The sequence below is a fragment of the Monodelphis domestica genome, chromosome X (assembly GCF_027887165.1).
Source record: "Monodelphis domestica isolate mMonDom1 chromosome X, mMonDom1.pri, whole genome shotgun sequence".
Classification (NCBI taxonomy): domain Eukaryota; kingdom Metazoa; phylum Chordata; class Mammalia; order Didelphimorphia; family Didelphidae; genus Monodelphis; species Monodelphis domestica.
Genome location: NC_077235.1, coordinates 80,041,723 through 80,185,901, shown reverse-complemented (window position 1 = coordinate 80,185,901; position 144,179 = coordinate 80,041,723). Strand labels below are relative to the sequence as shown.

The window sequence follows — 144,179 nt, the reverse complement described above, 5'->3', positions numbered from 1 at the left end:
AGAACATTATTCCTTGGTTACAATAATCACATTTGTTCACTCCCTCCCCTCCACCCACTCTTCCCGCAGCCAACACGCAATTTCATTGGGTATTACTTGTGTCCTTGATCAGAACCCATTTCCATGTTGTTGTTTGCACTAGGAAGTTCATTTAGAGTCTATGTCCCCCATTTAGAGTCTATATATAGATATAGAGTCTATATCCTTTCGACCCATGTATTCAAGCAGTTTTTTTTCCTTTGGTGTTTCTACTCCTGCAGTGTTTCCTCTGGATGTGGATAGTGTTCTTTCTCATAGATCCCTCCAAGTTGTTCAGGATCATTGCATTGCCACTAATGGAGAAGTCCACTACATTTGATTGTGCCACAGTGTACACAGTGTAGTCTCTGTGTACAATATTCTCCTGGCTCTGCTCCTCTCACTCTGCATCAATTCCTGGAGGTCATTCCAGTTCCCATGGAATTCCTCTACTTTATTATTCCTTTGAGCACAATAGTATTCCATCACCAACATATACCACAATTTGTTCAGCCATTCCCCAATTGAAGGGCATCCCCTCATTTTCCAATTTTTGGCCACCACAAAGAGCGCAGCTATGAATATTCTTGTACAGGTCTTTTTGCTAATTATCTCTTTGGGGTACAAACCCAGCAGTGCTATGGCTGGATCAAAGGGCAGACAGTCTTTTAGCGCCCTTTGGGAAAAGTTCCAAATTGCCCTCCAGAATGGCTGGATCAATTCACAACTCCACCAGCAATGAATTAATGTCCTGACTTTGCCACATCCCCTCCAACATTCATTACTTTCCTTTGTTGTCATTTTAGCCAATCTGCTAGGTGTGAGGTGATACCTCAGAGTTGTTTTGATTTGCATTTCTCTGATTATGAGAGATTTAGAGCACTTTTTCATGTGCATAATAACAGTTTTGATTTCTTTAACTGAAAATTGCCTATCCATGTCCCTTGCCCATTTATCAATTGGAGAATGGCTGGATTTTTTGTACAACTGGTTTAGCTCTTTATAAATTTGAGTAATTAGACCTTTGTCAGAAGTTTTTGTAATGAAGATTTTTTTCTCAATTTGTTGCTTCCCTTCTAATTTTGTATGCATTAGTTTTGTTTATACAAAAACTTTTTAATTTTATGTAATCAAAATTATTGATTTTATGTTTTGTGATTTTTTTCTAGCTCTTGCTTGGTTTCAAAGTCTTTCCTTTCCCAAAGATCCGAGAAGTATACTATTCTGTGTTCACCTAATTTGCTTATAGTTTCCTTCTTTATATTCAGGTCATTCACCCACTCTGAGTTTATCTTGGTGTAGAGTGTGAGATGTTGATCCAAAACTAATCTCTCCTATACTGTATTCCAATTTTCCCAGCATTTTTTTTTATCAAAAAATAGGTTTTGGTCCCCAAAACTGGGATCTTTGGGTTTATCATAGGCTGTCCTGCTGAAGTCATTTACCCCAAGTCTATTCCACTGATCCTCTTTTCTGTCTCTTAGCCAGTACCAAATTGTTTTGATAACCAGTGTTTTATAGTATAGTTTGAGATATGGGACTGCAAGTCCTCCTTCCTTTGCATTTTTTTTTCATGATTTCCCTGGATATCCTTGATCTTTTGTTCTTCCAAATGAATTTTGTTATGTTTTTTTCTAATTCTGTAAAGAAGTTTTTTGATAGTTCAATGGGTATGGCACTAAATAAGTAAATTAATTAATTTGGGCAGGATTGTCATTTTTATTATGTTAGCTCGTCCCACCCATGAGCAATCAATGCTTTTCCATTTGTTTAGCTCTAGTTTTAATTGTGTGGAGAGTGTTTTGTAGTTGTGTTCATATAGTTCCTGTGCTTGTCTTGGCAGATAGATTCCTAAGTATTTTATATTGTCTAGGGTGATTTTAAATGGAATTTCTCTCTCTAATTCTTGCTGCTGAGATGGATTGGAGATATATAGAAATGCTGATGACTTATGCGGGTTTATTTTGTATCTTGCAACTTTGCTAAAGATGTTGATTATTTTGACTAGCTTTTTCGTTGATTCTCTAGGATTCTTTAAGTAAACCAACATATCATGCACAAAGAGTGATAGCTTGGTCTCCTCATTGCCAATTTTAATACCTTCAATTTCTTTTTCTTCTCTAATTGCTACAGCTAGTGTTTCTAGTACAATGTTAAATAATAGGGGTGATAATGGGCATCCTTGTTACGATCCTGATCTTACTGGGAAGGCTTCTAGTTTATCCCAATTGCAGATGATATTTGTTGATGATTTCAGATATATACTGTTTATTATTTTTAGGAAAGGCCCTTCTATTCCTATGCTTTCTAGTGTTTTCAATAGGAATGGGTGTTGTATTTTGTCAAAGGCTTTTTCTGCATCTATTGAGATAATCATGTTGTTTTTGTTGGTTTGCTTGTTAATATGGTCAATTATGTGGATGGTTTTCCTAATATTGAACCATCCTTGCATTCCTGGTATGAATCCTACCTAGTCATAATGAATAACCCTTGTGATGACTTGCTGGAGTCTTTTTGCTAGTATCCTATTGTGAATTTCAAAACTACTCCACCCTATTCAGACCATTCTTTAGAAGATGGGATTTAGCTATTTCCTGATCAATAACAATAGAGATACTTGGAATAACAGAATCAGGTCTTGGAATCTACAATCTCCACCCTACTCAGGGTAACAAGATTAGGAAGGGCTGCAGAAAAACTCAAGATTTAGTTATTTGAGAATATGGCCTTCAACAGACATTTGTAAAAAGTACAGACCTCTGGGCGGTCCTAGGTCAAGCTAGAGCCACCATTGGCACATGTGAGACACAGGAAATGAGGTAGAGGACAGCCTCTGGGGTTCTCGGGACTTCCTGTGAGGAGGGCTAGAGTGGAGTTCGTGCTAGGAGCTTGAGCAGGGCGGAGGCCCGCAGACAGCTTTCCTTCAGATCGGTCACTTGAGTCAAGGACTGATTCTCTTCTCTACCTTGGCCTTCGGCTTAAACTCCCTCTGGCTCTGCCAGAAGGTTGAGTTAACATTTTTCCCTTTTCCTCCTCTTTCCTTCTCTCCCTTTCCCTTTCCTACTCCCATTGTGATTAAACCACCATAAACTCCATTCTGACATGAGTGTTTCATTTTAGGAATTTCATAGGCAAATTCCTTGGCGACCTTAAATTAATATATATATATATATATACCCATCTTTAAAAGTGATTTCACTGTATTGTGATAGTGAAATCACTTTTAAAGACGGATATATATATATTAATTTAAGGTCGCCAATGTGATAGTGAAATCACTTTTAAAGATGGATATATATATATATATATTAATTTAAGGTCGCCAAGGAATTCAGCTATGTAATTCCTAAATGAAACACTCAAGTCAGCTGCCAACTTTTTTATGATGTTTTAATTACAAATAGGAGGAAGAAAGTATTAGAGGGAGAGAGAGGGGGAAAGAGAGAAGGAAAGGGGAGAGAAGGAAAGAGGTTTAAATACCCACTCTGCTCAGGCTGAGCCAAAGCAGGATTTAAGGCCCTGGATAGCCAAGGCAAGGAAAGAGATCAGTCCTTATCACTCACCTGACCAATCTGGAGAAAAACAGTTCGCGGGCTCCTCCAACTCCAAGCACCAGCCTCCCACCGCCTCTAGCCCTCCTCACAGGAAGTCACGAGAACTCCAGAGGCTGTTCTCTACCTCACTTCCTGTGTCTCATATGTGCCAATGGTGGCTCTAGCTTGACCTAGGACCGCCCAGAGGTCTGTACTTTATACAAATGTCTGTTGAAGGCCATATTCTCAAATAATTAAATCTTGAGTTTTTCTGCAGCCCTTCCTAATCTTGTTACCCTGAGTAGGGTGGAGATTGTAGATTCCAAGACCTGATTCTGTTATTCCAAGTATCTCTATTGTTATTGATCAGGAAATAGCTAAATCCCATCTTCTAAAGAATGGTCTGAATAGGGTGGAGTAGTTTTGAAATTCACACTATTTAATTTTTGCATCAATATTCATTAAGGAGATTGGTCTATAGTTTTCTTTCTCTGTTTTTGACCTGCCTGGCTTTGGGATCAGTACCATGTTTGTGTTGTAAAATGAATTTGGTAGCACTCCTTCTTGGCTTATTATGTCAAAGAGTTTGTATAATATTGGGATTAGTTGTTCTTTGAATGTTTGATAGAATTCATTTGTGAATCCATCTGGATCTGGGGATTTTTCCTTAGGGAGTTCTTTGATGGCTTATTCAATTTCTTTTTCTGATATGGAGTTGTTTAGGTAATTTATTTCTTCCTCTGTTAGGCTAGGTAATTTATATTTTTGTAAGTATTCATCCATTGAACCTAGATTGCCATATTTGTTGCCATATAATTGGGCATAGTAGTTTTTAATGATTGCCTTAATTTCCTCTTTATTAGAGGTGAGGTCTCCCTTTTCATCTTGGATACTGTCAATTTGGTTTATTTCTTTCCTTTTTTAATTAGACTGACTAGTACTTTGTCTATTTTATTTGCTTTTTCAAAGTACCAGTTTCCAGTATTATTTATTAAATCAATAGTCCTTTGACTTTCAATTTTATTAATTTCTCCTTTGATTTTTAGGATCTCTAATTTAGTCTTCATCTGAGGATTTTTAATTTGTTTGCTTTCTAGTTTTTTAATTTGCATGCCCAATTCATTGACCTCTGTCCTCCTTAATTTGTTAATATATGAACTCAAGGATATAAATTTCCCCCTAAGTACTGCTTTGGCTGCATCCCTAGGTTTTGAAAGGATGTTTCATCATTGTCATTTCCTTCAAGGAAGTTATTAATTGTTTCTATGATTTGTTCTTTAACCGGTTTTGGAGAATTGTATTGTTTAATTTCCAATTAATTTTTGATTTACCTCTCCATGTACCCTTACTAATTATTATTTTCATTGCATTGTCATCTGAGAAGTTTGCATTTATTATTTCTGCTCTTTTGCACTCATTTGCAATGTTTTTGTGCCCTAATACATGGTCAATCTTTGTGAATATACCATGTGCTGCTGAGAATAAGGTATATTCCTTTTTGTTCCTATTTATTTTTCTCCACATGTCTACTAACTCTAATTTTTCTCAGATTTCATTCACTTCTCTTATCTCTTTCTTATTTATTTTTGGTTTGATTGATCTAGTTTGGATTCAGGAAGGTTCAGGTCTTGCACTAGTATAGTTTTTCTATCTATTTCATCCTTGAGCTCCTCTAGTTTCTCCTTTAGAAATTTGGATGCTATGCTATTTGGTGCATACATGTTGAGTACAGATATTTCCTCATTATCTATACTGCCTTTTATCAGAATGTAATTAACTTCCCTATATCTTTTAAGTAGATTTATTTTTACTTTGGCTTTGTCAGATATCATGATTGTGACTCCTGCCTTCTTTTTATCAGTTGATGCCCAATGGATTTGGCTCCATCCTCTTACTTTCACCATATGCGTAACTACCTTCCTCATATGTGTTTCTTGTAAACAGCATATGGTACTGTTTTGGATTCTAATTCACTCTGGTATTCGCTTGCATTTTATGGCTGAGTTCATTCCATTCACATTCAAAGTTATGATTACTAGTTGTATATTTCCCAGCATTTTGATTTCTACTCCTGGTCCTGTATTTTCTTCTTTCACTATTTCCTTCTACACCAATGTTTGTTTTTAATCAGTCCCTCTAGTTCCCACCCTTATTTTACTTCCCTTTCTACCCCCTCCCTTCTTATTGCCCCCCCCCCATTATTTTCCCTGTAGTCTTTCTAAAATTGCCCCTCACCCTCTCCCTCCCTTGTACTGCTTCCCTCCCCACCAGTCCGTTTGTTACCCTTCTACTCCCTTATAGGGCACAAATCTATTCTCTGCCCCAATGGATTGGATTGTTCTTCCCTCTTTGGGTCAATTTCAAAGTACGTAAGAGTTGAATATTTCCTATCTCTAACCTCTTTACCCTTCCAGTGTATGATGTTCTCCCCCCTCCCACCATGAGCTTCTTTGTGACATATAAATTTACCCCCATTTGTTTCTTTTCCCATTTCTTTTAGTATTATATTAACCTCTTTTTGTTAGCTCTAGTTGTATATATATATATATATATATACACACACACATGTATATGTATTTATGCATGCATATATCTATATGCCTATTTATGTCTTGTCCTTTTTTCCTATACAGTTTGTCACTGTTCCCTCTAAGTGTAATTCTTCTAGCTGCCCAGGTGATAGCAACAGTTTTTAAGAGTTACCAATGACCTCTTTTCTTGTAGGGATACATATCATTTTAACTTATTGAGTCTCTTAAAAATTTTGTTGTTGTTGTTTTGTTTTTCTTTTTTCCCTCTTTTTAAATTACCTTATGATGATTCTCTTGAGTTCTGTGCTTGGACATCACATTTTCTGTTCAGGTCTGGTCTTTTCTTTACAAATTCTTGAAATTCTTCTATTTTGTTGAATGACCATACTTTCCCCTGTAAGAATATAGTCAGTTTTGCTGGGTAGTTGATTCTTGGTTGTAGACCTAGTTCCCTTGCTTTCTGGAATATCATATTCCATGCCTTTCAATCCTTCAGTGTGGATGCAGCCAGATCCTGCGTTATCCTCACTGTGGTTCCGTGGTATCTGAATGACTTCTTCTTGGCAGCTTGTAATATCTTTTCTTTGGTCTGATAGTTCTTGAATTTGGCTATAACATTCCTGGGTATTGTCAGTTGGGGATTAAGTACAGAAGGTGATCTGTGGATTCTTTCAATCTCCACTTTTCCCTCTTGTTCTAGGATATTGAGGCAGTTTTCTTGGATAATTTCCTGTAGTATTAAGTACAGGCTTTTTCTTTTGTCATGGTCTTCTGGTAGACCAATGATTCTTAATCATATTCTCTCCTCATACAATTTTCTAAATCCTCTGTTTTTTGAATGAGATGCTTTATATTTTCCTCAATTTTTTCATTCTTTTGGTTTTGTTTTATAGTGTCCTGCTGCCTTGTGAGGTCACTTAATTCCAGTTGTTGTATTCTGGTTCTTATAGACTGTATTTCATCCCTGGCTTTTTGGTCATCCTTTTCCTTCTGGTCTGATTTTCTTTGAAGGTCATCTTTCATCCTCTTTACCTTGTCTTTCATCTCCTTTGTCTCATCTTTCATCTTTTTTGCCTCATCTTTCATCTCCTTTGCCTCATTTTCCAGCTGGTTGATTTTGGCTTTCAAGATACTATTTTCTTGTTTTAGTTCAAGTGCCTCTGTTTCCAGATGACTTATCTTAGTTTTTAAGTTCTTTTTTCAATTGTCTTCAGCCTCTCTTAATTGTGTTTTGAATTGTATTTTTGAGTTCGTCCACAGCATGTATCCAATTCGCTTGGATTTCTGATTTATCATTTGCTGATGCCTTCCCTTCTGTTCTGTTCGCTGAATAGAAGCTATCTATTGTAATTTCTTTCTTCTTTTTCTGTTGTTTGCTCATATTCACCCCTTCTTTGCTCCCCGTATTTGTCTATGCTCCTGCTCCTCTCATTTTTTTGGTTTTGGGGGCTTCTGTCAGTCTCCCCTCTTGGAGCTTTGACAGAAGATCTCTCGGTGCAGTCTCTGGTTGTTGGGGGTTTGGCTTCCCTGTCCTCTGGAGGCTTTTGATTGGATTAAAATCCGACATTCAATGAGGAGGGGTGTGGAGGCTGACCTTCCCTGATTTCTAAAGACTTTTGATAGGATTAAGTTCAGCTTGGGTGTTCTCTGAGTCCAAAACCTCCTGGAAGGCTGGAGCAAATATGGAGGATCTCCACAGCTCTGGCCAGACTGTCTGGTCTATGCTCCCTCTCTAGCTCCTTCCTCGCCCTCTGTGTTCGATGCTCTGAACTTGGCACAGCCCTGCCCTCAAGGTACACCCTCCAAACTAGAACCTTTGTCTGCCTAGAAGTTCCCGCTGCCACTAGAGTCTCAGCACTCTAGGTGGTCAGGGGGAGGGTTCCTAGGACCTTCCTTCTGTCTTCCACTTAAACCCAAGTGTTCTGAGATTCTAGCTTTTCAGGAGGTGTACCTTTTGAATTGAGTCCAGCAGGAGGGTTCCTTGGCTGTGCCTTGTTGTTAGGTTTGCTTTCAGTCCCCTAGGAGCATTCAGTTTGTGATCAGTAAGGAAGGGTATTCAGAGTTCTGAACTTCTGCTCCTTCTAGGCTGCCATCTTGACTCCACCTCCCCAATTTTACTCTTTAAAGACTTGTTTGCTTCAATTTTTTTGCCTCTATTTTCATTTGGTCCATTCTATTCCTTAGGAGTTGTTTTCTTCAAGGTACTTTTGTGCCTCACTTTCCTTTTGGCCTATTCTAGTTTTTAGAGAGTTGATTTCTTCAGTTGAAATATTCCCCCAGCTGTTGTTTTTCTGTAAGTTTTCTTATTATTTGGTTTTTTAACTTCTTTTCACGTTGTTCCAGAGGTTCTTTTGGGGCCTGACATCCTTTCATTCCTTTGACACTTCATGTGTTTCCTTTTTGGCATTATTATCATCTTCTGAGTTTGTATTTTGGTCTTCCCTTTCACTAAAGTAACTTTCTAAGATCAGGGATTTTCTTTTCTGTCTTTTAATCATTGTTCTATTGTTTTTCACCCCTTATTACCTTATTTGTTGATATTCTTCTCTGTTCCTGAGATAGAGGGAATACTGCCCCAAACATGCAGAGTCCTCTTCTCTGGTACTTTGGATAGGCCCAGCTGCCCTTGTTCTGCACAGTCTGTCCAATGAGAAGATGGTCCTCCTGGCTTGCTCTGGGGAGGTTTGCAGCTCTTTTGGCCAGTTATACTCAGCACTTCATACCACCCATTTCCCTGTTGTTTTGTGGGCTAGTTGGGTCCCTGCTCTGCTGTTTCCCTGCCCCTGTCAAATGGCCTGTTTTAGGCAGGTGCCCTGCTCCATTGCCTCAGGCACTTTGCTGCCATGTGGAAATGAGTAGGTTACTGTGATTCCAATTCCCTCTCTCTGTTCCCTCATAACCTCAGGGCTCCATTGGTGTGTGTAAGTTTCTAGGACTCCTGCTTTCTCTACCTTCTACACCTGTGTGGAGTGGCTTGGGCTGGACTTGTTCCTGTTCTGTAGCTTCAATTGACTATAGTCAATATGGAGCCGCCAATTGTTGGGTTGTTCCATGTTCTGCTGGTTCTTGAAGATGTTGTATCACCTTGGCCATTTTCTCCTTTTACCCCACTGAAACATTTTCCTTTAGCTTTTCTTTATTTTAAGGAGATTTCTTTTCTTTTTTTGTATGTGTGGAGAGATTGGGAATGGAGTGGAACATCCTTTACTCTACCATATTAGCTCCCAGCATACAACTGCCTATTAGATCTCCCTTCCTCGGAGTGCTGACAACTCAATGGTTGCTGCTCCAATCAGATATTATTGGGGGGAGGGAGAGTTGGGAAGGAAATTTTAGAAGATTATAAGCTCCTTGAGGATAGGAACTATTATTTTTTATGTTTATTTCTTCTTCAATATTTAGTATAGTATAGTAAGTAAGCATTTAATAAACATTTGTTTTCTCTTGTGAGATTGATGAAAAGGGGAAATTAAATCCATATTAAATCCATAAGATTGAGATCTAGAAGGAATGTTGTAGGCCATATAGTCTAGAACTGGAGAAAAGCCAAATAAAACAACATGGAGGTTTTCTAGTCATAGAAGTATACATCTAGAGCAGAAAGGGACCATATAGACCAATAAGTCCAAAATCTCATTTTGCAGAGGGGGGGGGACAATGAGGCTCAGGGTAATAAGGTGACTTTCCCAAGGTCATTTTTGTAGTATACATCTATATCTTGGAAGAGTAACTCCAAGATTTCTAATTCAATCTACTCATTTTACAGAGAAGGAAAATGAGATCCAGAGAAATGATGTAAATTCGTCACAAAGATAATAAATAGCACCTTTGTCCTATGATTTTGTCTAGGTGTCACTGTAGAGGATAGAGTACCAGGCCTGGAGTCAGGAAGACTTATCTTCCTTTGTTCAAATCTGGCCTCAGATACTTCATAGCTGTGTGACCCTGGGCAAGTCACTTAACTCTGTTAGTTTCAGTTTCCTCCTCTGGAAAATGTGTATCTCTGCTAAGAAAACCCAAAATGCGGTCATCAAGATGTGGACATGAGTGAACCATGATTGAATAACAACAACCTATTTCTTCAAATCATGTTCCTTTTGCCCTGTACAATACTGCTGTCCTTTAATAAGTGAGTACTGAATGAAACAGTTTGCAAAGTACTTTCTTCCCACCAATGCTGTGAGGTAGGTGGTGCCAGGAATATTATACCCACGTATTGAGGGCCACCTTCATGGAACATGCTTAGAGATGCAATCTGGGCAGCTCTATGGAAGCTTTGGAGATGGCAGAAGGGCTACTTCTAGCCATGTGCAATTCAGATACTTGCACTGTGAAATGATGAAGATTCCCATTATTGGCCATGAGGCTGGAAGGATCAATGACCATAAAGTATGGCAGGACCATTTTTCAAGAGCTGAGTGAGGGAGAGGTTTCTGGCCCCATTCTTTAACCCCAGTCACCATTCATATCTGCTAAAGTATATTTCCTGCCTAAGCAATCTAGCATTTGGGTTGTTTCTTTTATATTTGCTCTTTCTGATTTGGGGTGAATAAGTATCTCTTCTACGACTGACATATCTTAGAGCCATGTTGGTGAACCTATGGCACACATGCTGGAGGGGATTGCTCCCTTTCTTCTCTCCACATGCACCTGAGGACATTTCTCACATGACCCACCCCTCTGCCAAGCAGCCCAATGGGAGTGCTTCCTCCCACTCCTGTCTGGGGTAAGGAGGGTGGCTTACATGAAGTGGGAGGGTTGTAGTTTGGGTACTTGGTCTCTAAAAGGTTTGCCATCACTGTCTTATAGTAAAGGCAACCTTGAAAGTTCATGAGGCTGGCATGTTGGATTAGAGCTCAACAGAGAAAGGTAAGGAGGGCCTGGAAACTACTCCAGGGCTCTAGGAGAAGATGGCCACAGGTCAGAGGATCAGCCCAAGCCTGGCTATTTTACTAACAGATATATACTGGGAGTTATTTTCCTAACATTTCAATGCTGACCTGAGTTGAAATGTAAAGTGACAGATTAGTAGTCCTGCCAACCCTTTTATTTTCCATTAGATCATGAGTTCCTTGAGAGCAAGGAGCTGTGACTAATGCCTAGAAGGCACTTAAATGTTCATCGACTAACTGATTGACTATCAGCCTCCAAGAAGATCCTAATAGTAGTAGTAGTAGTCTCTCGGTAACTGAGGATGACAATTGTCTTTGTGCGCTTTCATCTGTGATGTAGATGAGTGTGCACAAACACACTTGTGCGTGAAGGAGATTTAAGTGGAAAAGTCGTTGCACAGAGACAGTCTGACTCTCTCGGCATTGGAAGCCTGGGTCCAGTGGCACGAAAAACCGTTACACCTGGAGACTTCCTCAGCTGCATTGGATGGCCATGTTGTCTTTTGTGCTCCAACATGCCCTAAGCACTCCCCAGTGCTTTGCTGCATTGCCCTCTCAGCCGTTGAACCTTCTTATCCTAATAGTAGTTATAAGTTAAGGTGCTGAATTCTGTTTTATGTGGGATCACATGGGTATGCATGTTATGTGTTTAGTATTTCTTTTGTCACTTTGACTCATCTATGAGGCAGGCAAAAAATAGGGCCCCAAATTCATCATACTTTTGCAATTACATTATGAAACGGCTCAGGTTTTTGCCCCTGGTTAGAGAGCAAAACTCTTTAATAATGGGATGGGGGATGAACTCTCAGGCCTGTGCTTGGAAAAAGCCCTCTCTCCTGTGTGGCTACCATTGTGTCCTCATACCACAAAAAAAGATACACCTGGAAATATATGGACAGATTCAACCACAAGTGTTCATGAAAATTATATTCAATTTGGCAAATATATTGTTTAAGAGAATAAGTTCTTGAAAAACACAAATGGAAGTAAGGTTTGGGCAGGACTGCCTCACTTGTTTCTCTTAGCACAGCACCAGAAATAAAATAGACACAGCCTCAGGTGTGTCTCTGTCATTGGACAAGCACCATTCTTCTTTCCTCTTTCTCCTCATAAGTCTCCACACTAGTCTCACTCTTCCAAAACATATCTCAGGGTTTTAAAAAAAATGTACCTTCTGTCTTAGAATCACTATTGTGTATTGGTTCCAAGGTAGAAGAACAGTAAGGGCTAAATGGGGCTAAGTGACTTGCCCAGGGTCACACAGTTAAGAAGTGTCTGAGGCCAAATCTGAACCCAGGACCTCCTATCTCTATAGACCTGGTTGTCAATCCATTGAACCACCTAGCTACCCTCTGGGGGGGTGGGGGGGTTGTGGCCAGACAACCCCTTGCCAATGGTCATTATGCTTTTGTTTGCAGCTGGGTTGGGGAGCTGAGCTCTGCCTTTATGAATATGCAGAGAGCTCTTAATGTAGCTCCCCATATGGAAAAAGTTGGTGAGCCTGCTTCCAGGAGAGTTGTGATGAGTAGAAGAGAGACTTTGGAGCACAGGTAGACATTTTGTCATTGATTTCAGTCTGCCAATCCTGGGAGCCTCTTTAATTGGTGGTGGCTGCCTAATTGGAACTGGGGGTATATTCCTAGAGCACCAGGGGACCACTGCCTTGACTTCTTCTCTTTGGGTGGCTACTTCTTGCCCAATGGTGCTCTTGTGAAAGAAGCGACACACTGAATGAATGCTTCCTTCAGTGGTGGAATGACAATCCACAAAGAGCCGGGCTTTGAAAGAATCAAGGATGACATGGGTGAAGCCCATGTAGTTGGGAAAAACCACCAATGTAAATGTATTGGCAAGTATTATTCACATGTGCCCTGGAGGGACTTCTGAGTCTCTTCCATTATCTGGAAATGATGAAAGAGATTGGAATTTGGCTGGTGACACCATTCAATCCATTCAATCCAGCTCTAGGACCTCATTGTTGAGTCATATTCCAGTACTTTATGACCCATCTGGGATTTTCTTGGCAAAGATACTGGAGTGGTTTGCCATTTCTTTCTTCACTGCTCCAGTTGTGTCTGGCTATTCTTGGCCTCATTGACCATAGCATGCCAGGTCTTTCTATCCCCCATTGTCTCTCACAGTCTACCCAGGTTTATGTCCTTTGTTTCCATGATGCTCTCCATCCATCTCTTCTGTCCCCTTCTCGCTTTGCCTCGAGTCTTTTCCAACATCGAGGTCTTTTTCAATGAGTTCTGCCCTCTCACTATGTAGCCAAAGTATTTCAGCTTCTTTGACTGTCTAAATGATCTGTCTGATTTGATCTCCTTCCTGGCCAAGAGACTCAAAAGTCTTCTCCAACACCACAATTCAGAAGTGTTGTGTCTGTGCGGCTCAGCTTTCCTTAGAGTTCAACTCTCACAGCCATACATTACTGTTGGAAAACCCCAGCTTTGAATAGATGGACCTTTGTCAGCAAGATTCTGCCTCTTCCACCCCACCCTCCTTTTGAGGAAGTTCGAGAGGTGAGCCGATCAGTAAAACAGTCCACAGGGAGCCAAGGTGGTAGACATAATGAGCAAATGAACACGAGAACAAGGAGTTTAACCCTTCTTGATAAAGATAGGTTCCTCTCCAGACTGAACCCAGCTAAACCACATGTCAGGGTTCCCTTAATGGACAAGGGAGTGGCGTAACCTCAATGGGCCCAGCAGTAGCGCCTCAAGATTAGATGTATCCATTTTATAGGTCAGAAAACTGAGGAACAAAGGGTACAGAGCCACAACCAGGTTCACCGAGTCAGAGCTGAGAATATATAGCCTTGGTTTTCTCACTCTTAACCTAGTGCTTTTATCCTGATATCGTGCTTCCTCTCCTATATAGCTGCTTCTTCAGGACAAAGATTAATTTCCCTTAAATTCCCTAATTATTTTTCTTGTTTTACAGAGAGGGAGATTGAGACAGGTTGAGACAGTTTCTTGGAAATCACTGTTCCGAACCAAAAAGGATGGGAGAAAATAGTGAACTCCGCCCTAACTGTGGGCACAAGACCAAGAGCTTAAGAGAACCATGAGAGAGAAGGCTGGTAGGATTATGGGCTTTGGGGGACAATTTGGAAACAGTTGGTAAAATATGTACAGCTATAGACCTATGCATTCACATCTTATCCCTTAAACCACCTTGTTGATAATGCCTCCCTTCAGAGATTACCTCCAACTAAGCACATATGTTTATGTTTCTGTATATGTGTATAGACACACACACATCTTGTAAGTAGTTGTTTGCATGTCCTCCATGAGAATGTGAGTTTCTTCAGGTCAGGGTCTGTTTTTACCTTTCCCTCTTTGTAGCTTCAGTGCTTAGCAGGATGCCTGACCGGTAGTAAGGACTATTGCTAACTGAATGACAAATACAGAACTTTATTCATGCAGAATGTTCACATATAACCATCCTTTTCCCCTGAGTCTCACCCAGATAACATCACCTCCTCAGAAAAGTGACCATGGAGACTTGGGAGTGGTGGGGAGAGGGAATTGCCTCCATAGGTAAGTATGCATTTTGCTCAATTTCCTGAAGTGGGAGGGGGCAGAGAACTTCAGTTGCTCCTTCCCCAAAACCACATAGCAGAGAAGATAGAGAGAAGTCTCATGGAGAGACAGGAGAGAGGAATGTGGTCCTGCTGTTTAATCTTGGACTCTACTGCTCCTGCCCCCAATCCCCTCTCCAGGCAACCGAATGCTGGGCTGCTGTTTCTGCAACAGAAAGAGAGCAAAACAAATGGCACTAAAACTTCATGGTTTCATAAGAAGTTGGGGAGAGATGGATGGGCTGGGCCACCAGCTGTGGCCTTTGGTTAGACTATTGAAATCTGGTCCACAGTGCCTTTCTTCCTCTTGCTTCCCTGGTGTGGGGGAGGCAGCTGCCCATCTACCAGTCCAACCACAGTTTCTGTTTGTCTTTTGATTAAGGGTAGGGCAGAAGAGACTCAACCCCTCCATTGAGGCCATTGTGTCCTACAAGTGGGACCCTGTTCTTAAGAGGCTTATTTGCATCTTCTATGTTCCTTGAAGCTGTTACACTATGCATGCATATTTGCAATGATTTGTGTCCAATATTAAAAGAGTATGGTTTGGGACCAAGAAGGTTTTCCTTAGCTCAGGCCAGGATGGGGGCCAAGCCAATTAGAGAATTTCTTCAGACTTGGTAGTCACTGGGATGTTTACTCGCCAGCCTGTTTGTGATCACAGGGGAGACTCTTAATCAATCAATAATCAAACAGCAGCCCTTATTAAGTACCTCCTAGGTGCCAGACGCTATGAACCACCTTGAAGATATAAAAACAAAGGTGAAATCAAGTCAATGGCATACTAGGTGGAAACATCACCAATCAATTTACAAAACATTTACTAAGCACCCCCATTTAGTAAAAGCCTGCTGTTGTGCTAGACACTGGTGATACAGAGACAACGAAAAACGAAGAGACTCCGCCCTTGGGGAGCTTATATTCTACCGGAGGAGACGACAAGTCTTTTTATAGCGTTTACTATGTGCCAGATGCCATGCTAAGCACTTATATAAAATTTATCTGGAGAGAGACAGCCAGCCAGAGACAAAGACAAAGACAAAGTGGAAGTGAGAGATAGAGAGAGGGAGAGATAGAGAGAAGGGGGAAGAGAGAGAGAGAGAGAGAGAGAGAGAGAGAGAGAGAGAGAGAGAGAGAGAGAGAGAGAGAGAGAGAGAAAGAGAGAGAGAGAGAGGGAGGGATTAAGAGAGGGATTAAGAGAGAGGGGGAGGGAGAGAGAGGGTAAGGAAAGAGAGAGGGGACAGAGGAAGAGAGAGGGAGAGAGAGAAGGAGAGAAGGAGAGAGAAGGGTAGAGAGAGAAGGAAAGAGAAAAAGGAGAGAGGGGGACAGGGTAGAGAGAGAGATAGGGAGAGACAGAGACACAGAGACAGACAGAGAGATGGGGGGAGGAAGGGAGGGAGAGAGGGAGAAAGGGGATTCCACCTAAGATGGAGGCATATATATAGGAGACCCTTGGGACCTGCTTATGGGAGACAGGAAGACTGACCTGAGCATAGACATGGAAGCAGCCACTACCTTAACTCAGTTTATACATAGCATTGGACACAGAAAATTCAAGTCTAAAGCTTGCTCCCAGGACCTTGGCTCCTCGGGACTATCCTGCTAAGCTGAATATAACATCTAGCCTGTAATCTTGGACTCTAAGAGCTTCATGGCTAGAACTCCCAAGTCAGGGGCACCTAGAACTGAAAATGACAAATGAAACCTAGCAAAATTCTGAACCTGCTTGTTGAGGCCATGTGGTTTGGCGTGGGGTGGCCCTTTGGCCTTTCTCCTGCTTTACTACCTGGTGTCTCCTCTGGTTGAGGGAGTCCCTTACTCCTGGACTCAGCAAAAAAGAAAATAAGACTGTCCTGGTCAGGCAGTGTTAAAATGGAGCCAGTTCCAGCCATAGAGCCAATAGAAAGAGGCTGCTGCCAACCCCATGATAGGTCAGTGTGGAATGTGCACGCATGCTCCAGCCCTCCTGTATCCCAGCAGGCCCCTGGGACTCCTCATGTGGGTGCTTTGAGCTTAGGTGATCTGAGCATGCATCATATCTTTTATGCAGAACTAGTTAGCCATCTTCTAAGAGGACTGTGTTTTCTACAAGGAGACTTTGGTTTGGCTTTCCACATAAATAAGTGGTCGCTTCTTTTGCCGAATGGTTCCATTGAAGTCCGCCATTGCTCTGTTCTAGGTCGATTTATCACCTACAGTCTAGGATGGTTCAAAATGTGCACAGATATCCAGAATACATACCAACCAAATACACAATGAATATGAGGCTATTGGCTAGGGAGGGCATCAGCAGGGGAGGGATCAGGAAAGGCAGTCTTGAAGAAAGTGAGGAAAGTGGTGGGAAGATGAGAAAGAAGCACAGTCCAAGCATGGGGGGCTGTGACTGCAAAGGCACCCACCTAGGAAGTATCTGAAGCCATATTTGAACCCAGGACCTCCCATCTCCCCAGGCCTGGTTCTCTTCCACTGAGCCACCTAGCTGTCCCATAAACTCTCATTTGACAGAGGAGAAAAAAAAAAGTCCAAGGAGCTTTAAGTGACTTGCCCAAGGTCACACAGCTAGGAAGTATGTGAGGCAATATTTGAACCCAGAACCTCTCATCTCTAGGCCTGGTTTTCTATCCACTGAGCCATCTAGCTGCCTCACCTTCTGTCTTAGAACTGATACTAGATATCAGTTCCAAGGCAGAAGAGTGGTAAGGGCAATGGGGGTTAAGTGACTTGCCCAGAATCACACGCTTAGCAAATGTCTTGAGGACACATTTGAACCCAGGACCTCTCATCTTCAGGCCTGGCTTTCTATTCACCAAGTCACCTTAGCTGCCTCACAAATCACTTTTGTAGCTGTTCAGAGGGTAGACTGGAAAAGAGGCAGTGAGGCCACTGCAATAGTTTAGGCAAGCACTGACAAGGGACTAGACCAAGGTGGTAGTCATATGAAAGGAGAGAATGGTATAGATGAAGAGATGTTGTAGAGAGAGGAACAGTAAAATTTGGCAATTAATTGGACACATGGGGTAAGGGAGAATGAATGATCCCAAATACTGTCTGATAATTTCACAAAGAAACAAGCCAGGAAGAAGTATAAGTTGGTGTGTTTGCTCAGGTAACCACCCAAACACAAACCAACATCCCACCTGGCTACATAGGCATCTTGTAGCTAATGCCTCTGTGTGTGAGAGTGTACGAACACACATTCCCATGGTGTGAACAACTCCAGTTAGAAGGTCAAATAGAATATATTGGATTTTAACATTGGAGGTTCACTTATCCCTTAAATGAGTGCTCTCTGGTGGCTTGGTTTTGCTATCAAATAGTAGCTTCTAATGTTGGGCATTAACTGGTCAAGTCTTATCATTTCTCTTTCCATTTCTTATCATTTTCTATTTCTATCCCATTATCTATTTCCATTTCTATTGATTCTGTTTCTATTTCTACTGCTATTCACGTATTGACTACCTGAGTTCAGATACCCATCCCCTCTCATGGCAATGGCCTCTTAACTGGTCTTCCTTCTAATTTCTAACCTCTCCTTCATGCAGCTAGCTGAAAAAATAACTTTTTCTTATCCACAAGTCTGTTGTGCTATTCCTTTGCTAAAGATGCATCAATGGCTCCCCAGTGATTCTAGGATCAAATGCAGACTCCATAGTCTAGCACCGAAGGCTCTCTGCCCCCCTGTCCCGAAGTTTGCTAGCCTTATTCACATTACTTCCCATGCAAATTGGACTACCTTCCAATTCTTGGAGCCTGATACTGCATTGCCTTCCTTTCTGCAATCAGAAAAGCTATTCTCCATGCTTAGAACATCCTCCCAGGTGACCTCTGGCTCTCTAAATAATTGGCTTCCTTCAGGGCTTAGTTTTTGTGACACCTCCTCTGTGAAGCCTTCTCAGATTCCCTCCTACCAGCTGTTAATGCTCTCTGTTTCCTCAATTTTTCCTCCTACTATTTGTGGACACAGTGAATTAGCTGCCCACAGAATGTGAGCTCCTTGAGAGCAGGGAGGCCATTGTTTTCCTCTCTGTATTCTCAGTGTTGGGCACACGGCCTTATACAGAGCAAGTAAGTAATGGTTGTTGAACTGAATGGGCAGATGTCCAAGAGGCCATTGTTGGTGGCAAACTCTAACAGACACACCCACAGATCTACACCTATGTACAAACAGAGGCACTCCCATGGAATAGCAAATACACACAATGAATAAAGTAGGTGTGTAATAAAGTACACACAAAGCATGCCGCCATCATTTCCCACAGAGTTACACCCACCGTGTATGTGTGAGGATGTGTAAGCATGCCCAGACCTGTGAAGTATGGGGCCGGGCGAATGAGCAGCAGACGGGGAGAGAACAATTGGACAAAATCCTTGCCGTTCTCCCATGAAGTCTTCCATACTTTTAAAAAAGCCATTGGAGGGGCAACTAGCTGGCTCAATGGATAGAGATAGGAGGTCCTGGGTTCAAATTTGACCTTAGACACTTTGTAGCTATGTGACCCTGGGCAAGTCACTTCACTCCAAAACCCTAGCCATTTTTACTCTTCTGCCTTGGACAGATATTTCGTTTTGCTTCTAAGACAGAAGGTGAGGGGTTAGTTATTGTTTTAAATAGCTGTAGAAGTATTTTGGAGAATTTTATCCTCTCTCCTGAGAAAAGTTGCTAGTTCTGCAGAGTCTAGGAGGGATTAAAGGACACAATGGGCTGTGGCGCAGGGATCTCCACTATCCCCTCCCTCTCTTGTCTCCAGTGCCGGTCTGTAGCCAATCTTCCTCAGAGTAGAGATCTACAGGTCTGCCAGGAGAAGGAACTGAGCTGAAGAAAGAGAAGGAAAAAATAAAAGTGATTTGGAGGGCAGTAACGTTGTGAAGAAGGCCAGAGAGCAAATTTGTGGAGGGGAATTTTGGAAGAAGTTCAAAGAAGCAGAAAAATAATCAGAGCCATATCAACTCTGGGGGGGCCTTCTCCCAGCTCCCACTCACATCTCTCTCAGGGTTCCAGGGGTGCTCTGAGTGGCTTAGGATGTTGCTTTGGGCTCCAGTCCCCATTCCAGTGGGTTCTACTCAATATCAGTGGGTTGAAGAGGACCAAAACAACACCTCTGGTGATGCCTTTCAACTCGTGCATGAGTGAGACAGAGCAGCACAAAGCCAGCAATCTCATACTCTCTTGCAGAGTCATCCAAAAGTCCAATGGCAAGACAAATGTCACAGCAGCTGGTGATGGTCTGGGATACAGTGGGCCTTATGTAAAAATTAAAATTAATGTCAAATAACTTCAATATTATATTTTAAGAGATTTATTAATGACCATTAGAAGTAAAGCAATAAAAGGGTAACAAAATAAAAACCACGTGCCCATGGCTGATCAGCCTGTTCAAAACTCCTGCTTACCACCACAGTCGTGATTCAGGAAGCCAAGAGAGCGAGACCAGAAGCCCCACTCAATATATCCCCCTGTCTACAGGAAGTACATAACGACAGGAAGTCAGTGGGCTCCTGGGAAATGCAGTTTTTAGGGTAACAGATTTCCAATTATACACTTGGCATCCTTTGATGTCTGACTGAGCGCTAAGTACTCCGAGAGCACCCATTTCAGCCACCTTCATGGTCACTGCAACGAATTGTTGTCATCCAACCATTCCACTCATACCAAGATTAGACACTCTCTTAACTCACTTGACAGTTTTGAGGCCCATCAGTTACCTTCCACTTGGTTGAGCCCATCAAGATGGTTTGCCAGGGGGTGGCCACTCCTTGGAGTCAGAGGTGAGAGTTGGGTGGCAAGCAGACATCAGAGGAGTTGGTTTTTTTTCACACCTCCCCCTGTATCCCAGATCACCTCAGTGATTAGTGCCCCAGTGTCATTTAATTACTTAGCACCAATGATCTATCTATCTATCTATCTATCCATCCATCCATCCATCCATCCATCTATCCATCCATCTATCTATCTATCTATCTATCTATCTATCTATCTATCTATCCATCTATCCATCCATCCATCCATCCATCCATCCATCCATCCATCCATCCATCCATCTATCCATCCATCTATCCATCTCTTCATCTATCTATCTATCTATCTATCTATCTATCTATCTATCTATCTATCTATCCATCTATCCATCCATCCATCCATCCATCCATCCATCCATCCATCCATCTATCCATCCATCTATCCATCTCTTCATCTATCTATCTATCTATCTATCTATCTATCTATCTATCCATCTCTTCATCTATCTATCTATCTATCTATCTATCTATCTATCATCTATCTATCTATCTATCTATCTATCTATCTATCTATCTATCTATCCATCCATCTATCCATCCATCCATCCATCCATCCATCCATCCATCCATCCATCCATCTATCCATCCATCTATCCATCTCTTCATCTATCTATCTATCTATCTATCTATCTATCTATCTATCTATCTATCTATCTATCCATCTCTTCATCTATCTATCTATCTATCTATCTATCTATCTATCTATCTATCTATCCATCTAATTATATAGAGAGAATGGGCGCAAGGCTCAATGTTTGCTCTAAAGTAGTCACCCCATTGAATTTGATCCATCAGCTGCTACACAGCGTCCAACAGGCCACTCCTCACCAGGCTCAGCTGCCCTCAAACTCTACAGGAACTCATTTCTGGACCGCTGGTGGCTCTTGTTCAAGTGGGTCACCGAGCCCTCGCCAGGCTCGGCTGCCAGCAAACTCAGCTCTGGGTTTCTGACCCTTTGAGGCCTTCAGGGTGGCTCTAAGGGCAGTAGCAGCAGTACTGTCATTTCATGTGACCTAGTGTTGGCTTCAGTGTAAAGTAAACTCCATGGGCCCAGGCTCTACTGTCAGGAGATTTAATAAGACAGACACACAAACAGGGTACACACTTGTATATGTTGGTGGCTCACTGGACAGACTGCTGTAGCCGGAGTCAGAAAGACCCAAGTTCAAATGTGACCTCTGACACTTACTAGTCATGATCATGGGAAGGTCACTTAACCTCAGTTTCCACATCTCTGAAAGGGGGGTAATAACAGCATCTATTTCCAAGGGAGTTTGCAAAGCTTTTTTTTTTTTTTAAACCCTCACCTTCCATCTTGGAGTCAATACTGTGTATTGGCTCCAAGGCAGAAGAGTGGTAAGGGCTAGGCAATGGGGGTCAAGTGACTTGCCCAGGGTCACACAGCTGGGAAGTGTCTGAGGCCAGATTTGAACCTAGGACCTCCCATCTCTAGGGCTAGCTCTCAATCCACTGAGCTACCCAGCTGCCCCCGAGTTTGCAAAGCTCAAAGCTCTGTGCTTTAATGCTAGCTAGCTAGGTTAGTCAGAGTGTGTCTGGAAGAGGATGGCCTTACAGGAGAGGGCCTCAGGGCTATGTTCTATGCAGATTAGCTGAAGGAGCTGGGAATATTTAGTTCGAAGAAGGAGGACATGGTAAGAAGCAGAGTCGAAATATTTAATGATCACTTGTGTGAAAAAAGAAAGAGAAGAGTTGCATGGACAGCTAGGTGTTGTGTCAGGGAGACTCAACTTGGTGAGTTCAAATCCAGCATCAGACACTTACTAGCTGTGAGACCCTGAGTAACTCACTCAGCCCTGTTTCCCTCAGTTTCCTCTGTAAAATCAGCCAGAGAAGGAAATAGCAATCCACTCCAGGATCTCTGCCAAGAGAAGCCCAAATGAGAACTCAGAGAATCGGACACAACTGAAAACCAACTGAACCATGTGTGAAAAGAGATTTTTTATATAGTTGCTCTGCTTGGCCCCAGAAAACTAGGAAAAATAAGTGAATGGTAGAAACGTCAGCTTAGTTTGAGGGGGGAATCTCTTAGGAGTGGAACGAGCTGCCTAGAAAGGCTCGATGACCATTTCTTGAGAATATCTTGGAAGGGATTTGGGGTCAGGCTGAAGGAAGGGGCTTCCGAGGTCCCTCTCAGCTCTGATAGTCTGACTAGTGAAAGGTGGCCATGTGTCTCTGGGCAAGTCACTTAACCCTGATTGCCAAGCTCTTGGCACTTTGTCTTAGAATTGATACTAAAACAGAAAGAAAGGATTTAAAAAGGGAAGGGAAAAAAGAGGCACAGGTTGAGGGTAAATGCTGGCGTGGCATTTTTTTAACCACTCAGGGCAGATTGAGGAAGAGGAGAACAATGGTAGGTGGCACCCTAGACCACAAAGGTGGGGAAGCCGTCATCACAGTCTCTCTCCTGAGCTGCAGTCCCACCTTACTAGCTGCCTATCGGGCATTTCTGGTTGTCCTGTCAGCATCTCCAAACCCATGGGGTTGTGGGAGGAGGTGAATGTTCACCGCTGTGCTGGGAATATGCTGGGGAAGCACAGGGAGAGTGAGTTAGTCTCAAATGAGTAGAAAACCACCTGTTTTGCCCTCCTTTTCGTGGGTATTTGGCCTTGGTTTCAAGGGTCAGAGAGGGAGGAAGGGGAAGGTGAGAGACATCTGCTGCTGTTGGAGCATCTTTTGTAGGCAGCCAGGTGGAGCTACAGTGGATAGAGCACAGAATCTGGAGCTGGGATGGGATCTCCCTGAGTTCAGACATAGCCTCAGATACTTCCTACCTGTGTGACTCTGGCCAAGTCACTCCACTCTGTTTGCCTCAGTTTCCTCACCTGCAAAATGAGCTGGAGAAGGAGATGGCAAACTATTCCAGGATCTCTGACAAGAAAACCCCAAACGAGGTCGCCAAGAATTGGACCTTGGTGGTACGCTTAAACATCAAAATGTTCATGCTGTTCTCTTGCTCTGGAATCCATCCTTGACTCTTTCTGGTTAAACAACAAAAGTAGGAAACTATTGCCCAGTTACTAGCAGCACAGCTAGGCCTGCCAAGAGAGGGAAAGGTTCGGAACTTAGGGACCCCGAGACTCCTCTCCGCAGCATTTGGCACTATTGACTCTCCTTTCCTCTCTTGGCTTTTATGGCACTACCCCTTCTTGGATGTCCTCCTAGCTGTCTGACTACTCCATCTCAGTCATTTTGGCTGCCTCTTCATTCGTGTCCTGCCCAGCTATGGGTACTATTCCTCAAGGTGCCGTCTTGGGGCCTCTCTGGGTTTTCTCTGTACGTTCTCTCTTGAGGACTCCATGAATTCCCATGGCCAGTGACCAGCTCTAGGGTGGGGAGATCAGTACATCTAAATATCCAAGCCCAATATCTCTCCTAAGCTCTAGTCCCACATTACCGACTACCGACAGACAAACGTGTAGCTACATCCCCCTGGAGATCCCGTTGGTGTCTCAAACTCAACATGCCCCACAGGCCTCCGTCCCAGACCCTCTGTGCTCCTGAACTTTTCTCTTACTGCTGAGGGCACCACCACCCTGCTAGTCGCCTAAATCCGCTGATTTGGTGTCATTCTTGATGCCTCATTCTTCCTCATCCCTTTTATCAAATGAGTCTCCAAGCACTTCGCCCTGTCCCCTTCTTTCCATTCACAAAGTACAGTAGCCTAGTCTGGATGCTCATTGTCTCTCACCCAGACGATTGCAGTAGGCTCCTAATTGGGCTCCTGCCACAAGTCTCTCCCGTTTCTGCCCCGCCAACTACCAAAGGGAGGGTTCTAGAGCACAGGAAACTCTAGGCTTGCTTATAAGACAAAATACACTTTTATTTGGCATTTAAGGTCCTTCGTAATCTTGCTTCCAGCCTTATCACATGGCTCCTCTTCATGAACTCTAAATTCCAAATCGATCACCTTGTTGTTCTTCCCACATCTTCCCATTCCATCTCCCACCTCCAGGTCTTTGGAGAGAGTTCTCCTTGGCTGGAATACACATCCTTACATCTAAGAGTTCCTTGCTTCCTTCGACATCCAGCTTAAGTGAGACCTCTCACAGGACACCTTTTTGATCCTCAGCTACTATGCCTTCTCCCACAAGTCATTTTCTATCTTTTCTTTATTATATGTGTACATATATGTATATGTTGTATCCCTGTTGGAATGTAAACTCCTTAATGGCGGGGAGCATTTTTTTCTTTGTACTTCCAGTGCCTAGCACATAGTAGGCACTTAAAAGGCATTTGCTCACTGTCATATAAGAACTCTCCATAGATCACAGAACTATTTGTGACTCGAATCCCCCCTTAACTCAGAGATTTGGGCTACATTACTCCCCAGCCCCGGTTTTAAGGGGAAGTGTTGCATAGTTGTCCGATATATTTGAATAAAATGTTCCTTTGTAAAGGCTAACCTGATTGTTTAGTGGTTAAATGGAGTTGGGGTAGGAGAGGCCAAAGGAATGGGCCCAGGACCTCTGCATCTTACAATATGTGATGGATGGAATTTCTCTACAAGTAGAAGCTTTACTACCTAGGTCCTCTGGGTAGACAACATTGGTAGGGGAGCATGTCATCATCTCCCCCTGGTCTATCGTGGCAGCCCCCTGCCTGGTCTTCCTGCTTCCAGTCTCTCTCCACTTGGAACCAGCTTCCATTGTGCCTCCAAAGAGATTTCTTAAAGTGCAGGTCCGTCGATGGCCCTCCCTTGCTCCATCCACTGAAGCGAGTCCTCTGTTTGATGCTCGAAGCCCCCTTTCCCAGCTGGCCCCTTCCTACACTTACTCCTCTCCATGCACACTACCATCTGATGGATTGACTTGCTTTTCCTCACACATGTGGCTATCCCCGACGCCTGGAATTCTCTTCTTCCTCAATTCCAACTCTTCAAATGAGTCCCTCCCTGGCTTCCTTTGCTACTCAGCTTCTGGTCCCTCCAGCTGCTAGTGCCAATCTCCACCCAGGGTTATCTTCCATCGCTTGCTTCTGCATCTCATATATACGCAGACAGATGCAAGCATCGGCTCCTTCATGAGAATGCGAGTTCCATGAGACCAGGGGCTGAATTGGCTGAATTGGCACATAGTAGGCATTTAATAAACCCTTGCTGGCCCTTTCAGGAAACACACCCTTCTCCGGTGTTCTCTAATACTTCAGAAGTGGACAAGGTAAATATATTTACATCCAAACGGTTGCTTTGTTATATTTCAGGATTTTGTAGGTCCACCATTGAAGAGCAGAAGCTCAGAGCTGGTTGCATCTATTAACAGCTGACAGCCATCTGGTATCACCAGCCCCATCAGTGTCCTCGTGAGTCTGAGGGTGGGAGATTTTTATGAAAGGCAGTCCCTAGCTGGGTCCTTAATTTCAGCCTTTTGGAATTGTGAGGCAGCCTTTCCAGCCTTCCAAATCCTATATTCTGTTGGTGAGGCCTTGGGGAGCCCAGCCTCATCTTTACACAATGAAAAAGCCTTCGAGGAAGAGCTGCTGTTAATTATAATTCGGTGCTTACATATTCATTAAAGCAGGCAGGCTCCCCAAGGACCTCTACAAGACACCGCTTTGTTAGCCTAATTCTAATTAGTCACTGTTCCTTAAAGCAATAGAACTTCAATGCTTTGAAAGTCTTTTGACCCAGTCTTTTCATTAATTCCTGCTAGACTTCTCCCCAGTTAGTTTTAGCGAATGAATTCATATTTCTTCATTCCTGATCTGGTAGCTCCTATGGTGCTCTTACCAAGGAATCGCTCCAATTCTAGACCAGTGCTCTGGGTAGATGTGGGATAGAAAGACAAAAAGGTGGAAGAGAGGAACGGAGGGGGAGAGGGACAGAGAAGCAGAAGGGGGAAGAGAGAAATGGGCAAGGATGATGGAGGAGAGAAGCAAGAGATCTGTAGAACCAGAGAGAAAAAAAGGGAAGACGCGGGCAGGGTGGGAAGGACAGAGAACAAACAGAGCTGTAGGGGTGGGATAGGAGGATGAATCCCTATAGGATCAGCAATGAAGGAGAACACGATAGATTTTCTTCTTTCTATCATATAAAATGAGGATCACGTTTACTTATAAAAGCCTCTAAGTCAACAGAACTGGAAGAAATCTTGCCCGACTCTTTCTCAGATTGATCCATCTCTGGCTTTACAAGAGAGATGAAGTTAATTTCATATTTTTCTTTTCCTGGTCTTTCCACAGCCATAAACTAGAGTTTGATGATTCGTTCCTGTTCAAATCTGCACTCAACAAAACATCTAAGACCAATCGTACCAAGGGGCTTGACCACCTTTGGCTGTTTGGGTACCACATTCTTCCAGAGTCCGGGAGGCCCTCTCAGAATCATGCCTGAGCTAAATCAATGGAGAACCACTTAGATTCCCCTTTAGTTATGCTCTGATGGCAGGAGAAAATCATTCTCTTGATTTCTCTACGGTGTGACTTGAACTCAAGACTCTTCCCAGGTTAGGGTCTGTCTTGAGAAACTCAATGCACTAAATTAAGGTTCATGAAAGCTTCATTTTGCAAAACAAAACAAAACAGAACACACACAGACACACAGAACACCCCCCCCCAAACTCAGTATGCAGAGTGATTTGGGTTGTTTTGAAAGGACTTTTATTTCATTATTTTTGTGAAGATTAGCTGAAGATGAGGTGGGGACAGATTGCTTGCTGGCGGAATGTTCTATTCTCTGCCTTGGGGAGCGGCCACAGAAACACGTGCTCTTTTGGGACTTAATGGCAAGCTTTCATCCCAGATACATATGGGGACTCTTGGGGCCTGCAGTTGCATTCATGGCGTTCTGGGTAATCGATAAAGTCTGGGACAGGCAAGCCAGATAGGATCATCAGGGATTTATTCCAGATGGTGAATGTTGGACAAACTGGGAGGATGAAAGAGACATTGAAGGTATGAAGGTGGAGAGAGTTAGCTGGGTCATAGAAGGAGAGCATATTGTTGTCATAATCCAGGAGGACTCCAACCCGTTTCAGCTGAGGGGGTACATCCACCAGCATTTCCTTGTTGTTGTGCCTCACAACAAAGTTACTGCTGCAGCGGGAGAAGACCCACGATGATGAGTTTTTGCCAATCCATTCATTCTTTGGCGCTGACTTGTAGGCAACACCAACAGCATACCTAAGGGCAATAGAAGGGAGAAAGAGGTATATTCATCCATCCATCCATTCATTCATTATTTTTAAAAAAACTCTCACTTTCTGTCTTAGTAATAACTTGAAGACAGAAGGGTATGGTCTAGGCCAGTAATGGTGAACCTATGGAAGCATGTGCCGGAGGTGACTGCTCCTCTCTTTCTCTCCACCAGGCCTGAGGACATTTCTCTTATCATCTGCCCCTCTGCCCAACAGCCCAATGGGAGCATTTCCTTCCTCCCCTGTTTGGGGTAAGGTGCAGGGCTCACATGCTTGTGAGGGTTGCAGTTTGGGCACTCAGTCTCTAAAAGATTCACCCTCACTGGTCTAGACAATTAGGGTTAAGTGACTTGCCCAGGGACACACAAGTGTCTGAAGCTACATTTGAACTTAGGACCTCCCATGTCTAGGCCTGATTCTCAATCCACTGAGCCATCTAGCTGTCCCTATTCATTCTTTCATTCATTCACTCAGTAATTTTTGTTGAACTCCAATCATGTGGCCAATTATGTAGTACTTGAGCTAAGTACTAGAGGAAATGCACAGGAAATACGTTGCCCTCAAGGAATTTCCAATCAAAATTCTGAGAAGCTGATACTGATACAATTATTACTTAAGTGTCAGTGCCCAATAAGATGTCTTCCTAGTCTATCCTTACATAGATGTTCACTGGGAGATGCCAGTGCCTTGGTTTACTCATCTATATAAGATATCCCCCCTCCCAGATCCAGACCTCTGAGTTCATGTATGACCTTGGGCGAGTACCTTTCCCTCTCTGGATCTTAGTTTCACTGGCCTGTGAAATGTCAGCGCTGCATTTAATCACCTTCCAATGCTGAGATTCAGCCATGAGGGGTTAAGGTGGGGGGAGGGAGCAGCTCTTTTCTCATTCCTGCCTCTCTTCTTTCCCCACCCCCAGCATTGAGCAGAGTGAATAACGGGAAAATGTGACCTTCAATGAATGGCTATGGCAGGGCCAATAAATCTTTAACTGCTGCAGTGTGCTTAACATAATGTCTGCTCTCTAGAGTTTTCTCTAAGCGTCTCTTATGGGGTGAAGAAGGATAGAGGTTTCACTTTGTAGAATTCTGGACTTGCAAACGCTAGCCTCGCTCACTCTGAAGAGCATAGACGACTTGCTATGGGATAAGCACATACCCAGATATGTGCAGATATACCGAATTAATATGCGAGGCCCTGTGAGCATCTTGGTGTTCGGAGAAGCGAATTCCTTTTCCCTTGTGGCTTCTGAATTAGTAAAATCCACCAGTAAAATCCCAGGAGTGAAAACCCCGTGGACCTTTCTGTAAGGCCTCGCTTTGATTTCTCACTTGAGAGAACAACCCAAGGTTATCCTCTGGGCACCTGGCAGATAATTGGCATGTATCCCTAATGTGTTTGCTTTTCCTTGCTTCCCCCCCCCAAAAAAAAAACCCAGCCAAGGTCCCCCACTCTTTTCATGAGTGTCTCTCTGGATTTAGGCAGCCCCGAGCATTAATAAGACCCTCCTTCCTAGTCACCCTTGAGTAACTTGGGAAACATTATGGTCCCATCTCTCTCAACCAATTATTGTACTCAACGACTCCAACACAAAGGCCCCAAAAGCTAAGGCAGCAAATAACCAATCAAATCCCAGAATCCCTGACAAGGAGAGAGCCTCATTACCAAATGCCAGAGCTGGGACTTTTTCCTTTATTAAAAAAATCAAGCTAGAAAGCAATCTTGGGGTGTGCCGGACCACCGCCCCAATTCAGATGTGTTTTTGATGGACTGAAGCATCCCACTCCCCTCTCCAGCCCTCTTGAGGTCTCAGTTGGTTGTCCAGAATATCCTTTAATAAATCTTCTTTGGCCATGCGAACCTTGGCCTTAGTTTCCTTTTCCTATTTACTTGGAGAAGTATTTGTTGCCAAACAAGTGAAATAAAACTGATCAAATCTCGTTTTTAAGTTCAAACTCATATTCCAACTGCTGTAGTGAGAGGCCCTACTTTAATGGGCTTTGGCCAATCCAGCCTACAAGGCTGCAGAAAGTCAACTGGGATATGAAGAGTGCTGTGCCTCAGACTGAATTCAGGAACTCACAGGCCAGCACAAACCAGATTGAGTTTGGGACTGTTCTAGAAGGGATTCTTGGTTGGGGGTGGATTCAGTGATGGCAAACCTTTTAGAGACCGAGTGCCCAAACTTCACCCTTTTGCCACATTTGAGTCACCCTCTTACCCCATATAGAGGAGGGAGGAAGTGCTCCCATTGGACTGCCAGGCAGAGGAGCGGGTGATATGAGGAATGTGGAGGAGGGGGGAGAAGAGCAGCCCTCTCCAGCAGGCACAGGCACATATGCCATAGGTTCACCAACATGGGACTAGATGATCCATAAAGTGCCTTCTAATTCTTAGATCCTGTGATTCTCAGTCTCCTTCACTGGCTTCTCTTACTTTGCCTACCCCCTAAGTGGTACTATTCCCCGAGACTGTCCTAGGGCCTCTTTTCTTCCCTCACTGTCATTTTTCTTGGTGATCTCATCTACTTTCCATCACTTCAACTATAACCTCTACATATGTAACTCTCAAATCTGTATCTACAACTCTGACTCTTCTAGGCATCTAGGTGGTGTAGTAGATAGAGCTCTGGGGTTGACATTGGGAAGCCCTGAGTTCAACTCCCACCTCAGACACTTGGTAACTGTCTGACTTGGCATATCACTTAACCTCTCTTGGCAGCCTCACTTTCCTTAATAGTAAAACTGGAATAATAATAGTATCTACTTCCCAGGGTAGTTATGATGATCAAATGAGATGATATTTATAAAGTACTTGGCCTGGTGCCTGGCACATAGTAGGCACTTAATACATACTGATTTCCTTTCTTCCCTTGCAAGGTATAGTTTTGCACTTTTATTGCCTAGTATATATGTCCATCTGAATGTCTCACTGACATCAAACTCAACACACCCCAAACTGACCCCATCACCTTTTCCCCAAAGCCTCTCTCCCTAACTTTTCAATTTCGATCAATGGAGAAAGGTTAACTGGTCACCTTAGGCTCAAAACCTTGGAATGATGCTGGGTTCCTCACTCCTCCATTGACCTCAACATCCAATCAGTCACTAAGTCATAGAGATTCTACCTCTTCAGTTTGTCTCTCACATTTGTTCTTTCCTTTCCACTACTACTGCTTGACAAGTCCATAAGGACATTCTGGGCCCACTGAGGCACAAGCAGCCAGAAAAGATACATTTGCAGATCTGCCTCAAGACTCTGGCAAGGACCAGTCTGACCATGCACGTACTCCTCAAGGCAGGTGACACCCGTGTACCCTAACTGGTACCAAGGATGTATGCTCTTGATATATTAGTTTCCTTTGATCATAAAGTATAGAAACTATAAATATTGGACCTATATGCTCAATAAAATGGAATCTGTGACCCCATTCATGGCCCCCTTGACCCTGTTGATTTCTCATCCACACAGGATTTCTCCCTTCTCCCCTGAGCCGATCTCCAGAGAAAACCAACTCTTATCAACTGCTCGCATGCCAGTTCAGGCTCTCATCACCTAATTCTCGGAATTACTTCAATAATTTCCTAACTAATCTTCCCAATTCCAGGCTCTGATTCTTCTAATCTGTCTTATGTACATTCTAACATACAGCTCGAATTGGTTTCACTCTTATCTTCAAAAACTGTCAATGGCTCCCTATTTCTAACTAAATAGTATCTGCCTTATTAGTTAGCCATTCAAAGCCTTCTATGATCTGGCTCCAAGTTTTCTCTCCAGCCTTCTCCCATACCTTTCCTTCTACAGGAACTCTAAATTTGGGTCAAACTGTCTACCCAGCATCCCTCAAACATATCCGTTCCCAACTCTGTGTTTTTGCTCAGAACATTTTCTATGCCTGGAATGCCTACTCCACCTTGATCTCTGCCTATTAATAACAGCCTATGCAATGCCAGACATATCATACATAGGTCTTAGCAAATGGCTGTCATTTGATTGGTTGATTAGATATCCTTCAAAGCCTAGAATAAAGGCAGCTTCCTTTCTGATTTCCCCCAGACTGATATAATCTCTCCTGATTATATGATGAAATGCTCAGCACTTTGAAGTTATTTTATGAATTTGTTACTTGATATCATAGTTATCTTTGTCTAGCTTATCTCCCCTACTGAGGGAAAAATAGACCCAGTGTCTTTATTTGTTCATTTCCTTCTTTGTTTTCTTTGCTAGGTCTTCTTCGCCCTCTTGCTTTCTTAATGCAAATATCCCTCAAACTCCATTCTGAGTTCTCTCTTCTTTCTATATTCCCTGGGTGATTTTGTTCACAAAATGTCAGCTCTCACCCATATGGCTTCAGTTTGTTGGGGGAATAATATGCTGAATTATCCACATGTTGTCTCCCCACTACCATCATCCACCAGAATGGTAAACTCCCGGAGAGTAGAGATTGTGTTTTCTCTTTTTCTTTGTATGCTCAGTGCCTGGTCCATAATAAATGTTTGCTGATTGATTGATTGATTGATTGATTGACAAAGTACTTTAAGGTTTCCAAAATGTTTGATAGATATTATCATATTTGTTCTAATTAAGGAAATAAATCCATTACTCTTTGTGTAAAGAGAGTCAACGTTCCTAGCTTGCAATAAACCAGAGAATGAGGAGCGAGCTTATTTTAGCTAGCTTAGACGCCAAAAAGTTCTTTGGGAGATGAAGGACAAAGATGAACCCCAAATACATCACTAATCCACATCAGTTCATGAGAAAATAACTGGAGAGGCAGCTAGATAGCCCAGTGGATACAGTGCCAGGTAGGTTCCAATCTGGTCTCAGACACTTTCTAACTGTGTATGACCCTGGGCAAGTCACGTAACTCCAATCACCTAGCCTTTGTCGCTCTCCTATTTTCAAATTGCTACTAAGACAGAAGGTAAGGGTTTGAAAAAAAGGAATTGGAGATCGCCCTTTTGGAAGCTGCCTTAACTCGGGCCCCAGAGAAGTGGCTGGGCATTCAGTTCTCCAGTGCAGGTATTCTTAACTGGAGGTGCGTACAGTTTTGAAAGAGCGTTTTGATAGGCATTTGTCAATTTTGTACATTTAAAAACGCTGGTCTGAGAAGGGGTCCGTCCATAGGCCTCATTGGACTGACAAAGGGGCATAGAGAAAGGTAAGAAAAATCCCACCTCCAGTCGTCTCTGCTCCGAATGCCCCTGCTGTCTCCCCAAAGTCTGCTTTGGTTCAGCAACCCAATCAGCATTAACTGGATGCTCACCCACTTCTGGTGACTATTAGAGAGCCAAATAAGCCCTCCAGAAAGAACCTAGAAAGCTCTGTTTGCAATGATGAAATCGCTGGCAAAGAGACATTAGGGACACAGGTGGTGTTTTCCTCACTGTTGCTCATTGAAGGCAGGGGCTCCGGAAGAGACAGCTTTGGGAAGTGAACAGTTGGTTAAAAAGTGACTGTTTTAGAACAGGATTTGACTGACCAGATGGCCTTCGTCAAGTATTTATTTCAAGGGCTATCACACGGAGGAGGGATGAGGCTTATTTTGTTTGGTCCCAGAGGAAAGAATCTGGCAGGAGCGGCAAAAGGGGCAAAGAGGCCAACTGAGGCTGGGAAAGACAGCCTAATGATTTGAACTAGCCCAAAGCGGAAGAGTCTGTCTGCCTTGGGAGTTCGTGACTTTCTCCAAGCAGAGGCTGAGTGACCACTAGTGTGGCCGGTTTGTAGAAGGAATCCTTGTCCGGGTACAAGTTGAACTAGATGGCCTCTGAAGTCTCTGCCAACTCTTAGATTCTGTGGTCTTATAGATTCTCAGGTATTCTATACCCATTTTACAGAAGAAACTAAAACCCAGAGAGGGAAAATTACTTATGCAAGGTCACACAGTGAGTGAGGAAGTACATAGCAGGGTTGGGACAAGAACTCCTGACTTAGCTCAGAGGCCATCTACTTTAATCTCTTTATTTTACAGAAGGGGAAACCAAGGCCCAGGGAGTGGAAATGATGTGCCTGAGTACAGCCAGGTAGTCAACAACAGAGGCAGGATTCTTAACCTCAGATTTACCAGGGCCTTGGAGTTCAAATCCAGGGCACTTTCCATGGTACTACGCTGCCATCTGGTTGTTTACATACCATGTTTGTTTTCAGAGTTGAGAAAAAGCTGGAAAATAGTTTCTGAAGCAACATTTCTTGGACTTTGCCCTTTTTTGCCCCCTATTAGGGGACTACTATTATTGTTATGATCATTATTATTATGCCCCTAGGACATACAACTATTATCCCATCTGCAAGAAATCTGACAATGAGGACACCGAGAGGAAGGAAGGCAGGCAGACAGAGCTACTCACCAGGTTGAGGACCCCATGACTATCTCCCAGTAATGGCAGCCACTGTCAAGGAATACATTCCCGGTGGCTCCATAGCAGCCGGTGCCACTGAACCTTTCTGGGGTGTGGCTCTTCTTCAAAGAACTTTCATCTTTCTCCATTTGTAAGCCATCATTAGAAATCTTCAACTTCTTGTGAGTCATTTTTGGGTCCAACTTAAAGGGCTGGCCTGCCGATGGAAGAGGAGGACAAGCACAATCAAACAGTTAAGGATTCCAACCAAGCCACTGTCTGGTATCCTAATCCCCTAGGAATAATTTGTCAGGTTGCCTCATTCTTTGCAGTCAACAAGTTGGATACATACATTAGCCCATTGACAACATCCATGGGAGGTATTATTATCCCCATTTTATGGATGATGAAACTATTGCTCAGAAGTAAAGTGAGCCAGCTAGGTACCAGGGGTGGGACTGATAGGTTCATCAGATAGAAGGATTCTCAAAGGTCATCAAATACAACAGATGAGTAAACCAAGGCCCCAAAACATAAAGTGCCTTGCCCGAGGGAACACAGCTAGTTGAGTGTCAGAGGTGAGATTCAAGCTTAGATCTCTACTCACTCCAGGCCCAAAGCTCTTTCCATTATATCCCTTTGCCTTACTAAGTGCCTAAATTGGCCATTTTTGGATTGTTAAATTATTATAAGAGAGTAGACCAGAAGGTACAAATGAATAAACAAGTATTTACTATGTACCTACTATGTGCCAGGCACTGGCCTTCGGGTACAGATTCAAAAAATGAAACAATCCCTACTAGCAGAGAGCTTACATTCGTTAAAACAGAGCCCTAGATCTGCCATGATAAACTTCAGGGACCGCCATATTTTGAGAGTTTACAGTTGTCCCGAGAGGCAGCCAGCCAGCCAGCCTTAGAGTCAGGGCCCTTCCTCTGACACATACTGGCTGAGTAATGCTAAGGTCTTTAAGATTTGAAGTTGCAGAGCAGGGGCTAAGAGAGAGCTGCCTAAGAGGAGAGCGCCTTATACCAATGAAACCATAGGTCTAGATATCCTCCCCCCAAAAGAAGATCCTGCCCACCAACAACCCTATCATGGTAAGTAGGTTACTCAAAAACATCCCATTACCAGCATTCAAGAGCCAAAGACGAAAGCTACAAGTGATGATTGCCTTCTCAATACTGCACTGACAAATGAGAAAAGGAAACGGAACCCAGTATGGGAAGATTCCCACTTTACACTCCTCCCCGTTTAGTATTTCTTGACATTTTTTCTATCCAACATTGCTTTGGGTTGGGATCCAGTTGGCTATTTGGTTGGGAGAGAAAAGAGATTGGAATTTTTCTCATAGGAAAAAGTAAGGGTAACGATGATAAACATCGTTTGCCGATAGAACAAAAGGGCTTAGAACTGGGCTATTGAGCAATTTCCCCCTTAAGTCTCTTCACTTTGCCCCACTCTCCCATCTGCAGGGCAAAGAGCATCTAATCGGGCAGTTTGGTAGCGAGAGTGACCAACGAATCAGGTCACTGGTCAAGGATCAGGGAAAGCCCGATAGGCCCCTAGGACATACTGTTTGTTTTCAGTCGGGTTGGTTCACTGTTTCGGCTGCCTGCCTGGTTTATGGCTTTGACGAGAAAGATGTAACGAGTCCCACTCTGGAGTCCGTGCACTGTGTAATGGTTCTGTTTAATGTTGGGCACAATCATCCAGCTATCCACAGAGTTATACAGGCCTGAGAAAGGGGGGAAAAGCATATTAACCAGCAAGTAATCAAGACAGGGGAAAATACAGTCACATGGCAAACATATCACAAGCCTGCAGATGGCTATGGGAACTCAGTTTTCCCCTCTGCATCCTAGAAGGCCGGATGAGAGAACATACCCCTGGGTACTCTTTTTTTTGTTCCCTGGAGCCTGGGCTATGCCAAGCTCCTTGCTGCAAACAGCCAATACAGCTGCAAGAAAGTTTTGTGACCTAAATGCTGGACTCATAAATGGTCGCCCAAGAACATATCAGGGACCACTCTCCAAGTGGTTGAATCAGCATTTCATCCTGGGTCTCACTAATTAGATCCCATTTGGAAGCTGTGAGGACTGGGCCACGTGCAGAAGTAGCCCTGCCTAGGTACCCTGTACAGAAAATCACAGAGCACTCAGGGCAGGGAAAGGACCATGGAGGTCCTCAAGCCAACCTTCCCCATTTCACAGCAGAGAAAACTGAGGTCCAACATCATACAACTGGGACTTGAATTCAGATCTTCTGACTTTCTGCTCTATCGTGCTGTATGGGTAAAGAATACATCGGTTCTGGTCATGTTAATGTGTGGAGGGCCAGCCACTCTTTGGGGCTGTAAAGAGCTAGCGGTCTTCAAGATATATTTTCCTCCCACTACATCTTCATTGCTACCTGCATGGACAGGTGGGCTCCAGGATAGGTATTGTAGGAAAATCCAAGAGTTAGCCCAATGATGATGGCAACATGCCACTTCTTTACTCTCCACCATAGCTTTCTTTATGGCTGCCCCAGACTGAACCTGAGCCCCATTGAGTACTGCAGAGCCCAGAAACCCAGAGCCACCCAACTAGTGAGAGCCTTTGATCCTATGGGAAAGCATTCTCCACCCTGGGAAAACTTAAGACCGTCTAAGCTAGTGGAATAGAACAAATAAAAACAACACAGAATCGGACTTTTAGAAAATGCCCAAATTGAAAAAATGTGGAAAAACAAATAAGTGCTTATTGAATTGAATTCGAAAGAAAAGAAAACATGTGCAGCTAAGTTTCAGAGAGCCAAGGGACTGATTTTCTACTTGTAATGGGAATTGACCAAGGGAGCCCTTACCCATAATCACAGTGCTTGGAGAACCTTGGGGGATGGTTGACAGCTTATTATCCAGAAGAAAAACGCAAAATAGTCCCCAGTCCTGTGCGGCTCTCTTCCACTTTGTTGGTGATGGTGGGAAAGTGAGACAGTGTGCAAAAAAGGCTACCATTTTTAGACCATTCTAGAAACACTAGCAGAGGTGGCAATGAAACATAAGCTCTAGTTCCTTGGTGACAGGATGCAGAGACCTCCTCTGACTCCTAGTGACTGGGGCTGCCTCCTAACTGAGGGTGAGGAGGACAGGCTTTGGTCAAAGATGCTGCCCGCTCTGTGGTCCATAAGATCAAGCTGTGGAATTGGCCATCCTTATCTAATACTTTTTCTCTTTTTCTTTCCTCCTTGGAATTCCAGACCTGAGAACACGAAGTGTGCGGGTGGCCTTTGCTGCCTATACCCAATGCCCACAAGAACATGGTGTTGGTCTATGACTAGAAGCAGTTCCTGACTTTTGCTTTTCATTGGTCAGAGACTAAAGATCCTGAGGATTTATCTAGGCTTCAGGTATATGTCTCATGGGTAATCCTTCAGGTATATGTCTCATGGGTAATCCTGAGAATTCCTTAATAGCATTCTTCTCAGAGGAGAGGAGGATTTTCAAGGCCAAAGCATCAAAGTCCTACTACAGTAGGGTAGCAGATCCAGGCCTTGCCACCCCTCCATAAAAGTGATTTGAAACGCTTAGACAGTGCAAGTCTGAGGTAAATGAATGATATCCATTCAGCAGTCCCACAAAAGGTCATAACCTCCTGGGGGCAGTCTAATGAACTACTGGAATGTTTTAATGCATTGAATACTTTTCTAGAACCCACATATGAAGAAACCTTAAAAATGAGCCTAGTTTCCTAAGCCATATTCTAGAGACTTCAGTGAAGTTTTATTCTGGGAGGCCCCCAAGGCTGAACTCTGTCATTGTGAGCCCAGTCTTAGAGGGGGCTGGGCCTGGAATATATTTCAGGGGTTTGGGAGTTGATTTCTATTTCTCTGAAGGGCTTAATCCCTTTTTTGGAGGGACCACATATCTTTGGGGCTCATCCAAGTTTGATTTGTCTCTAGTGCATGGTGCTACTCACTTTACTCCTACTTCAACTCCTTACTCTCTGGACTCTCCTACCTCCCCACCAGCTGCCTTGAACCTATGCATGTACCCATTCCTCCCTACCACTTTCCAGAGCTGATTTCCCATTTGAGTCCCTGTTTGGAGAACCCTTTGTTCCTTGGGAGCTCATCTAAGACTAGCCTTTCCACTCCAATGGGGAAAGAGGTCCAAAGCTTGTTTTCCTCCTTATTTGGTGGTGATGGTGATGTTGGTGAGGTGTTCTTTAGCGGTTTGCTTTCTTCTGTGTGCTTTCCTGATTGTTTGGGGTTGGGACAAGCTCCTAAGAAGTACCAAGGCTATGCAATATCATGTTTGTAGAATATCTAAAACTGTATTTGGCAGGCGAGTGGCCACTCACAAGACACTCCACTTTGTGGGGTGCCTAAGATCTGTATTGCACGTGCTTTCCTTAATTTATGGCTCTCAAGGGGCAAGGAAGAGCTGTGGCTTGTGGACTTTGCTGAGATTCTTTAATGAAAGGTGCTCAGGGAGACAACAAGGAAGAGGATGATGCTTGGGCCACCTCTGTTTCCTGGAGAAATTCTGAGAATTGGGAATATGGCCTGATATTTTCAAAAGCACCCCTATATGATTTATTGGTCAGCCAATATTGAACCAGAGAAGGTATACTGAGAGTTGTCTTTGATTGGTTTGAATTTCTCTGTCTTCCTCCCAGCCCCCAATCCATCTGATGGGGTGATGGGGCATGAACCTTTTCTAGAAGGGGACCTCTCCCATGAAATGCACATGTATCCTAGCACCCTGGTCACAAGACACAGGGAATGTCTCTGGTCTCTAGTGAATGGAGTTGTGCCTGATTACTGGTTGCCCAAGAGTCAGGAAGTTAGACTTTGGCTGGAAGAACTAGCCCATTGTCTACTCGTTCACCTTTTGTCTTTTTATATATGTTCTTTCCCTTGGACTTCCCGACCCGAGTGCAGAAAGGGAGGAGAAGGGATTGTCTCCTTATCCCATCCCGATGTTTGCTTAGGCAAATCTAAGACGGAAATTTCTGGGCCTCCAAGTCCTGGATCTCTTCGATCCTTCTGCTTCCTTGTCGGGGCATAGATTAGAGGGACATGAGCTTGAGAATGGATAGTTCCATCCTGGAGTGGGGTGGGTAGCATATCCTGAATTTAAGAGTCCTTGAGTTGAATAGCAAATGCCCTCAGCAAGAAGATGGAGAAGAGGGACAACGAATAATCAGAAGGCCATGGAATCTTAAGGACTAACGCCATACAAAGGGGGGCCAGGTGATCTAGGCCTTGAGAACCTTCTGTGATGCTGCTGTAAGTGGCTCTGGTATAAAGACTGAGAAAGATCTTTGTTTAGAAGGCCCACAAAGACCTTTCGGGGAGGTGGTTTAATGAGTATAATGGGCTACTCGATGCTTTCTGTTTCTACTGCATAACTGTGTGCCTTTTGTGACACGCATTTTCTGTAATGGGTGAAGTAAATGCCATTCCATATTTGATTTGTACATTGAGTACCTTTGTGGGAAAGGATCCTGCCACCCACCTATGAGTTATACCTCAATTTCATATTTTGGAGACTGCTGTGGAGTTTTTCTCTGGAGTAGGGGAACTGTCATCATCACAGCTAACGTTTATGTGGCATTTAGTATGTGCCCGGTACTGTGCTAAGCACTTGACAACTATTATCTCACTTAATCCTCCCAACAATCCTGGGAGGCTAGATGCTAATGCTTTCTTATTTTTCAAATGAAAAAGAGGTTAAGTGACTTGCCCAGGGTCATCCAACTATAGTAAGTGTCTGAGGTCAGATATGAACTAGAGTCTTCCTGATTCCAGAGCCAATACCTAGAGAGAAATTCATCGCCTGGGATTGGACCCTAGGGTAGAACCCAATATGTATAAGTCCAGAGTTCTTGGGGGCTCTAGGCTATGAGTGGTTTAGTTAGTTGGATTATCTAGAAGCAAAAATGCAAAATGGTGCCACTTCCTATGTAGCCCCCTTTGCTCTTTCAGGGATGGTGGAAGGGTAGAAGAACAGGTGACGAAGTATGCTAAATATCCTATTGGTCTGGGATCATCTGTCAACCCTACATCCACTGCTGATGTTGCCAATGTAAACTCTTCGTTCAATGACAAAGTGCCACATTAGAGGATCTGAGCCATATCGATATGGGTTCTGGCTATAATGAAATCAGAAGCCATAAGGAAGCTTTAACCGAGTGGGAGGACAGGTCCCAGGTCCACCCTCCTTGGAGTGACAAGCAGAGGAGTTGTCGGGCCTGATTTCACTGTGTACTCAAAGGAGGCAAGAAATACCATCTCTTGGGATACTGAGTCACTTCATCTGGCAGTGCTTATAACGAGCAGAAGCAAAAAGGCTACTGTGAGGATAGCAGCAGCCTGCGAGATCGAGGGAGTCTCTGCAAATCTTGACAGACCGCCCAAACCAAGTTAACAGATACCTTGCAACTCCGCAGCAGAGAGGCAGAAGAAGCAGGTAGCAGATGGAAGGAGGGCAAAACTGCCCTGGAAAGGACGATTCGGGATTAAGAAATGAAAGAAGTCAGGGGGACTCTAGTGATTACAACCAGAGAAAGCCCGGGCTGGAAGCATAAAACATAAACATAAAACCGATTATCAAGCCAGCTGGCCAAAAGGAAATCTAGCAAACAAGCAGGAGAAAACCACAGACATATAGTATTAATACAGTGTATTACATACAAACGGATATCGTAAATCTATTGATGTTAAGTATTTGACATATTAGCAGAGTATGCTATATACAAGAGAGAGTAACCAGGAAGAAACTGAGGACTGTCAGCACGCATGCCTTCCTCCTGTCTATGGAATCTTTATGAGAGTGACTTATGTAGGGATCAAGGAGAGCAGTAAGCTCTGCACCTAGGATTTCACTGGTTTGCTTAGAGAGTCCTTAGAGGGGAACTGTCTCTACCAACACAGGTCATCGCCTCCTCTGCACCTTAAGAGTCGTAAAGAGTTGCCCAGAGCACTCAGAGGATAGGTTACTTGGTCAGGGTCACACAGCCTGGACTACACAAAAACGAGACTTGAACTAGGTTCTTCATGCCTTCAAGGCCAGATATATCTATCCACCACATCATAGTGCCTCTATCAAGGATATCATTGTTGAAACCATGAGAAGGGAACAGGAAGGATTTTGCAGAAGGATCTCTATAACAACAACTTGGGGGATTCAATCATACAAATGAAAGGTACCAAGAATACAAGATCTATGTTTGTTGTTTGATCACTAAAAAAACAACCACCACCACCAAATGATTTAGTGGAGCAAGATGCCACCTTAAAGGCTCGCCTTCAAGAGGGGATCTCCCAAACATCTCTTAAGGTCATATAAGATTTGACAACCATGGCAAAAACTGTTCAATGACTTTTTCATTATTTATATCGAGGAAGGCATAAGACAGGGGGATGGATACTCACCAAAGGTGTTTACCACTATCACGGAGGAGATCCTATACAGAATCCAAATAGAAAGGTTCACTATGGATAGTGAGTCCCTTCAAATGCTCCCATTTGCAGATGACATTGTTAATTGCATCAGTATTCAAAGTATGGTAGACTCTCCTAAATGAGGTTCATAACCACTCAAAATGATTCAGCCTAACTATCCACATAGGGCAAACCAAGTGGATGATGAATACCTATTTGGCTAAATTATGCAATGCAGCTGGATGGGTAGCCCACAAAGTGAGTTTATCAATAAATTTAGATACATTGAAGATAGTCAGTGAACTTAGCCAAAACATAAAACTGAGAAAGACAGCAAGGTGAATTGAATTATGGGAAACTCCACAGCGGTTTAAACAATTCTATGTTATTCTCTTGTACTTCCAATGCCAATAGTCAGGCTATATGGCTACAAACCACAGAATGCCATCATTTCAGAAGAATACAAATTGTGGATGATCCAGATAGCAATGGAGAAATGTTTATGGATCTAGCTGGTTTCAGTGTGGTCCCAAATGGGGGCTTGACCAAAAGAAGTGGCATAAAATTTACAAAATTTCTCATGCTATTCTTAGGGGCAAGTATGAGAGATTTATAGCACTTTAAGGTTTGCTAAGCACTTTACCAATATTATCTCATTGAATCCCTACAACAAGCCTGGGAAGTAGGTGTTATTCTGATCCTCATTTTTACAGATGAAGAAACTGATGTAAGTGACTTGTTCAGGGTCACAAGGTTAGAGAGGTAGGATTGGAATTCAGGTCTTTGTGACTCTAGGTCTAGTTCTATCCACTATACCCACGAGTGTGTATGTGTGTGTGTGTGACAAGAGATCTGCAACTTGGATTGTCATTTTAATTAGTGATATCATGAAATAAACAGGTGAAGTGGCGCGCTTATCAAATTTTGAGATGAAACAAAGCCTGGAGGCCCAGCTAACACACTGGATGACAGAGGCTCGACTGAAAAAGAATTCAACGGGCTAGAAAACTGGCCCAAATTGAAGATGACATTTAATAGGGGAAAATAGAGTTTTAGTCTTCAAAAAAATCAACTTCCTGCACACATATGGTGAGATCATTCCTTGTATGAAAAAATCTGGGGGGCATGAGTGAACCGCAAGCTTAATATAAGCCAACAGTGGGATATGACTACTGTGATCTTAGACTGGATTAAGAGAGCCATAGTGTCCAGGAAGAGAGAAATGATAATAGCCGTAATGTACTCTTGCCTACATTGGCCTTTATCTGGGGCACTCAGTTCAGTATTAGAAGCCACATCTTAGGAAGGCCATGGCTAAGCTGGAAAGGGTCCAGGATATAAAGGGAGGGCCTTAAGACCATGCCATGTAAGGACTGACTGAAGAGAATGAGGATGGTTGACCTGGAGAAGCCAATGTAGATGTCTTCAAGCCTGACTACTACTTACTAGTTGTGTCACTGTGGACAAGTCATTTAGTTTTTCTATGCCTCAGTTTCCTCATCTGTAAAATAAGGAAGTTGATTTAGGTGATCTCTGAGGTCCCTTCCAGCTCCAAATCTATCATCTTAAGTATCTGAAAGACTCTCATAGAGGAGAAGAAGTGAACTTATTGTTTAGACACAGAAGGTAGAATTAGTGGCAATGGGTGGATGGGGCTTTGGACGAGGTATCAAGTAGAACTTCTCCCAAAGCAGAATGGGCTGCTATGGGAGGAGGTAGATTTCCTTTAACGGGAGGTCTTAGAACACAAGCAGGAGAGCCACTTATTAGGGATGTCAAGGAGGACATTCTTCTTTAAGAAATGGGGTAGATTTAGATAGCTGCTGAGGTTCCCTCCAACTCTGGGAGTCAATTCCTCTGTGAGCGGTATGATTGGAAAAGTAGGCCGAGGACATGGTTGAAGGTCTGGAGAAGACCACTAGAATATTGGGCAGATTCTCTACAGAGGCTGTAGACAAGGGGTGACTTGTCAAGAGGACGAAAAGGTATAGATGGGCCTCAACTTACTCCTCTGAAAGGAAGGGCCTACGCTGGAGAGATGAAGTCAGCCGTCTCCTTTTCTCTCCCGCCATCTGCCTTTTGGATGATTGCACTGTTTGTGAACTCTACCAAGAGTTAGACAGTGCCACGGAAAGGGGAAGAAAGTTCCATAGGTCCACAGGACCACTTCGTGGTAGCTCTGGGACAAGGTTAGATGCCAAGAGAAAACTGTAGGTGGTGTGAGTGACCAGATATCAAGAACCACCCTGCAAACAGGCTCTAGAAGTGTTTTCATATATATAGTCCATCATTCAATTCTCACAGTGTCTGCGTTAGATAGTTAGGGCAGACCTCACTTAAATCCAGGCCTTGAGGTGATTGGACCTAAAGTCACGGAGCTAGGAAGCGGCGGAATCAGGGCTCAAGTCTTGCCTTCTCTCTATAAGAAAATTAAGGGAGTCGCCTCCCAACTTGGGGAGTCCCTAATCTTTCACCCAATTAGAAATCAGATTAATGTTGTATTATTTCCTTTTAACTCACTGATCTTATTTGATTAGTTCTTTTTAAAGTATAAAGGTCTGTCTTCCTTCCTCTGTATTCAGGGTCCAGCTGTAAACTGAGGAAGGGTAAGCTTAGTCCGATTGGTTGGGCAACTGGCATGCATTGCTTAATAAATTGATATGCCCAGAAGGCCAAACCTTTGTTTCCGTGGCCATTTCATCTTTCCCTGGTTATGTGTCCATCATATCACTGTGGCTACTTTCATAATCAATTACTAGTGTTACAGCAAGCTATAGGCCAGCATGTTCTTCATATCTATTTCCTCTCTCCAGGTCTTTGTATTGGCTGTGCCTTCCATTTGGAATCCAATCCTTTCTCCCTGCCATCTCATAGTTTCCTTCTCTTCTTCAAGGAACAGCTTTAGCACTGTACCTTCTACATCAAGGCCTACCCCATCCCAAGCGCTAGTACCTTCTTTCCCTGTCTTGTATTTCTTTTTGTATTTATTCTGCATGCACTCATATTTGTACATGGTATCTCTGCTGTTAGACTGTGAGCTCCCTGGGAGTAGCATGGGCTTCACTTCCTGTACTTGCATCCCCAGTACTCAGCACAATGCCTAGCACACAGTAGGTGCTTAGTGACTGATTTAGTGCTCGGGAAAAGACCAGTCTCCAAAGCTTCCTATACAAAGAACCAAAGGCTCCTTAAAGCAAAAGCAACAATACCTTTGACCTATTTAAAAGCTGCCTGGTCCCTTCTTGGGGGGTTGTCTGGGCTGAGTGCCTTCAGCTTGATCTGCAGGATTCCCCAAGGTTGGCAGCCCACTGAATGACGCTTGTCTGGGAAACTCCCCTCAACATTAGCCAAGAAGGCAGAAACATAAAGATGGAAACAATGGCAAAAACAATGCTGGTGTCCCATGAGGGCTGCCTCTGCGTGGAAATTGGATCCACCCCCTCCCCACAACACACACACTTTAATTCCCCTTTGTTGTTATTTCAAACATCCCTAATTGATGGCTGATGGGTCCTGGCGCCATATTGTTTTAACAAGCTTGAGGTCTGAGCCAGGGACAGACACATTTGGGGCTAAACCACTGCTTCCCATCCTGCGGCCCACTTGTAAACTTCTCCTGATTCACAAGGGAGAGGGGGAAGGGAGGAAGGAAGGAAGGAAGGAAGAAAAGTGACAAAGGGGAAGGGGTAACTGTCATGTCCACCAATGGCAACTGGTGACTGGGAGAGGTAGGGCTTTGCGAAGCATGTTTGACCACAACGATGAAAAGGAAGGGTCGAAGTGAGAAAGCCACACATGCACCCCCAACCCAGAAATGTCCCCCATGATCTGCCTACTTTGGAGACAGGCTCCAAGCTGAGTCCCCCGTTAGGGAAGGTGGCAGGACATGGATTGGAGAGGGAGGGCAGGAACTGAAGGTGCAATGATACATCAGTGGGAGCCTCCCAGTGCTCAGAGGCGCACTGCTGGGGCCGCCACTGCCTGGGAAACACCGGGCTCAGCGACACAGGACGGTTTGGAAACACTTGCCTCGTGCAGCCCCGGTCAATCTTGAGCAGCTTACTGCTTCCTTACATTTTCTTATCTCTGGCCACAGGCCCCAACCACACCATGACTTACTGATGAAGTTAGCCTGGCCAGTGAATATGGTGTACTGCAGCTCATAGGAACTGATGCTGAATTCGTCTTCGGAGAGCCAGTGGACGGTGATAGTGTCATGGGAAGCAGTACAGAGTTCTTCTTGTATAGACGGTGGGTTGGGGGCTGTAGAGAAAGAACAAACAATGAGGACAGGGGGAGGGGGTCCAAGCTTGTGATTGTTATGAGAGTTCCTCCTGCTGCTTTTGCCAACCTATGACCTAGAGCTCGAGCTCTGGCCCCAACTAGGCCAATCCCCTTATTTTATTATTTAGAGCAGGAAAATGAGGGCCAGGGATGACGGACAGTGACTTGCCTAAGGTCACACATACGATCCTATATCTAGAGCTAGAAGGACCTCCAGTGGCCACTGAATCCAACTCTTTCATTTTACAAAAGAGGAAACTAAGGTTCAGGGAAGCTAAGTAATTTGCTCAAGTTCATAGATGTAGTGAATGGGAGAGCTGGGATTTGAACTCAGATCCTTTAACTCCAGAGCCAAGGCTCTTCTTCAGTGCCATTCAGTCTTTCATCTTCTTAATGAATATGTTTTCCTTATGGAGAATGCTCAGGGCGCATCTACCTGTACAACTTGACATTGAAAAATGAGGCTTTGACCTACGTCTCTCCCTCTCCCTCTCCTGAAAAGTTTTGCTTCCACTACCTGGCAATTTCAGGTCTTTGGGCCCCGAATGAAGAGACTGTCTCAGATGCCTCCTCTACATAAGGAGGTCTGATGGACAAAGATACGGGAGGAAAGAAAACAGCCGGGATGGTTTCCTATTTGAGAAGAAAGCTTTGTTTTGCCCTTCTCTCAAAATCACAGTTCACACCTGTGATTTCACTGGCATATGGACCTCCTAGTGAGGAAATGTCCTCTCCCAGTGCAAATTAGCACCTGCTCGGCAACGCGTCTTCTTACAGTTGTCTGAGTTCTTTGAGAGGTTGAGACTTGCCCAGGGTCACACGGATAGTATGTCAGAAGCAGGACTTGAATTCAGGTCTTCCTGACTCTAAGACCAGCCCTCATTCCACTGGTTTCCCTTACTGTCATTACTTCAAACCTAAATGAATAAATATAAACTGAGGGAGAATTCTCGATCTGCCTTCCCTGAACCTCTGCAGGTAGATGTCATAGACATAGACACTGGCTAGTGTAGGCACCCCTTTGTTTTCTAAAGTCATCTGCCACCCAGCTCCCAATTTCTCCCTGAAACTCAATTTCCTCCAAACTAGCTTTGACTAAAACATTTAGGCCTTTTCAGGGGCGCTCCTCTAAAACTCCTGACTCCGTCTTTCTCTTTGCATCCTTCTCATTTTCAAAACTGTTTGGAGCCATTCAGTAGTTCCCTCGGTTTCCAAGCAAACAGCCCACTTTCCCCTCCACTTTGTCCCCACAATGCAGATAAGGCACATCATTTGCAGTTATAGAGCACCCATGAGCATCCTCAGGGATGAAATTGACATGAGTTAATTTCCTAGATGAGGAGAGCTTGCCCTTTCAGCTATAGGACTGTTCTGGATTCATTTGGCCATTTTTAATTAAAATCTACAAAAATGTACTCTTTCTCAGATAGAGCACAATGAATATCATTTAACCTTTTCTTGATGACTCAGGGCTGTCCTAATTAGCCTTAATTATTACACTGGGCTGTAATACAGTGAGATTCCTCATCTAGGCTACTGAGGTACATTGAGTCTCTGACCTAACACTGAATGGCCCTGGCCCGGTTGTACTTTTTGAGTTTGGGGGGCTTTTTCTTTTCCTTTTTTTAAGATCCTTGCTCTCTGTCTTGGAATTGATACCGTGTATTGGTTCTAAGGCAGAAGAGTGGTAAGGACTAGGCATTTGGGCTTAGGTGATTTGCCCAGGGTAAGAAGTATCTGAGTCCAGATTTGAACTCAGGACCTTCCATCTCCAGGCTTGGCTCTCAAATCCACTGAGCTACCTAGCTGACTCCTTCCATTTTTAAACCCGTACCTTCTGTCTCAGAATTAATACAAGGCAGAAGAGTGGTAAGGGCCAGGCAATGGGAGTTAAGTGGCTTGCCCAGGGTTATACCACTAGAAAGTATCTGAGGGGGGGGCAGCTGGGTAGCTCAGTGTGTTGAGAGCTAGACCTAGAGACGGGAGGTCCTAGGTTCAAATTTGGCCTCAGACACTTCCCAGCTGTGTGACCCTGGGCAAGTCACTTGACTCCCATTGCCTAGCCCTTACCACTCTTCTGCCTTGGAGCCAATACACAGTATTGACTCTAAGACGGAAGGTAAGGGTTTAAAAAAAAAAGTATCTGAGGTCAGAGTGGAACCCAAGACCTCCCATCTCCAGGCCTGGCTCTCAATCCACTGAACCACCAGCTGTCCAGGTCTTCTTTCAATATTTCTAATTTCCTCCTTTGTTGTTTGTCCATCATTTGTCCCTTCTCATTTCTTGTGGTTGGCCTTTGAAAGCTTCCCTTATAATTTGCCATTTTAGGCCATGGACTAGACAAACATATAACTAAGCTTCTTAGAACTGGAAGTGAGGAAAGAGACCCTGAATGAAGGCCAAGTGAAGAGAACTCATTGACACTGGTCAAAGAAAGTGCGTGGGCTTTGTGACATGTATTTTGGCTGCTAAGAAGCCACGTGAGGCCCTTATTTCTCACCGGCCTCTAGGTCCTTCTGAATGCCTCAAGTCACCAGAAGCCCAGCTTCTACATAAGTATTCCTTTCGTACTTGGATTTGCTTTATCATTGCTTTATCCTCATCCAAATGCCTCAGCCCAACCCCATGTGGTCCAGAGGAAATGGAATTGGATTTAGAGTCAAGGGACCTACCACTTAGTACCTGTGTGACCCTGGTCAAGTCAGTTACTTTTCCAGACAGCAGATTTGTTATCTATAGGATGAGGGTATTGGACTTGATGGCCTTCGAAATCTCATCTAGCTCTCAATCTTTGATCCTCTTATCCTCAGAGTCATCTAGGGACCAGGGCTCTTGGTCCAATTATGTTCAAAGTCTAATAGTCTTCACAGGCAAACCTTTAATTAAGCTATCGTTATGAAAACAGCAAAACGTCACTGCTAGCCGGGTAAGAAGACACCCCAGCTGGTATTTTTCCTTCAAGAGAAAGGAGACTAAAAATATTTGGCATTCATAGGCCCCTTGATCTAGGGCTAGAAGAGATTTCTGAGGCCAACTAGTCTAACCTTCTCATTTTACAGAGGGGGCAACTGAAGCCCACCAAGCTGAAGTGACTTGTCCAAGGTCATACATAGAATCCTAAATCTAGAGTTAGAAGGGATCCCTTCAATTTAATCTGGGATACAAAATCTAAATTAATTATCTCAACAACATTTACTAAGTCTATTACAATAGCTTTAATGCCCCCAAACCCTTCCACCCCCTCTTCCTATTAAGATTCTATCCTCTTCCCAACTTTGAATGATCCAAAGGAAAACACAATCTCATTACAGTTCAGAATTTTACTGCTTGCTCAACAAGGTTGTCTCCTCCATTACGATGTGGACCAAGATTGTTTTTAACCTTCCCTTGTATCCCTGCCATTAGCAGAGTGCCCGACACATTGTAAGTGTTAAATTAAAGTTCACTGATTTATTGGGGATGTTCTAAGCTGTATTGGCAAACCTATGGCACACGTACTGGAGGGGGCTGCTCCCTTCCCCCTCTCAACTAAGCCTGAGGACATTTCTCATATCACCTACCCCTCTGCCCAGCAGCCCAATAGGAATGCTTCTTCTCTCTCCTGTGTGGGGTAAAAGGGAGGCTCACATGCCGCATGAGGGTGCAGTTTGGACACTCAATCTCTAAAAGATTCACCATCTCTGTTCTAAGCTGACAGAGTTCCAGGCATCTTTCTCTTCTGCTCAGAGGAAACCCAATTTAACTTTGTAAAGTTTTTAAACCCAATTTAACTTCAGGAACAATTCAGGCACTAAAAAAGGAGGGCAGAACAGACTTTTGTCCATGTTAAACATTACCTCTTCCCACCCTTAATTCAAAGGAAAAGAACTCTTAAAAGACAAGAGGAAAATAGGAAGTAAAAACAATATTTTCATACCTGTTAAGTAATCTAGCCCCTCCAGCAATTTCTTTTCTCTGGAAAAATCTAAAGCAAAGTTTTCAAAAGCATCATTAAAATTGATGTCTGGGATGAGAACTTGAGAGGATGCAGTTGCCATAGCAACCCTGAAAGAGAGGAAAGTATATCAACATACATCAGAATGGGTTTGCGACTTTCATCTATTTGACTTTTCATTTAGCAAGGTGGAATAAAGGCAATAAAAAACCATCTTAGCTAGATGTTCTGGCTGCTTAACACATAACCCTTAAGACAAATGATTTTCTTCAGGGAGCCCAGCAATTTTTGTTTTAATTAGCAGAGGTCAATTAGGGCATACACCATATTTCCTCTTATATTGTCATCAAGGGATGACATCCTGTAAGAGAAGTTGGAGAGAGGACACACGTTTGAGAGAGGGGTTGGACCAAATGGAGTTAAGACTGTCCCAGCTCGGGGATTCTCTGGCTCATCTATACCCTTCCCCCCAGCTTCACTTCTAAGAAGCAGATAGCTTCTTTTCCTTCTCCTCCTCCTCCTCCTCCTCCCCTTTCCTAATTTGTCATGTTGCCATTGTCAACAGAGCCAGTCCAGTGAAACCTTGGAAGCTTTGATAAGAGCAACCACAGCGATTCTGTGAAAAAACAAAACCACCATAGCCTAGCTCAGCAAGTAGAAGCTTCTCCCAAGATAGCAGTCCACATTTCTCTCCTGCTTTCAAGTTAATGCCTAAAGCACCTTTCTCACGAGAATTCCAAGAAGTAAAGTGGAGTAAATGTTGTCCCTCTTTTGCAGGTGAGGAGAAAGGCTCAGAGAGTGGAAGGGATTTGCCTAGCATAACACCGAATTCAAGCCAGCTGTCAGAGGTCTCCTGACTCCAAGCCAAGCCAAGGGCTCTTTTTACTACTGGCTTCTCATTATGCTGATCAATAATCTAGTTCATACTGGGCTCTACCTTTTCTGTTCTAGAGCACCTCATTTATGGAGAGATTTGATTTCGAGTTTGGAATAAAGGAAAGGAATTCTGGGAGTCACCAGACATGTTCTTCCCCTACCATTTGGGGAGAGCAGATTGTGAAGTGTTCAGGGGAAGGCTAGACAGGAACCCATGGTTAAAACCTGAATGAGTCTAGGAAGGATAGAAAACTCTGAAGAAGGAAATTTGGAAGACTAAAGAGAAACAATTCCAATGAGGAGGAAAAAGAAAAGTTGTCTAATGAGATGGAAATAGGGGCAGCTAGGTGGCTCACTGGATAGAGCCAGGCCTGGAGATGGGAGGTCCTGAGTTCAAATTTGGCCTCAGATACTTTCTAGCTGTATGACTCTGGGCAGGTCACTTAACCTCTGTTTGTCTCAGTTTCCTGACTCTAGGTCTGGTGCTTTAATCACTGCAGGATACTTCCATCATTAACCTCATCACTGCCAAGTCACCATCATTATTATAACAATATTGTTAATATAAGGGCAACTAGGTGGCTCTGGAGTGGATAGAGTGCCAGGCCTGAAGTTAGGAAGTGAGTTACAATCTGGCCTCAGACACTTACTAGATGTGTGACCCTGTACAGATCACTTCAACTTGTATGCCTCAGTTTCTAAAATGAGCTGGAGAAGAAAATGGCAAACTATCTCTGCCAAGAAAATTCCTAATGGGGTCATGGAGTCATGGACATGAATGAAAGGACTAAATAACAACAAATGGTCATCACTATCATCAGAATCACATTACTACCAACATCACCATTACACTACCATCATCAGCACCATCAGCACCTTACCACCACCATGATAACATCTCCACCTTCAGTCCAATCATCTTGCAGACATTGCCACCAACCATCACCTATGTTACCATCTCCACAATCAGAAGCATCACAGATCTCTTACTGCCACATTTCTCTAATCTGTGTCAATACTCTTACAATGTTACACCCACACCCATCGCTGTCCTAATTTCAGCTTCCCATAAACTTGAAAATATAAATTACTTGAGAAAGGACTCCTTGTTTGGTTAAAAAAAAAAGGCTGGGAAAACTAGAAAGCAGTCTGGCAGAAAAAAATCAAACAATGGGTTAGAGTTCCATTGTTTCTGATTCTCTCTCATCTAGTCTGTCTCGTTGATCTAATTTTGTATTTTTAAACCACTACCAAATGGTTTTGATGACTGTTGCTTTGTAATAGAGTTTGAAGTCTGGAAGTGCTAATCTGTGTTCATCCCTCTTGTTTCTCCAATTGAATATTTTATTATTATTATTATAGAGTTCTGTAAAGTATCCCTCTGATGGTTAGCATGGCATTACAATTGTAAATTGCTTTTCGTAGTACTGTCATATTTATTATATTGGCATGCCCCAGCTATGGGCACTGAATGTTGCCTCAAACTACTTAAGCTCTTTATGGAACACTTTGGAATGGAATCTCAACAAGTATTGAGTGTGCTTTGATAGACTGACTCCCAAAATATTTTATTTATTTTTTTAAAAAACCCTTACCTTCTGTCTCGGAATAGATACTAAGTATCAGTTCCAAGGAAGAAGAGAGGTAAGGGCAAGGCAAAGGGGGTCAAGTGACTTGCCCAGAGTCATAGTTGGGAAGTGTCTGAGGTCAAATTTGAACCCAGATCTTCCGGACTCCAGGCCTAAGGCTCTATCCACTAGGTCACATAACCATCCCACTCCCCAAAGATTTTGTGCATTTTGTTTAGGTGGTACTGACCTTTCTATTGCTACTTCTTAAATTTTGTTATTACTATATGGAAATACTACTGATTTTTATGGGTTTCTTTTATAACTTGCAACTTTGCGGAAGTGATTATCTCAAAGTATATTTCTTGATTTTCTGCCTAGACCAACTAGTCCTCAGCAAATAGTGATAGTCATATCTTTATGCCTTTAACTTCTTTCTGATGGAATTTCTAGAATGAAATGAAATAAAAGTAGGGAGAGTAGCCATCTTTGCTTTACGACTACATTTATTGGGAAAGTTCCTAGCATGCCGTCTTTGCATATTATGCTTGATTTTGACACTTTTTAGGTAAAAAAAGATCCCTCTCTATGCCCATATGTTGCAGGTTTGTTGGTTTTTTTTGGCATAAATGAGTGTTGTATTTTGAAAAGGCTTCCTTCTGCATCTAGTGAGATAATCATAGTTTTGTCTGTTTTTGTTTTGAAGATGATTAATTATATTGTTTTCCCAATGCTGAACTATACTTGCATTCCTGGTATAAATCCAACTTGAAGATAATGAGTTATTCCTTGGCTCTCACTCGTTTCTCAATCCCTTGCAATCTGGCTTCCAATCTCGTCAATCAATAAAAGCTGTTCTTTTCAAGGTTATCAATGATTCTGTAATTGCTAACTCCAACGGCCTTTTCTCAGTCCTTGCTCTTTGGGTCCTCTCTTCAGCATTTGACATTGTTGACTACTCTCTCCTCCTGGATAGTCTCACCATGGCTTTTCATGACACTGCTGTCTCTCTTCTTCTGCCTATCTGGTCACTATTTATCAGTTTTCTTTGTGAGGATTCCCCAAGGTTCTGCCTAGCATCCCTTTTCTTTCTGCACACCATTTCTCTCAGTGATCTCTCTTATCAGCTCTCTTCAGTTATCATCCCTATACAGAAAACTATATAGGTATCTATCTATCTGTCCATCCATCCATCCATCCATCCATCTACACAGCCAGCCCCACTCTGAGCTACTCTGGTGTCACCAACTGGCTACCGAATTACTAGAACTCATCTGTTCTCCCAAACACACTCTTAACAAGAACTTGCCTTTTCCTGCCGAGGGCATCGTCATCCTTACAGTTACCGAGGTTCAAAACCTCAGGGTCGTATTCAACTCCTCATTCTCATCCACCCCGTTTATCTAATCAGATGCCAAATCTTTCGATTCGAGCTCTACTACGTCCCCTATTCCCATTCTCTTCGCCCCATTCACGGGGGTTACCACCTAAGTTCAAGCCTGTATCATCGACTACTAGCAATATTGTGATAGTCTCTTAAAAATGTTCTAACTGCTTTTAGTTTCTCAATTCTCCAATCCCTCCTCCATATAGCTGCCAAATTGATATTTGGAAAGTCCAAGCCTGACCGTGTCACTCCTACTTAAGTTTCGCAGGCTCCCTACTGCCTCTAGGATAAAATACAAACTTCTTCATTTGGCAGTTAAAGCGAATCAAGCAAACATTTATTAAGCTCCTACTGTTTATCAGTCACTGTCCTGATCTTTGGATATAAAAAGACAAAAGCAAATACTGTCACTGTCCTCAAGGAACTGACTTTCTGGTGGGGAAACAACATGCATAGATATAGGTACATACAAAAATACATACAAAGTAGAAATAAGGTAACCTCAGAGGGCAAGGCTGGGGGAACTAGCCAAGGTTTCATGAGAGGGTGGTCCTTGAGCTAAGGCCTAAAGGAAACCAAGGATTCAAAGAAATGAACTGAGACAAGAGAATATCTCAGGAACTGGGGGTAGCTTGTACAAAGGCATGGGTATGGTATACTGTACATGAAGAAAGAGCAAGAAGGCAAGTATGGCTAGACCAGTGATAGCAAACCTTTTAGAGGGGCTGGTGATGTAAGAAATGTTTTCAGGTGCCCATGGAGAGGGCAAGGGGAGCAGCCCAGCTTCACGTTCCTCTGGCTTTCTAGGGATGAACTCTGGTGAACTCTGTGCTAGGGCTATGGTGCGTGTGCCCACAAAAAGGGCTCTGAGTGGCCCCTCTGGCATGCGTGCCATAGATTCACCAGATGTGTTAAAAGGTTAAATAGATAGGAAGAAGCTAGATTTTTTTAGAGAGTTAAATGCCAAAATAGAAGATAGAAGAACCTGGTGTACTATGGTCCATGGGATCACAAAGAATTGAATGTAACTGAATGACTGAACAACAACAACTGAAAAAATGTGAAAAGAGGTGTTTATATTTGATCCTAGTGGTAAAAGTGAGTCACTGGAGTTTCCTGAGTATGCGTATGTGTGTGTGTCATGGTAAAGTCTAGGCTTCCAGAATATTAATTCAGTATTTATGTGGAAGATGGAGTGGGGAAAATTTTGAGGTGGGCAATCTAACTATAAGGCTACCATGACACATGAGGCAGGAAATGATAAGGGCCTTAATTAGGGAGTTGGCTGTGTGACTGGAGAGAAGGGGATGTAGGGAAGAGATATTGAAATAGAAATGACAAGATTTTGCAACATTTCAGATATGTTGGATAAGTTCAGATAGTGAGGAGTGAAGGAGGATAAGGTAAAAAAAAACTATAATAGAGATAGTAAAGCCCCTGACAGAAATAAGGAAGTTTAGATAAGGAATAGCTTCAGTGGATAGATAATGGGCAAGCTTGTTCTCAGGATGTTGATTTTGAGATGCCTTTGGTACATCCAATTTGAAATGTTCCAGCTGAGAATACAGGACTGAAGCCTGAGAGATTGACGAGTTAAAATTCTTCCTCAGATGCATGACTGTGGGCAAGTCACTTTACCTCTGATTGCCTCCATTTCCTCATCTGTAAAATGTGGATAATAACAGTACCCACCTTCCTGGGTTATTGTGAGGATCAAAGGAGATGGTGATTGTCAAGCATATGGCACAATGCCTGGCACATAGTAAATGCTATATACAGATTAGTTATTAACATAATAATATTAATATAAAATAAAAAATTAAACAACATTAATAAATTAAATAATATTAATAATCTCTATACAGATAGGCTATTGTGAACATAATAATATTAAGATAAAGTAATACATTAAATACTATTGTATTTATTTTATTTATGCATTTATTGTATTATTGTATTATTATGTATTTATTGTATTTAATGTATTGATATTCATGATATTAATAAATATGCACATGTATGTAATGTATGTACATGTATATGTGTGTGACCTCCATAGATACAGTGATTAAACCAATGGGATTTGAGGAAGTTACCAAGTGAGAAAAGAAAAGAGGGCCTAGGCCAGGGCTTTAGGGGTGTGCCTATTATGACTCAGCAAGGGACACTGAGGAAGAGGAGACAAGTCAGAGTAGAACCAAGAAGGCAGAATCATCAAAACTCAGACTAGAGAGAATATTCAAAACAAGAGGGCTAGCAACAATGTTAAATGCCATAGAGAGGGCCCAAAGGATGAGAGGCTTGAGGAGAAGCCATTAGATTAGACAATTGGGTAATTTTAGAGAGAAGAGCATCAATTGAATGATGAGGTGAGAAGCCAGATTGCAAAGGATTGAGAAGAGAGTGGAAGGAGACGGAGGGGAGCCACTGAATGTAGATGGCTTTTTCAAGTAATTTTCAAGGATGGAGGAAATTTCACTGTAGGCATCAGGGATGGAACACATTGCTAATGAGAAGGGGAGTATAATAACGAGGGCAGATAATGTGCTGGAGGAGATGGGATCAAAAGAGCATATAGGTGGTTGATCATGGTAAGGAGAAAGATTGCCTGTTCATGGGAGACTGAAGCAAAGGAGGAGATAGCCGGGAACAACAGAAGGATGTAAGAAGAATATGATGGGACAAGAGGGAGCTAAAGGCAAATGGCTTTGATTTTCTCAGTAAAGATTTAGGGAAAGGCCTCAATTGAGAGGGTGGGGAAAGGGAGTGCCATAGGAAGCCTAAAAAAGAGAAAAGAAGGTTTGAAAAAGTCACTGTGGGGAATAAATGAGATGATTTAGCCAAAAAGCTTCTATTTTTTGTTTGCCACCAGTACTTCTATTTGCCTTCTGCTTTCACTCATGTCTTCTGTTATACTTTTAGGTAGAAACCATTCACTATTTTCTCTTGTTATTTTGTTATTGTTGCTAACTCCATAGATGTTTTTCCCCCTTTTTCTGGAACAATTTATCTCTTCACCTGTGCCTTCCCTGGTCACTGTATTTGTTTACCTTTCTTATAGATCTGTTATCTGGGATGCCTGCAAAGTAGTCTGCTCTGGTAATGCTTTTTCACTGAACAGTTTGCAGGATGGGGCCCCTAGGGCTGCTTCTTGAGCATTTTTTTGCTGTCAGGAACGCATTATTCCATTTCCTTCAGTGGTTTCTGGTGGGTTTAGAATAGTCTTGTGTTATTCTAATTTTCTTCCCTTCTTATTCAAAAGTGTTTCTCCTGTTCACTTGCAAAATTCATTGTTTATCATTGAAAATGGAGTCTTGGAGATTGCATCACAGGGTTTTTTGCTTTCTAAGTTCAGACATTCTGGGCAGCTTTCTTGTATTATTTCTCAGATCAGTACATTAAGTTTGGGTTTTTGGGTTTTTTTTACTAGTCATGTTCTTTTGCAAAACCTCTAATTCTAAGTCTTTAAATGAGTTTTCTTCATCTTGAGATCTTTGGTAATTTCAGTCTTTTTTCCTTATATTCTCCTATTACTCCCTTTTTGACTCTTTCCTCTTTGATGGCAGCTTCCCTGGGGCCTAAACCTCAAAGGTGTCTCCGGGTTTCTCCCATGCTATGCAGTTTAGGCATCACTGGTCTTGGTCTCTGTCCCAAGGGACTTCTAGGAAGACAGAACTGGCTGCAGCTGCATGCCATTCTCCTTTCCTTCCGGTCTGATGGAGCCAAACACATGTTGACATCCTGCTCTAGTTCCCTCTGTCCCTTAGTTCTCTGGCTGACACAAAGTCCTGCAACACTGCAGTCTCAGTCGGTACAAGCTTCTGACTTTTGATTTTCCTTGTTGCAAGGAAATGGAGATAGGATGAGGTGAGTGGGGCAGAACTGAGTTTTGTGCAGCCATGAGTTTTATCTAGTTAGGATTCTTGGGATCTTAGACCACGTTAACAGGTGAAATTCCTTTATCTCTTGCATGGAATGACTACTTTGGAGAGATTTGAGAGACTGTGAATATTGGAGAAAGTGGCTAGTCTTCCGTCTTGTTGACCCACAAGTTACTGTCATATGATATTCCATCTCTCATGTTCTTATTTCCATGACCCAAGCCTGGAATATATTTCATCCATGCCTCCACCTTTTGAAATGACTACTTCATTCTAGGCTCAGCTCAAGCACCACCTCAAACATAAGGCCTTTACTGATCTCCCTAGACACCTGTACCTTCTCCATTCCAAAAGCTAATTTTATCAGTTATAGGTTTTATATTAAATCATCTGTATATGCATTTTCCACCAATAGACTACAGGTTTCATGAGGGCAGGGACAGTTTTCTTTATACGTACCACCTACCATAGAGCCTGGTGCTTAATAAATGTTTGCTCAATTGATCTATTTGAAACGGGGAGGCTCAAACCACTCTGCCATGTTCCACAAAGACAAACACAAACATAACAGGGTTCAGTTTCCCTGGGCCGGGGAGCAGAGGAATGGCAGATGGTGTTGGACAAGAGGCCTCCAGTGACTCACAGGGCTCACCACTGGGAACAAGGAACAGCACTGTTACTTGTACAGTTACAAGCAACTGGAAACAAGGAACGGCACTGTTACTTGCTCTCAGTGGATTTGGTGAAATGCCCAGGTGGCAGCTGCTAACAGACACGTCTGAATGGGATCAAATAGCTCACAAACTGGTCTCTTTTCACAAGACATCTGCTTTGGGGGGGGGGGAACGCACCCACCTCTCCACAGCATTTTTTTCAGACTATAGGAATCTTGCCTAGTCATTTTCTTTTTTCTCTTTAAACCCTTACCTTCTCTCTTAGGAACAATACCAGTAGGGGGCACCTAGGTGGCTCAGGCAGGCTGAGAGATGAGAGGTCCTGGGTTCAAATGTGGCTTCAGATACTTCCAGCTGTGTGATCCTAGGCAAGTCACTTAACCCTCATTGACTAGCCCTTACTGCAATTCTACCTTGGAACCAGTACTTGGTATTGATTCTAAGAGAGAATGTAAAGGTTTAAAAAAAGAATCAATAGTAACTATTGGTTCCAATGCAGAAGAGTGGATCACATAACTAGGGAGGTCTGAGGCCATATTTGAACCCAGGACCTTCTGACTCCAGGGATGGTGCTCTATCCATTGAACCACCCAGCTGCTCTGTCATTCAGTTTTAAAGTGTTTCTAAGGCAGAAGAGTGGCAACTGGAGTAAAGTCATTTGCTTTCTGGATGCGTTTTGCTTGGCTGATGAGGCCATTGGCAGCAAGTGGCAACAGACCCCCCACGCCACCACATCAGTATCCCTTTCAACACTGGCACCACTGTACCCATCATATTGACACCATTGTCACTCTCATATCAATACCACCACCAATGCTGCTCTCATGTTACATCCAACCCAGCATTCCTGATCACACCAAGTCGGCCATCAATGGCAGGACCGCCCTATCACCATCACTATGGGTCACTGGCACCATTCTCACTGTCATATCACCATTATCCCCACTGCCATCACCCCTTTCCTGGCTAGGGCAATGGTTGGCATATCAGCCACAATAAATCGTTGCCGAGTTGATTAATTTGCAGAGCCAAGAACTTGGAAAGCACATTGCCAGAATGCTATTGCATTAATTCTTGTAGAGTGGGACAAGCAGCTGGAGAGGTCCACATACGCACACCATTCCTTCTACCATGTTTCACAGAGGCAAAACACAAGCAAATACTCCAGCTTCCTCGAGCTGGTCCCCTACGTGGGCACAGCTGTGGACACAAGAGGATGCCACGATAAAGGGCCGAAATCAAAGACTGTGGCTCTGTTATCTAGCAGCCTTATTTGTCATCTCATCGTCTTCCGTGCAACGTTCAGTGAGCAAGAAGAGAATCATCTTCCTTACCGCTGTGGCTAAGTTGGAAATACATCTAATGATCTCTCCCAGCTTTGCCACCAACTTATCCTCAGCCAAGTTGCTTTGGTCTTAGCTTTGGGTACGATAAAAATTGCTCGCATTCCTCCAGTGTTTCACTGTACCTCTGTGAGGCCCAAGAGATAAGGAAGTAAAGAGCAGAGAAGACTGACGGGCCCAGAGTCACACGGCTGATAAGAAGACACCAGCACTCTAGACAGATGTCCAGTGTTATCTGCCATGCTCTGCTAAGTAAATACAAGGGACCGCGCTTCATCAGAAAGGATTCTTATGAGAATTGCCTAAATGAAGATAAGGAGAAGGCTTAGTTAGGGAACGTTAAAGGCGACTGTTTCCCCTGTCCCTACTCTGACACCAGCTCAGGCAACTCCAACCACAGACCAGCATTGGGGAGCTACGGCAGCAGCTGATGGAGGTAGACGAATGCTGGGCCGGGGAGCAGAGGGATGGCAGATGGTGTTGGACAAGAGGCCTCCAGTGACTCACAGGGCTCACCACTGGGAACAAGGAACAGAACTGTTACTTGTACAGTTACAAGCAACTGGAAACAAGGAACGGCACTGTTACTTGCTCTCAGTGGATTTGGTGAAATGCCCAGGTGGCAGCTGCTAACAGACACGTCTGAATGGGATCAAATAAGCTCACAAACTGGCCTCTTTTCACGAAACCAGACATCTGCTTTTGAGAGAACGAAAGAACGAGAGAGAGAGAGAGAGAGGGAGAGAGAGAGAGAGCGAGCGAGCAGAGAGACCCACCTCTCCACGACATTTTTTGCAGATTGTAGAAATCGTGCCTGGTCATTTTCTTTCAGGATGCGCTCTGCTTGGTTGATGAGGACTGTTGAGCGTTCTAGACATTGGCGGCAATTGGCAACCTGCTGTGCCAACTTCCTCAGCTTCATCACCTTCAAAAAATGAGTCAAGTGAAAAGTGTAAAAACACAATGCCTTCCATTGAAAACAACCCAGATGAAACTTAATCTCTGGGAGATCCCCAAAATATGACTCCTGTGATCAAACTTTTATCCAGTAAATTTCTTCATCATCCTTTTGCCTCCTTCACTCTCAGCCAGCATCCCGCTTCTCCCATCAACCTATCCAGTCATGTATTCATTCAGCATGCATGCATTCTCACCTATTTACTCCTTTGTGTGAGTGCATGTGTATAATATCTGTGCTTTTAGCAACTTCATGCCTATGAGGATTAGATCTACTCCCCATGGGACAGAGTCTTCTTCCATCAGTAAGAAACATTTCATTACTATATGGATTCTCTCACTATATGCACAGTAAGAACACAGAATCACCTATATTGCTATTGTCAGAGTGAGAAGAATAAAATCACATAGACTCTGGACTAAACACTTGGAAATCATTTTTGACTCTTCTCTCTCCATTTTTAGGTCTCTCATATCTCTTTATCTCCCTTTTTCTTTCTATTATTACCATGAACTTATTTCAGGCTCTCATCCTCATGCACAGAATCCTAAAATAGTTTCCTAAATCGTCTCCCTGATGAAAGTGTCTCACACATTGTAAAACAACCGTAAACTCTTCTGCTCAAAGACTGACCATGGCTCCTCACTGCCTATAGGATCAAGTTGAAACTCCACAATTGTCATTCACAGCTCTCTATAATCAGTCCTCACCTTACCTATCCAACAGAATCATTCACTGCTTCTCAATTGGCACCTTCCATTAGTTAGGCCAGTCTCTTACTTTTCCCCATTCTCACGCCTTCACCTTTGCTCATGCTATTTCCCTTGCTAAAAATGATCTCTCATTCTTTTCCACCAGTCCAATGGTCCTTCCCAAGTCTACTACAAAGCCTTCCCAAAACAATGTATAGTTTTCTCTTCACTTTCTGATTATCCAAAGCACTTGTTTTCCTACCACAGACATACTGATTGTGTGACATGGGGCAAGTCACTTAACCTACCAGGGGCCTTGGAAGTTCTCTGAGTCTATAAGTTTCAGAGAAGGTGCTGGCCATATTGATAGAGAATTTCTTCATGTGGGAGCTCCCTCTAATGAAATCATGGGACTCGTTGCTATCCCTAGCCCTTACTGGCTGGATCATGCAGGTTAGCATGTGATTACGTTTTTATTAAACACTTTGTTACATGCTACCTTACAATGGTTTCTAACTTTCCTTTTCTCTCCTAGAGAGCCCACATAATAAATTTGTCTTCTGTGTCCCACAGTCCATGTCGCCGTGCTAGGCTCCTAGGAGACACTCAATAAATACCTTTCAAATTAAACTGGGAGAGGGGCCTGGTTACCTTCAACTTGTGAAGAAAGACCACATTATCCCATCGTGGCAGCAATACTCGATCATCAAATTCATAGGCTATTGTTAATAATAATTGTACTCTTATTGCAATAGTCTGTAGAATAGTACATCTAAAAGAAGAATAGTAGATAGTAACTTGTCCTAGGATGGCTTCATAGAATTATTGACTTAGAACTAGAATAACCACTTCATTTTACAAAGAGGTAAATGTGCTTTTATGGGCAGCTAGATGGCACTGCAGCAGATATAGTGCTGGGTCTGGAGTCAGAAAGACTCCTCTTCCTGAGTTCAAATCGGACTTCAGACACTTACTAGCGGTGTGACCCTGGGCAAGCCACGTAACATTGTTTGCCTCAGTTTCCTTATCTGTACAATGGGCTACAGAAGGAAATGGCAAACCACTTCAGTATCTTTGCCAAAAAAAAACTCCAAATGGGGTCACAAAGAATCATAAATGGCTGAAAAATGTCTAAACAACAAAGTGACTTTCCTTGTGGTAAGTGTCAAAGGCAGGATTTGAACCCAAGGTCTTCCTAACTCCAACTCCAGCAACTCTATCCACTAAACCCTTGTAAAAAATGAGAACAAGAAATAAATACTAATGTAAACCTCTATGGTACTTTCTCACATTTGTAACAACTGAGAAGAATGCAGACTTGGTTGGTGCTTTAATATCCTCTTGGCCCTCCCAGTTGGCAACTTCTCCCATTCCCTTTCGTCCTTTGCCCCTATTCCAGAATCTGTGAACTAATGAAATTTGAGTACTGTCATCAGTTCGGAACTTATTCTCCAATTTTGGGGAATTCTGCGTCTTACAAAAAGCCAAAGAGGTCTTCTAGGCTTGAGTATTCCCTGGGGCACATGGCATCATCCAAAGAACTGCTACTTTGAGGCCCCAACACCTACAGTCCATCACCTGTTACTTATAGCAAATGACATTTGCAAGGTTGGCATCCCCTGCCAACTCAGTGAAATGTCATCCTTCACCTTGGTCTCTTTTATCTTGACTGCAATCGCCTGTTTCCTCTGCTGGATGATTTCCATCAGCTCATCACACTCTTCCATGAGCTTGGCCTCGTGCATTGCAGTATTTACCTGCCAAGAAAGTCCACGATATTACACTGTGAACTGCAGGGAGTCAACAGTGGGTACCCTGCTGTCTCAGAACCATTTGGACTGATGGCTGGGGCACGTGCAGCTTCTGTATTTCCGAGGTCTGCTCCTCGAAGAAGGGTGCAAGATGTGAACATTAATGAGTTCAAGCATTTAGAACATCACCGTTAGGTCATGATGGCTCATGAATGGTTGGATAGAGGAATGAATGGATGAGATAGGCAGATGCTATTTCCAGGGGTCAACTCCTGCTACCTTGTCTTTCCTACACCTTTTCTAGGTGAAGCCATGTTGCAGAAGGAGGACCCCCATTGGGATATACCAGGATTTAGAGGTAGTGAACCTTCTACATCAAAACATCTCCGTCCTAGGGTCAAAGGTCAAGGGGATGGGTGAGGGGAAGTAAGCAAAAAGGAACTGGCATTCTACCCTGCTCTTCCTGCTTTCATTTTTTACTTCCTTTACCATAACACAGGGGAGGGAGTATATAGAAGAGAGGTGAGGCAAGGGAATAATAAGAGAATGTATAGGTCAGAGATCAGTGAGAGAGCAGGGCCCCAGGCAGAAAGCAACCCAGTCCAATCCTGTTCTTAGACTCTTTTTCTCCAATTCTACATGTGTTGGCTTCCAAGGGATCTGGAAAATATTCCTATAGATTTCTGATACTACACATAATAAAATCATACCACTCCCGCCAATGGTAAGGGAAGGGGGTGCTACTTCATAGCATCCTTCTAGGATGGGCCCATCCCGTGGTGTAGGTATGCACTGTCTTATTAGGCCAAGCTGAAGGTAGAGGGTATCCCACTGTGGTTCACCATGGGCAACAACTTGGAAATCCCATGGCCCCGGAGCTGCTCCTAAGTAATCAAGTTACTCACTTGGCCTCCTTTCCACTCACGTGCTCTTTTATTCTACTAGGCTAAATCCACCAGATTTTCTAGACTCTTCTAAGCAGTCAGCTGATTTTCTTTCACTTACTGTACCCATCTTTCTTCTTTGGACTTGACTCACAAGTCCTGCAATTTTTATAGGATCCTTATAGGATCCAAGCTGCAAAGAACCTCAGAAGTCCCATCAAGTCCACCTTTTCACTTCCAGATAAGGAAACTAAAACCTAGAGAAGCTAGATTATTTGCTCAAAGTTGCACATGATCCCAAAGTTGGAAGGAATCTTAGAGACCATTTAGTCCAATTCCCTGCCTTTTACAAAGGAGGAAACTGAGGCCAAGAATGTCAAGTAAATTGCCAAAGTAGTGCATAAGATCACAGACCTAGAAGTGGAAAGGACCTCAGAGACTATCTAGTTCAACCTTTTCATTGGAAAGAGGGGGAAACTGAAGCGGCAGTTTAGGATCAAGTGGAAGGGATCTCAATGTCTATCTAGTCTAACTCATTTTACCGAGGAGGAAACTAGGATTTAAAGAGGAGAAATGATTTACCCCAAATCATAAAGGTAGTAAGAATCAAAGGTGGGATTTAAACCCAAGTCCTCCAACTCCACTGATACCTTCCTCCCACTGCTGTTGTTAACTATACAGTATGGCATAAAGTCCCCAGCAGGGGTGGGGGTGGGTATAGTAATAGCAGGTCCTTTGGCTAATCAAGTAGAAGATTCAGAAGAAGAGTTTGGGGGATGTGGAAAGGAAGGGAGAGGGGCAAAAAAGAAGTTGAGGAGGCTCTGTTCCATTTAGAAGTAGGGAAGGTAGTTACACAGGCAAGGATGACCACTCTAAGAGTTAACTCTAGGTTCAAAAGGGCAGATACCTGGGGCCAACGAGGTGGCTCAATGAATAGTCAGGCCTAGAGATGGAAGGTCCTGGGTTCCAATCTGACCTCAGACATTTCCCAGCTGTGTGACCCTGGGCAAGTCACTTAACCTCCACTGCCTAGCCCTTACCAAGCTTCTGTCTTAAAATTGATACTAAGAGGGGGCAGCAATGTGGCATAGCAGATAGAGAGCCTGGCCTAGAGACAGGAGGTCCTGTGTTCAAATTTGGCCTCAAACACATCCTAGCTGGGTGACCCTGGGCAAGTCAATTAACTCCCACTGCCTAGCCTGCACTGGTCTTCTGCCTCAGACCTGAAATTGATTCTAAGACAGAAATTAAAAAAGGGCAGAATCTCAAAAATCCCAGGCTTAAATGAATCCAATCAGCCCTGGGCTTTGGGACCAGGATTTCCTGGATTAGATAAGATAAAGATGAGTTTTAATCCTCAATCCTTTCTCAAAATGTGGAAAAAGTATATCAACTCTAGAGTCAGAGAACCTGGGTCCCAATCCCACCTCTAATGCCTTCTACCTGTGTAATCTACCTGTGTAATCCCCCTCCTTCTGCCTTAGTTTCCTCATCTTTGAAGTGAGGGGGCTGGACTAGATGGTCTTTGAAATCTCTTCTAGAACTGACGCAGAGTGAAATAAGCAGAACTAGGAGAAGACTGTACATAACAGCAATATTGCTCCATGGTGATCCACTGTGAAAGCTTGGCTCCTCTCAGCAATGCAACCATCTAGGCTAATCCTGAAAGGCTTCTGATGGGGAATGCTGTTGCCTCCAGAGGGAGTCCTCTTTCCCATCAGTGTATTTAGGGTTTTATTTGGGGTTCTGGTTGTGTATGAGTGCGCTTTTACAACAATGACCAATATGGAAGTGGGTTTTGCATGATGATAAAGTTATTTTTTTTAAAAAGGAATCGCTCCTAGTTCTAGGATCATATGTATTCTATCTTCTATACCCCAACCCCTGACATAGTATTGTCTCCCACTGGATCCTATTCCCTTCCATCTACTCTAATTTCTCATGTTCCTTTCCTTGTTCATTCAGAGTCTTATTACTAGAGTGGGAAAAGCCCTGAATTGGTGAGTCCAGATACCTTGGGTCTAGCTATACAACCTTTGATGAGTCCCTTCCTTTCTCTGGCCCTTGGTTTTGATCCAACCATACCATGAGGGAGCCAGACAAGACATAGCCAAGGTCTCTTCCACCTCTTAAACTCTCTGTTGCATCTTTCTACTTGTAACACTGTGACATGATTGGATGGGCATGTCCCAAGTGAAGTTCACAAGACGACTTCTCACATCTCTTTATTGCCCACCCCTTCTCTGGTCCTAATCATCTCCTTTGTGCTTTTATACCCTTTTTCTTGGCTGGATCCACATTGCAAGCCTTCCCCTTACTTCTTTCTGGATGGAGCTGATACCGTGGAGGCCCAAACTCTTGTTATTATGCTTCCTGTTGTGATTTAGCCCTCCAGAGAAGCAGCAGAATCTCTCAGTTTAGGTCCCTGATCTTTGTTACTCTCCATTTCAGTTTGCACTTCCTTCTTTTTCTTTCCCTTTCTCACTGGGGAAGAAGTCAGGAAGATGGATCAGAGCATCTCCGAATGCCTGTAAGCTACATCCTCTTAGATAAGCCACAAACAACTCAAACTCAATTGTCCATAACCAAAGTTATTGCTTCCTCCCAACCCAAACCAGCTTCCTCATGAAGGATTGATCTGCTAGCTCTGAGCAGGGCCAGAATTCCATCTGGCACCCGGAGCATCAGAGTACTGCCTAGTTTTACTTTGTAATTTTTCCAGGCAGCTATGTCTGACAATATGGGAGAAATTCCATACCCAGAGTTCCCCACCTCTGCAATGGAATGCCTTTCCTCATCTTTGCTCCAGGGCCAGCATCAGTCTTTATAACGACACAGTGTTCAGTTTTGTTTCGGTGTTAGTGTCACTGTGTATAATGCTTTCCTGGTTCCATTTTCCCCCCTTCATATAAATCTTTCCATGCCTTTCTATGACCATCACTTCCACTGGTGCTTACAACATGACACTACTTTATTACACTCATGTACCACCAGTTCCTTAGCCATTCATTCACTGGACATCTAGGTTGTCTCGAGTTCTTTAATTCCACAAAAAGGGCCACTACAATTATTTTGGTGAACATGGGTCTTTCCTTTGTCTTTGATCTCTCTTGGAAATATGCTCAGAAGTGGAATCTTTGAGTCAAAGGAAATAGATATTTGGGCAGCTAGTAGGCTCAGTGGATAAAGTGCTAGACCTGGAGTCAGGAGGACCCAGGTTCAAATCTGACCTTGGACACTTCCTAGCTGCATGACCCTGGGCAAATTACTTAACCCCAACTGCCTAGCCCTTACCATTGCTCTTCTGCCTTCTGATTCCAAGACAGAAGGTAAGGGGTTTTAAAAAACGGAATAGATATATTAGTCTTCCCCCCCCCCAATTTAACAGTAATCCTAAGTTCTTTTCCAAAACGGTTTAGTTCCACCAAGTATGTCAGTGTGTCCCAAGACCCCTTTAACCCTGACTAGTTCCATCAGTATCATCTCTGTTCACTTGCTGGGTATGAAACCTTAGAGTTGTTGCTATTTCCAGTTCTTTTATTATTAGTGATTTGGAACATGATTTCAGAGTTGTTGATAACTTGCAATTCTTTGGGAAAATGTGTGTTTCCATTCTTTGACCTCATCTTTTGAGGATGGCTTTTGATCTTCCATTGCCTGTGGTAATTCCCTATATAACTGGAATAACAGAGAGCTTTGGCACAAAGGTGTGGGGGTTATTCCCTCCCAGGGACAATTTCCTTCTTATCCCGACGATATCGATTTTGTCGTCTGTCACAAATCGACATGTAACATTGCAAAAATCACTTTCTCCTCTAGGCTTTAGTTTGCTCATCTATAAAATGAGGAAGTTGTACCACCCTGTGATCTTTTCCAGCCTTAGCATTCTGGGGATGGCTCTGTGATTCACGGAGGAGAGACAACTTGAGCAGAATCTTGAATGAGTTACGGAATTTAGATAGGGAGAAAGGAGGAAGCAAACATTTTGGGTAGGCTGAATCCAATGATCAAAGCTGCAGAGGTTCCAGTGTCCAAGGAACTTTGGGAAGATGATCAATTCTAAGCATTTACTAAGTGCCTACTGTGTGCCAAGTACCATCTTAGAGTGGTTAGAGTGGTGGGCTCCTATGGAAAAGTAATTGTATAGAGGCAGAACCATCCATTCAGAATATTAGCTGAGATTTTTAAGATCCTTTAGTCCAAAGGCTAAAGCCCAGATGCAAATATTTAGAATGATGTGCCTGTTTATAATTGGGTATACTGATGCTAAGAGTGTGCAGTTAGCATTGGCCAATTTGGTGCTGCTTTATTGTGTCAAGAAAATGGATCTGAGTTCAATGTGTTCCTTACTGTCCAAAGGCTGATACCTCTTACTAGTAGGAATGAACACTGGCAAGATGATTATTTTGTCCTGATTTGCATAGCCCACGTTTCAATATCACTTTACTGGTTCAAAATGGGCTTTCCAGAAAGTACTTAGTGCCACTATTATTATTCCCATTTTATAGCTGGGAAAACTAAGGCTAAGAGAGTTCAAGTGACTTGGTTGAGGATCACTCTAATTGGGTTTTTTGTTTAATTTATTTTTTAAAGATTTTTTCCCATAGTTCCATAGTTCATGTTCTCTCCCTCCCCTCTTCCCTCCCCCTCCTGAAGCTGACAAGCAATGCCACGGGGTTCTACATGTCTTATCGCAGAATAGGGATTTTGATCTGAGTCGTATAAGTCTGAGTCTTCCAGAGTTTCCATGTTACCTCTGAACTGCTACAGTGCCCAGATCTCCTTAAAACAATGAAAAAGATGCTCAGAAGGCCTTACAACCATGATCTATCATATATGAAATTCTGGAAATGAGCTAATATTAATGCTAGCTAATGGGACAGCTAGATGGCGTGGTGGATGGAGCTCTGGGTTTGAAATCAGGAAGACTCATCATCTTCATTAGTTCACATCCAGCCTCAGACACTTACTAGCTGTGTGACTCTGCCTGGGTAAGTCACTTCACCCCGCTGGCCTCAGTTTCCTCATCTGTCAAATTACCTGGAGAAAGAAATGGCAAACCACTCCAGTCTCCCAAATGGATCACCAAGAGTTGGACATGACTGAAATGACTGAACCACAACAAACATTAGCTAGCATTTCTATGGTGTTTTAAGGTTTGCAAAGTTCTTGATGTGTCATCTCATTTCGTTCGCACTGTATATGTATCTCAAACCTTGTAGCAGAAGTAGGGGCTTCATATGGAAGAACTGCTAGGAAATGGGCTAAAGAATTCATTCATTCATTCTCTGAGTATTTCAATGACCATTTATTGAATGCCTATCATGTCCAAAGTAGCATCATGCTGGAAATACATCAGGAGATCTCTGTTTTCATTCATTAAGGAACAGCCAGTAGCACAGGGCCCAACCCATCCATGTCATCTCACCCTATGCGACTCCTGCCCATGGTTTTAGGGAAATCTATCACAAGAACTCCATCCAACAAAGTGAGGGCCTTCTTTATGTGTCTTCACATTATATGGTTATCAATGCAGGGTACAGTTATCCATCTGTCATCCCTCATTCTTGATAGCTATCAGGGGATCACAGATTTTTAGCTGGAAAGGCTTTGGGGGGGCATTCTTCTCATTTTCTAGATGGGAGAATCAAGGCTAAAGAGATAAAGTGAAGTATCTGAAGGTTGTAGAGGTTGTTAAGTAGCCAAGTTGGGATTTGAACTCAGGTTTTCTCATTCCAAATCCAACAATCTTTCTACCATCCCACATTGCTTCTCAGAAGTATCACAGAATCTCAGTGCTCGAGGGTTCAGTGGATTGAGAGCCAAGTGTAGTGATGGGAGGTCCTAGGCTCAAATCTATCTTCAGACACTTCCCAGCTCTGTGACCCTGGGCAAGTCACATAACCCCATTGCCTAGCCCTTACCGTTCTTCTGCCTTGGAACCAATATGCAGTATTAATCAGTATTGATTCTAAGATGGAAGGTAAGAGTTTAAGGGAAAAAAGAATCTCAGAGTTCAAAGAGGCTGAAGGGGCCATAAATCATTCAACGAGCCCTTATTAGGCACCAACTAAGTGCCAGGCACTGGAGATACAAAGACAAATAACAAAGCAACCCCTACTCTCACAGAAGGCATATTTTAATTTGGGAGACAAGTATACCTATATTATATACAGAATACATACGTAAAGAGAAAATGATGAATGAATACTACCCCAAAATATGATTAAGATTATATTAAAAGCTATTGATTCATATGCCTAATTTTATTATCTCTGTAAAATATTTAGAACAATAATTTACATGGGCACCAAGGACATCTTTAATGCCAATGAGTAGGAACATTTGGCTTTTGCAAATTATATTTTACAGCAGGCATCTGTAGAGGCACACGATTGACCCAAGGAGTAAATACGAGATCCCACTGTGCTGGTTTATTGGGTATAAAAATCATTTGATTCAGCTAAGTAGTGTCACCATGCACCTACTCAAGGGCTTTCCATTACTTTCAAGCCCCAATTTACCCTTCTGACCTTACCTTCCACAGAATATCTAAACCCAACTTCTGGTAACTCTATGGAACATTCCTGGTGAATTCCTACATTCCTCTCGCCTCGAATGTCTCAATTCCACTCTTCCCTCTACCCCCACAGCGCATCTACTCCCTGTCTACTCAGCTCAAGTCTCATACCCTCAAGGGGGCTCCCCACTCCCAATCCACAGAGAGAACTCAGAATTCCTGGACCACTTACTTTCTGTACTGTTTAACTAACCCCATTATATTACTGGCTAACTTTTTATGTGTGCATCTTTGGTTTTCCAACTAGATCCACTGAAGAGAGGGGCCACGTGTTTCTTATAGTACCTACTTAAGTGTCCACAGTTGCCCTACCTTGAACCCCACCCACCCACAGACCAATATGAAAGGCTGAAAGGCAGAGCCCTGAGTTCTACTCCCCAAAATCCAACCCGGATCTTTCCTTTCCAAAAGCAAGGACCATCAGCTTGGCCACTGTGCCCCAAGGACCATACAAGCCACTCTTTAGCAAAATCTTCCCATTACATACGTTGTCTCCATTACTTAGGATGTAAGAACTTTGGGAGAAGATGTTACCTCTCTTTCCTACTTGTATCTTCAGAGCTTAGCATGTAAAAAAAGCTGACTAAATGTCCTGCTATTCCATGTTCTGCTGGGCATTGAGAATTACTCAATGAACATTTCCCCAAATATCAGGGGAAAAAGCAACATCAAATGCCCATAAGTTGGGAAAGGAAGTCTATATAAAACATATTTGATGCTTATTTAAGTTTCCACTTTGATAAGATGATGTGAGAAAAAGAGATCAAGCCCTGAAGATCGTGGGCTTGCAATGTTTCAGCAGTTGCCATTAATGGATGCAGGCCTGGAGTCAGGAGTTCCTGGGTTCAAATGTTGCCTCAGACACTTCCTAGTTGTGTGTCCCTCATTACCTAGCCCTTACTGCATTTCTGTTTTAGAACCAATCCACAGTATTGATTCTTGGGAAGATACGGGCTTATAAAAATAAAGTTAAACATTTTGATGAGCAAGAAAAGAAGATGGGAGCAGCAGAGAAAAAAATAAAGATCACCTTAGAGGGGCACTTGACACACAATGTCCCATTGACCCAAGGTGTTGCCATTACTAATATTCTTTCCCTTCAACTATTTTAGAATGTGAACTCTGGCATAGTTGGGCTCCAGCAATCCTGTGAGATTCTCATTGGTAGCTGCTGTAGGGATCTAAGGTCTAAGGAGAAAGAATCTAAGGAGAAGAAAGGCCACAGAAGAGATGCCCTTGGTGGGCTCTTTGCCTAGTTGCTGTGTCAAGGAGGAAGCCAAGGGTGCTCTCCACAAAGTCTATCAAGACTAAAACTTTCTATGCCTGAGGTTTCGTTTTGGGAGTACTAGTGTCGGGAGTGTTCTTTGTCAGTGAATTTGGCAAATATTTACTGGCATTCCAGAAGCAGCCTGACATAGTGCATTGATTACCGATCTTGGGAATCGGGAAGCCTGTGGATTCAAACATTTCTTCTGACACTTATGAGAGAGCTTCATAACCCTAGGCGAGTCACTCACCTCTTAAGGAGCTTCCGAAGACATGGGTGTTGACTGAAAAGGGTTCCCCACGTAGGGTTGTCCAAACTTACGAAATCACAGATCCTTTGGGTACTTCTTCACATACTAAAATACCCAAATGGATCTGTGATCCCGTCAATTTGGAAGTTCTTCCCAATGGCGCAGAATACAATCCAGCCATGCTTCTCCATCCTTTGTGATTCCTGTCTATGTGTTTCCAAAAGTTCATTATAGAAATTCCACTCAATGTGCCCAAGGCCTTCCTTGCTTTCTTTCTACTGACATTTCAGGGGAACCAGAGGAGTGCCCTGGCTGGCCACATTCCATCCCACACTACGTATCCTATTTAAAGGAAATTGTCTTCGCTTTCAGCCTGATTTGAAATCATAAGATAGGAAATTCGGTGGATCAGAGCTCTAGAGTCATACTATGAATAGTTTTGAACCTGAAGCTGGGAAGGTTCTTAAGTAGCACTTTGGGAAACTCTTCTATGTATATGGGATGGGGAAAGAACCAAATGAACAGATTTAGTAGAACTGCAACCTGAAGATACTCCTTAAAATGAAAACCTTCTCCCACATTTCAGACGATATCACGGTCAAGTGCCACAACTGATACTACCGTTTTACATTTTTAAGACACATTAAAAAATCTATACCTAATAGAGATTCAATAGTTTCACCTTTGACCCCCTTTTTCTCTTCTTTGCATGTAGAAATACACAAAGTTACTGATCTGTGCCAAGTTCATAATAAAAAAAAAAAGATCAAAAAATCTTTCCAAGTGATGAGACGCCCAAAGGACCAGAGACCTTGAGATTAGTCCACAATGTTTTCTGATAGAGAGATTATCAAAGGAAAGGTTGTTTCCATGGCATGAGTAGAACATTTCTGGGTACATATAAGCTACAGGATTTTACGGGTCTCCAGTTTCTTTGTTTGCACAGATGTTTTACCTGCTGGCTGAAGGGCAGCAAGGCTTACCTTGATGGCCTTTTTATCTCCTTTTTGATATCTGATCTGTCACAGTCTTACCTGTACCTTTTACATCTAGAAGTAGTGGGTACAATTAAGCAGCCTCATGAAATCTATCCTCCCTGAAAATACCACTAAAGCCATCCTGGCTTTGTGTAAATTGACTTGGAAAAAAACAACATATGGAACAAAATCCTGGTACCATAATGTCATATCTTTTGAGCTAGAAAAGACTCAGAGGCCATCTGGTTCAACTGAGGCCCAGAGTGGGGAAGGTCACAAAAAACATCATAAATCTAGAGCTAGAAAAGGACCTCCGAAGGTAGCTATTCTACTACCACCCCCATTTTACAAAGGGGGAAACTGAGGTCCAGGAAGGGGAACAGCCTTGTCTAAGAATATTCACACAAAGGGTCACAAAGGACTACTTTATTCAACCCTCTCCTTTTATAAACAAAAAACCTGAGGCCCAGGAAAGTGAAGTGACTTGGCTAAAGTCATATAGTTAATAAATGAAGCAGCCAGGACTTGAGCCAAGCAGAGCCAGACTAAGTCTTCTAGACTTTCTCTTATGCAACAATATAATGGCTAATGATTTGGAGAGTGGAGAGGGTAGCACTAGCAAGGTCGGTTTAAATATATCTTCCAATGAATCTGCTTAATAGACGCCTGGAATCCTCCCATTGGAGGTCCCCTCCACCCATTTTTATTGGGATTTTAAAAATTCATCATTTCCCAATACACTCCCTCTCCAAATCACTAGATCTTCTCCTGCATCAAAGAAAAACAGTGAAGTGTAATCAGTCGACAAAGAAATCAAATCTGACAGCAGACGCTGCCTTCTCTCCCCACTGTCCTCCAACATCTCCACTGGGAGGAGAGATGTGTGTTGCACTCTCTGTTCTCTGGAGCCAGCATTGTTCATTGCATTTCATCTAAGCTCTACTGCCTTTTAGGGAGGTTATAATGTATGTTATTATAATCACTTTCTTTGTGGAAAAGCTCTTAAGCTCCCAAATCTAGAGTCGGAAGGGCCCTCAAAGGACACGAATGCAAGCCCCTCACTTCACAGGGGAGAAAACAGAAGCCCAGGGAAGTTAACTGAAGTCTTCCCATGTTGTTCTGAGTTCCTCCGATTCATTATTTATTAGGTGGAAACTATAACCTGCCCTCAGAGACATGCCACTGAGACAGAGAGAGGACCCATTGGCTACGGAGATCGTGGGTCCCTCAGAAACCTGCAGGTATTTCCAAATTTGGCTAGCTTTGAAAGGGACTTCCTTAGTGATGCTGAGGCAGCGAGGAGGAGAATTAGACAAGGATTTGGGACTCCACTGTGGCTGACAGAGCAGGGAACCAAGTGATAGCCAGTTGTCATGGCTCACTTGACAACCACAAATTGAGGACAGCAGAACAGTGGCAATTGGGAGTAAACTGAGGTGGTGAGACCAGGCAGAACAGCAGGCATGTTATTCCCTAAATGGGGGAAGCCACTGTCTGTTTACCTGTCTGACCACTCGCTTCCTATTTCCCCTCAGACCCAGTGGGAGGAGAAAAGTGAAGAAAAGCCATTTGTTCCCCATTGGCAGCAGCCAACACAGTTGGCATTTGGAAGTTTGATTTTTTAATTGGTTATTCACATTGCTATGTTATTTTAAACTGCTACTAAAACCATAAAGCCATCTACTATGAGTTAGTCTCCCTACGAATAGATGGAATGGGATTAAGAGAGGGGAACTTAATCCAAAAAAGGACAGGGGAAGCTTTTGGTAGGAAAAGTTGAGGCGGGAGCAGAGCTGATGAGTGAATATCTGTTATTGTAATAATTTTCCAGAATGTTTCCAGTTCAGGTCATACTTTGGGCCTTTTCCTTTTCAATTTTGAGAGAGAGAGAGACGGAGAGAAAAAGATAGAGACAGAGAAGGAGAGAAAGAGAAAGGCAGAGACAGAGAGAGATATATATATAAGAGAATAAGCTGCTGTAAGATTTACCCCGTTTTGTTTGGTTTGGGTTTTTTTTTTGTCTCAAGGCACCCTATGTAATGGCCACTTTCTCTCAGGCTCCACACAACCTGACAGCTCCAGTTCTCCATCCCCAAGGGAGAAACAATATTATCCCATTAGTTTTATGCCATATTTGTTTGGCCACCCCCTAGCTGATGGCGGCTCACTTTGTTCTGGGCTGTTTTAATTTCCACAGGGCATTGTTTCGAATACTTGGTTATATATGAGCCTTTTCTTTTTCATTGATCTCCTGTAGTATAAGAATTCAATCCTTTGGGGCAGAAAGGCTTTAGAAATTTTCTTGAATCCACTATGAAAGTATAAATACAAAATCATCTATTGATTTTTGTAGATGACATGATAGTTTACTTAGATGACCCTAGAGAGTCAACTAAAAATTAATTGAAACAATCATTTCAACAAAGTAGCAGGCTATAAAACAAATCCACAGAAGCCATTAGTCCTCCTTTTTATTATCAACCAAATTCCACAGAAAGAGAAAGAAATTCTATTTAAAAGAATTAGAGCATATACAAAAAATAAACAGGGTGCACCCAAAGCCTCGGTGCAGTTTTAAGCTTTGGGGACATTCTGCCTTTGGTCTACTTCCCAAGAAAGACACAGAAATTCTAGATATAGAACTACAGCATGATCTTTACACAAATAAAGACAGACTTAAATAACTAGAGAGATTAAAGATGACAATACTATGTAAATGAGCTTACAGATTCAATGCCAGTCATCAAAGGACTCCTTTATAGCACTAGAATAAATAATGATTCATTGGGAGGAATAAAAGGTCAGGGGAAATAATGAAAAGAGGAAAGGAAAGGAGCCTCGCTAGCTACAAAGCAATAATCATTGTCTGAATTTGGTTCTGCTTAAAAAATAGAAAAGTTCTTCAATCGAACAAATTAGGTATACGACATGCCAAAACAAATGATGACAGTACTATGACGTTCAGTAAAGACAATGACACCAACTACTGGGGTAAGGACTCACTATTCAATGAAACATGCTGGAAAAAAACAACAACTAGAAAAACTGCCAGAAATTAGGTTTCAACCAACATTTCACACCATATATCACAACAATAAGCTCCAAATGGATACATATCCTGGATATAAACGGTTATATCATAAGTAAATTAAACTAGGGATAGGGGAAGAATTCTTGACCAAACAAGGGATAGAGAAGATCACCGGAGAGAACATACAAAAATGTGATTATATAGAAACAGAAAATGTTTATACAAACAAAATCAATGCTATTAACATTAGAAGACAAACAGTTAAATGTGGGAAGGGGAAGAAACTCTTGCAGCAAACTAAACTTGTCTGATATCCAAGATATATAAAGAATGAATTCAAATGTATAAGAAGTAGTCAAAGTATATGAACAGGAAGTTCACAAAAAAAGAGAAGCAAGCTCATTGAAAACTATATTTGTAGCTATTTCCTCAGAAGCATTCCAGAAGACAGAGAGGTGACTGAGATACACATTTGCAGACAGAGCCAACATGTGGATTTGTTTTGCTTAGCTATAGTTATTCATTAAAAGAGAGGAATTTAATTAGGGGAGGCAAGTTATAGAATGGGAGAGGAAGAAGTGACAGCGATACTCAAAAAAAAGAGAAGGGAAAAAAGAATATCAATAAAACATTTCCAGAAATACAAAGAAGAAAATAAGAGATTCAGAAAAAGATAGGACAGCCTAGAAACTACCATGTTAAACTGTCATAGACTTAAGATTAAAAATTTAAAAATAAGCTCTTTCTCTATATATATTAGTCTAAGTTTCATATATAACCTTTTTTTTCTGTTCTTGTCTGTAGATAGAAATTCTCCCAATAGCTGATGTTGGCCAAGTTCATAATAACAAAAAAAGAATTAAAAAAAAAGTATAAAAACCTGAGAGTGAAAGCCTCTTAAGCCATTCATTATCCGCCATTCCTTTGGGAGAATCGGCCGGCAAACTAGGAACAGGAAGATGTGAGAAGGAGGAAGGAGAATTGCTGGGATAGAAACTGCCATTTATATAGTGGTATGGCCTTTCTTCCCAACAGCCTTCTAGACAAAGTAGGCAGTGAGTTTCCCAAGGGCACACACAGTCTATTTTTCAGTTTTGACTAAGGCCGGCGCAGCATATCTCCTCCCATCTTCTCAAACGTGATGAAATCAAAGGAGGGTCTAAGCCTACTGGCCTTGGCTATGCAGGCTCATTTTTTGAGAAAAGGACACTAAGGGAGAAGCAGATAAATTATTTAATAGCCACTTTGTCATTGCAAAAAAGCAGAACCAAGTTTGACTTCCTGATAGAGAAAGGACAAAATGCTTAATGTAGCAGAATCAGACAGAGTTGCCTGACTCATGAATGATGAAGGCCAAAGCTAAGCCCAAGTCATACATTAAGTAACACAGACATACATCAGAAAAGTCATAAATTCTCTGACCCAAGAGCCAATGGCCTTGCCCAGAAACCTTGAGCCTATGTGTGAAATATAAAGCTGGATATAAGCAAAGAGAGGGGAAATTTTTGGTACCTTTTCCTTTCATAAAGCAACCCTCTTGGGAAATAACTGCATGTTTAAATGGTCCTGCTGTATTTACTAAGAAATAACAAACTGAAGCAGGGCAGTGGTTATTGTGGCTTTGGGGACACTAGAGGGACAAAGGGTCGGTCAATTGCAGATATTTATGGGATAGTGAGTCAGTATAGCATGGTGACAGGAACACTGGCTCTGGAGTCAGATCTGGATTCAAATCTTGTCTGCCTCTGTGATTTTGGACAAATTCCATTCCTTCCCTTCGGAGCCCTGCCACCCCACCCCATCCCACCCCTGCCCAGGGCCTCAATTTCCTTCTCTATAAAATGAGATGGTTGAACTAGTTAGACTCTGCCATTATTTCAGCTCTAGAATTATAATGTTGGATGTCCTAAAGTAAATCCCTTCCCCTTCTGGGGGCCTCAGTTTCTTCTCTGAACAATGAGACCATAAGTCTTCTGAGGTCTCTTCTAGCTATAAATCTATGAATGAGAATGAGAAGCTATCTATCCTGTCAACAGGGTCAACAGTCCTTGTAATATCGAAGGGGCTATACTAACAAATGGTAACTACCACCAGAACATATTATGGAGGTAGCCAGTGTACACCCTCCTAGGATCTAAGACCATGTTGGAAAACCTATGGCATGTGTGCCAGAGGGGCTTCACCCTTCCCCCCCTCTCCACACGTGCCTGAGGACATTTCTCCCATCACCCAACCCTCTGCCCAGCAGCCCAATGGGAGCACTTTTTCCCTCCCTTGTCTCGGGAAAGGGGGAGGCTCACATGGAGCATGAGGCATTCAGTCTCTAAAAGGTTTGCCATCACTGTTCTCAGAGGTATGTTCTAAAGCTTCTTGCTGTCCCTAAGGCTCATTTACATGATTATCATCTGCTCTGACTGGCTCTTTCTCAAACATTGCTGTTTTATGTGTTCAATTTTGCCCTGCTTCAGAAATGCTCTGGATTTCATATGAGAGTCTCATGAAAATATAATCAAAGTGAAAATGTGGAACAAAGAAAAATTAAAAGTGCCATATAACTCTGGCTAATCCACTTTCACATGCTCTGGTCGATGTTTCTAGCAACAAAGGTCAAACAAACACTGGTCTTTCATTTGTTTTTTGTTAATTCACCTGGATTTTTTCACATGGGTTTGATTTTCTGGAGCTCCTTTGGTTTCTTCCTCCTCTTCCTCCTCCTCTTCCTATCTTTCCTCCTCCTCCTCCATCTCCCTGAGCCAGCCTCATCTCATTTTCACCCACGTATTCCCAAATGCAGTTACCTGGAGAGGTCAGCAATGACTCTTCAGATAAAATGCCTTCTGGGTCTGCTCCTCCCAGCAGCCCATCCGTCACCAGCTCCCTTGACATTCAAGGCTAGTGCCTGTTTATAAACCACCCTCAGAACACAAAGGGAGGGAACCCTTCTCTCTTGTTTATCCCCACAAAGTCCTGATTACATATTTCATGTCTTTGTCTGGACTTGTTACCCCCCCCCTCTACTTTTCTGCCCTGGTCTCACTCAAAATGGATGAAGTTGAATCTCAAGGAAGCCAGTATGAAAACAATTCAGATATTTTAATGTGTTCCTACATGGGAAAAAAGACATGATTTTAGAACTACATTGAGTCAATCTGTCACCCTTCCTCTGTGGGCAGGGACCTTAGGCTCTTGAAGCTAGAGATGAGAGGGTTCTCAAAGCTCATTGAATCCAACCCTCTTGAATTACAGAAGAGGAAACTGAGCCCCAGAAAGGAAGGGCTTGCCAAAGTCATATATACAATTACAGTTCCAGAGGTGAAAGGCCTTTGGAAGATCATTCATTCCAAAAGTATTGGACCTATAGAGTCGGGGAGATTCGAATTCAAATCTGGCCTCAAACTCTTTCTAGCTGTGTGACCTTTGAAAACATACTTTTCTCTGGATGCCTCAATTTTCTCATCTAAAATGGGGATAATAATGGCAGCTACTTTCTAGGGTTGTTGTGAGGATCAAATTAGATAATAACTGTAAAGCCCTAAGTAAATAATTGTTAAACATATAGAAAGTGTTATACAAATGTTAGCTATTATTAATAAAGGGGGAAACTGAGGCACAGAAATATATAGGGTCAGAGATCTGGGGCTGGAAACAGCCACAGAAGCCATCTAATTGAACTCCCACATTTCAGAGAAGAAAACAGAAGCTAGGAAGATAAAACATCTTGCCTAAGTCCATACAGATATTCAGTGACAAAGACATAATTTGAACCCATGTCCTCTGACTTTAGAGTCTGACTCCATTTATTTCTTAAACTAATTGATCAATGGGAGGTATTATCCTTTCTCCCACTTAGTCTAGAATCCTCCCTCCAGCGAATCACTATAAATACTTGTTACCAGTCTGTTGGATGAATGGCCCCCTACCCATCTCCTGGCCCCAAGAACACAGTGTGTTTCCTGTCACAGTTCCCCTTGAATTCATTTGTAAATGGATTTCCCATGAACCCAAGTAGAAGAAGAACCAGGAGAGGGTGAGAGATAATGAGATTGGGCCACCTCACCTGCTCCCTTGGAATGAAGGGAAGGGCATAAGCATTATTTCTCTAATGCCTACCACGTATCAGGCTCTGGGCTAAGCACTTTGGGTTTTTTTAATTTCTTTTCCTTTTAAACATTATTTTATTTGGTCATTTTCAAACATTATTCATTAGAAACAAAGATCATTTTCTGCCCCCCCCCCCGCCATTGGTGATGCTAAGCACTTTTATAAAAATTATCTCATTTGAGTCTTACAATAATCCTGGAAGGGCGGTGCTATTATCATTCCCATTTTACAGATCTGAGGCAAATAATGATTGTGGGTCACAAAGCTAGTACGTACCTGAGGCCAGTCTTGCTGACTCCAGGCCCAGCCTGGTGCTTAAAGTATTAACAAAAAACATTCCAGAAAGCATGGTAGTTTCTGGAGGGTATTTGAAATTAGGGTGAAAAAATGAAGCCATCTGGAGCATTCTTAAGAAAGTGCTCGAAAGGCTACACGGGTGTTATAGCTGGTATGGATGAGGTGTTCTAAGGGTCAAACAAGTAGCTAGATCCATTAACACCAGTTTTCACCTGACTACTGAATTAACTGGCCAACTGAGGGAGTGTAGTATATTGTTTGGCAACTAAGGATCACTCTGACTACTCATGACTGTACCGTTTTCCCCTCTATCAATCACCCATGATCTTTCTGGAAGTTGTATATGGTTGAGCTGGCCCCCAGTTTCAAGAGGAGCATGCCCCCAAATTACCAAAAATATGACTCTTCGAATTCGCATCTCATACTTGGTTTCATCCTCCCTCCTCATTAATGACCCTCAATTCCTAGGATTCAACAAATGTAATTTATTGAAACAGTCAGAGAGCATCATAGAAAGCCAGACTGTAAAAAGTCTCTCAAATAGAGGGCAGCTAAATGGTTCAGTGGATAGAAAGCCAGTCTTAAAGGCGGGAGGTCCTAGGTTCAGATCTGGTCTCAAACACTTCCTAGCTGGGCGACCCTGGGCAAATCACTTAACCCTCATTACCTTGCCCTTACTATTCTTTGGTCATCGAACAGATGCAAAGTATTGATTCTAAGACAGAAGGTAAGGGTTTTTTTTAAGTCTCTCAAATAGCAAGCTAGAGGATCCATTATATCTCTTAGACACTCTCCTTCTTTCCTCCCCCACCCCATAATTCCTCCCAGTCAGTAAAAGGAGATGGTGATGAACAGGAATGAATTGGGCAACTTTTAGAACTCACAGATTTCCTCAGTAAAAGCCCTGAGTGGAGAGGGGTTGGGAAAATCACTAGAATTGAATTCCACCTGATCTCACTGTGGCCTAAAAGAAACTCTCAAATGAAAATTCCCAGGGATTTCATGGGCAAAATCCAGAGCAGCCAGGTAAAAGAAAATAGGTAAAACAGTCCTCAGAAAGAGTTCAAATAGGTGGCAGTTGGGTGGCTCAGTGGATTGAGAGTCAGACCTAGAGACAGGAGGTCCTAGGTTCAAATCTGACCTCAGACACTTCCCAGCTGTGTGACCCTGGGCAAGTCACTTAACCCCCATTGCCTAGCCCATACCACTCTTCTGCCTTGGAGCCAATACACAGTATTGACTCCAAGATGGAAGGTAAGGGTTTAAAGAAAAAAGAAAGAGTTCAAGTAACAAGGAAATACAGTAAGATTCACACAAGATTTGACAACTACTACAGTAAAGGAGAAGAGCTCTTGGAATTACATTCTAAACGGCATACAATCAAGATTTCAATCAAGAATAACTTTCTTTGAGAAAATGAGTATAATCATATAGGTGTAAGAGGGTGGAAATGGGGTGAAGGGGTAGAAATGGATCTTTAATGTAGCAGAAGACTTTCAAGAATTCCTTGTAAAGAGACCAGAGTTATAAAGAAATTTTGAAATGCAAACATAGTAGTCAAAGCCTGGAAAAGAAAATAGATTTGAACATTTGGAAGGAGCTTATTTAGGATGATGAAGTGCTTATATTTTAATAAGGGGAAGAAGAAAGAAATGTCCCTTCAGAACACTAATGTTTTCCAAGGTCCTGAAATCAACTAAGAAAGAGGGTCAAGAGATAGTTTTTCTGTTTTGATGGTCTTGAGGGAAGAAAGAAAAGGAAGAGAATGAGGAATATACTAGGGAAGAAAGGAGGAAAAAAATGAGAAAATGTATAATCTCACAGAACTGGAGTTCCTGAGATAAAGTGAGGAGGTAGGGGAATGAGCTTCATGTGAATCTCATTTTTATGTGAACTAGCCAAAGGAGGCCTGAACACAGATTTTGGTGTAGAAATATATTAAACTCAACAAGGAAATAGGTGGGGACATGGAGAGGGTAAGGAGTGAGGATTAAGAAAGAGAGTCTAATTGGTGAGAGATTAGCCATAAGCAAAACAAACTTCAGTGTCAGAGGGCTCAAGAGGGAGATTAAAAGAGAAAAAAGGTAAAAATCTATGATAGGGGACAGAATAAGAGGGGGAAAGGGAAGCAAAGTAAAAACAGTTTCAATTATAGATCATTCCTCTTTCACCACCTTCTTTGTAAAAGGGAGAATGGGAATAAAAAGAGAAAAAAGTATAAAAGGATAGGAGGGAGGGAAATACATAACCATGAACATGAATGGAAGGAATTCACTCATAAAACAGAAGAGGATAGCACAATACATTAGAAAGCACCAAACAACAATGACTGGAAATGTCATGATAGTGAGTAACTAGGAGTCACAGTAGCAAATGATGGGAAGAAGTGCCTTGATGGTGAACCCTTTTCCTTGTTCCCCCATGAAAACCTATTGGAGTATAATACTCTGAATTATTGGGATGGTATAGACCAGTGATGGTGAACCCTTTAGAGACTGGGTGCCCAAACTGTAACCCTTATGCTGCATGTGAGCCCCCTGCCTTACCCCAGACAGTGGAGGGAGGAAGCACTCCCATTGAGTTGCTGGGCAGAGGGGCAAGTGAAGTGAGAAATGTCCTCAGGTGCAGTGGAGAGGAGGAGGAGGGGAGAAGCCCCCTCTGGCATATATGCCATAGGTTCATGGGCACAGACTTTCCCTGGGGTAGGGATGGTCCACCAGAAAGGGGAAAGGACCTCTTCTCAATATTTCATGGGCTCTATGATTCTTTAACATTTCTATTCAACACATCATTTATGAGGTACCTATTATATGCAAGGTACTACACACATTTGTAAGTTGTGTCTCCCTAATCAGACCAAGTTTCTTAATGGCATCAATCATGCATATTTACTTCTTTTTGATCCTCTCCAGCACCTGCCATGGTAGGCTTGAATATATGTTGTTGATCATCTAACCAGGTACTGCCCATTTCTCCTCTCCTCAGTTGTTTTTAGGAGTGCTCACTTCCAAAGCATCTTGGAAGCCAAGAGGAAGTACTCATTTGGGTATACATTTTCCACTAGACAGGCATGATACGAGGATTTCCTTTGAAAATGTAAACAAAAACAGGACAAAGAACTATATAAAGAGATCAAGTAGTTAGAGTAACAAGGTCAACAGAGACATGAAAGGGAGTGTTGGGGCTTCCTTGGCTTCATTCCCATGATCCCTGGTCCTAACAGAAAATATTTTCCAAATACCAGGTCACTGGCTTCTAAGAACTGGGTAGCAGCTATCAGCTGCAGGCCACAGAATTCAGCTAGCAAACAAGAGGTGATTCTAATCTCTATTCCTGTAATAATGGGAAGAATGTAGCTGTGTTCCTTTCTCAGGAGAACAGAAGGCTGGGAAAAGGGACAAGAAAAGGAAAAGGAAAGACTTTTTGGAGTCCCTTTTTGGAAAGTCAATCTCTGACAAGAGCAATCTAAAACAACAAGGAAGAGAAACAGGTTTGGCATGAAGAGAAACAGTTGGAGAGCTCTCAGAAGTACCTGGGCTGGCTCCCCCACAATGGGGCCCACCACTGAGAAAGTCAGGCAAGGCTTACTGGCTGAATAGTTATGCTGAAGACAAATCGTCATTCAACTAAGTTTCGGGTGTTTTTAATTAGGGATTAGAAAATGGCCCCCAGATCCCTTTTCAAGTCATCTGTGTATTCTGTCCCCTGTCTAGTCTTACACAATATTTGGCCATCACTCAGTTCAACTCCACAAAGATTTATTAAGTGAACTGTGCTGGGTTCTGGAGAGATTCAATAATGAACAAAGACTGAGCGCTTACTCTTAAGGAACTTTTCATTCTTGTGGCAGGAAGAAAAAATACAAGTCTGAATAACTATAATAGAAGCAAGAACATGATCAATCCTAGCTTGATGCTTACTTCTTGTGGGGCATGGGACAAGTCATTTTCCCTCTCTGGGCCTCAGTTTCCATCTCCGTAAAGTGAGGAGATTGGACTAGATGGGTCTCTGAGGTACTGTCCAGCTCTAGATCTAGGGTCCTCTGAACTTAATCCCAAAGAAGAAGTCAGAGAGAAGTCCAAAAGTTATAGGGAGGATTCTGAGATCAAGCAAGACTCCATGGAAGAAGAGGTACCTGAACTAGGCTTCAAAAAGACATGAAAGTGATAATACATGTATAATCCTGATCAAACTGCTTACCATCTCTGAGGGGGAGGCACGGCAAGGCAGGGAGGGAGAGAGAGAGAGAGACAGCTTGCATCTTATAAACTCAGAAAGTATATGTCGAAAATTGTTATTACATGTGATTGGGGAAAATAAAATGCCTCTGAATAGAAATGACCAATCTGTAAACTTGTTGTGCTTAACTATAGCTATTTGTTACAAAGGAAGAGGGTTTTTTCCCCATGTAGGGGAAGGATTTGGAAGGAAGAGGGGTAATTGAGATGATGATGATGATGATGTAAAGTAAAGGAAGGAAGGAAGGAAGGAAGGAAGGAAGGAAGGAAGGAAGGAAGGGAGGAAGGAAGGAAGGAAGGAAGGAAGGGAGGGAGGAAGGGAGGAAGGGAGGAAAGGAGGAAGGAAGGGAGGAAAGGAGGAAGGGAGGAAGGGAGGAAGGGAGGAAGGAAGGGAGGAAGGGAGGAAGGGAGGAAGGGAGGAAGGAAGGAAGGAAGGAAGGAAGGAAGGAAGGAAGGAAGGAAGGAAGGAAGGAAGGAAGGAAGGAAGGAAGGAAGGAAGGAAGGAAGGAAGGAAGGAAGGAAGGAAGGAAGGAAGGAAGGAAGGAAGGAAGGAAGGAAGGAAGGAAGGAAGGAAGGAAGGAAAAGTCATTATGGCATTTTTAAATGTACAAAAGAGAACAAAAGAGAAAGGAAGACAAAAGGAGCAAAAGGAAGGAGAAACAGGCAAAGTGGACAGCTTGGAACAGGTTTGTTGAATTTATTATAATCATTTTCAAGACTGCAAGCTAAATGTGACAGATTCATGGTTTCATGTACAATCCTCTTTTTCTGTTCTACGGCAGAATATGGAAATATTTGTGGCTTGATGATGTTTATGGAGTTTAGAATAATAACAAAAAAAGAAAGTTCTGAAAAATAAATGTAGATCAGTCCCTACAAGAACATCAAAAGAGCCTGGGAACCAATTCCACCAGCCAATTCTTGTTTGTCTTGCCAAGCCAATAGAGATGGCAGCCAAAGATGGCACACTTCAGACTCTAACTCCTATGTAAAACTATGGGAGGGTGGTGGACGATCCTGAGCAACATTAGTTCATAAAACCACGAGAAGCAGTAGAGGGGAAAGAAGTTTTATGGAAACTTTGGGGTGGCACAAGACAAGAGGCATAAAAGACATTAATTATCTAAGAGATCTCTGACCGGAAAAGGGGAGTTCATCATGTGGTGAGCCTGGGAGGCAAGGCAACTAAGTGTCTGCTGGAGTACTCCACTACAATGCCAAGAACTCTAGAGGAGAGCCTCCAATACCCTAGATAGCCTTCCAATGGAAGATCCAGGAAGGGCATGGACAAGAGTCACATGCTGTAAAGGGGAATGAATGGGCTGTGACCCACGTTGAAGAGATCATGAATCCACTGAAGAATCAAAGAATATTGATATTCATATTCATAATAATTCTAATAGCAATGAATAGCCAACAAAATCACAGGGATACCTTAGAGGCTGAATTTACCTTCTTGTTTAATATCTTTTGTTCATATAGCCAAAAAGGACTCTATTCTCCCCCTAAACTCACTGTTCCTCCAAAGTTCTCTGTTTTGGACGAGGGGACTAGTCGCCCAGGTCTGTGACCTACCTCGGTGTCATCCCTCTCCATCATCCCTCATTTCTAGTCACTTACCAAGTCTTGTCAATTCTATATCTACAACATTTATGCCGTCCAATCCTTTTCTCTCCATACACATGGCCACAACTCTCATGCCTAATCCTAAATCATATCCCACCCATTTCCCAGCATCCAGTCTCACCTCTCCCTAATCCATTGTCCATAAAGCTGCCAAATTAGTCTTCCTAAGAGTCAAGCTTAACCATATCCCTTCCCTTTGAAAAAGTCTTCATTGGCTTCCTTTTGGGGCAAATTGCTTCAGTTGGCATCTAAAGTCTTTCACAATCCAGCTCCCACCTACCTTCCCAGGTTAATTTCTCAATATTCTCCTTCGTACAGTTGAGATTCCAGCCAAACTGGTCTATTAACTCCCCTCAACTGGACAGCCCATTTCCCATCTCCAAACCTTTGCACAGGCTATCTTTTCTACATGCTTGGAATATACTGCTTTCTAACTTCTATCCCTTAGAATCCCTGACTCCCTTCTAGGCTCAGCTCAGCCATGACCTCCAATACCAAGCCCTGCCTGGTCCCTTGCTCACTTAAGGGCATTTTCTCCTTCTTCCAGCTCTCTTGCACTTACTAATAGGCATCCATCTTGGATTGTTGCAGCAGAATGGAAGCTTCTTGAGGACAAGAACCAAGATCATTCTCTTGGGATCTCCCATGCTGAGGAAATTGAACTAATTTTTTCCTCTCCTCCTGGTCTCAGTTGTACCCATTCTCCACCGGGTTCACCAACCTTTATAGTATTTTCTATCAATGGGTCCTTGTTAGGTGCTCTCACTGAGCCAGGAGACCAGAGACCTGAGCTAAGCCCAGTGACCTTGTACAATTCATTTCTACTCTCTGAGCCTTGGTATCCTCCAGTTAAATGAGGAAGTTGGATTTGAAGGACTCTGGGGGTCCTTTTCAGCTTGAACATTCAATTTACTAACTGTCTTGACTTACATTAAGCAGTTTGACCCAGGAGAAGCAGTGTGACATCATGTATAGAGAGAATTAACCTCAAAGACATGAACTGATCGATTGTGAGACCCTGGGCAAGTCACAACCTCTCCATGCTCAAGGCAATTCTCTAGGCCAATAACTTTGCAAAGTAGGTGGTGGTGTTCAGTTGTTTCAAATGGGTCTGACTCTCCATGACCCGATTTGGGGTTTTCTTAGCAAGAATACTGGAGTGGGGGCATCTGGGTGGTTCAGTGGATAGAGAGCCAGGCCTGGAGATGGAAGGTCTTGGGTTCAAATCTAGCCTCAGACACTACTTAGTTGTGAGACCCTGGACAAGTCTCTTAACTCCTCTGACTTAGCCCTTACCATTCTTCTGCATTAGAATTGATACTGAAACAGAAGGCTAGAGTTTTTTTTTAAAAGATAATCAGGAGCAGCTACGTAGCACAGTTAATAAATGGCCTGGTCTGGAGAAAGGAGATCCCGGGTCCAAATCTAGCCTCAGATACTTCCTAGCTGTGTGACCTTGGGCAAGTCACTTAACCCCCATTGCCTAGCCCTTACTGCTCTTCTGTCTTGGAACCGATACACAGTCTTGAGCCTAAAATGGAAAATAGGGTTGTTGTTGGTTTGCCATTTCCTTCTTCAGCTCATTTAACAGAGGAGGAAACTGAAGCGGGGGGTCCCACAACCAGGAAGTGTCTGAGGGTGGATTTGAACTCTGGTCTTCCCGATTCCAGGCCTGATGCTCTATCCACTGCAGTGCCCCCTAGCTGCAAAGAAGGTATTAATGTGCATTGCTGAAAGGAGTTTCCTCCCTCCAAAGTGTCCTGTTCCAATGACATCACAGATCCCTTGTATATCCAAAGCACATTCCTAAACTTTTGATGATAACATCACAGACGATGTAGCCACCCAGCCCACAACACAGCAAGCAATTTCAATATGATATAAAATACGACTTAAGAGATTTTGATGTAATATAGTATACAGATTGTCTCAAAAGTCTTAGTGCAGTTTAGGCTTTTATAAACTTAAAACTGCACTAAAACTTTTGGGACACCCTATATTTTTTTCCATTTTTATTCTGCTGTAAGTATTTTCTGTGCACACAGATGTGTGTGCGTCTGTTATACTGTCAGCTCTCAAGGAATAAGACCCATGCCTCTAGCTTGGGTTCTTTTTTTGGCACCGTGACATGCAAAAGTACTTGAAGAGATAGCCCTATGCATAGACCGAAGAGATGGCCACCCACATGGCCAGCTTGGAGGATTGCTCCTAAAGTGAGCTGCTAGTTGTGACGGAGTCCCTCCTTTTCTCCCGAAGCCAGAGTCGAAATATACAGCTATCATCTGGGAGGGTCAGTGTTCGTGGTTCATCCCCCAAGAAAGAAAGCATCAGTGGGGGTCAGTTACAGGGGGACAGTGTGGGGCACCGATTATCAAACACTGGGCAATTGCTCAGGGCCCCCAAACAAGTCTCCAAGGCCATGAGGTGCAGAAGAGTAAACACTGGTGGACGGAGATTCCTTCCCTGTAGCTCCCTATATCAGTAGAGTCATCTGGTCAAAAGGAAAAATGTATTAACGACTTGTTCCCTTCACATCAGAGAATGGCAGGGCCCTGAGTCAAGAGAATCAAAGCTTTGATCGAAGAGCCAGGCAAGGAAGGGTGGGCCCAAGGGAATGGGTCCGAGTCGAGCAGGCCTGGATCTAATGAGCTCCCTAGGTAGGAAGAGCATCCAGTTAGATGGAGACGGGCCTTTAGAGAGATTAGCTAGTCCTCTTCTCACTTTTAGATAAGGAAAACGAGGCACAGGGCTTTCAGGGAGTGAGTGGGGAGAGTCTGTTTCCCTGACTTCCAATCAAATGTAAAGTTTTTCCCTCTATTCCAACTATAAAAATATGAGTGAACGTGGGCACCCTGGGCAAGAGGAGGGCATTAATAGTGTGAAGAAGTTAATACCAGCTTTTCGATAATCAAGAATATGTTTTCTATATTCCAGGTTTCCATTTAATTCCGTATCGGCCCTCCTCTGATCTCCAAGCACACACGAAAGAAATGAACCCAAGCCATTAGTCCCTATTATTCTGCCTCCAGCACAACCCAAGCTCTTATTCAACAAGGGACTAAAAGGGAACCACCTTCTCGGTCTTTGAACTAATTTTGTTTCATCGTTTGACTTCTGAAAAGGTGAGATCTGCTCTAGAATGCCTCCTCTCTCGCAGCCCCTCTGCTGTGTTTCTTTCTATCTCTTTGATTTGTTTTTTTGGAGAGATGGAGAGGATGGGAGTTAAACAGAAGAAAGAGAAAGAAAGGACGGAGAGGTCTCTCTCTATTCCTTCTTTAATCACTCCAGGCTCTAACTACAACCAGTGTGGAAAAGATACTGGCTCTGGCATTATGAGATCTGGGTTCAAATCCTACCTCTGTTGCAGATGGCCTGTATGATCTGGGGCAGCCACAGTACCTCTCCAGTTCTGAGTTTCCTTCTTTGTGTAAAATGAGAAGGCTGGATCAGATCACCTCCCAAGTCCCTTCCAGATAGACAAGACATGGGTTTCAACTTTGCCTTGGTGGTTTATTAGGGAAGTCCCTAGGCCTTGGTTTCCTCATCTGTAAAAACAAGTGGCTTATGCTTAAAGGCCTTCCAGCTCTTGAGAATCTGGATTCAAATCTTGGTTTGGTCTATATGACCTTGGACAAGTCACTTGATCTCTCTCAGCTTCAACTTCTAATTTATATGTTAAACAAGGGGGTTGAACTTGATGGCTTCTGAGACTCCTTCCATCTCTTAGAATTATGCTCCTACATGTCTCCTTGGCTAAGTCATTTAACTTCCTGAGACCCAGTTTCCTTCTCTGTTAAACAAGTTGGAGATCCTATACCCATGGTGGTGAACCTGTGGCATGTGTGCTGAGGGGGGCCCTCAGAGCCCTCTCTGTGGGCAAACCCACTGTTGCCCCAGCACAGAGTTTGGCAGAGTTAGTTACTAGAAAGTCAGAGGGACATGGAGTGGGGCTGCTCCCCTCCCCCTCTCCATGCAGTTTGCAGTTTGGCCACTTGGTCTCTAAAAGGTTTGCCATCACCAGCCTATAAGGTGCCTTCAAGCCCTACATCTAGGATTCTATGGGCCGCCTTGGATTAGTCTCTTTCCTGGGCCACAGTTCCCCTCCTCGGGAACACAAGAGGGTCTCTGAGGTTCCCCCCTGCCCCACTGTCAGTTCTGGATCTAGGCTCCTAAGGATCTCATTCCCCAGGCAACGCATCACCTAGACATCCCCTGCTGTACAGATAGCCAAATCTAGACTCCAAAGCTATAGCAGGTAAGCCCCATCAGAAGGATGCTTTGCCTTCCCCAAGGAGTCCCAGCAGGGCTCGTGTGACTTGAAGATATTATGTGATGTCCCAAAATGCATTTGGCCTCCAACTCTGGAGGTACTGCAAATATCTATTGTGTAAAACCAAGTACACCCGTCCGGTCACATTCACCTGTCTCCTCCATCAGAACTTGACGAACAGGCCTGGAACAGGCCTGAAAACCTTTTTATCCTGGCACTCTCCCTGAGGCTTCCCATGACCTTTCATGCCTGCTCTCACCCCTCCCATGAGATCAAAATGACAAAAAAATAGCCCAGCGAGGTTCTTCTGGCCCAACGGGAAAGGGGAAAACACCAGATTCTTCCGAGTTGGCTTAGTTTCCCTGTTTCAGAAACACTCCTCAGCTCGGCTAGGTGAGGGACATTGAGAAGTGGTGACAGGGCTGGAACCGCAATGAGGATGGATAAAGGATAGAAATGGGACAGGCAGTGGGTGGAGGTGAAAGTAGGAGATGAGAGCCGTACCTGTGATGCCAGCAAAGAGGAGATTGTCAACTTAGCCAACAATCCTCACCCCCACCCCATCCCCAGGCCCCTGGGGCAGTCCAGCAACCTCACCCTAGGGAATCCCATTTCTCAGACTTTGGGTCCAATCCCCACACCGCTCGTCCCTTCCAAAGGGCCAGCCCCCCTACGCCCCCCCATTCGCTGCCAGGATGAACATGTTTAATAGAAAGGAAGCTCCTTGAGGGCAGGGGCTGCTCCCACGTCTGTCTTTGTAGCGCCAGCACTAGCACACAGTAGGTGCCTAACCCTAACCCTTCCTGATGAAGGGCAGGGATAATGATGATTTTGTCTCTGTATCTTTGGCAAGTAGCATGGTTCTTGGCGCATGGGAGGAGCTTAATAAGTTGTTGGCGGATGGGAAATTTTGAATTTGTCTTTGTATCACAAGTACCCAGCACAACGTCTAGTGCACAGTAGGTGCTTAAGAAGTGGCTAGTGATCCTCCCCCAGCCCCAAACACTAAGGCTAGACAGAAGAGGGAGTGATCTAGCCTACAGAGAAGGGTCAGAAACATGGCTGGCTGGCACATACCTCCACTTGCTGACAGATCTGGATCAGTTTCGCCATCTGATTTTCTAGTTCGCTATTGCGCTTAACGAGATTGGTCAGGTTCATTTCCAGAGTTTGCTGTCATCATTGAGCAGGAGAAGACGGCAGGCCCAGCGGGAAGGGGGGAGGGGGAGAAAGAAAACCAACAGTTAGGCCTCAGCTTGCTAAGGAAGGGTTCTTGAGCTAGGAGAGTTAGCTACCCTCCACATTCATTTCCAGTGGTTACTCCAGCAGAAGAGCTTTGCACACAAGAATTTAGTTAGTTTTTGTTCAGTTGTTTCCAGTTGTGTCCAACTCTTGGTGATCCCATTGGGGGCTTTCTTGGCAAAGATCCCATAGCAATTTGCCATTTCCTTCTCCAGCTCATTTTACAGATGAGGAAATCGAGGCAACAGGGTGAAGTGACTTGCCCAGGGTCACACAGCTAGTTTGCCATTATCCTTCTCCAGCTCATTTTACACATGAAGAAACAGTGGTAAACAGGGTGAAGTGACTTGCCTGGGATCACTCAGTTGGGATTATCTGAGGCCACATTTGAACTCAGGTCTTCCTAATGTCAGGCCTGGAGCTCTATCCACTGTGCCACCTAATTTTGTTAGAGTGAAGTTATGATTACATAAAATGTGATAACTGGCTCCAGTCCAGCGGAAATATGCAGGACAAATTCAAATAATGCAATCACTTCAGGAGGGTTCATTCTTTTCACTAACAAGACTAAGCTGGGGGCAGCCGGGTGGCTCAGTGGATGGAGAGCCAGGCCTAGAGATGGGAGATCCTGGGTTCAAATCTGGCCTCAGACACTTCCTAGCTGTGTGACCCTGGGCAAGTCACTGAACCCCCATGACCTAGTCCTGACCGCTCCTCTGCCTCAAAATCAATGCAGTGTTGATTCTAAGACAGAAGGTGAGGGGCTTAAAAAAAACTAATAGGAGTAAGCTGTATCTACCCCTTAATAAAAAAGAAAAAGAAGATACTTGAGTGAAAGCAAACAAAATCAAGCCTCTAAGGAGTACTTTACCCATTCACCTAGCCTAATAGCTTTCCGTCTTCACCATTAAGGAGTAGCCTATGGAGGAACTAGATGCATGGGCCGCTTGGATTGAGATAGGACACTACAGAAGGACACCCATTCTTTCAGGCACATGCTATAAGCAGCTCCTGTGTCCATAAAAGGCTTCATATGATCTGATCTAATCGTAGCATTTAGAAACACAGGCTGGAGACGAGCAAATCTGCCCCCCACCTCCAACTCACAATCAGAATAGTGTTTTGTCCCATAATTAGGATAGAAAAAGCACTGGGTCTTAAGATAGAAGACCTGGGTTCAAATCCTCACTCTGCCACTTACTTTCTGTGTGATCTTAAACAAGTCACATTACCTCAATGAGTCTCGGTTTCCTCCTCTGTGAAATGAGGGGATTGTACCATGTAGCCTCTGAGATCCCTTCTGCCTCATCCATGGTTGACAAGGAAGGAAGGATGACATTTTTTGAACCCATCTGAAGTACCCACTCCTTGGCAAATCACTTAACCGTGCTCCCAAGTGACTCTCTCAAATCTTGAGTTTAAGTGAAGGCACCAGCCTGTATTGGTAGAGGCGATTTCCTCATCTTTCCTCATCCCATGGAATTATGGGTCCATTCAAAACAAATTAGCAGGAACATGGCGTATCTACTATGGGATTCCCATTCTATGTTCTAGTGAACAAATCACTTCTTCCCAGGCCTGTTTCTCCCCTCTGTTAAATGAGATGGTGAAGACTTAGATGGCGGGTGTTCCCTTCCATCTATGATCCCATGCTTAACCATGTGTTTCTTCTTCCCTCTCACCTATATCCCTATTTTTATCCCCATTTCTCAAGCCCTAAACTTGGGCTTCTTCTCCCCACAGAACTGATTGAGAGACTATTCTCCTGACCTGGTTCCCGCTCCCCAAGACACTCCCAACCAGGATTTTCAGAACCTCACAATCTCAGCTTTTTCCAACTCTGTGAAGGTTTTAGGGACCAGAATCTTTTTTTCATTGCAACCAGATTCTTCAGGAAGTCTACTCAGAGGAGCTGAAGCTCAGCAGTCCCCTTCAATCTACTAGGAGGTAGTGGATGCTTCATTTACTTTGAATAAGGCTGAAACTGTGGCAAGGAAACTAGTCTCAGAGTCAGGAAGACTTGGCCAAGTTCGAATACCAACTCTAACACGTCTTGACTGTGTGACCTTGGATAAGTCACTTAATTTCTCTAGGCTCCAGGCAACTATCTAAGAAAAGAAATGGAAAAGAAGGTACCAACCTCTTTTGGCTAAGGGAATTCCACAACAATAAAGTCAAAGGTCTATTAACAAAAGTTCCCATATATATTTTAGTGTGTTCACTTGTGGAAACTTGTACATTAGAGCACAGATCATTCCTCGGTGGAGAGGAGGGTGGGAATCTCAGAATCAAAAAAAACATCAATTTGAGGATTATTCCTAGACAGATGGAAATTCCACATGTCACAAAGTGATGAATCAGTACCTTAAACAAATAGAACATAGAATGGGAATCCCATAGTAGATACGCCATGTTCCTGCTAATTTGTTTTGAATGGACCCATAATTCCATGGGATGAGGAAAGATGAGGAAATCGCCTCTACCAATACAGGCTGGTGCCTTCACTTAAACTTAAGATTTGAGACAGTCACTTGGGAGCACGGTCAAGTGATTTGCCAAGGATTATACAGCCAGTATGGGTCAGAGGTGGGCCTTGAACCTAGGACTGCTTTGCTTTGCAGTTACCTCTGGTTGTCTCACAAACATGCAATGTTAGGAATCAATAATTCAAATGATAATGCCTTTCTCTTGAAACACGGCAATCCACAAGGATGATATGTTTTTGAAAAAGCGTTCCATAAATGTCATCAATCAACTGACAAGCATTTATGAAATGAATGCTTTCTATGTACCAGGCTTATGTTCGATGCTGGAAACACTTATAAATAATTCATAATTCGGAGAACAAGAACACTGTTGAGCTTTTTGCATTCGTGGCTTAGATCTGAGACTCAGAGCCTCCAAGAAACCACTTAAAAAAAAGAAATGAGACCTGCACACCCAATTTGAGGTCTTGCTCGGTTGGGGGATTTGAATTACTGTCATAAAATGGGGGCAAACAGTTCCTTTGCCTAAGCCCTCCTACCTAGCAGTTTACAAAATGCCAGTTCCTTTTAACAGAAGTGGGGCTGGGACAATAAGCTTATTTCATTAATATAAAAAGTGTTTCAGTTAGAATGGAGTCTTGATGATGGACATAGAGCACCTGGGTGGCTTTGGGTGAGTGTCTTCATCTCTCTGGGCCTTCATTTCCTCATCTGCAAAATGAAGGAGTTGGACTAGATGATACCTGAGATCCCTTCCAGTTCTAGAGCTGGTTACCCTAGAACTCACAGGCTTTCCAGCCTCTCCCAACTATCAATAAAAAGACCCCTTCCAGGTTTTGGGGACCCACCTTGTCTTCTCTTTAAACGTCATTTTTCATATCCAGATATGATTTTCATTCATCAAAGGCATACAGGTTTTCTAACAGCCGAATCGGCCATCTGGTTCAGAAACCAAAGGCCATATCCTTATGTCACAGTTGATACCTTCCCAAAATATGTACTTCCTCCCGGGCTAACACAGGCTAAGTCCCACAAGGAGAGCACTAATGTGAAGCCCACTCTAGGTCTTCGGCCCTAGACCTGACCATCTGGAATTTCAGTTGATCTGCCGGCCATCTGAGGAGCAAAAAGGAAGCAATGACAACAGCATGGGCCAGACAGAAGGAAGAAGGCAAAGAAGAGGGTCTTTGGGCCCAATGAAGTTGCTGAATGCCCCCCCCAGGAAGACCTGAAGACAAAAGATTAGTTGCTTCAAGCAATTAGCTGCAAGTCCAAGCAGCAGCAAAATCCAAAGGACAAAGCCAGATCAAGGCCTAGAAGCTTGGCCAAGCCCTGCCCATGGGGTTATTCAAGACTTAAAGCCAGCTGGGAGGCCTAGCAGCAATAAAAAATACAAGAGATCCTGCTATCCTTTAGCTGATGGGTTCTTAACCTTTCTCTTATCATGGACGCCCTCAGTATCTGGGGAAGCCAATGGAATTCCTCAGAACAATGGTTTCCAATGCATAAAAGAAAACACGTTAGGACTGTGCTATGCCTCAATGATATTGAAATTGTGATCAAAATAGCAAGTAAACCAAGGTGATGGATACCAAGTCAAGAGTCAGGTTTGGTGGACAGAAGTACAGTCTTTTCCCTTACTTCTTCTCTAGTTTGAATACAACACAAAATAGTCGGCTGCTCTTCCACCACCATTTCCATTTAATGGCACATTTGTCATTGTTGTTGAGACAGTTTTCAGTTGTGTCTGACTCTTTGTGACCACATTTGGGGTTTTCCTGGGGAAGATTCTGGAGTAAGTAGTGTGCTATTTCCTTCTCCAGTTCATTTTACAGATGAGGAAACTGAGGCTAACATGGTGAACCAACTTGTCCACAGTCATATATCTAGTAAGTAAGTATGTGAGGCCAGAGCTGAACGCAAGAAGAGGAGTCTTCCTGACTCATCAGAGCCTAAGGGTGTTGGGCTAGATGGGCTCAGAGGTCCCGTCTCACTGTAGATCTAAGGTCTTAGGATCCTATGTAGGTGGCCCAGTGATAAATTCCGATCTATGTAATTTGGAGCAACATTATAAACCCTTAAAACGTCCATTTCCTAATCTGTAAAATGACAGATAAAATGATCACTATGTGTATAGAATAGATCCATATATTACACACACCCACATCCTCTTACATACACCAGATTAGCACTGAATCTGAAAAAAGGACAAGCTTGATTAACTACAAATTTGAATAGGAAAAGATGGGGGCTGGGGTAGCTGGTTTGGTGGGAAAAGAGACAATAAGTAGGAAAAAGGCCAAGTGGCCAACAAAGAGATAAAAGGAGTTGACGTTATCTGATTTTCCAACCTGCTAACATCCTTTGGAGTTTCCTCTGAATTTGTTCTGTCTTGTTCTCTTCTTCCTGTCTATCAATCTTCCCTTCTATTCCTCTCTTCAACTTTCCCCCCTACAGAACTGCCAATATCTTTTATTGCCAGGTAATATTTTATATAACAAGAACCCCAAAATGTGCAAACGTGGCTGGGTTTAAGCATGCTTTATGAAAATTGTGGGAACATAATGAGAAAATGAAAATATGCTTGTTTATTCCTTTCAGGAAATTCCTCTATTCCCACTGGTTTTCATCCGCCATATTTTTGGCAGGCTGGAGGCATGGAAATGGGACAACACCACTCTCCAAGAGAATTACGATAATCATGTCTGATTTACACAGACGTCATTGTCGGGTTAGGCAGCGGAAAATCCTGCAATCAAAATGAATAAGTGGTTAAAATTAAGGCCATTGCTAACACTTTTGCTCACACTCTGGCTCCTCACGTTGTCAATAATTCTTTCAGGCTCCTGAAATAATCAGAGGGGGTAAGATAGCTGCATACCCCACAAGGTGAGAGCTATAACAAGCACTACAAACTTCTGCAAAGTACACTACTTTGAAGCCGTGCTTTATCTGGAACCACTGCTCAATCTACAAATAAGTCTTGAGAATCCACCGAGGGCCCAGTCCCAGACTCCCTAAAGATAAAGTGGAAGGTTTTATCCTTGCCCTCAGGGGGTTTAAAATCCAGCTAGCGTGGGCTGGAGTAGTCCAGGATGGTTCAGTGGCAGAGTTGGGACACAGAGGCACTGAGGAGCAGGCAGGATTTGGAGAGACAGAGACAGACAGACAGAGAGAGAGAGACAGAGACAGAGACAGAGAGAGAGAGAGAGAGAGAGAGAGAGAGAGAGAGAGAGAGAGAACAGGAGCTCCAGGGAAGCTGGAGGTACCCTAAATAAAAGCCTGGGGTCAAAAATGAAGAGGAGACCAGTTGGCTAGACTGAGAGATTTGTGGTGGAAAAAAGTGGGAAGCTGAGGTTGAACAGCAGGGTGGGACCAGACTGTGGAGGGCCCAAATATCAACTTGAAGAGTTTGGACTGGAAGCCATGGGTGACGGTTTAGCTATTTAAAAAAGCAGCAGAATTGTAGAGGCCAGAATTTATTTCCACATTAATATCATAATTTTCTAGGGAGGAGGGAAAGAGAAAGAGCCTTTGTAACTTCAGGTCTGAAATACTTAACTATATAAACGAAATACGGTATATCTCATTGGTTCAGAGATCGAGAGCTGAAAGGGACCTCAGAGTCCAATTCCATCATTTAACAGTGGGAGAAACTGAGGCCCATAAAGGGGAAGAGACTCGACCAAAGTCACACGGGTGGTGAACAGCAGAGCTAGGATCTGAATGTCAAATTGGAGTCTCTTCCAGTGGGTACTACCCATCTACCTCCAACAAACAAAATAATTGTTTGTCCTTCATTTTCAACATCACTCTTGATGACCTGCATGTAAACTGGATTTAAGGGAGGCTAATCCTCCCTGAACAGCCCATACACCCCAAATGAAATCATTACAATCTATCCTAATAGGGCTATAGAAGAAATGGCAAAAACACAAGTATTTTTTAAACATTCAAGAATTAATTGAGCCACTGGTAGCTTCTGGATTGAAATGCAACCTGATTTCCCATCCCCACTGGCAGATATGCCAACTGAGGCTGGATTAGCAAATTGCCTTGGGAGCTCCTGGCTCCCAAAACACTTAGGGAGCACCTATGTTAAGAGACCTTCCCATTTGAAACCTCCACAACTCAACATTAGGAACTAAAGGACACTATATTCAAAAAATGACTAAAAACCAGCACTGAGGCTCTGGAAGAATTAAAAAAATACAATTGATCCACTGCAGATGAGAAAATCAAGACAGACAGTCAGCACATATTAGCTAGGTGGTGTAGTGGGCCTGGAGTCAAGAAGACCTGAGTTCAAATTTGACCTCAGATACTTACTATCTGTGTGAACTTGGGCAAGTCATTGAACCCATTTGCCTCAGTTTCCTCATCTGTAAAATCACCTGGAGGAAGAAATGGCAAAACATTCTAGGATATGTGCTAAGAAAATCCCAAATGGGTCATAAAGAGTCAGGCATGACAGAAAGACAACAAAACGTATTAGTTACGCTTCCCTGTTCCCTCCATGGAAGTCTAGAACATGGGCTCATAGTAGCAGAGCTATAAAGCAGGGAAAGGACATCTGAGGCCATTTAACCCACCTGACCCTTTTTTCTCAAAAGGGGAAACTGAGACCTAGGGAAACAAAGTACTCTCACCTAGGTCACACAGAATAAATGTCAGAGGTAGAATTTGAATTCAGATCCTTTGCTGATACCTCATCTCATCATGGAGGTGACTGAGTTCCTGAAGGCTTCACAGCTAGGCCTGTGTGTGTCCAGCATAGGAGTATCAGCCCAGCTAAGCCTGGAGAGATTTATTGCAAAGGGATAATAAATATTTTGGCTACAGCAACTTGTGAAAAGCTTCTTCCAAAGTCACAGAACAGCTAAGCTCTGCAGTGGTGGAGAGACTGTTCAGCCCAGAGCCTTCAGAGCATAATGGAAAGTAGAGCAGATTCCAAGTCAAAAGACCTGGTTCCAAATCCTAACCCTGCCACACACCAGTCAGGTTACCATTGAGAAATCACAAACTCTTTGAGTCAAGTTTCTTCATCTAAGAAATGGGAATAATCAGCAGAATTTACTAGAAAGAGGTCTGGATTTTGAGTGAAGAGACCTGGATTCAAATCCCACCTGCTCTTCTTATTGGTGATCTCAGGCAAGTTACTATGCTCTCTGACCCATAGTTTCCTCATTTGTAAATTTATAAGTAGAGCTTTCGGGCTAGGATTCTATGAGGGATCTTGGACAAGTCCCTTCCCCTCCTTGGACCTCAGTTTCCTCCTCTGTAAAATGAGGGGGTGAACCTCTCCAGGTCCCTTCCAGCTTTATATACAAATCTAAGATCTCTGTTTTACCTATCTCCAAAGCCTGTTGTCAGTATCAAATGAGATCATGCCTGGGAAAGCATTTAGTCCCTCTAAATCATTAGACAAATGTTGTGTCGTGTTATTGTTTCTATGTTTTATTTGTTGGAAGCTATTATCCTCTTTCTTCTGATGTTTCTGTTTGGGGTTTTTTCTCTTTCCTCCACAGAAGACCAGAGATGATTTTTTCTCTCTACTTTCAACAATCCTTCCCTCCTTAGGGAAGAATCAGAGAGATTAAGGAGATAATCACGAATGCTTTTCCAATTTAAAATTCGTCCCAATTGGATAGAACTAATACTGAAATAAAAGTCGAGTTTTCTCTCTACTAACATGAAGAAATTAACATTCTTTCACACCAAAGGAGACCTCCTCACCCAGCTGACCCCCAGCCCCCCACCCTCTCATCGCCCACGGCCCAGAGTGGTCCAGAAGACCTCCTAGTGGGTCAATCATTGGACATTTCTAGGTAGCTCCCAATGACCAAGGAAGCAATCTTTTAGTAGACCCAACAAACCAGTGTTGGGAATAATTCACGTGCCTACTTTCAAGCAAGAGCAGAACGACTTTCCATTTATTCTTCCTCTTGCTCTCGGCATCCATTTTGGAAGGGAGGGTGTGATAAAGAATACCCTTTCTGCAACTAGAGCTGGAGAGCTGCCTCTGGCAAAGCCAAGCTAGATGACCAGTCAGCCCATGCTGCCAGTATGGCAGTGGTGATCTAAGTAGAAAACTTAGAGCTTCAAGGAACCTTAGAGGTCATCAAGTACAGCCTCCATGGGTTATGGAAGAGAAGACTGAGGGATAGGGAGGTTTAAGTCACGTGCTCAGGATCACTCAAGTAGAAGGTAGCAGAGATGAGACTTGAACCCTAGGCTCCAAGGCCAACTCTCTAGCCACTCTCACTTCCACTAGGTTTATCATGGGAATGATCTTCCATTTCCTCACAAACAAAAAAGGCAATGTTTGAAAGTGGATCTCGCTCTGTTCCTTCTTATCGAAATTGCCACTCGGCCTTAGACTTTGCTCAAACATCTTCTGGTAGGAGCCATACTTTGACTGTATTCTATTCATTTTCAAATTGGAAAATCCAATCAGTCATCTGCAGATTTTCAAGTAGTCAATACCATGGAGAGAGCTTAATCACAGAATCACAGCATCTCGGTGATGGCAGGGGACTTCAATAGCCATCGAATTCACCTGGTATCCCACCAAAAAGCCCTATTGAAACCCACCCAAGGTTTCTGATGAAGAAGTCATCTCCTGTGGCAATTTAGTCCACTTTTTTGGATAGCTTTAACTGTTAGGAAGTTTTCTCCTAATTTTACCCAAGCTTTTTATTAGTTCAGGGATACACATGGATACAGAATTTTCAACTTGAAATATTTCTCAAGATCACGGCCTTATTCCAATCCCAACACCTGCAAGTCTTTAGTGGTGGTTATTCTATCCTTCCCATATCCCATCCCTTCACTTTCCCAACTTCAGCCCTCTTCAAACCCTCTATTTTAAGTTTTTCCGTTGTGTCTTCCATTTTGGGACAATAAGTATCCACTCAAGGCAAATAGCATAGCATAAAGAAAAGAGCATTAGACTTGAAGATGGGAAAAACCTAGTTCAAATTCTGACTTCACTTACACTTGAAGAGTTTCAATTTCCACGTTCAGAAAATGGAAATACTACTTGCCATGCCTTTGTCCCCCAAGATGGCTTGTCAGCTTTGCAGCACTATAAAGTGTGAGCTACTGGGTGCCCTCAATTTGCTTTGTTAATGATAAATTAATTACCTGGACAATGTGTTTAGGCTGGAGCATAAAGCATCTAATCCCAGTCTTACTGGGGGAAAACATGGCGTGAAACAGCCCTACAAGAGGATCATTGGATACAGTATCAGGGGACAAATGGGCAGAAGGCCTCGGTGTGTGTCCTAGCTCCCCAATTAACAGATGCTACAAGTAACCTTGGATAAGTCACTATATCTCTACAGAACTGTTTACTCATCAGCCCCAAGTACATAAGCTCTTCCTCCTTGATCTTAACTGAAAGGGAATCTAGAGGCCATCTGGTCTAATCCCTCCATTTGACAAATGAGAAAACTGAAGCCCGGAAAGGTTAAATTAATTGCCTAAGATCACACAGGCTCAAAGGATCAAGGATACAGCTGGTTCTGGAAGGGTCTTTAGAGTACATCTAATCCCACCATCTCATTTGAGAGATGAAGAAACAAGACCCAAAGAGATAAAACAATGTGTCCATGGTCACCGAGGTCACTTCTCTGTTTGGTGTTTAAAGCTCTTCACATCTGGCTCCTCCAGAAACTATGGAATCCAGCAAAAATGGCCTACTAGGTGTTCCTTCTATACAATACTATGCCTTTGCCCAGGCTGGCCCCCACCCCTGGAATGTTCTCCCTCCTCACCTCCCCCTCTTGATTTCTTTGATTTCCTTCAAGACTCAGCTTAAATTCCACTTTTTGTCAAAACTCATTCCCAGTGTTCCCAACTACTAGTACCCTCCCCTCTGAAATTACCTTTCATACATAAATATAGCTATGAATGTGGTCTATAAAACATACTAAAGAGGTTCTGCTAAGAATCTGCATAAATAGATAAAATATTTGAACAGATCCATATCTTTAAAAGGGGGCTCTAGAGGCAGAGTCAAAATGGTGGCTTAGAGACAGCAAAAATTCAGACTTCTGTAAACCCTTCCTCAAAGATCAAAAACACAATGCTTCCAGGGAACTGAAAACCAAATCTAACAGCAGGACAGAGCTAGGGAACCCTCCTCCTGGACCCAACATAAAAGGTACACCCCCAAAAGTCTGAATTCTAGAACATACAGGTTTAAAGGGAAGGAAGAAGGAAGGTCCCAGGACTTCTCCCCCACATACAGTGCTGAGCCTCCAGCAGTGGCTAGAATCTACAGGTTGGCAGGGGCTCTAGTCCAGAGGAGAATCTTGTTGTGCCAGCTGTGCCAGGACCAGGGCTCAGAACACAGGCGGTGTAGAGGTAGCTGGAGGAGAAGCACAGAGCCGGCAGCCCAGTCTCTGTCGAAATGGGCAAATCTCACCTTGCCTCACCCCTTCTGGAGGTTTTGGCCTCAGAGCACAGCCAGTTGTGCAGATCAACTCCACCCTGGCTCAATCTCATCAATAAGGGTAGATAAGAAACCATCAGATGGCAGAAAAGTTCAAGCTCCAACACCCATACCCCACAGACTGATCTGAGAGCCTTGCTGATTCAGCTCCAAGGGGAAAAGGCTGCAACAAACTACAGGCAACAGTTGTCAGCTGGGGAAGATCAGACTACTGATTAAACAAAAGAACAGAGAAGAAGCTGCTTCAGGACAGAACATCTCAAACTCACAGGTCCAAAATAAAATTAGAAGACCAAGACTACAGGGAACTCCCAAAGGGAAATAAAAGACTGTCTGCCCTTTAATCCAGCCATAGCACTGCTGGGTTTGTACCCAATACCCAACCAGGAAAAAGACTTGTGCAAGAATATTCATAGCTGCTCTCTTTGTGGTAGCCAAAAATTGGAAAATGAGGGGATGCCCTTCAATTGGAGAATGGCTGAACAAATTGTGGTATATGTTGGTGATGGAATACTATTGTGCTAAAAGGAATAATAAAGTGGAGGAATTCCATGGAGACTGGAATAACCTCCAGGAAGTGATGCAGAGTGAGAGGAGCAGACCCAGGACGACATTGTACACAGAGACTGACACATTGTGGTACAAGAGAACCTAATGGACTTCTCCAGTAATGGCTTTACAATGTCCCTGAACAACCTGCAGCGATCTACAAGAAAAAAAAAACTATCCTCAAGCAGAGGACAAACTGAGGGAGTAAAAACATCAAGGAAAAGCAACTGCTTGACTACAGAGGTTGAGGGGACATGATCAAGGAGAGAAGGTAAATGAGCACCCTAATGCAAATACCAACAACAAGGAAATGGGTTCAGAGCAAGGACACATGTGATACCCAGACGAATCGCCCATCAGCTAGGGAAGGGGTGGGGGGGAGGTTGGGGGGGGAGGAAAAGAAAATGATCTGTTTCCAATGAACAATGTATGAAAATGACCAAATAAAATAATGTTTAATAATTTAATAATTTAATAAAATAAAGAATTCCAAGCATTTGTAAAGAAAAGACCAGAACTGAACAGAAAATTTGATGACCAAGCAGAGAACTCAAGAGAATCACCAAAAGGTAATTAAGAAAGGGGAAAAAACTTTTTTAAGGGACCCAATAAGTCAAAATGATATGTATCACTACAAGAAAAGAAGATATTTGTAATTCTTAAAAATTGTTATTATCACCTGGGTAGCTAGAAGAATTATACTTAGAGGGAACTGTGATAAACTGTATAGGATGAAATGCCAAGACATGAATATGTATATAGATATATATATGCATAAATACATATATATGTATATATATATATATAAATAGCTAGAATTAAAAAGAGAGGTTACTACTAAGAGAAATGGGAAAAGAAACAAAATGGGGTAAATTTATATGTCATAAAGAAGTGCATGGCGGGAGTGGTGGAGAACACCAATACACTGGAAGGATAAAGAGGTTGGAGATAGGAAATACTAATTCTTACATACATTGAAATTGACTCAAAGAGGGAAGAACAATCAAAACCATTGGGGCAGAGAATTGATTCATGCGCAATAGAGAAGTAGAAGGGTAGCAAATGGACTGGTGGGGAGTGAAGCAATACAAGGGAGGGAGAGGGTGGGGGATAGTTTAAATAGATCATAAAGAAAATAAGGGTGGAATAAGAAGGAAGGGGGGGTAGAAAGGGAAATAAAAAAATAAAAAAAGGACAGGAATTAGGGGGACTGATTAAAAACAAAACACTGGTGTAGAAAGAAATAATGAAAGAAGAAAGGGCAGGGTTAGGAGTGAAAATCAAAGATTGACCATGTACTAGGCCATAAAAACATGGCAAACAAGTGCAAAAGTGCAGAAATAATAAAAGCAATGTTTTCAGATCACAATGAATTGAAAATAATTCATAAGGGTACATGGAGAGGAAAATGAGAAATTAATTGGAAATTAAATGATACAATTCTATAAAATTTGTTAGTAAAGAACAAATCATAGAAATAATTAGTAATTTCATTGAAGAAAATGACAAGGTTGAGACATCCTTTCAAAATCTATTATATCCTTCAGGTCATATATTAACAAATTAGAGAGGGCAGAGGTCAATGAATTGGGCATGCAAATTAAAAAACTAGAAAGTGAACAAATTAAAAATCCTCAGATGAAAACTAAATTATAGATTCTAAAAATTAAAGGAGAAATTAATAAAATTGAAAGTCAAAAAACTATTGATTTAATAAATAAGACTAGAAGCTGATATTTTGAAAAAACAAATAAAATAGACAAAGTACTGGTCAATCTAATTTAAAAAAGGAAAGAAGAAAACCAAATTAACAGTATCAAAGATGAAAGGGGAGACCTCACCTCTAATTAAGAGAAAATCAAGGCAATCATTAAAAACTATTATGCCCAATTATATGGCAATAAATATGGCAATCTAGGTGATATGGATGAATATTTACAAAAATATAAATTGCCTAGATTAACAGAAGAAGAAATAGAATATTTAAATAATTCCATATCAGAAAAAGAAATTGAAAAAGCCATCAAAGAACTTCCTAAGAAAAAAATCCCCAAGATCAGATGGATTCACAAATGAATTCTATCAAACATTCAAAGAACAACTAATCCCAATATTACACAAACTATTTGACATAATAAGCCAAGAAGGAGTTCTACCAAATTCCTTTTATGACACAAATATGGTACTGATGCCAAAGCCAGGCAGGTCAAAAACAGAGATAGAAAACTATATGCCAATCTCCTTAATGAGCATAGATGCAAAAATCTTTAATAGAATACTAGCAAAAAGACTCCAGCAAGTGATTACGAGGATGATTCATTATGACCAGGTGGGATTTATACCAGGAATGAAAGGATAGCTCAATATTAGGAAAACCATCCACATAATTGATCATATTAACAAGTAAATCAATAAAAATCACATGATTATCTCAATAGATGCAGAAAAAGCCTTTGACAAAATACAACACTCATTCATATTGAAAACACTAGAAAGCATTGGAAGAGAAGGGTCATTCCTAAAAATAATAAACAGCATATATCTAAAACCATTAACCAATATCATCTGCAATGGGGATAAACTAGATGCATTCCCAATAAGATCAGGGGTGAAACAAGGATGTCTATTATCACCTCTATTATTTAACAATGTACTAAAAACACCAGCTGTAGCAATTAGAGAAGAAAAAGAAATTGAAGGTATTAAAATAGGTAATGAGGAGACCAAGCTATCACTCTTTGCAGATGACATGATGATCTACTTAAAGAATCCTGGAGAACCAACTAAAAAGCTAGAAGAAATAATCAACAACTTTAACAAAATTGCAGGATACAAAATAATCCCACATCATCCATCAGCATTTCTATATATTTCCAAAACATCTCAGCAGCAAGAGTTAGAAAGAGAAATTCCATTTAAAATCACCCGAGACAATATAAAATACTTAGGAATCTATTTACCAAGACAAACACAGGAACTATATGAACACAACCACAAAACACTCTCCACACAATTAAAACTAGATCTAAACAATTGGAAAAACATTGATTTCTCATGGGTAGGAGGAGCTAACATAATAAAAATAAAAACCCTACCCAAACTAATTTACTTATTTAGTGCCATACCCATTGAAATACCAAAAATAGAAAAAACGCATAACAAAGTTCATTTGGAAGAATAAAAGATCAAGGATATACAGGGAAATAATGAAAAAAAATGCAAAGGAAGGTGGCCTTGCAGTCCCAGATCGCAAACTATACTATAAAACAGCAGTCATCAAAACAATTTAATACTGGCTAAGAGACAGAAAGGAGGATCAGTGGAACATACTTGGGGTAAGAGACCTCAGCAAGACAGTCTATGATAAGCCCAAAGATTCCAGCTTTTGGGACCAAAACCCACTATTTGATAAAAACTGCTGAGAAAATTAGAAGACGGTGTGGGGGGATTGGGATTGGATCAACATCTCACACCCTACACCAAGATAAATTCAGAATGGGTGAATGACTTGAATATAAAGAAGGAAACTATAAGCAAATTAGGTGAACACAGAATAGTATACATGTCAGATCTTTGGGAAAGGAAAGATTTTAAAACCAAGCAAGAGCTAGAAAAAAAATCACAAAGTGTAAAATCAATAATTTTGAATTCATCAAATTAAAAAGGTTTTGTACAAACAAACTAATACAACCAAAATTAGAAGGGAAGCAACAAATTGGGAAATAATCTTCATTAACAAAAACCTCTGACAAAGATCTAATTACTCAAATTTATAAAGAGCTAAATCAATTGTACAAAAAATCAAGCCATTCTCCAATGGATAAATGGGCAAGGGATATGAATAGGTAATTTTCGGTTAATGAAATCAAAACTATTAATAAGCACATGAAAAAGTGTTCTAAATCTCTTATAATCAGAGAGATGCAAATCAAAACAACTCTCCGGTATCCCCTCAGACCTAGCAGTTTGGCTAGCATGACAGCAAAGGAAAGTAATGAATGCTGGAGGGGATGTGGCAAAGTGGGGACATTAATGCATTGCTGGTGGAGTTGTGAATTGATCCAACCATTCTGGAGGGCAATTTGGAACTATGCCCAAAGGGCGATAAAATAATGTCTACCCTTTGATCCAGCCATAGCACTGCTGGGTTTGTACCCCAAATAGATAATAAGTAAAAAGACTTGTACAAGAATATTCATAGCTGCGCTCTTTGTGGTGGCCAAAAACTGGAAAACGAGGGTATGCCCATCAATTGGGGAATGGCTGAACAGATTGTGGTATCTGTTGGTGATGGAATACTATTGTGCTCAAAGGAATAATAAAGTGGAGGAATTCCATGGAGACTGGAACAACCTCCAGGAAGTGATGCAGAGTAAGAGGAGCAGAACCAGGAGAACATTGTACACAGAGAGTGATACACTGTGGTACAATCCAATATAATGGACTCTCCATTAGTGGCAATTCAGTGATCCTGAAGAACTTGGAGGGATCTATGAGAGAAACCACTATCCACATTCAGAGGAAAAACTGTGGGAGTAGGAACACAGAAGAAAAATAAGTACTTGATTACATGGGTTGATGGGGATATGATGAGGGATGTAGACTCTAAAAATGATCATTCTAGTGTAAAAATCAACAACATGGAAATAGGTTTTGATCAAGGACACATGTAAAACCCAGTGGAATTGTGCATCAGCTATGGGAAGGGTGGGTGGAGGGGAGGGAGGGAAATAATGTGATTATTGTAACCAAGGAAAAATGTTCTAAATTAACTAATTAAATAAAATTTTCCAAAAAGGGGGGGGGACTCTATACTCAGCAGGTCCAATATAAGTGCTGATTTTGTTGAGCTCTTTTCCCCCTTAAAAGAATAGAGGGGAGAAAGCCTTCATTTCCTCTCCCTCTTTTCTTTCCCCCCTTCCTGGATTCTCTCTTCCACCCTAGCTTATACAATCAGGCCCTTTTGGGTGTCCAACGATCTCACTTCCCAAACTAACCACATGTCAACACATTTTCTGGATTCTTCTCAAGGCATTTATGCCCACACAGGAAGGACACAGAGAAGAAGGATCAATGGTCATCTATAAAATTCATCTACCAACCTGATGCTTGGTAATCCCAGGGTGAAGTAAGAAGGCTTCAAAAACCACTTGGGCTGGCAGTAAGAGTACTATTGAGCAGAACCAATGAACATTGATGAAACCTCAGCAACGACTGAGGCTGGGACTCCCAGGCAGACCCGAGGCCTTCATTGTGGTGTAAAAATAGACTCGAACTCTGGACTTCAATCCCCACAAGCCCTTCCTCCACTTCCCCAAAATGCTTTGTAATCTCAAGGAATTCTCAGGTGGGCCGAGATCGAGAAGGGATTTAACCTGATTGCAAAGGCTTTTGTGGTCTCTTTTGGACTTCCGTTTTGGGGCAGACGCGGCTCTTCCATGATGTGAGATTATCTTGTCTAGGCCTCTCTGGCCTAGGCATGTTTTTCTTATCCTGTATTTTCTTTAATCCTTAACTTTTAATAAACCTCTAAAAAATATTGCAGAGAGAAACTAATTTCTACCTGCCTCAGTCTCCCCTAAATTTTAATCTTTACAGTGGTGATGAGTGTAGTTCAGTCAGGCACTCTGGGCTCCCTCCCTGCCTGGCTGGTTCATCAACAAGGTCTGATGGCTCCAGAAGTGGCTTTTATATCTATCTATCTATCTATCTATCTATCTATCTATCTATCTATCTATCTATCTATCTATCTATCGCCCCATTGCCCACATAGCTATACACACATAAAGGTGCGCTGCCACCTCTCCACCTCCTATATAAGACAGACACCCAAAAAGACATGGATATGCAGGCACAGACACACTCAACAGAGGAGGTGAACTGGCAGAGGCATGGAGGAGACAGAGTGACATATATTTTTTTCAATACAGCCAATATGTGAATAAGCTGGATGGGGCATGATGCATAGAGAGGTGGCCTTGGATTGAGTTCAAGTCTTATCTCTGATATATACTAGCTTTATGACAAGCTGAACAAGTCATTTTACTCCTCAATGCCCCAGGCACCTCTCTAAGATTCTCGGTTATAGAAAGATGCTGATCTCACTGGTACAGGGAGTTTCCTATACCAGTGAGATCACAGGTTCGGCCCCTATCCCCATCCATAAGCTTGTTTATTACAATGGGGAAGGAGCCTAAAAAGACAAAAAAAAAGTCATTATAGCAGTTGGGAGAAATGTACAGAGGAGAACAGAAGGAGGTACAAAAGGAGACACAGATAAATAGGACAGCTTTGAAACTAACAAGTTGAATTTGTCATATTTCTGAAAATGAAAACAGTATGCAATAGAGATTGGTGATTGCAAGTAAAACTTTCTTTTTTCTGTTCTGTCAATATGAAGATACCTATGTTGGGTGACATTTGTCGAGCAGAGAGCAACAATAATGGATGGAGGGAGGACAACTAGGTGGCTCAGTGAATAGAGCACTAAACCTGGAGATGGGAGGAGCTGGGTTCAAATCTGGATTCAGATACTTCCTAGCTGTGTGACCATTGGAAGCTACTTAATACCAACTGCCTGGCTGTTACTATTCTTAGAATTCATACTAGGACAGAAGGTAAGTTTTTTTTTAAAAAAAACAGCTAATAGGGGGCAGCTGGGTAGCTCAGTGGATTGAGAGCCAGGCCTAGAGACGGGAGGTCCCAGGTTCAAATCCGGCCTCAGACACTTCCCAGCTGTGTGACCCTGGGCAAGTCACTTGACCCCCATTGCCTAGCCCTTACCACTCTTCTGCCTTGGAGCCAATACATAGTATTGACTCCAAGCCGGAAGGTAAGGGTTTAAAAAAAAACAGCTAATAGATGGGTAAGCATATAATATTATGCCATATTGTCTAGTAGCTGAGAAGTGATTAAGCAACAATAGATATAACTTAGAAGTCAGAAAGAACCAAGTTTGAATCCAGCCTCAGACGTTTACTGGCTATGTGATCCTAGGCAAGCCATTTAACCTCTATGTGCCTCAGTTTCTTCATATGTTAAATGGGGGAAAGAAAGGCACTTACCTCTCAAAGTTATTGTGAGGATCAAAAGGGTTAACATACCTGAAGTGCTTTAAAGTGCTATAAAGCACTTCCTAAATGCTAGTCATTATAAGTAATATTATGTTAACTATATCTAGACTATATTAGCTTTAATTTTTTTAAACCTCACCTTCCATCTTAGAATCAATACTGTGTATGAGCTAGATAATGCGAGTCAAGTGACTTGCCCAGGGTCACACAGCTAGGAAGTGTCTGAGGCCACATTTGAAACCAGGACCTCCAATCTCCAGGCCTAGTGCTGCATCCTCTCAGCCACCTAGTTGCCCCTCTAAATTATCTATAATGAGATGCCATTGAATAACTTGACTAGGCTGTAGATGTAATGGGCCACTGGCTACCTCTACATTCTCTGGGGGAAGAGACCTTTAAGGTCATGTGATACATCCTACTCCTTTTAAAATTGAAAAATAGAAAGGTAAACAGATTACCCAGAGCCACTCTATTAAGTGGCAAAGCCAAGACTCAAACTCATGGCCTCTGATACCAAGACTAGAGTCTGCATGAGTAGCCAGATTATATGAACTTAAAATGGGTGTTCTTCTCAAATGGAAAGTGGGAAAAACTGCCTGGCCATGTGGGAAAAGCCTCTTGTGCACAGCCCTGAGCATGGAGGGCAGGTTGTCAGAACATTTCCAGATCTCTTACCTTCAGTTTCTCAAATCGGTCACTAAGAGATGCCACTTGGTGATCTCTGTGGCGCCCCACTAGTTTGCATAAGGCACAGATCAGTTGGTCATCAGCCACACAGTACATATTCACTTTCTCATTCTCATGCTCCAGGCACATGAGCCCTCGAAGGTGTGTATCTGGCACTGGCTCCACCAATCGGTGGCTGGTGAAGGGCTTCTTATTTGGGTGGGTGGCTCGGAGGCAGCGGTCACAGTAAGACACCTCACAAGTTATGCAGGTCTTGACTGCATCACGTGGTGGGGCCTGTTCACAGAACTGGCATGCAATTCGCTCGCTAGACATGGTGGGGCTAGGCCTGTAAGTCCGCTCTCGGCAGCTCTCACCTGGGGAGTTGGGCCCACTCAGAGAAGCCTTCTGGAACCGATCAATAATGTTCTGTAGGGTCACATTCCTCTTGAGGCCATCTAGGCCACGATGGGTCAAGGAGATGACATATCGGCAAGTAGGACACTGGAAGGCAGCGATGGGCTCAACTGATTCCCCAGAGCTACAGCTGGACACGAGGATACGATGGGCACAGCTGAAGCAGAGGCTATGGGCGCATGGAAGTAGAAGGGGGTCTTCAAACAATTCTAGGCAGATTGGGCAGGTCAATTCTGACTCCAATGTTTCCATCTTTAATGAAAATAATCTTGCTGGTCCATTAAGAACCATGGAGGCTGGTCATTCACCTGCAATACAAAGGAGGACTTAGTATGAATTCCCTAAGCAAATGCTCTCCTAGTACCAGAATCTGAAGCTAAGGTTGTTTTGTTTATTTGTTTATTGAAGATTCATGCTCTATGATAGGAAGCATTGAAATACCTCATTAGTTGAGAGTTCAAGAGAAAATCTTTGATGTCCTCCACCCCTTTGACTTTAACAATCGTCTTCCTAAAATATACATCTACTTGACTTTCAAGTGCTGTGAGAGAAGGTTAAGGGAGAAGGAACAGGAGAAGAGATGACTGAGCTGAATAAGAAATAGAAAATTGTGAAGATGATTTAGAGGGCTTTTGACTTGGTGAAAAAGGCATTTGAGGAGAAGAAATTGAGGAAAATGGGAAGAACAATCTCTAGACCCAGATTCTACTTCTAGCTTGTGTGACAGGAGAAGGAACAGGATTGTGTATTTAGGATCTGAAGTCTCAAGGTGAATGGGAAGGTAACTGGCAAGGCAGGTTAAAAAATAGTAATGGGGCAAAGAGGTAAATAAAGCAAACTGGGCAAGGATTTGGGAGTAGGGCAAGTTGATGTGACAGAGAAGGGAAGGGGGAAAGGAGGTAGGGTAGAGGCTAGCTATAAAGTTTTATAAACAAATGAAACAATCTTGGATGTGGTTATAAAGTTACTCAAAGGCAATAAGGTTGTAAAGATCTTATTTAGATTATTAGGAGTGAGATACAAACTCAAGGAATTCAAAAAACATGGGTAAAGATCCCAATCTCTATTGAGCACAGTGTCCAAAGTTTGTTTTTCTTTCACGGTCAAGTGACTGATTGCTGGTGGCTCCAAGAAAAGGCTGGTCTCTCTACTAAATAGACAAGGCAATGGGATTCATGAAGCCCTTTGCCAGAATCCAGGTTATCAAAGATAATTAAATATTCCTTTAAAAATAATGGAAGCAATGTGGCCTCAGACACTTTCTAGCTGGGTGACCCTGAGCAAGTCACGTAACCCTCACTGCCTAGCTTTTACCACTCATATGTCTTGGAAAAGATACACAGTATTGATTCTAAGATGGAAGGGAAAGGTCTTTAAAAAATAATGGAAGCAGGACTTCAGAGGGAAAAAATCAGAAGTGGAAGATGGAGATGGCGAAACAGTTGGAGAATGATAGCATGCTATACAGAGGAGGAAGGGGGCAAAGACCGGCAATGGAAACCCATTGGGGAGGGGAGGAATGGTAAGCAGGGAAGTTTGGCTGGAGCATAAGGACTAACATGAGATCAATCTAGGAAGAGAGGCCAAAGCCAGACAGTAAAGCTCGTATTGTTGTCCCAGAGGTAATAGGGAGCCAAATCAAATTCCTAATCGGAAGTGACATAATCAGACCTGTGAAGATTAAATTTAACTCTCCCCTGATTGTGAAGATTAAATTGTAACCCTGCCTATTTTTAATCACCAAAAGTGTAAACACCATACTTAAAAGTTGAGTATGGAGATCTGCCCATTTTTTTATTTAATTACCAAAAGTGTAAACACCCCATTCACACTTGAGTGGGGGACCCACGTGTGCAATAGTGGGTAATGAGTCAGAATCGACTGACTGCCTTCTGGGCAGTCCTAAGCAAGGATTCAGACTATGATTTGTCCAAGTAAAAATTAGGGGAAGGCACAGGAAGTGATGCAAAAGAAAGTGTCTTTAAAGGGGAGTAACAACTTCCTGAGTTCAGTTCTACTGACAGTTCTTTGAAGTGGAAGCTGGTGGAGAATATGCTGACTAGAGCCGAGACCCTGTTCCTGGTAAATCTCTTCCTTTGGACTGACACATGGTAAGTGAAAAGCTGACTCTTAACAGCTGGATTTTCTGAAAAAAACTAGCCTCAGGAGAGGCTTCCCTTTTGAGAGAGATTTCCCCAGGTCCTCAGCTTTGCTGAGGTCTAAGGACTAACAAACTCTCCTTGCCTGCATTGAGCCAGGGGCTGGGAGTAAATTACTTAGTGCTTAAGCTAGATAGCTTACCCTAACTTCTCTCTGATTTTCTTACTTCGCTCTTTCTATATTTTGTAAATAAATTGTAAATAAATCTCTTTGGAATAAATATAAATTCCTAGTGACCCTATTTTAAAATATAAGTCAGTCTATTTCTTTTATATAATTAAACCCCTATTTCTCCCCTCTCAGATCTGGAATATCAATTTGGCAATGATGTGGATTACAGACTGGAGACCCAGGCAAAAAAGAAAATCAAGAGGATGGTGGTTTCACTCAACAGAAATACAGATGTTAAGAAGAAAGGCGGGTTTTGGGGGAATAGAAGTTTCATATAGGATATACTGAGATGTCTCAAATTACAGGAGTGATGATGTCCAACAGGTAGCACAGGGCTAGAGCTCAGAAGGGATGAAGGGGAGATAGAGAGCTCTGAGTGTCATCTGTATAGGCGGAGTAGTTGAACCTATGGAAACTGATGAGGTCACCAAGAGAGAGTGTAGAGGGGAAAAAAAAGAGGCCCAAGACAGAACCCTGGATGTACACAGGACAGGACATAGGTGGTTCTCTGGCAAAGGAAACTGAGGAGTGGTCAGTGGTGGGGTTAAGAGGAAAATCAAGAGTGATCAGTATTACAAAACTCAGGAAAGAGAAAGTACCCATGAAGACAAGGTGGTCAACCATGTCAAATGGTTACATGAAAGAAAACTGAGGCCCAGGAATTCAAAGTGATTCCCTTGAGGGTGCACTTGGGATCCCAGATCTAGAACCTCAGAAGCTAGCTCACTCAATCCTTTCATTTGATGGAAGAGGAAACTGAGGCCCAAGAAGATGAAGAGTTTGGCTTTAATTATAAGAGGAAAGATTTGAAAACCAGACCCTCTGAATGGTTAGAACCAGCCTTTTCTATCACTCTCATACAGTGTGCTCCTGTCACAGATTTTATGTCTAATGGAATTTATTGGTTATAGAGGTAGTCTAGTCCCCTATGAAGGAATTCCTCCTTCTCTGATGCCACACTGTGACACGGTGGCAATTTTCGAGGCCATCCCAGCAAGCATATTCTACCATAGTGGAAAAGCTTTGAGCTTGAGCCTGGTGACAAGACTATGTCTGCTTTCTGAGGACCAGCCCAGCTAAGTACAGAGAAGCTTGTCACCAGTTGGCTGACCACCAGGTGATGAATTCTTTGGCTGGGCAACCCACAAAGTAAAGAAAAACATTCAATGGGCCTCAGTTTTGTGTGGTCCCCTTATGAGTCCACAGTGATGGTGGTGGTGTGCTGAATTTTTCAAGAGTCAATCGACAGTAACCTAACTGTTGGTACTCTAACTGTGAAATCATTGTCCAGTGATCAGTGAGTCAACATACTATTGGAGGAACTGAGTCATGTCAATATTGACATTCACAACCATAAAATGAAGCCAGAAGATTAAAGGAAGTTATGGCTAAATGGAAGGTGGCACACTCCAGTGGAAGGAGGGTTGGATTTGGAGTGAGAAGAAATGGGTTTGAATCCCAGCTCTGTTCTACTCAGCCTTGAACAAATCACTGAACTGCTCTCTAAAATGAGGGGTTTCAACCAAATGTCCTTTAAGGTCCTTCCAGAGTAAAGATGGGGTCTGTTCCCCTTTGTGCTACGGAAGGCCAGCTTACAGGGTTTTAAGCAAATAAAGGTGTTAAAAGAGCTGATGGAAGTGTAGGATTAAAGGACAACAAGAAATTTCATGGGACCCTGGGTCGTCTTGCCCTAGAATTCATGAGAAGCAATTCTACAACCATCCTGTGAAGATGGCGGGGTAAGAGGTTTCTGGCGGCAACTTTCCCCCACAACATCAAATAAAGTCCAAATAAAGAACCTCACACCTTAGAAGGGTCACCAACGACAATCAGATGAGCAAGGAGACCCTCCACGAAATAATTCTTGCACAAAAACTCAACTGAAAGGCAATTCACTTTCCTTCCATTTAGATTGCTCTAACAACCCACACCCATTGCCCTATGACCCTCATGGCTACTGTAATTTGGGGCACCCAGCCTTTGAAGAGAATATTTCAGTTGGGGGGGGCAGGTTGTCCCTGTTTTGGGAAGGGTGGAGGCCCCATCGTTCCAGGGCACACCCAAGGATTCTAGATTCCCTCCTCCATTCCACAGGTGAGTTGAGGCCTGTAATCAGACCACCCACCTCAGTGTCCTAAGAAGGAAAAGAGGCAGGAGTGCAGAGATGGGGTCTGGGGAACAAGAAAAAACTGACCACTGATTAAAAGTCATCAAAACTGCCCAAGAGGAAAACTGGCAGTCAAAAGAAGAGAGGACAGAAAGATGGCTAAGAGGCTTCAGTATACAATATCCTTGGCGCACTCCCTCTCAGCAGTGTCCTGAGGGACCAGCCCTCAGGAGCCAGTCTGGTGACAAGGCTCCCAGTACCATCTGATAGACAGAGTGAACAACTTGTATCAGAAATCCTACCACCACCATTTACTGACTGTGTGACCTTGGGCAAGTCAAATTCTGAGTGTCAGTTTCCTTACCTATAAAATGGACTCGATAACCTTTAAGGTCCTTTCCAACTCTAACGCTAAAATCTCAGAAAGAAGAAAATTGGTGGAAAAGAATGAGAAAAATTCCTCTGCTAAAGGTCTGACATCTAAGACATAAAGGAAATGTATTCAAAGGAGAACAAAATTCCAACTCTGAGAAATCGATGGTCAAAGGATTAGAGGAAACATTTTCCAAACGAAGAAATGCCAATTCAAACAATCATGTGAGAAATGATCCTGGAAAATACAAATGAAAACAACCAAGGTTCCACTACTCACCCATCGGATTGGCCACAACGACAGGAGGAAAATGGCAATTGTTGGAGGGGGAACCATAGGAGGGCAGTCATATGAATGCACTCTTAGTGAAGAAATTGCTCTGGCCATTTTGGAAAACAAACCTCTGGTCCAAATCTAGGTCCAAAGCTAGGCATATATGCCAAAGAGGATCACAGACAGAGGAAAGGGCCCATAGGTACAAAAAATATTCATTGCATCACTTTTTGTTAGAGCAAGGCACTGAAAACCTAGGGGGTGTCCAAATGAGGAATGAGGGAACAAACTGTAGTCTAGGAATGGGGAGATGAAAAGAAAAGAACATGGCGGATTCAGAAAAGCTTTGTATGAACTCACGCAGAGCAGAATGAGTAAAATAAATGGACGATCTACTCAATGATCAGGACAATGGAAAGGAAGACAACTCTGAAAGACTGCAGAACTGTAATTCAGAGCAGTGGCCAATTGGACCTTTGGAAAAATGATAGAGCACGTCACACTTCTTCTTCATAGACTAGAGGAGCAGACCAAGGCAGCCATTTTCAGTTATAGCTAACGTGTCCGCTCTCATTACTCATTTGTTGCAGGTTTCTATTGGAGGTATTGGGGGGGGGGTGGCGTTGGTGAGTAATGGGAGATTCAAAAAGAAGACAAAAAAAGAACATTAGTGAAACCAAAAAGGACAAAGAAGAGAACAGAAGGAAGTTCAGAAGAAGACAGAAGGCAGTTTGGCAGTTTTGTCACTACCATAAAAAACTTATATATAAAAGAAGTTCACAGTTTCATATACATTCTTTTCAGTCCCCTTTTTATTGAAATGCTGTTTCTTGATGTCTGCTACGTTGGAAATGAAAAAGAAAAATATAAGCTAAAGAACGAAATATGTAATGGGAAAAACTGAGAGAAAATGAGGTAGACAGAGTGTATTAATATTTCAGGGGAAAATTCTCAGCCCCTCATTAATAAGTCAATATTGTAGTTGGAAGGATAAAAAGGAGGAGTGTATCTCAGCCAGGAAGAGGAGAGAATGAAAGGGGGGACAAATAAGGAGTGGTCATCACTCAAGAAAAGGACAAGAGGCTTTCAGTTTCTCCCCTTGCTACCAGGAGGGGTGGGGTGGGATCACAGCATTGGTGGTAGGGCAGAATACAGAGGAAGGAATGGAAACTGAGTATAAACAGAGCAGGGGTAGTACACAGTCAGCCCCTCAGAGGCCAGAGAGCAAAATATGCATCTTATAATGAATCCTGCTTTGGGAGGGTGGGACGTTGGACATAAATGAGCTTATACAACTTGAGGTTATAGCTGTCAGTGCTAATTCCCACTTGGAGGGGGGAGCAGCTGGGTATCTGGGGAGGCACGACTCCGAGATGGGGGAACAGGGTTTCTGAGGTTCAAAAGGAGAGAGGTGTGACATCAAAAAGGCTAAGTGATGAGGTAAAGAACAGTCCGACCCACCCCTTCTCCCAGACTATCCTTGTGGAACACTTGCTACCATATCCCACTTCCATTGAGAATTAGCATTGCTAGCAACTGATCCTAGAATAGAGTTGAGGAGGGTTTCTTAACAGAAGTCATGGCTAGATTTCAGGAGGTTCAAGAACTTGGATGAGGGAGCAAAATTCTATCTTTATTTTCTAACTGAAATTCAACATTCCCTTCAGTTACTTAAAAACATTATGCTATCTGAGAAGGGATTGGCTGTCTCAAATGGACCCAAGACACAAAGAAAAGTTCAGAAATCCTAGAGCAGACAGTTCTAGAAGAATGATGGGGCATACATAAGAGAAGGGACTGGAGGAAGACAGCACTTCTTGGAAGGGGGCATCATAAATTAATATCACTGACACAGAAGAATGGAACAGAGGGGGTGGGGGAAAGGACGATTAGGTGCCATAGTCTTAGCTGAGCTGGGAGAAAGAGAAGGCTTAAACAAGAGCAAGGGAGAGCAATACTAAAAAGAAGAAACCCAGAGTTTGGGATTGTGCAAGGCAATGGGAGGGAGGGGAAAGAGACGGGGTTTAAATGTGAAGTAATAAAACAAACATAATTGGCAAAACATTTCTATTAGTATATATAATACACATTTTAGTAGTTTGGCATAATGGATAGTGTTGGACTCAGAGTAAAAAAGGTTTTTTTGACTTTAAAACCCTTACCCTGGGGACAGCTAGGTAGCTTAGTGAATAGAGTGCCAGCCCTGGAGTCGAGAGGTCTTCGGTTCAAATCTGGTCTCAGACACTTCCCAGCTGTGTGACCCTGGGAAAGTCACTTAACCTCACTGCTTAGCCCTCACCATTCTTTTGCCTTAGAATTGATACTTAAGCCAGGCAAGGGTAAACTCTTTTTTTAAACCCTTACCTTCCATCTTAGAATCCATTTAAAGTATTGGTTCCAAGGCAGAAGAGTGGTAAGGGCTAGGCAAAGGGCTAGGGAGTTAAGTGACTTGTCCAGGGTCATATAGTTAGGAAGTATCTGTGGTCAAATTTGAATCCAGGACCTCCGGTCTCTAGGCCCGACTCTCAATCCACTGAGCTACCCAGCTTCCCTCAAGGGTAAACTCTTAAGCAACTTGCCCAGGGTCACATAGCTGGGAAGTGTCTGAGGCCATATTTGAAATCAGGACCTCCCATCTCCAGGGCTGGCACTCTATTCACCGAGCCACCTAGCTGCCCCAGGGTAATGAAGACTTGAGCTCAAATCTTGCCTCTGCCACATTCTGGCCCTGTGACCCTGGTCACTTCACCTCTAGTGCTCTAGGCATTTCTCTAAGGGGTCAACATGCATGGGTAGAGGCAGTTTCCTCATTGGAGAGTTCCCTATGCCAATGAAATTGCAAGTCCGATGACATCTCATATATATGTACATAAGTAATTGATGGGAGAAAACACAAACTAAACAATTCCAATCTCAAATTTGAATAGATTAAATCCTGCAATAAAAAGAAAATGAACATCGAAATAAGAAAATAAAATCCAACAATTTGCTATATATATATTTTATATATAAATATATATGTATATATTTTTATATATAAAACTCATTTTAAACAAACAGAATGAAAACAAGGGGGATGCCAACAATGTATTATGCCTCAGACAACTCTAAGAAAACAAGAATTAGCATCACGATCTTCCATAAGGAAACTAAAAATCGATAGTCAAACTACATTATGCTTTATGCACTAAAGGCACCGAAGACAATAAGAAATTAACAATATTCAATGCACAGACACTAAACAGAGCTATGTTCTCAAAAGAAAAGCTAGGTGACAGAAGCAAAAGGAATTTGATAGTAACACAACAAGAGTCAGATATTTTAGTGTTCCTCTCAGAGCTGGATAAATACAAGAGATATATTTTAAAAAGAAGTAATGTAAGAACGAGATCTCGGCTAGACTTGCCTGAGCTATGGTACCTTCTGCAAGGAATACTAAAGAATATGAATATTTCTCAGTGTGCTATAGTACCTTGCAAAAATCATCATGCTAGGACATAAAGGAATCATAAACATATGTAAAGAGGAAGAAATAATCAACACATGTTTTATAGATCATGAAACAGTAAAACTTATGATGAACAAAGGAACTATATGGAAAAAATACAGACTTAAATGGAGACTAAGTAATGCCATCTTGAACAATGACTGAGTTGAAGGACAAATCATAGAAACAATAAGTTACATTAACAACATTAACAACAATGATAAAAAATGAAACAAGAAATCCAAACTTTTAGAACACAGTATGTTAAAACAGTAAGCAGAGGAAAATTCCTCTCTGAAAACTTCCGTTAGCCAAATAGAAAAAAAAAGTTCAATGAAATGATGATGCAACTTAAAAGATTTGAAAATAAATGAGCAGCTTTTAAACAGCCCCCTCCAATCCTGAAAATTAGAGAATAGAACTCTACAAAAAGAGACCATAGACCTGATCAGCAAAACCAAGAGCTGATCTTGTTGAAAACTAACAAAACTGATTCATATTAGGCAACTTGATCAAGCGAAAGAGGAAAAACCACTTACTAAATGCCAAAATTAAAAAGGTGAGTTCACATTTAAACAGAAAGGAAATAAAAACCATTATCGAAAATTACTAAAGATGATGAGATGCCAGCAAAACTGGGAATTCAACGGAGATTCATTAAAATCTCCCCAAATATAAAATATCCAGACTAAAAACAAGAAACAGAGATCTTGAACTAGCCAATCTTGGAAAAAGAAATTGAGCAAGCCACAAATGAATTGCCAAAGAAAATAGCTCCCAGTCCAACTGGATTAACAAATGAATTCTAGCAAACATTTGAAAAGCAACTGATATCCATGCTACAAAAATTACTGAAAAACTGAAAGTACTCCATCAAACTGCTTCTATGAGACAAATATAGTTCCAATGCCCAAATTAAGGTGAGACAAAACAAAGAAGGATAACGAACAGACAAATCTCACTAAGGAATAATGATGTAACAGTTTTAAATAAAATCCTCACAAGGAGGCTACAGGATTGTATCCAAAAAATAATTCACTGTGACCAACTTGGATTCATACCAGGGATGAAAGAATGGTTTGGCATTAGGAAAACAACTAGCATAATTAACTCTATAGGACAAAATGTAGATGATTATTTCACTAGAAGCAGTAAAAGCTTTTGATGAAATTCGTTATGGTAAATCTTAAAAAGCATAGATGTGGAGGAGCAGCACTGGAGACGGAAGGATGGGGTATAAGGCTCAGTTCTGGCACATCCTGGTTGTGGGACCCTGGACAAGTTCCTCTCTAAGACCACTCACCAGTGGCGGGTTGCCCATATAAGAGATTCCATGCCAGAAAGCTCCGACATAGCGAAGGAGATCTATTTAAATATCCTCAAAAGTATATATTTAAAAGCAAGAGTCCATCAATGAGGCTTTAGTAAGTGTTTGCTCTGTATGTGCCAGGAACCGTGTTAAACCCTGGGGAGTCAAAGAAAGGCAAAAAGTCGCTGCCTGCCCTCAAGGAGCCCAATTCCTCAAGTCTAATGGGGGAGACAACATTGAAATAAGTAGACCTATACACAGTACAGAGCGATCGGAGAGATGGAGGGTATTTGAAAAGGCAAGGCCTAGGGGGAGGAGAGACACCTGGTACACCATGTGGGGTTTGAAATGAATCTTGAAGAGACTCGGGGAAGCTGGCAAGGCAGAGATGAAGAAGCACGAGAGTCCGCTAATGCAAAGGCATGGGACGTCAAATATGAGGACCAGCCAGGAGGCCAGTGGAGTGTGATTGCAGCGTGCATGCAGGGGAGAAATAGACGACAACGGGAGAGCTACAAGTGGCTGGGGATGGAGGGCACTGAATGTTAAACAGAGAAGTGTATATTGGATCCCAGAAGTATAATGGAGCGTTCTCAGTTCAAACAGGTAAAACAGGCCCCCTTCCCCCCACCACTACTCAAACAGTTCTAGAAATACTATCTCATAGCAATAAAACAAGAGAAAAAGTAAAGGTCTAAACAATTGTATTGATTTAGAATCTAGAGACTACATTTCCCACAAAGGCAAAGCTGAAAAGGGTTCTGATTTAGAAAGCTGGGGGGAAGTCTATTGCTCTCAGTTTCTTCATCTGTAAGATCAAAGGGTTGCACTGAAGGCCTTTTCAGTTCAAGATTGAAGATTGTGAGTGGAAAGCCAATTTTACGTCCACTTTAAGAATAAAGTTAAAATTTCATAATAGTTCAGGAGAAATTATTTCATTACATAAATGGACAACCTGGTGAAAGGAGGTCTCAACAACTGCCCTGAGATCAAAAACAAAAAAGGTCCCCGGAACAAGGACAAAAGTAGCAGTCCACTGGTCAGTGAACAATTTCCGATCCAAGAAGAGCTAGTGTTATTTGCAAAGAAGCAGCACTAGAAGGTTTCCCAGTTTAAACACATAAAACAAAGTTGCCTCTCAGTTAGGAAACACCAATCTAGAGATCTCTCTACCTGGATGATGATCAGGGATGAAACTAATCATCGCCTTTAAGAGAAACAAACATCAGGGCCATTTGGATGACTGATGAGCCAAGCTCACCATGGTACCAAAATTTCGCTTGGCAAAAAGTAAACAGCTTTGAACTCTACTGAACTATGAGATAGCCTGAATGAACATGTTGCAACCCGTATCTTGATGGGGTGGAGTCCCTAGGCATCCAGGACACTTGGGTCCTTGGCAAATACTCCCCTTCACATTAAGGAAGATATCAGCAACTTGGATTTGCCGATACACATTTGACCCTCACTACTGAATGACATAAATGTTCCAGGGCATATTGATATGACAGAAGAGGTGCCTAACAAGTCAAAAGGAATGGTTCTTTTTCTTTTTTAAACCCTTGGCCTTTGTGCCTTCCAATTGATGCCAAGGATTGGTTCTGAGGCAGAAGAGTGGTAAGGGCTGGGCAATGCAGGGTAAGAGACTTGCCCAGGATCACACAGCTAGGAAGTGTCTGAGGCCAGATTTGTACCCAGGACCACCCATCTCTAGGCCCTGCACTCTATCCACTGGGCCACCCAGCTGCCCCAAAAGGAATGGTTCTTAGGGGCAAATCTTCGCCTCAGCCTGGCTGTGGCAGTGAGTGGGCTTTCATTTGTGCTGCCCTCAGGGTGACTGACTGAAGGGATAAGATAGGACAGCAGCCCCTGAATGCCACAGACAGAGAGCCATCAAATGGTAGGGCTAGAACAGGTCTGGTGTTTCCAGTGGTACTCTCCAACAGAAGATTGAAAACTGGCCCATCGAGTCCAACCCCCTCATTTCCCTTCCCTGGCTCAATGGTTTTGATGTCAGCAGATTTAGAGGGAGGAGTGGACCTGCTCAATACCCAGGGCAATTCTTTGCTGCAATTAAGAAACTCCACTGGCAGTGCTTTAGGACCTGCAAGTTGGAACGAGCTCCAGCGTACTCGGAGGAAGGAAGGCTTCACTAAACCGATTTCATCGAAATCAACTCGCTGCCCATATTAGTGAAGCCACTGAGTCACCGTGCCATGACTTAGTGTCAGGACTTTCCAGAGGTGGACTCAGGTGATCCATGAGATCCATCAAGGATGAGGAGCCTGGCCAGAAAAGCAGCCAGGGGGCAGACTGCCTTCTCCCCTCTTTACTGGCCCGATGGCCACCTCCCCACCCTGCCCCAATGAAAGCCAAGACCAAAGCTGCAGAAGAGTCGGTCTGGGGCTCCATAAATGTTGTGAGTCATTCCAACTCCATGCTAAAGATGCCTAAAGTGTGCATGCCAACTGCTACTTGGGCCTCTTCCCAATACAAATGAGGGTAAAAATGGGCGAGGCTACATTTCCAAATGACTAACTCAGATAAGCCAAGTTAGAGCACCTTAAATCATTTGGGCTATGCCTGTAACTGGGTAGCATTCCCCAGAATCAATCCAAGGTCCCTGAATCCTGCTCCCCCTTCTGTTCCCTTTAAGAAAGCGAGAGCAAGGTAATGAATAGATCTGGCATCTCTCTTGCCAGTGCTCCAGCTTTATTTATTATATAACCAGCTTTCTTTCCCTAGGTACAGAACTGGGCCCTGGACTCAGACTCTGAGCTCAGAGGCCAGCTAGTCTAACCCCTTCATTTTACAGAGGGGGGAAACAGGTCCTGGCGGTGGGGGTGAAATGACCTGCTCAGGGTCACATATCTTGAGTCCCTGATCTTGAGCTGGGAAAGACCTCAGAGGCCAACAACTCTAATCCCCTCATTTTTAAAGAAGGAGAAACTGAGGCTCAGGGAGGAGAAGGGACTAGTCCAAGGTCACAAAGAAGGTAAAGCCTGAGAGGAAGGATTTGCTCCCAGGACCTCCATCTCCTGGAGGAATCAGTATGCTAATTCTGGCCAGCTTGGGTTTGAAGCATACTTCTGATGTTTATTACTTGAGACCTTGAAGAAGTCACTTTATCTCTTCGGGTCTCAGTTTCTTCATGTGTTGCCCTGGATGGGCTCTGAAGTCCTTTTCAGTTTAAGATTGAGGGCTGTGAGTGGAAAGCCAATTCTCTGTCCTCTGAACCAGGCATCAAGAATAAAGTTCAAATGTCATAATCTTTGGGGAGAAATGCTCATCTCATTCCATAAATGGTCCACCTGGAGAAGGGAAGTCTCCACAGCTGCCCCGAGGTCACAAAGCAAAAATGGCCCCTGAGCTGGCTCTTCTTGGCTTTCGGAACTGAATGACAACCTGGAAATCAGACTCCAGGTAACAAATAGGAGGCGTTTTACATCATATTTTTCTAATAAACTAATTGGTCAGCCTGTGAGTCAGAGACAAGCCAATAACTGCTGTCCCCCTTCGAAATTTGCTAAGGAAACAGGGAGCAGAGGCTTAGGGTGGGGGGAGGGCTGAACTAGCCAGCTGCAGGAAAGCCACTGCTCCTAGTAGCCCCCAGCAGGGGGACAAAACGATCAAAGCCCCCTTCGCGGGCCAGGCACTGGCAAAGAAAAGGTGGAGAAGATGGGCTTCTCTGCTCAGCGCAGCTGGCTGCCCGCGGGCATCAGAGCCCGCGGAATACATGCATGCATGCGTGCATCCATCCATAATCGCCCAGCTTCTACCCAGATCTCCTCACCCCCTCGACACACACGCCCAACACCTCAGCAAAGCCCGCATCCACACAGGACCCAAGGACAGCCACTCAAAGAAGAGGGAGGCTGGGAGAGGGAGGGAGGCATGGGCTAGGTGGTGAGGGGAAAACTCTGGGTGAGCGGAAGAGCCAAAACTTCAGGCTCAGAGAGGGCCATCTGCGGGAATCAGAGGAGGAAGAGCTCAAGTGGCCAGGCCCAAAGGGCCAGGCCCGGCCACTCCCGGCCCCCTCCTACCCCGCCATCTTCAAAGTCCCCTTCCTGGGGAGCCTCAGAGCCCCCCCCTTCCCCGGGCCGCTCCACACCCCACCCCGGTGCGCTATAGCCGGATACCGGGATGAGCAGCGCAGGGCAGAGTGGAGCAGGGAAGGGCCGGGCCGGCAGGACAAGCAGGGCGGCCGCCAGGGCCAGGTGCGAGGTAGGGGTAGGAGTGAGAGCGAGGGGGAATGTCAAGGCGAAGGCGCCCGGGCAAGCCCCGAGGGGGCGTGCCCTCTGCCGGCCGCCTCAGTTGCCCTAAGGAATGGAAGCAGGAGCCGGGCACAAACAGGCACCCTGGGCACACACTGGCCTCCTTTCCTTCCTGCCGGCTGGCCCGGCGGCCGCCACGGCCAAAGCTCCGGCCGCCGCGGCCGCCGCCGCCGCCCATCGGGGTGAAGTTGGGCAAGGGCGCCCCCGTCCCCAGGCGGGCCAGAGCTCCTTTCCAGCCGGTCGCCCACCCACGGGGCTCACCTGCAACCGCCACAGCGCCTCTCCTTGCCTTCCCCCCATTTCCCATCCCCGGGGCGCCTCTGGCTCGCTTCCTCTCTAGCTAGGAGCGAGAGCCCGAGCGCTTCAACAGCCCAGGGCAGGGCGAGCTAGGGCGCGGAGAGCAGCCTAGCAAGGCAGAGACGCCGCCGCCGCTGCCGAGCGCGGAGAGCAAGCCAGCAGCTAAGTAGCCTCCACAGGAACAGAGAGCACGGGAGAGAGAGCCGCGGCCAGCCGCTGGGTGCGGCTGGGCCGGCCAAGGGGCTCCCCTACGTACCAGCTGATTCCAGCAGCCTGGCCTCCTCCGTCCTGTCATCTTGGAAGAAGAGACCCACTGAGCGGGGTGGAGGGAGAGGGAGCGTGCGGGTGTCTGTGCGCGCGCACTGATCCGGGGGAGGGCGGGGGAAAAACGTGCGTGCGCGCGCGCGCGCCTCTGCAGGCGCTGGAAAGAGACTGTCCTAGAGAGCCTCGGCAGTGGGCGAAATGCGGAGGGAGGCCGAAATGTGTGCAAACTCCTTCCTGTTCCCTCCTCCCGCTCCCCCGCTGCCCCGCCTGTTCCCAGCACAAACAGACCAACCACAACAGCCGGCGACACTTGTTGTCTGCCCAGAGAAAGGCCAGCTCTCCAGGGCCACCCACGGCCACAGGCGAAGCTGCCCTACGCAAACCACCCCGGAGCAAAACAGAAAGCGTGGACGCCGCAGACAGGGGCAAAGAATGGCAGGAAACCCAACCCAGCCCCGTCGTTATCTTTTCACAAAGGGAGAATGGCACTGAGTGGACTGTTGGCCCAGGGCCCGAGCTTGTGGACGAGGAACGAAGCCACACAAGGGAAATCGCTGTCCTCCACCGGGAAACCGACAGAGCTGTTTCCATGGGGACAACTGGGCAGGTGCAGCTGGATATTCAGGTGGAGCAGGTGTCCCGTACAGCCTGACAAAAGTGGCAAGAACCCTGGCTCGGAGTTCGAATGCCGCCCTTCAGCGTGTCACTCTACCGCCCAGGGCCTCACTCAGTTTCCTCCTCTGTAAAATGGAGCAGCCTGGGGAGGCATTTGAAATTGTTGAGGATTGCCTCGTGCTTGCTCCAACTGTCGAAATTTCTATCTGTGACTAGCCTTTCCCCTCCTACCACAGTGCTTGGAGCATGTAGTGGTCAGTCACCCAGCATGCTGTCCCTTCCAGCCCTGTATCCGACTCTGGCCTCAGTCCTGGCTTGTTACTCAATGCCACACCTGCTCTTTCCAAAGACAGCATCTTGCAGTCACTCAGACCTCAAGGCCATGGTAAAATGGTTTAATTACATTGGTGAAAAGCATGGTAAAAATCCAAGAAACAATGGCCACTATCATAAAAGGCACCCATCTACTCACATGCAAACTCGGACTCCTCAAGGCAAAGAGAAAAACAGTCCTCTCAGCTGGACTTCCTTCCCGTCCTTTTTTCAGTCTTCCAAGGATAGCTAAAGTCCTGGAACCGACTTCATGGGATCTTGTAACCAGTTGGAGGTCCTAGGAGGACTGTTGTAGGAAAATTCACAGTTCCCTGGGTCCCCATTGCATAGACAAAGTCTTCTGTCCAGAACAGTGATGGCAAACCTATGGCACGCAGAGCACTCTTTATGGGCATGTGGCAGCACCCCACCCAGAGTTCATTACCAGAAAGGCAGAGGGTCTCGGGTAGAGCTGCTCCCTTCCCCTTCTCCACTGTGCCTGATGACATTTTTTCCACATCCCCCACCCCTCTGACCAGCAGCCCAATGGGTGTGCTTCCTCCCTCTCCTTTCTGGGGTAAGGGGTGTGTGTGTGTGCTGAGCATAGCACTCAATCTGGGGGGTGGGGCTAGGGGCCAGCACTCCATCTTTAAAAGGTTTGCCATCACTGGCCTACGATTTCAAACCCTTCCAAACCTGGTGCCCTCCTGCCTTTCTAGGATTCTTTACTCACCTCCACCCACTCTATCCAACTATACCTGGGGAGACATGGTTAATGTTTGTGGGCGGCAGGGAAGCAGACAGCAGACAAGGAGAGATTGAAGAGAAGTGAGAGATTGGGAATGATAGAGGGACTTCTGCTGGAATTGGGCATCTAGAAAAGTTTTCCTTGGCAAGGAAAAGGGTCACTTCATTCATTAGGGGAGACCCAAGTGATCCAAGATTGAGGCTTTATGGGGTAAGATGGGAAATATAAGGGGACAAGGGTCTGCAGGGAAGATGGAGCAAGAAGTATTCCAACTCCTCTAGGTGGCAGAATAGGAAGGGCTAGGCCAGTGATGGGAACCTCTTAGAGACTGAGTGCCATGCCCCACTATCCCCCTTACCCCAGACAAGGGTGGGGGGGAGGAAGTGCTTCCATTGGGCTGCTGGGCAGAGGGGTGGGGGATGTGGAAAAAAAGTCAGGAATTAAAAAAATGTCAGGCACAGTGGAGAGGGGGAAGGGAGCAACTCCACCAGAGTCCCTCTGCCTTTCTAGTAACAAACTCTGGGGGGAGGGGGGCAGCCATGTGCCCCCAGAGAGCACTCTGCATGCCACCTTTGGCACCCATGCCATAGGTTTGCCATTGCTGTGCTAGGCAATTGGGGGTAAGTGATTTGCCCATGGTCACACAGCTAGGAAGTATCTGAGGCCAGATTTAGGTGGGAATTTATCATTGCAGATTGAGTTAGGGAGAGTTATTAACATTATTGGGGGTTTGGCCTCATCATGGTGTCTTTTCAGGGTATTGGGCAGCTCTGGCAAGGGGACCAGTGAGGCAAACTTGTGGGAATAGCATTTCTTGCCTATTCCTGCAAGCAGACAAGGCCAAAAGACAATCAAAAGGAGCAGGAAAGAATGGCATTTCTCTGATCCCCTGAGGGCAAGAAGGTTCCCCTGTGAATGGGTAGGATGTCTTCTGGGAAACAAAATTTGAATCTTGAGCCTCAAACTCAGGCTTCTTGACCTGTAATACTTCTCACAATTCTTTCTCAGAAAGTAGTTCCTTCCAGCAGTACAACAGAGGCAAAGATCAATTTAGGCTCAGTGAATAGAGAGCCAGGCTGGAAGAGGAAAGGTCCTGGATTCAAATTTGACCTCTGATGCTTCCTAAGTGTGTGACCCTGAGTGAGTCACTTAAGCCCTATTGCCTAGCCTTTCTTACCACTCTTCTGCCTTGGCATCAATACCTAGTACTGAGGAGAAGAAGAGTTTAATGTAACAACATTCCATTTCACAGATGGCAGGACTTTGGTGGCTGTCCTGGGCTCTCAGTTTCCCTTTTATGTAATAGAGACAGAGCGAGTCACAAATTGCCTTTCACTCCTTCTGTGGGTATCTCCTTGGTTTTGGACTCACATGGTCTATGGGACATGGCACCTGCACCCACATCAGTTTTCCCTGGAAAACAATATGTGGCTATTGATGCCATCTCTAGTGGGCAGCATCCAACTCGTGGGCATCGGAGTGCAGTAGAAAGAACATTGGATGGGGAGCAAATTGTTGTTCCATTGTTTTTCCATTATGTCCAACTCTTCATGACCCCATTGGGGTTTTCTTGGCAAAGATCCTGGAATAGTTTGCCATTTCCTTCTCCAGATAATTTCATGGGTGGGGGGGGGGGGAACTGAGGCAAACAGGGTTAAGTGACTTGCCCAGGGGGCACACAGCCAGTAAGTGTCTGAGGCCAAATTTGAATTCTTGAAGCTGAGTCTTCCTAACTCTAGGACCCGAGCTCTGCCCACTGCAGCGCCACCTGGCTGCCTTCGTGGAAGAAGACCCACTTCTAATATTTACTGGCTACCTGACTGGACAAAATCCCTTCACTTCTCTAGGCCTTTGTTTCCCTCTCTGTAAAATGAAGTCTCTTCTAGCTCTAACTCTTATCAGTGATCAACTTCATGCTACTCAAATATGCTCTGGGTTCTCTCAACGTACTTGAGATTGGGCTCTACGAACAAAAGCCGAATCCAAAATCAGTGGGTTGGCTTGTCTCATGCCCAGCAAGAATCCTATTGGCAAATGGCTTTAGTATCTGGTGCTCCTCTCGTTCCTGGCAGACTCTCCAGAGTGGCTCTCTCTCATCACTCAGCTATCTCCTACCAGTCTCTCTCTCCCAAGGAGGTCACTGTTCTTTCCAAACCAAGCCCTTCTGCATGCCCAAGGGGTCCCATTCCATCTTGCCTTCTTCTCCAGAACATGGCCCCTCTTTTCCCCCCACTCTCCGACTTTTTCCACCTCTCTCGGCTGACCGGCTGGCTACCTAGAAACGGGTGGGGGCTCCCTCCCCAGGGGGACTCTGGCCTCAGTCTTTCTGGGTTTAACTGGGATGTTCCATTTCTCCATATCGAGCTGGAGAGGGAGGGAGTTCCAGGCTTTTCTAGTCTTACCTGAGAATTCTGGCTGTGGAGACAGATGCCTCATAAATGGATGGCAGTTAAACCTTTCACATTGTGGAGGTAGGGGCACAGCTCCCCCCAGATCGGGAAAATCTGCATAAAAAACGTTGGCCTTCCCTTCATAGCAGAGGAAGCGGATTTTTTTGGCTTTTGCTTTTATGGAGGATGTAGAGCCCCTTCTTGTAAATTTTGGGTTAAGTACACATTTCTGAGTTCCTAAACTTTTTCTGTGTCTTCTGCTGGCCTTCACATGCCATGTGTGGCTTCCACAAACCCCCAAGATGCCCACATCTCGTTTCTTATGCCAACCTGTGATATATAGAAGCCACGGTGGGGAAAGTCTCCACACAGAAGGGGTAGCTGTCAAGAATTCTCCCCTCTGAGAAAGAATGGCTTAAGGAGGTAGGCGATCTCATCAAAGGAGGCATGCCTACAGGGAAACTGAATGTCACAGTTAAATCCAGAAATATCTCTTCATCTGGGAAGAGAGGCCCCGTTTTCTCAGGACATGAACCCTTCAGCCCAGGAGAACAACACTGGCTTGGGTTGGGTAGGCAGCAGTGGGCTCCAGACACTGGAAGGTCCCTGAGTCACCCAAGGTGATGGGTCTGACAGAGTGTCTAAGGGGGACAACTTCGGTGGCAGGGAATGGCCTCCTTGGTACCCAGCCAGATGTCAGCTGTCTTGAACAGATACAGACCTTAGCTGAGATGTGTGATGGGGTGAATCCGAAGCAGCCTATGCTGATTAGGCTCTGAGACTGTGCAGCAGGAAGGAGAAAAGCCTGTTGAGTTCTTCCTGAGGAGAGAGCAGTGCTGCCAGAGACCGACTCGAGGGAAATGGGACTGTGGAGATTGGGCCAACACTTGGGACATGACCCAAGGATTATACAGCCACAGAAACCACTGCCAACAATCCCTTGGGTTTAGCAGGTGGTCTCGAATTTAATGAGTCAGTCTAAGAGGGCAGCTAGGTGGCTCAATGGATAGGGAGCCAGATCTAGAGATAGGAAGTCCTGGATTCAAGTCTGGCCTCAGACACTTCTAGCTGTGTAACCCTGGGCAAGTCATTTAACTCCATTGCCCAGCCCTTACCACTCTTCTGCCTTGGAACTAATACTTAGAATTGATCCTAAGACAGAAGATAAAGAGGTGTTTTCTTTAAAAAAGGAGTCAGTCTACAATGAAGGATTCTGTCCCAATAGGCCCTGGCCCCTCTTCTGTAGTGTGGGCCTCACAAGCAAAGCAGGGGAGCAGTTATCACCAAACCTGACCTACAAGCCTGGAGATGCTCGAGACAGAAAGGGGGCACGAATGCATTCTCTTTGGAGAAGAGTTCCCAAGGAAATGGAGGGTACAAAGACCCCTATCAGATAATCACCAGAATAGCAAACCAACCATCTGTTATGTTATAGATCTGAGGGCCATGCCCTTGTAGATTTCTACCAATACCAGAAATGCAGAGTTGGTCAGGCAAGAGCTGATGTCTTCTTCTCTTGTTTTGGGAAACTGAGGTGGGACCAGGGAAGGAGATCACCCTTGGCTCTGAGGGCAGTCACACTGACTTCATCATCAATATCTTACAACCTTACTCCACTTTATGGTGGAAGTGGACACTTATTGTACATATTAACTTACCAAATACATGTCCTCTGCTCACTGACACAGTTAAGTCTTCTTTACCTTTGGAAAAAAGTCCTTCACTTTGGAAACAATGGCCGTATCCAATGAAGGAAAAACTACTCTGCTTAGCTGTGATTTCAGTATCAGATTAATTAAAACCGTCTTAGATTTAAACAGCATAAATTAAAAACAAAGTGTCAAAGGACCTTATGCAACAGTGAAATTGAGAATGCAACACTTTCCTGAACAGTGTTACCCTCAATTTCAAAGACTAGGACTTGAGGGTTTGAGTGATGAGGACCATCTACACCCAGAAGATACCAAGATGAGGCTGAGATTCTCTAAATTCTTCATGTCAGTAGGAAAGTGGCTACATAGTTTATAAACAGGGAATGAGTTCTGACTCCTTCATCCAAAGAAATAGACAAAGAATCTTGGAGAGTTAAAAGATTTTTTCAAGGACTTGGAGAGGAGGCAGGACAACAAAATATTTCCTCTACCTCCTTTCCATAGGAAAAATTGGACTCTACACCTAGAACCTCCTTAAACTAGCTTTGATCCTTTCTTGCTTAGTCCTAGTTCTTGAAAATACTACTTGGACATCTTCTGACATGTTGGCTCCATTCTAGTCACCACCTCTTTTTTTCTTAAATCCTTATCTTCTGTCTTAGAATCCATACTGTTTATTGGTTCTAAGGCAGAAGAGTTGTAACAGATAGGCAATGGGAGTTTAAGTGACTTTCCCAGAGTCACACAGCTAGGAAGTATCTGTGGCCAGATCTGAACCCAAGATCTCTGGGCCTGGCCCTCGAGCCACCTAGCTGCCCCATCTTATTCTCTTCTAAACCCTCTGCAGTCTGGATTGCGACTTTATCATTCAACTGAAATTGCTCTCAGTGGTTGCCAATGATCTCTTAATTGTCAAATCCAATGGTCTTCACCCTTCTTGACTCACCTGCTGCCTTTGGCAATGGGAATCACCCTCTTCTCCTTAATACTTTATCTCCAGGTATTCAGGATACAGCTTTCTCTTGGTTCTTCACCCACCTGTTCCAATGACTCTCCTCAGTTTCTTTTGTTGGATCTTGTCCAGGACACACACAATAACCACTGGTGACCCCAAGGGTCTGTCCTGAGCCCCCCTTTCTTCTTATAAACCACAGGTTCTTAACATGGGGTCTATGAACTCAAGCCTCAAATCCCACATAACAATACAGAACTCCTTCTCTTCCCAAAAAAAGGCCCTTCTTTTAAACATTTCGATTACTCTTGAGGGCAGCATTTTCCCAGTCACCCAGGCTCACCCTTTTAGTGTCATCTTCAACTCCTCACTTATGCTTGTTCCACTTATCTTAACTATTGCTTTCCCAACATCTCTCCTATGCATCCCCTTCTCTCCACTCAGCCAGCCACCATTCTGATGGAAGCCCTTCTCATCCCTCAAGTTCTCTATTCCAACAGCCTTCTTCAAGTCTTCTCCCACTCAATCTTTCCTCTAAGTTAGCAATGCAATTTTCCTAAAGTGCAAGTCTTACCATCTCTCTCTCCCTCCCTCCCTCCCTCTCCCCCCCCTCTCTGTCTGTCTGTCTGTCTCTCTCTCTCTCTCTCTCTCTCTCTCTCTCTCTCTCTCTCTCTCTCTCTCTCTCTCTCTCTCTCCCCTTCCTCCCTGTCTCTTCCTTCTCTCTCTTCTCCTTCTCTCTTTCTCTCTCTCACACACACATGCCTTTCTCTCTCCCTCCACCCCCCTCACACACATTCTCTCTCTCACACACACACATTCTCTTTCTCTCACACACTTTCTCTCTCATACATACATACACACACACACACAGACACACACTTTCTCCCTCACACACACTGTCTGTCACACCACTCTCTGTGTCTCCCTCTTGCTCTCTCTCTCTCTGTCTCTCTGCCACACACACATATTTCCCATACTCCGTAAACTCCAGTGGCTCCCTATCACCTCCAGGATCAAATCACAAGTCATCCATCTGTATTTGAAACCTGACTACTTCCTACCTTTCCAGTCTTCTCACACTTGTGTTCCCTCCCTGCCTATAATATAGCAGCATCAGCCTTCTTGCTCTTCCTCACACATGACACTATCTCCTGACGCTGCTGCATTTTCACTGGCTGTCCCCCATGCCTGGACCCTCCTCTTCTCCACCTACTAACTTCTCTGTCTTCCTTTAAGAAATGGTTCAAATGGTTCCTACTGTAAGAGCCTTTTCATGATCCTCCACCCCTCTTCCAATGCCTTCCTTCTGAGCTGACCTCCTATTTACCCTACAGATGAGGATTATTCTGTTGGGCCCAGAGGGCAGAATTGGGGGCACTGGAAGGTGGAGGGGAGAAGGCAGTGAGGGAAATTACCAAGATGTCAATTCGGGCTGGATGCCAAGAAAACCTTCCTACCAATTTGAGCTCTCCCAAGTGGAATCCAAGGACGGAATCCAAGTTATCGCCTTTCAATTGAGGTCTTCAAGCAGAGACTAGTCCTCTTCTGCTGTTAACATGGCGGCAGTTTCTTTGGTGAATTGGTTGGACTAGATACTCATTGAAATCCTTTGTAACTTTCAAATTCGGTGTTTCTGAGAAACAACAAAGCACCTACCCATCCTGCCATTCCACTTGTCCCGGAATGCCTGGAATGCTATTATGTTTCTGTCTCCTTTGCTTAGGACGAAGATCTTAGGGATGAGAAGGATAGAACAAAATGGTGATCAGGCAGTTAAAGCTCAGGATGTGAGAGATGATCAAAAGAGCCCCAAATGTCCTGAGGGAGTTCAAGGTGAGGACAAATTACATATCAATTGAAAGAGCTGTTAGCTGTGCGAAGGCCCTGCTCCAGTGCTCCTGGAAAGATCAAGGAGAATGGACCACATAACTGGAGAGCAGGTCAAGTACCCTCATTTTCAACAAAGAGCTTTTAAGCAAGTCACCTACCCAAGCTCACACAGCAAGTTGCTGGCAAAGGCAAGACTACATCATGGGGTTCCTGACTCCCTGGTCCATGCTTTTCTATTATGTTACCTAAGCTAAGACACTGCTCAGTGCCTCCAGGGTTCCCATCCCATTTTTAAGACTATAGGTGTAGCAGCTAGCTAAGTCATGTCTCAGTTCAGGGGCTGGGCAGTAGCCGCCAATAAATGGCAGGCCTGATGGGCAGGTTTCTGGGTCTCCTTCATTGTATTCAGTTAGAGGGGCTGCCCTGTCACGCACGATGTGTTCTATCGAGCTGATAATACCTAGTCTCGGAATTCTTTTGTTCGTTCCTCTTATGGTCTCTTCACTCACAATGGCAGAATCTATTTTGGGGAAAACCATGTAACATGGCTGAGCGAAGGGCACTGTGGTGCTCTTGTGTGGGGCCCTCTCTTCATTCTCTACATAATTTCCTTCCCTCTCAATTGATTGAATTTCCACGTTGTTTTGAATTTGGGTTTATTGAACATTGGAACTGGGGGGGGGGGTTGCGTTCGCGCCACTCCCTGCTATTGTCTACCCTTCAACTGCAATGATGACGACATTCTGTATGAATCCTCTTGAGGACCTTGGGTTATCATGAGTGTCCATTACAAGAGGTGCAGATGAGCATGGCAAAAGATTCCATTAATGTAAGTGGGACCTTTGCTCTTGTGACATTTTGTAGCCTGCATCAACAATGGCTGTATCTGCTTTGGGGCAGCTTGGAAAACAGGCTTTTTTAGACAGCCATATTGTTTTAATCAGGTCATAGATTTGAGATGGATGTGTACCGCTTTCAGTATTTAAGTTGCACAGAATTTGGCCCTTGCCCAAACTACTGTTGGAAGACCATGGATGAAAGCAGGAGAAGGACGACTTTATGAACTTTGAAGCACTAGAAAACTAGGCACTATTATTGGCATTGTGACTAACGTGATTTATTGTTTCCGACGACCCACACTGCAAATGGTACATACATGGTTTCAGATGGAGTGCCACAGAAGGCAGAAAAGATGTCTGATGTTCAGGGGAGAAAGTGGATCTCCATTGTTTCCATATCAAGCTTTGGACCGGAATATTGTGTTTCTGTTGGGTCATTTGAGTGGACCATAGGGGTATAGATCCAGAGCTGAAAGGAATTTCAGAGGAAATTGAAATACAAGGAAGCTAAATGACTCATCTAAGGTCACACAGGTAGCAAGAGGTGTCAGAGGTGGGATTTGAACCTAGCTTCTCTGAATCCAGAGACAGCATTTTCCTTCCCATCATACCATATCGCCTCCTTCCATTTATAGCAACTCACCTGTAATTTATAGTTTTACAGAGTTGCTAACAGGCACTGAGGGGTTAGATAGTTTGGATACAGTCACACACACCAAGTTTTCCTGACTCCAAGGCCAGCCTTCTATCCACTATCCCAGACTATCCCTCACAAAGTTTCTGAGAGCTTTAAAATAATTCAGAATCCTAGAATGTCAGGATCGGAAGGGACCTCTGTGGCCATCTAATCTGGTCCAATTCATGCCTGAAAAAGACTGTCCTCTAGGTAATCTCTGACAAGTGGTTATCCAACCATTGCTTAAATGTCTCCAATGAGGATGAAGACACCATCTGTGGAAGTGGCCAGTCCCACTCTTGGACAGTGCTAATTCTTAGGAAGTTCTGCCTTGTAACTTTCCCCCATTTTCTTGGGCCTGCCCTCTGAGGCCAAGCAGAACAAGAAACCAATACATTGGTTTTCCATTTTCATGTAACTAAATTTTAATTGTGAGCTTAGCAATTGTTATAAAACACAAAGCATTTCCATATATGCCAAAGATCAAATGAGGAGACTGGATAAGAAACTGTGGACCGCAATCTACGGTTTGTTTGTTTTTTAAAGAAATTAGATATGTATTTCTGTATATGTACACATCCATGTATATATAATTTAAGAAGGTAGTAACAGAATTGTTTTATTTGCATCCTCTTCTCAACTCTGTTTTGTTTTCTTCTGTGCATTTAAAAACAGTCCCAGGGATGCTCTTTCTGTTTGCCAATCCATCCGGCACTACCTGCTAGCACAGTCCTCTCTCCAAATAGAAGCCCTCCCCTGTAACAAATATTTAGAACCAAGCAAAACAAATCGACAACTGGCTGTACTTAGAAATGCACGTCTGAGCATCTCAGGAATGAGCCATATGTTTTGAGATATGGATAGTCCATTGGTTTGTTTTGCTCGAGCCTACGGCCAGGTCCCGATTAGCAGGAATGATGGCTCTCCATGAGTGGTTGTGTGTATTCACCTTCTCAGTGTTCAAAATTACAATTATGCACACTATGGTCATTGGTCCCAGGCCAATGGAGAAATGCAGGACAAATTCAAATAATGTACTTACTTCTGGGAATTTGTGTACAAATTGGGACCTAATGGGATATATTAGTTACAGGGAAGGGTATGGCTCGTTTTTTAAAAAAAAACCCTTACCTTCTGTTTTAGAACCAATACAACTTTCCATTCCAAGACAGAAGAGATATAAGGGCTACACAATGGGCATTAAATGGCTTACCCAGGGTCATATGGCTGGAATGTGTCTGAGGCCAGATTTGAACCCGGGATCTCCTTCTCCAGGACTGGCTCACTATCCACCGAGTCACCCAACTGCTCCAGCATGGCTCCTTCTTAAAGAAACCTGATGGGCTCTTTGTGATTACTGCTGATTTTTTCCCTCGATGTTTACTGATTATCCCTTTAATAATACCTTTTTAGGGGCTATCTAGATGGTCACTGGGAGCAGGGGAGACTGGAGAGAGAGGGGGAGAGGAGTGGTCCTTGAACTGAGTTCCAACTTGGGGTTGGATCTGAACTCAGATCTTCTCTTTTTTGGGAATCTTTCCCTTTATTGAATGTAGCTACCAAACAGTGGTTTCAGAAAATGGCAGGGGTGGGGGAAGTAACAGGGTTTCAAGAAACATAAGGACTAGCACAGATGTTTACCATGGAAACACAAGGCTCATTTCCCTAATAGAAGTAAGATCCAGGTCAAGAAGCAATTCAGAGTTATCTACATATTACCTTTTATGAAAGAGATTCAAGAGTAAGAAATATAATGTTAAAAGCTTACAAAGCACCTGAATTAGTTAATATATGCTACTTTTATCAGTGGGTTTGACTCTGAAGAGTACAAGTGGAAGGTGATTCTTCCAAGGTATTTTGATGCCTAAAATAGGTTGCTAGTACGATGTTCCCTCCAGGGATAATCTTTTTTAAATTGTATTCAATTAGATGATTTAGAATATTTTTCCATGGTTACAAGATTCATGTTCTTTCCCTCCCCCCCCCAACCCCCTTCCCATATCTGATGCACAATCCCACTGGGTTTAACCTGTGTCATTGATCAAGACCCATTTCCATATTATTAATATTTGCACTAGGGTGATCGCTTAGAGTCTCCATCCCCAATTATATCCCCCTCGAACCATGTATTCAAGCAGTTGTTTTTCTTTGGTATTTTTACTCCCACAGTGTTTCCTCTGGATGTGGTTAGTGATTTTTCTCGAAGGTTCCTCCGAGTTGTTCAGGATCACTGCATTGTCACTAATGGAGAAGTCCATGACATTCGATTGTACCACAGTGGATCAGTCTCTGTGTACAATGTTCTCGTGGTTCTGCTCCTCTCACTCTGCATCAATTCCCGGAGGTCGTTCCAGTTTACGTGGAATCCCTCCAGTTCATCATTCCTTTGAGCACAATAGTATTCCATCACCAACACATACCACAATTTGTTCAGCCATTCCCCAATCAGAGGGCAGCCTCTCATTTTCCAATTTTTGGCCACCACAAAGAGTGCAGCTATGAATATTCTTGTACAAGTATTTTCCCCTATTATCTCTTTGGGATACAAACCCAGCTGGGGTTTGGCTGGATCAAAGGGCAGACAGTCATTTAGTGCCCTTTGGGCATAGTTCCAAATTGCTTTCCAAAATGGTTAGACCAATTCACAACTCCACTAGCAATGTATTAGTATCCCAATTTTGCCACGTCCCCTCCAGCATTCATTATTTTCCTTTGCTGTCATGTTAGCCAATCTGCTAGATGTGAGGTGATACCTCATGAATTCAGATCTTCTTGACCCAGAGTTCTATTTACTATACCACTTAGCTGCTCTAGCTATTGGACCATAGCCATTCAAAGATCTGCAATGACTCCCAAGTACCTCTAGGATTAAAGAGAAAATCTCCTGTTTGGCATTTAAAGCCTTTCATGACCTGGCTGCTTTCTGGTCTCCTTCCATTTACTTCCCTTCATGCACTTGCTCAATGATCAGCCCCCCCAGCTTCCTTGTTCTTCCTCCTCCAGCCTCTCTCCCCCAGTCTTTGTTTGCATTTGGTTCTGGTTAGCCTCTGTGCCTGGAATGTTCTCCCTCTTCCCCTTCATCTCAGCTCCAGCCCTGCCTTTCCTCATGTCTCATGCTCCTCTTTGCCTTCCCTATGGGATTCTACTCTATCTGCACTGTGTGATATACAGTTAATGGGGACATGGCTACTTGCATGCTCTCTCCCCTGTTTGACTGTGAGCTCCTTGAGGAGTCTTTCTCGAAACCCCCAGCCTAACTCGGCGCAGGACACGCGTAGTGATTGTTTAATAAATACCTGTTGAGGGGGCAGTTGGGTGACTCAGTTAATAGAGCCAGACCTGGAGACAGGAGGTCCTGGGTTCAAATCTGACCTTAATTGCTTCCTAGCTGGGTGACTCTGAGTAAGTCACTTTACTGCTCTTCTGCCTTGGAACCAAGAGACAGTATTGATTCTGAGACAGAAGGGGAGGGTTTAAAAATAAATAAATAAAGATCTGTTGACTCCCTGCTTCTCAAAGACACAGCCCATTGCTCTCTGGAATATACCATGCTTTTACTGAACTAGTCAAGGCTGGGGATAGTAATTGGGTAAGAACCTATAATTTCACTGGCAGAGGGAGTCCCCACACCAATTCAGGTCAGCTTGTGTTCTGCAACTAATGATCATAGAGAGATGCCTGGGCCAGGAGGCAAGGTTGGAGGGTCTTTCCTCCAGGGGAAATCATAGGTCTTGGTCCCCCAGAATGGAGAGGTTCTTATTGTAACATCTAAGTCTCCCTCAAGCTCTTTCTCTCCCTCTCCAAAGCTTTGCTTCTCAAGCACCTGATTCCAAAGAGCCTGAGGGTATAGATGAGAAGGTACTGGATCTGGAATCTCAGCAGTCACTGGCTGTGTGACTTTGGATAAGTCACTTGCTCTCTGATCCATTTTGTAAATGAATCCCTTGGGTTAGACTTGAAAGTCCCTTTCAAATCAAAATCCTAGGATTAGGACTAGAAGAACTAGGCTCAAATTATCCATCAGTCACCCACTATCCATGTGACCTTGAACAAGTCAATCTCTCTGTGCCTCAGTTTCCTCATCTGCAAAATGGGGAGATTGGATGTAATGATCTCTAAGGCCCCTTCCAACTCTAAATCTATGACCTTATGAGCCCTATGTATGACCTTGAGCAGCCTACTCAGCCTTTCTTGTTCTGTTTCCTCATCTGTAAGATGAAGGGGCCCAACTAGACCAGGAGCTCTCAATCATTTTTGTGCCTTGGACCCTTTTGGCAGTCACTGTGGGGAAGCCTATGGACCCCTTCTCAAAACCATGGTTTGAAATGCATAAAAATACCTAGGATTACAGAGGAAGCCAATGATGTTGAAAGACAGTTACCAAAAACAACTCCAAAAGTTCCTGGACCCCCAGGTTAAGGACAGCTGGGCTAGAGATTCTCTTAGCCATCCCAGCTCTAAATCTGGGGGGGGTCTTGTGCCCTAGAATATGGTCCACTTATTTTTGCAAACAATGACATCAATCACCAGGCATTTATTACTTGCCTACTGTATGCCAGGCACTGTAAAGCTCTTTCCTCACAACAGTCCTGGGTTGGATCCATAGACCCTCATTTTAAAGATGAAGAAATGGAGACTGGTCCAGATGATGGGATCTACCCAAAGTCACTTAACTAGTAAAGAGCAGAGGCAGGATTGGAAACCAGGGCTCTTCACAGCAAATTTCTGACTCCCTCTTATAACACTGACCTCATAGGGTGGCTCCGGGGTCCCAAGGACATCATGGATGGAATGTGAGTCCTAGTAAAAGTGTATCCCCCCAAACATCTTCTGGTCCTCCTTATTATTGGGGGCTACCTTGCTCTCAGTACCTCATTCCTTTCCCCCCCTAAAAGTCGCTTCCTCTTCATGCTTTGAGCAACACACGAGTTGAGCTTTGAACAGTCTCTCCTGATATGATCTACAATGGGTATTCAGGCAATTTTAGTTTATTCTCTTTCTTCTTCTCCCCTCACCCCCAACTTTTTTTTCTTGAATTCATCTGTAGTGTGCTTGTATTATTGATCCCTCTTTTCCACCATGGAACCTCCCATAGGCCTCTTGTCACTTAGTGTTATGTGGTTTTATTCAACCCTTCTGCCTTGAGAGGAATGAAGTGTGCTTAGCTGGCAGTAGCCAGCTATCCCCTCCATTTCCCTTTCTAATGCCATTTGTGTTTCTTTGTTGTCTAATGGTGGTTAATGAGTCCTTCCAACCACTCCCTCCCCTCTGGCCTTTCCCTCAATTTATTTTTTAATTAATTTATTTAGTCAATTTAGAACATTATTCCTTGATTACAAGAATCACATTATTTCCCTCCCTCCCCTCCACCTACCCTTCCCGCAATTTCATTGGGTATTACTTGTGTCCTTGATCAGAACCTATTTCCATGTTGTTGGTGTTTGCATTAGGATGTTCATTTAGAGTCTCCATCCCCAGTCATATCCCTTCAATCCATGTAGTCAAGCAGTTGTTTTTCTTCGGTGTTTCTACTCCCACAGTGTTTACTCTGAATGTGGATAGTGTTCTTTCTCATAGATCCCTCCAAGTTGTTCATGATCAGTCCATTACATTCGATTGTACCACAGTGTATCAGTCTCTGTGTACAATGTTCTCCTGGTTCTGCTCCTTTCACTCTGCCTCAATTCTTGGAGCTTGTTCCAGTCTCCGTGGAATTCCTCCACTTTATTATTCCTTTTAGCACAATAGTATTCCATCACTAATATATACCACCATTTATCCAACCATTCCCCAATTGAAGGGCATCTCCTCATTTTCCAATTTTTTGCCACCACAAAGAGCTCAGCTATGAATATTCTTGTACAGGCCTTTTTCCTTATGATCTCTTTGGGGCAGTGCTATGGCTGAGTCAAAGGATAGGCAGTCTTTTAGTGCCCTTTGGGCACAGTTCCAAATTGCCCTCCAGAATGGTTGGATCAATTCACAACTCCACCAGCAATGCATTAATGTCCCAACTTTGCCACACCCCCTCCAGCATTTGTTACTTTCCCTTGCTAACATCATATTAGCCAATCTGCTAGGTGTGAGGTGATACCTCAGAGTTCTTTTGATTTGCATCTCTCTGATTATAAGAGATCTAGAACACTTTTTCATGTGCTTATTAATGGTTTTGATTTCTTTAACTGAAAATTACCTATTCATGTCCCTTGCCCATTTATCAATTGGAGAAAGGCTTGATTTTTTTGTATAATTGATTTAGCTCTTTATAAATTTGAGTAATTAGATCGTTGTCAGAGGTTTTTGTTATGAAGATTGTTTCCTAATTTGTTGCTTCCCTTCTAATTTTGGTTGCATTAGTTTTATTTGTACAAAAACTTTTTAATTTAATGAATTCAAAATTATTGATTTTACATTTTGTGATTTTTTTTCTAGCTCTTGCTTGGTTTTAAAATCTTTCCTTTCCCAAAGATCTGACATGTATATTATTCTGTGTTCACCTAATTTGCTTATAGTTTCCTTCTTTATATTCAAGTCATTCACCCATTCTGAGTTTATCTTGGTGTAGGGTGTGAGATGTTGATCCAAACCCAATCCCCCCCATACCGTCTTCTAATTTTCCCAGCAGTTTTTTTTTTTATCAAATAGTGAGTTTTGGTCCCAAAAGCTGGGATCTTTGGGCTTATCACAGATTGTCTTGCTGAGGTCTCTTACTCCAAGTATGTTCCACTGATCCTCCTTTCTGTCTCTTAGCCAGTACCAAATTGTTTTGATGACCGCTGCTTTGTAATATAGTTTGAGATCTGGGACTGCAAGGCTACCTTCCTTTGCATTTTTCTTTTCATGATTTCCCTGGATATCCTTGATCTTTTGTTCTTCCAAATGAACTTTGTTATGGTTTTTTCTAATTCAGTAAAAAAGTTTTTTGATAGTTTAATGGGTATGGCACTAAAGAAGTAAATTAATTTTGGTAGGTTTGTCATTTTTATTATATTAGTTTGTCCTACCCATGAGCAGTTGCTGTTTTTCCAATTGTTAAGATCTAGATTTAATTGTGTGGAGAGTGTTTTGTAGTTGTGTTCATATACATCCTGTGTTTCTCAGCAGATAGATTCCTAAGCATTTTATATTGTCTAGGATGATTTTAAATGGAATTTCTCTTTCTAATTCTTGCTGCTAAAATGTGTTGGAGATATATAGAAATGCTGATGACTTATGTGGGTTTATTTTGTATCCTGCAACTCTGCTAAAGTTGTTGATTATTTCGACTAGCTTTTTGGTTGATTCTCTAGGATTCTTTAAGTAGACCATCATATCATTTGCAAAGAGTGATAACTTGGTCTCCTCCATGCCTATTTTAATACCTTCAATTTCTTTTTCTTCTCTAATTGCTACAGATAGTGTTTCTAGTACAATATTAAATAATAGAGGTGATAATGGGCATTCTTGTCTCACTTTTGATCTTATTGGGAAGGCTTCTAGTTTATCCCCATTGCAGATGATGTTTGCTTATGATTTTAGATATATACTGTTCATTATTTTTAGGAAAGACCCTTCTATTCCTATGCTTTCTAGTGTTTTCAATAGGAATGAGTGTTGTATTTTGTCAAAGGCTTTTTCTGCATCTATTGAGATAATCATGTGATTTTTGTCAGTTTGCTTGTTAATGTGGTCAATTATGTGGATGGTTTTCCTAATATTGACCCATCCTTGCATTCCTGGTAGGAATCCTACCTGGTCATAGTGAATAACTCTTCTGATCACTTGCTGGAGTCTTTTTTGCTAGTATCCTATTTAAGATTTTTGCATCTATATTCATTAAGGAGATTGGCATATAGTTTTCTATCTCTGTTTTTGACCTGTCTGACTTTGGTATCAGTATCATATTTGTGTCATAAAAGGAATTTGGTAGAACTCCTTCTTTGCTTATTCTGTCAAATAGTTTGTATAAAATTGGGATTAGTTGTTCTTTGAATGTTTGATAGAATTCATTTGTGAATCCATCTGGTCTTGGGGATTTTTTCTTAGGGAGTTCTTTGATGGCTTGTTCAATTTCTTTTTCTGATACGGGGTTGTTTAGGCAGTCTATTTCTTCCTCTGTTAGACTAGGCAATTTATATTTTTGTAAATATTCATCCATATCACCTAGATTGCCATATTTATTGCCATATAATTTGACATATTAATTTTTAATGATTGCCTTAATTTCCTCTTCATTCGAGGTGAGGTTTCACTTTTCATCTTGGATACTATCAATTTGGTTTTCTTATTTCCTTTTTTAAATTAGATTGACCAGTACTTTGTCTATTTTATTTGTTTTTTCAAAGTACCAGCTTCTAGTCTTATTTGTTAAATGAATAGTCCTTTGACTTTCAATTTTATTAATTTCTCCTTTGATTTTTAGGATCCCTAATTTAGTCTTC

General features: G+C 43.2%; 1 protein-coding gene and 1 non-coding gene across 4 annotated transcripts; both read right to left on the bottom strand.

Annotated features, from left to right (window-relative positions):
* Positions 1-26,948: 26,948 nt before the first annotated feature.
* On the bottom strand, positions 26,949-126,002 carry MID2 (midline 2). 3 transcript variants are annotated; one of them, XM_007506940.2, is made up of 10 exons: positions 125,738-126,002; positions 110,623-111,338; positions 91,217-91,312; positions 62,517-62,624; positions 59,994-60,142; positions 49,471-49,598; positions 45,300-45,533; positions 35,416-35,577; positions 33,849-34,056; positions 26,949-27,487 (listed from the first exon to the last, which is right to left on the bottom strand). In XM_007506940.2, the coding sequence occupies exons 2-10, from the start codon at positions 111,319-111,321 to the stop codon at positions 27,085-27,087; spliced, it is 2,187 nt and encodes a 728-aa protein (XP_007507002.1). In that variant the 5' UTR covers positions 111,322-111,338; positions 125,738-126,002; the 3' UTR covers positions 26,949-27,084. The 3 variants fall into 3 exon arrangements, with proteins under 3 accessions (XP_007507002.1, XP_007507003.1, XP_056665397.1); XM_007506941.2 differs by having other exon boundaries at positions 45,390-45,533; positions 125,738-125,856; XM_056809419.1 differs by lacking the exon at positions 62,517-62,624 and having other exon boundaries at positions 125,738-125,865.
* Positions 71,672-71,730, bottom strand: MIR7363 (microRNA mir-7363). The gene is given in 1 exon segment (NR_127599.1): positions 71,672-71,730. It is a non-coding gene; the product is annotated as a microRNA mir-7363 (primary transcript).
* Positions 126,003-144,179: the final 18,177 nt, after the last annotated feature.

Coding starts and splice junctions, on each gene's coding strand:
- MID2 (XM_007506940.2), bottom strand. CDS start 111,321: ATGGTTCTTAATGGACCAGCAAGATTATTTTCATTAAAGATGGAAACA. Junction 91,313..110,622: donor ACCGATTTGAGAAACTGAAG/GTAAGAGATCTG, acceptor CAATGATGACAG/CAAACTCTGGAAATGAACCT. Junction 45,534..49,470: donor GGGGCTAGATTACTTAACAG/GTATGAAAATAT, acceptor CTTTCTCTACAG/CCCCCAACCCACCGTCTATA.